This window comes from Helianthus annuus, chromosome 9 (assembly GCF_002127325.2).
Source record: "Helianthus annuus cultivar XRQ/B chromosome 9, HanXRQr2.0-SUNRISE, whole genome shotgun sequence".
NCBI lineage: Eukaryota > Viridiplantae > Streptophyta > Magnoliopsida > Asterales > Asteraceae > Helianthus > Helianthus annuus.
This window is the reverse complement of record NC_035441.2, coordinates 150,797,135-150,913,197: the sequence shown is the minus strand read 5'-3', so window position 1 is coordinate 150,913,197 and position 116,063 is coordinate 150,797,135. Positions and strand designations below refer to the sequence as shown.

The 116,063-nt window shown below is 35.9% G+C and overlaps 2 protein-coding genes and 2 long non-coding RNA genes across 13 annotated transcripts; all 4 read left to right on the top strand.

Moving 5' to 3' along the window:
* Positions 1 to 42,725: 42,725 nt before the first annotated feature.
* On the top strand, positions 42,726 to 43,316 carry LOC110905357. The gene is made up of 4 exons (XR_002573050.2): positions 42,726 to 42,761; positions 42,870 to 42,908; positions 42,991 to 43,044; positions 43,246 to 43,316. It is a non-coding gene; the product is annotated as an uncharacterized LOC110905357 (long non-coding RNA).
* A 1,197-nt stretch (positions 43,317 to 44,513) lies between these two features.
* On the top strand, positions 44,514 to 46,796 carry LOC110905356. Its single transcript, XM_022151165.2, has 5 exons — positions 44,514 to 44,552; positions 44,650 to 44,716; positions 46,147 to 46,210; positions 46,294 to 46,350; positions 46,444 to 46,796. The coding sequence occupies exons 1-5, from the start codon at positions 44,546 to 44,548 to the stop codon at positions 46,573 to 46,575; spliced, it is 327 nt and encodes a 108-aa protein (XP_022006857.2). The 5' UTR covers positions 44,514 to 44,545; the 3' UTR covers positions 46,576 to 46,796.
* A 1,255-nt stretch (positions 46,797 to 48,051) lies between these two features.
* On the top strand, positions 48,052 to 77,758 carry LOC110908195. Of its 6 annotated transcripts, none has more exons than XR_004867552.1 (5): positions 48,052 to 48,281; positions 48,377 to 48,478; positions 56,584 to 56,725; positions 58,379 to 58,559; positions 77,507 to 77,758. It is a non-coding gene; the product is annotated as an uncharacterized LOC110908195 (long non-coding RNA). The 6 variants fall into 6 exon arrangements; XR_002574266.2 differs by lacking the exon at positions 77,507 to 77,758 and adding an exon at positions 76,849 to 77,499; XR_002574265.2 differs by lacking the exon at positions 77,507 to 77,758 and adding an exon at positions 74,249 to 74,980.
* A 4,948-nt stretch (positions 77,759 to 82,706) lies between these two features.
* LOC110908194 lies at positions 82,707 to 89,240 on the top strand. Of its 5 annotated transcripts, none has more exons than XM_022153095.2 (3): positions 82,707 to 82,931; positions 84,091 to 84,903; positions 85,256 to 86,662. In XM_022153095.2, the coding sequence occupies exons 2-3, from the start codon at positions 84,105 to 84,107 to the stop codon at positions 86,536 to 86,538; spliced, it is 2,082 nt and encodes a 693-aa protein (XP_022008787.1). In that variant the 5' UTR covers positions 82,707 to 82,931; positions 84,091 to 84,104; the 3' UTR covers positions 86,539 to 86,662. The 5 variants fall into 5 exon arrangements, with proteins under 5 accessions (XP_022008787.1, XP_022008789.2, XP_022008790.2 ...); XM_022153097.2 differs by lacking the exon at positions 82,707 to 82,931 and adding an exon at positions 89,085 to 89,240 and having other exon boundaries at positions 83,856 to 84,903; positions 85,256 to 85,360; XM_022153098.2 differs by lacking the exon at positions 82,707 to 82,931 and having other exon boundaries at positions 83,856 to 84,903; positions 85,256 to 85,360; positions 85,935 to 86,066.
* The last annotated feature ends 26,823 nt before the right edge of the window (positions 89,241 to 116,063 follow it).

Genomic DNA, 116,063 nt, shown 5'->3' with positions numbered 1-116,063 from the left:
AAAACCGAAGCGAGGTCTTAATACATACCGAGAGGGTTGCAATAATAACAACTTCGGTAAAACACCCGGTGGATGGGTAAGAATTAAACACATGCGTAAACCAAGAGACGTGAACGCGGGTTGAAAGATCAAAGTAACTTGGATTACGAGTTATGACTATAAAATCTCGTATATAGAAATTGTGAGTAAATATGTTCAACTATTCGAAGTTGAATGGGTCGAATAAAGAATAAAATTGATTGTTTATAAGTGATGGATTTCACATTAATAGGTCAAACATGTTGAATACAATATAACGCCGAATGGCACAAATGAGCACTAGCCAGATAAAGGTAGTGTTGAATGCAAGAGAATAATGAGCCCGGCAATGGGACATAATCAAACACGAATGTATGTAAACTGGATAACGGTGAGCATAAGATTAACCGACGCATAAATGACGTGAGAAATCAAAAAGTCCGAAATTGTGCCCGAAAAGAAACGAATGTAGCCTTAGACTACGGTCAAGGTCAAAGATAATATCAAAACGATAATAAATGATGTTAAGCAAAAACATGGTGCCTTAACGCCGTATGCGTATATAAATGTATACACATTTGAAGGAAGACTCGAATAAAAGATGATCTACGGGATCATCATAACCTACGAGGTATTAATTAGAGCAAAAGGTCTACGGGGCCAAAACGACCCACGGGTCATGATTAGAAAGAAGTTATAAGGACTTCGCCTTAAAGAGGTGAATGTCTAATCGAAAATAGCCCATAAGGCTAAGTGATAAACCTACGGGTTAGATGGAATAAAGCAAGGAAATCAGTTAAGAATCCCCGCATAAAAACTAAGACTATAAAGGATTAAATTACGTACTGTCAATATCCCGGTATGGATGATTGACACAAGATAAAGAAAAGATCCTAAAACTAAAACTTCGGTTTTAGTAAGAAATAATGTTCTTATAAACATAAATTCTGATAGGAATTCAAATAGTAAGCATGAAAGATACAAGTCTTGACACTGATAGGCGCAAGACGATATATTCGAAAAGTGATATTTCGAAAATGAAATTTTGATATAAATTAAACATGATGTAACACAATCACGGTCAAGAAATGTAATGTGAAGTAGAATCACATTATAACCAAGCAAGCGGTAAAAAGTAACTGGACTAATGAGTCTAATTAGTGAGACCCGTCAAGGTCATTTAAATAAATTTGGTTTGCTTGAAAGCGGTGGATTCGGTATAAATGAACCGAATAAATAAAATTGAAAACAAAAGAAATCATTGCGAAAAGTGACAGATTTCATTAAAGACCTTTAAATAGGCCAAAGTCACGGATTCATAAAGAATTCGAGAATATATGAAAGCGATGGGAATCGCTAATTTAACTAAACTATTAGAAATAACGAGATTACGTTGTTTCAAGTCGCACTATGTCATGCAATATACGTAGATGATTAATAACCAAAAGAATATTACCATACCTTTCTGGTAATACTAACAATCAGTTAAAGTATGAGAAATGCTTAATTGATTATCAAGAGCAAATGCATGGAGTTAAACTCGATAAATTATATAAGAAAAGGTTTCGGGGACGAAACCTCTTTAAGGGGGGTAGACTTGTAACACCCAAAAAACGGGTTTGGTAATCAAACCACGTTAATATTAATGACTTGGTAAAAATACCGTTAGTGGTAAAATTTAACCCGGTGAATATTAGGACTTAAATAAATAATCCTAATATTAACTAAAAGGTGAATAAAAGCTTTTAAGGAAACAAAATGGATAAAAGGCCCGAGTTAACGGGACCTGAAATAAACTTAGTCATAAATATTCCCGAACCCGCTAAGTTAACTAGAAATGTAAAACCTAGTTAATAAGTGGGAATATTATTGACAGTAATTTAGGTTGTAACCTAATTAATAACTAACCAAACACGAGGGACCAAAGCCGGGTAACTTGAAAATGGAATTATAACTTAAAAATATAACACAACACACACACTAGATGTGTGTGTGCGTGCGTGAAGTAGTCCAGGAGAAGGAGCAAGAGCTCCAAAACCCTAGCTCCAACAATCTCAACAAATTGAAGCTCAAATCAAGACCCAAATCGATGCATGAACACATATAAATGATCACCTAGTCGTGGGGATCACAAGGTATGTCGAATTTTATGATTTGGTGATACTTTGAGATTATGATGAACAATCATAATCGAAATTCTGGAATGAATGTTGAATCTGTGAGTGTTATTGTGATGAAATCCATGTTTAGGACCAACCCTAGTTAATAATTTGATAAACTAGTGTTGAAAAAAATAGAAATTTGATGATTACCCATATGTGTGCTAAGTGCGTTTTATGACAAGAAGATGAACACTTGAATTAGAGTGTTAAATTGATGAATATTGATGTTATGATACTAGTACTAAGTGTAGTTCATGAACACTAGACATGAAAGTTTGAATTTTGATGTTAATCTTGGTAAAAATAACTAGTTGTGAACTAGTTAGCAAATGTGTAGAAGTATGCCTATTAGGTGTTTGATAAAATGCCTACATGAGAAGTAAAGGGTTGAAATTCAATTAAAACATGTAATTGGCAAATTTGACTAATTACATGAGACATGGGATAAAACGGATTATAATAATAGTTTGACACTCTCTACAAGCTAGGTGGAGGCTTGGGAAAGAAGCGGTCAAACGAATCAAGCACGAGAAGAAAAAGCGTATTCGGATGCGAGGTAAGTATGGCTTACACTAGTCTTGTATGTTAGAATATCCTCTTATCGTATTAGTTACGAATAAGATAAATACATAATTGCGGTATGATGTTCCGGCATGTAGACGCACGGAACAAGTTAGACAAGCATGACAAGAAACCATGTTGATGGTTTAGAAAAGAATTAAAATCAGTAATTCGATTATTTTATGACAAAGGGGAAATGAAACGTTGGAATGGTTGCCTTTTAGGGTAAACCAAAACAAACAATAAGGGTAAAACGGTAAATTGGTCACGTGTTGACCATAACTATTGATTTCGAAAGGCACCGAATGGCGTAAGCTATGATAGGCTAAAAAGCGTTAGGGAACGATCAATAGGTGAAATGACCGCACGGTGTAAACCGGAGCGAGTCGTATAGATGAGTTGGTAATAAATGCCATCTCGTCAACCTAACCGGTCACTTAGACCAAACGGGTCAAAAGGTGAAGATATCACCTCTTGACAATAACGACTAATGATTATTGTCGAGTTATATTATTTCAGGAGTAAATGTGAAATGGGTATTAGCAACGCCATGGATTAGCGGTTATAAAAGCAAGGTATTAAAAACGGGTTGATATATTGACCCGCGCCAGGTATGTGAAACAGGGTAACACTCATTTAGAATAATTGGTTCAACGAGTGCTAATAGAAGTCAAAATAAACATTTGGTTACTTGATAAGTAAACCAAATGTTTAATATAGTGAACATTGTGTTGGGAAGCTTAATGACTTTTCAAACAAAATCATAAGTTAAAAGAGGGATTTCGGGTCGAATATACTTCCAAAAGTCCTTCATCGTAAATGATTGGCTAAACGGACTAAAACGCCCTTATAAGCTAAATTGGACAAACTACCTTTAAAGGTAGTTTTGAAACGAGTTTTACGATCAAGTAAGTAATTGAAATGAGTATTAAGTCGCAAAAGAAGTAAACCTTTGGTCAAATGACTCTATACGAGTCTTTGTCGTAAATTTAGTAATCCGACGAGAAAAACTCGGATTATTTAGATTTCCCCCTTAAGTCCACCACAAATAAGTTTGTGGTGGAAGATCACTTGATAAGAAATGTTGTATGATAATGCTAGAAATGAATGAGAGCGTTTCATGATCAAAATACGCATAAACACCCTTAACGGGTCAAAACATGCATAGGAGCGTAAATGGGTTTAAGATACGTAAGGAACCCGTGACTTGAACCTAATATGATAGGAATTATTGAAATTATGATTACCGTGAGAATAAGGATCAAACAAACATGTTTCGTTTGATAAAAAACATGAATGGGTCAAAATTGCGACAAATTGGAAAAGCTGGATACAGAGTCCACCGTAAATTACGGTGCCACCGTAATTTACGGTGGAGATGAAAGTCTTACGGTAGCCCCCTACTGGTTTACGGTAGGGGCATGTAAAACCAGTGGCCACCGTAAATTACGGTGCCACCGTAATTTACGGTGGAGGTCAGGTTGAAATTGTTGTTTTGTTATCAATTGTTTCTCGAACCCGTTTAGACACGTTTAAAACCCTGTATGACTAAGCATTTCATGTTTATGAAATGTAGGTACACCATGGGATGCCGGAAGACGATCAAACTGAAGAACCGAACACAATAAAGACTCATGCTTCCGCACATTGCCTCGTTGTAAATTTTAACGACGAACCCAATCACGTTCATAGAATAGCTTATGAATTGTAAAAGTTTTAATTTACTCGGAATTGTCTAAGGATACATAACACTAAATACATGTCTGTTTTCGTAATTTATACGGAAACCCTTAAAATAATAACTAGAGTGTTACATTATCCTACAATATATATATTTTTTATATAAAGCTCACACACACGAAATTCTTAACCTTTACCATAAAACGCTTATTTCTCGATTTTCAAAATTTACAACCTAGTTGGTTTAATAAATCCATTGCCCACGAAATTTTGTATTCAACGTAACTATTGAAAAAGGCTCATCTTATATCCTTAAACTAGAGATCTTCTATTTTCAATTAGGAATCAAATCAACTTTTTCCCGCACACCTATAAAATACTACCGATGTTATTCAATCATTTACTAAAATTTCTTTCAAAATCAGTAAAATGTTTTATTAAAAACGCTTTTTCAACAATCACTAAGATCGTATACCAAAATCCTTTCTTACGAATCAGCGTTGTCACAAAAATGTCTAAAATTCGAATTTCTTCTTTAATGCAAGATCATTTAATACAATGCAAACTTATTTACTCCTAGAACCTTTTCAACCATTATTCAATACGTCAATTTAAAATGTGTGGGCAAGGAAACTCCATAAGAACCAACCATCTTCAACGAATGCAAATCCTTTTAAAGCAAGAGTAGCATTTCCTTTCTTTCACAAAGTATAACACGCATAACTAATAAATATTTTATGCTCTCTTTACATTTATGAACTAGATTCTATATATCATGTCAACTCAATCTATTTTGATTTTAATTAAACGTCACGCTTTGCTCAAAACAACTAAATATGTATATCATTTTATGTGCTTAGGTTTATATCTCGTGACAATTACACTTATATCCTCATTTTTACCTTCATACTCAAAATTTCTTGGCCTTTCTTTCATGTTTAAATTCGTATATTACGATTCATATCATAAACAAAATCATTACGTATTACACTCATATCCATATTCGTATTTCTACATCTTATGTCTACACCTATATTTATATTTACACATTTAATTTTCATAATCATATCTATATTCCTACGTTTTATATTATACTCGTGTTCCCAAATTATACATTTACAATATACTTATGTCCAAGTTTATATTCATATTAATACGATTATACTTACACTCACATTTATGCAATTACGTCTACACTAATATTCATATTCGTGTTTATACTCATATACCCTACTTGTACCTGTACCCATACAACTATGCTTAAACTTATATTCACATCCATATATTTTCCTCATACCAATACAATTATGTTTATACGTAAATTCATAGTTATACTCGCATTTATACAATTTATGATAGACTCATACTTATACATATACTCTCATTTATGCGATTTACGTTTATGCTCACGCTCATTCGTTTATGCTCAAGATTGTACTCACATATATACATACTCATATTTTTACTCATACTCCTGGCATGCGTTTTGTGTTTATGCTCTCGTGCGTGTTCGTATTTAAACTTATCCTAGACTCACGCTTTTTACACAAAATTTATACTTTCGCACTATACGCGGGCGAAACCCGAGAGATTCGCTTACGTTGTTATACTATTTGGAACACAAGCATGCTTATATGCTATGCCTCTATGCACGCAATCTTATTTTTTTGAAATTATTTATACCTTAATTCATACGCAACTAGTACAAGTTATGCGGATCATGTGACGATCAATGTAATCGCGGGTGCACACGGGAGTATAGTGATAGTCGTATGAGAACCATAGAGTGTACTATTGTGTATGGTAAGACACGGAACGTAACATGACACCGGATACGAAACGGACGTCACATGGTCAAAACATGGTGGATACGCCGCTGGTACTTCCTATATATAAGTGTTTTCACCATGTACCAAACTCTCGTAAAACGTGCCATGAGAAATTCAGTGTTTTACAGACCATTTAGACCTATTACAACCTTAGACAACTCACAAACACATTATATTCAATTATCCTTGACGAGACCTCATCTTTTCCCTACGTCTTCCTAAATTTCGGGACGAAATTTCCTAAAGGAGGGGAGACTGTAACGCCCGACTCTTTTGTACTTTCCATTTATAGAAAGCTTTGTTCGTATTTCTATTTTTGGAAGCTTTGTATTCTTGTAATCGTTTCTTTCTTTGTAATCTTTATCAAATCGAGACTTGGATCATTAATGAAGCTTGTATTTTGTTACATTTATGTTATACACACTCTATGTATGCTCGTATGTTCGACTTCGTGAATCAATCAATGTCTAATTGTTATTCTTGGAAACTATGTGCGAAACTTATAATTAAACTAAACTTATGCATTGAACGTGTTTTGAACGAGAACGATACTTAATTTCGACATTCATGCACTCAATTATACTTGATTTATGATAAACATGCTTGTCTTGCCCTTAAACAATGCTTATATAACAAGAACATCCCTAAAACTCTTAAAAACCCTAAACTATGAACTACAGGGGCCAAATTGTCATTTTTCAAACTTAATCCAGAAAGTTGGACCCCGTCGCGTAGCGCGACGGGTATGGGGCTTGATGCTCGCGCTACGCGAGCCCCTGTTTTCGGCAGATTGTGTTTCTTGAGCTGATTATGCACGAAATCCCATTAACCAACCTCACCCAATCACCTTTAATCCACCTCTAATCACCTCCAATCACCTTCTAACTCATTCATTATAAATACCCACCTTCTCCAACCCATCTGACACTTTCACAACTCTCTAATCTTCACAAATTCACTCTCAATCTGCAGTAAATCTGAGTTTTGGACAGATTCTTGTAACTTCACTAAAGTGAGTGTAACTTGCTTATTTCTTAACCAAATCACTTGGTTCTTCTTCCTATTGCTTTGTTATGTCCTTGGGTTTGAATCCTTGGTTTTTCCTTGGAAGAATCATGCTTGGATTTGCCCTAAAATGGACTAAAACTTTCTGTTTTGTTTACTATTAATCAACAACATGTTATTTCTTATCCAACTTGTGTCTAACACATCTCACACCAATGTCCTAATGCTTACAACCTCTCTTATGGTTGGTTAAGCTTAAAAACATGGTTGAGACACTTAAATCAGAGGTTAAAACCTCACAAACTTTCTGTTTTAATTAGGGTTTTACCCACAAGTAGTGTTCAAGTGTGAAACTTGATGTATGTGTGATGGTTGGTTTAGCCTAGGCTATCCTTCATAAGAATCCGCTCATTACTTGATGTTTTTCTATAGATTAGTTGTTGTTATTACCTTAATACTTGTATGTTCATGACCCTCCTTGTTGTTTATAACAACAAGTGTAGTGGTGAACAATAGAGGTACCTAAATGGAAGCTTGTTCTTCCTACCTCATGTATGTATTCTATGACACAAAGAGGTACCTAAATGGAGACATTAATCTCCTACCTCATGCTTGAATCATAAGACTTGTAAACTATATAATATCTAAGTTATTCTATATGTATACATCTAAGTAACTAAGACTTGATGATGACTTAATAGTTATTTGTTAAGTGGACGTTACATCATCTATGACCATGCCCTTGTTACGACTCTAATGGATCTTAGAATCCATGAAATCATACCAACTCTTTTGAGTTTCAATAGTGTCAAGAACAAGAGTTATGTGTACAAGATGATTATTTTCACCTATGCTACTTTCTATATATTTTAAAAACTCCGAATCTATAATCTTCCGTTATACGCCAAACTCACACACCTTTGCTTTCCCGTGTAGAAGGACAAGGTGCTCCGAACTAATTCATCTACAAACTTGCTCTCGGAATTTCAAGTCACCGCTTGTAAACCGTGAGTATACTCGTATTTCCCCCTTTTATTTTTACCACTTTTGGGGTGTAACATGTTTACCTATTGAAACTTACACATGAACTTTTGTCTAAACACATGAACATTCCTATAACATGCTTGTATACGTGATGACTTGATACTTTAAATTTGGGTGATTCTTATGTGTTGAACTTATCATTAACTTCGTACGAGCCAAACCTTGACATATGTAGCGCTATAGGATTAACGACCCGCCTCTACTGAAACTTTGGTTATGTCATGAGCAAGTTGCGTTTTCTTGGTTTGATATGTTAGACACATGCCATATTTAATGTTTATCTTGAATCACATGCTTGCTATGAGGGATTGTTCACACTTTTATCTTATGCTATGTATGTACCAAACTTGTATACTCGCCTTTGCTTTTGCATTGAATTGTATTTTAAACATGTTACAGGTTGATGATGATGAAATGAAATGAAAGAGGTAGCACGATGCCTAGATACACACTTTAGACGTTAGGTTTAAATATGTTGTATCGAATTTTGGTTATGTTGGTTTGTTATTTTGATTAAACTTGTTGTTATTTGGGATCTTGTATTGATGACTACTTGAAGTTTGGAAATGAAATTTGGATTATTAAATTATTGTCACAAATAGCGTTATGATGTCTCGAGCAATCTTCACACTTCGTCTCATCCCGATGTTTCCGCCATTGGTTGGGGTGTGACAGATTGGTATCAGAGCCATAACTATAGGGAATTAGGAAAATTGCTATGCTTTTGCCCTAGTCTATAGTTTTAGGAACTTTGTCTCTTATTTGTTGTTTAAAACTTTTGTACTCTACCGTGCATGCTTCCTAGCTACACTTCTTGTTATTAAATTTATGCGCCTTCCTAAGGCTAACACGAATACACTTATGCTATTTTATACTCTTGTAACATCAACGAGACAACTTTACCAAAATAGGCGTGAAACCCACAATTTGGTAAACGACTCTCACTCTACCTTTAATCTATTTTTTGCACGAAATTTCACCATTAAGCTAGGAGTGACATCCACAACTTAATGGTAATTTCCATTTCAACTCTAGTGGACCCTTGTCAAAGTGTCAAAATTTATTTTGGCCGACAAGTACCAACCACATTTAGGGTACGAAATCGTCAAGTTAGGGGTAAAACCCGCATCTTGTCGATTGAGTCCCATTCCTTGATTTTTATTCTCGCCAAAGTCCCGAATGTTCCAATCATTTAGAGATGTGTAGTAACCGGAAGGGTAAGATACCGTTAATCGCTTCTCGACGAGAGTATCTTACTTATAGGCCAAAGCACAATATCTCTAAATCGAAAGGACTTTCGACCCACTTTGGAATTGTCGACGTTTCTCTACCCGAAACAATCCTATGTTTTATTGAGCCTCTCTTTTATGTAACTCAATTTATATGTGATTTTATACTTGAACGTTCTTTCATTTCGAAATGTCGTTTTAATCATTTCGCACATTATCGCAATCACAAACAATAATAATCCCTCGTGAACAAACTAAATTTACAATGCTTTCGTTTATTCATGTTATGCTATGTGGAATTCATGACTATGCTATATAAGACGTTTAAACTTTTTATGCTATGCAAATCAACTTGAATCTTTATGCTATATGACCCTTTATGCTATGTGATCAATTTCATCTTCTTAAGCAAACATTATGACCAAGTCTCATCTACTCCCTCTTTTCGAATTCGAATTATTTTTGAAATATCACTTTTACTCATATCACGTACAAATACTTTATCATACATTTATACATTATCCACATACATGATTTCACATAATTTTATTTATACCCCATTGTAACAATAAATGGAGATATATAATCAAGATGGGAGTGATTTCCTTACCTTGACGACTAACTCCGTTTCTTTTCTCATCTTACAACGACCTCGCCAACGAATTAGGGGTGATTTCCTTACCTAGGTGATCGTTACCAGTATTTTCCTTAATAGACTATATTACGTAAACATGATCACGTTTATATCTAAATCGTTTATCATTAGGCAAATCTCTATTTATTTCAGCATGCATTGTTTATATGAACGAATTCCTTATCTGTAACACCCCAAAAACGGGTTTGGTAATCAAACCACGTTAATATTAATGACTTGGTAAAAATACCGTTAGTGGTAAAATTTAACCCGGTGAATATTAGGACTTAAATAAATAATCCTAATATTAACTAAAAGGTGAATAAAAGCTTTTAAGGAAACAAAATGGATAAAAGGCCCGAGTTAACGGGACCTGAAATAAACTTAGTCATAAATATTCCCGAACCCGCTAAGTTAACTAGAAATGTAAAACCTAGTTAATAAGTGGGAATATTATTGACAGTAATTTAGGTTGTAACCTAATTAATAACTAACCAAACACGAGGGACCAAAGCCGGGTAACTTGAAAATGGAATTATAACTTAAAAATATAACACAACACACACACTAGATGTGTGTGTGCGTGCGTGAAGTAGTCCAGGAGAAGGAGCAAGAGCTCCAAAACCCTAGCTCCAACAATCTCAACAAATTGAAGCTCAAATCAAGACCCAAATCGATGCATGAACACATATAAATGATCACCTAGTCGTGGGGATCACAAGGTATGTCGAATTTTATGATTTGGTGATACTTTGAGATTATGATGAACAATCATAATCGAAATTCTGGAATGAATGTTGAATCTGTGAGTGTTATTGTGATGAAATCCATGTTTAGGACCAACCCTAGTTAATAATTTGATAAACTAGTGTTGAAAAAAATAGAAATTTGATGATTACCCATATGTGTGCTAAGTGCGTTTTATGACAAGAAGATGAACACTTGAATTAGAGTGTTAAATTGATGAATATTGATGTTATGATACTAGTACTAAGTGTAGTTCATGAACACTAGACATGAAAGTTTGAATTTTGATGTTAATCTTGGTAAAAATAACTAGTTGTGAACTAGTTAGCAAATGTGTAGAAGTATGCCTATTAGGTGTTTGATAAAATGCCTACATGAGAAGTAAAGGGTTGAAATTCAATTAAAACATGTAATTGGCAAATTTGACTAATTACATGAGACATGGGATAAAACGGATTATAATAATAGTTTGACACTCTCTACAAGCTAGGTGGAGGCTTGGGAAAGAAGCGGTCAAACGAATCAAGCACGAGAAGAAAAAGCGTATTCGGATGCGAGGTAAGTATGGCTTACACTAGTCTTGTATGTTAGAATATCCTCTTATCGTATTAGTTACGAATAAGATAAATACATAATTGCGGTATGATGTTCCGGCATGTAGACGCACGGAACAAGTTAGACAAGCATGACAAGAAACCATGTTGATGGTTTAGAAAAGAATTAAAATCAGTAATTCGATTATTTTATGACAAAGGGGAAATGAAACGTTGGAATGGTTGCCTTTTAGGGTAAACCAAAACAAACAATAAGGGTAAAACGGTAAATTGGTCACGTGTTGACCATAACTATTGATTTCGAAAGGCACCGAATGGCGTAAGCTATGATAGGCTAAAAAGCGTTAGGGAACGATCAATAGGTGAAATGACCGCACGGTGTAAACCGGAGCGAGTCGTATAGATGAGTTGGTAATAAATGCCATCTCGTCAACCTAACCGGTCACTTAGACCAAACGGGTCAAAAGGTGAAGATATCACCTCTTGACAATAACGACTAATGATTATTGTCGAGTTATATTATTTCAGGAGTAAATGTGAAATGGGTATTAGCAACGCCATGGATTAGCGGTTATAAAAGCAAGGTATTAAAAACGGGTTGATATATTGACCCGCGCCAGGTATGTGAAACAGGGTAACACTCATTTAGAATAATTGGTTCAACGAGTGCTAATAGAAGTCAAAATAAACATTTGGTTACTTGATAAGTAAACCAAATGTTTAATATAGTGAACATTGTGTTGGGAAGCTTAATGACTTTTCAAACAAAATCATAAGTTAAAAGAGGGATTTCGGGTCGAATATACTTCCAAAAGTCCTTCATCGTAAATGATTGGCTAAACGGACTAAAACGCCCTTATAAGCTAAATTGGACAAACTACCTTTAAAGGTAGTTTTGAAACGAGTTTTACGATCAAGTAAGTAATTGAAATGAGTATTAAGTCGCAAAAGAAGTAAACCTTTGGTCAAATGACTCTATACGAGTCTTTGTCGTAAATTTAGTAATCCGACGAGAAAAACTCGGATTATTTAGATTTCCCCCTTAAGTCCACCACAAATAAGTTTGTGGTGGAAGATCACTTGATAAGAAATGTTGTATGATAATGCTAGAAATGAATGAGAGCGTTTCATGATCAAAATACGCATAAACACCCTTAACGGGTCAAAACATGCATAGGAGCGTAAATGGGTTTAAGATACGTAAGGAACCCGTGACTTGAACCTAATATGATAGGAATTATTGAAATTATGATTACCGTGAGAATAAGGATCAAACAAACATGTTTCGTTTGATAAAAAACATGAATGGGTCAAAATTGCGACAAATTGGAAAAGCTGGATACAGAGTCCACCGTAAATTACGGTGCCACCGTAATTTACGGTGGAGATGAAAGTCTTACGGTAGCCCCCTACTGGTTTACGGTAGGGGCATGTAAAACCAGTGGCCACCGTAAATTACGGTGCCACCGTAATTTACGGTGGAGGTCAGGTTGAAATTGTTGTTTTGTTATCAATTGTTTCTCGAACCCGTTTAGACACGTTTAAAACCCTGTATGACTAAGCATTTCATGTTTATGAAATGTAGGTACACCATGGGATGCCGGAAGACGATCAAACTGAAGAACCGAACACAATAAAGACTCATGCTTCCGCACATTGCCTCGTTGTAAATTTTAACGACGAACCCAATCACGTTCATAGAATAGCTTATGAATTGTAAAAGTTTTAATTTACTCGGAATTGTCTAAGGATACATAACACTAAATACATGTCTGTTTTCGTAATTTATACGGAAACCCTTAAAATAATAACTAGAGTGTTACATTATCCTACAATATATATATTTTTTATATAAAGCTCACACACACGAAATTCTTAACCTTTACCATAAAACGCTTATTTCTCGCTTTTCAAAATTTACAACCTAGTTGGTTTAATAAATCCATTGCCCACGAAATTTTGTATTCAACGTAACTATTGAAAAAGGCTCATCTTATATCCTTAAACTAGAGATCTTCTATTTTCAATTAGGAATCAAATCAACTTTTTCCCGCACACCTATAAAATACTACCGATGTTATTCAATCATTTACTAAAATTTCTTTCAAAATCAGTAAAATGTTTTATTAAAAACGCTTTTTCAACAATCACTAAGATCGTATACCAAAATCCTTTCTTACGAATCAGCGTTGTCACAAAAATGTCTAAAATTCGAATTTCTTCTTTAATGCAAGATCATTTAATACAATGCAAACTTATTTACTCCTAGAACCTTTTCAACCATTATTCAATACGTCAATTTAAAATGTGTGGGCAAGGAAACTCCATAAGAACCAACCATCTTCAACGAATGCAAATCCTTTTAAAGCAAGAGTAGCATTTCCTTTCTTTCACAAAGTATAACACGCATAACTAATAAATATTTTATGCTCTCTTTACATTTATGAACTAGATTCTATATATCATGTCAACTCAATCTATTTTGATTTTAATTAAACGTCACGCTTTGCTCAAAACAACTAAATATGTATATCATTTTATGTGCTTAGGTTTATATCTCGTGACAATTACACTTATATCCTCATTTTTACCTTCATACTCAAAATTTCTTGGCCTTTCTTTCATGTTTAAATTCGTATATTACGATTCATATCATAAACAAAATCATTACGTATTACACTCATATCCATATTCGTATTTCTACATCTTATGTCTACACCTATATTTATATTTACACATTTAATTTTCATAATCATATCTATATTCCTACGTTTTATATTATACTCGTGTTCCCAAATTATACATTTACAATATACTTATGTCCAAGTTTATATTCATATTAATACGATTATACTTATACTCACATTTATGCAATTACGTCTACACTAATATTCATATTCGTGTTTATACTCATATACCCTACTTGTACCTGTACCCATACAACTATGCTTAAACTTATATTCACATCCATATATTTTCCTCATACCAATACAATTATGTTTATACGTAAATTCATAGTTATACTCGCATTTATACAATTTATGATAGACTCATACTTATACATATACTCTCATTTATGCGATTTACGTTTATGCTCACGCTCATTCGTTTATGCTCAAGATTGTACTCACATATATACATACTCATATTTTTACTCATACTCCTGGCATGCGTTTTGTGTTTATGCTCTCGTGCGTGTTCGTATTTAAACTTATCCTAGACTCACGCTTTTTACACAAAATTTATACTTTCGCACTATACGCGGGCGAAACCCGAGAGATTCGCTTACGTTGTTATACTATTTGGAACACAAGCATGCTTATATGCTATGCCTCTATGCACGCAATCTTATTTTTTTGAAATTATTTATACCTTAATTCATACGCAACTAGTACAAGTTATGCGGATCATGTGACGATCAATGTAATCGCGGGTGCACACGGGAGTATAGTGATAGTCGTATGAGAACCATAGAGTGTACTATTGTGTATGGTAAGACACGGAACGTAACATGACACCGGATACGAAACGGACGTCACATGGTCAAAATATGGTGGATACGCCGCTGGTACTTCCTATATATAAGTGTTTTCACCATGTACCAAACTCTCGTAAAACGTGCCATGAGAAATTCAGTGTTTTACAGACCATTTAGACCTATTACAACCTTAGACAACTCACAAACACATTATATTCAATTATCCTTGACGAGACCTCATCTTTTCCCTACGTCTTCCTAAATTTCGGGACGAAATTTCCTAAAGGAGGGGAGACTGTAACGCCCGACTCTTTTGTACTTTCCATTTATAGAAAGCTTTGTTCGTATTTCTATTTTTGGAAGCTTTGTATTCTTGTAATCGTTTCTTTCTTTGTAATCTTTATCAAATCGAGACTTGGATCATTAATGAAGCTTGTATTTTGTTACATTTATGTTATACACACTCTATGTATGCTCGTATGTTCGACTTCGTGAATCAATCAATGTCTAATTGTTATTCTTGGAAACTATGTGCGAAACTTATAATTAAACTAAACTTATGCATTGAACGTGTTTTGAACGAGAACGATACTTAATTTCGACATTCATGCACTCAATTATACTTGATTTATGATAAACATGCTTGTCTTGCCCTTAAACAATGCTTATATAACAAGAACATCCCTAAAACTCTTAAAAACCCTAAACTATGAACTACAGGGGCCAAATTGTCATTTTTCAAACTTAATCCAGAAAGTTGGACCCCGTCGCGTAGCGCGACGGGTATGGGGCTTGATGCTCGCGCTACGCGAGCCCCTGTTTTCGGCAGATTGTGTTTCTTGAGCTGATTATGCACGAAATCCCATTAACCAACCTCACCCAATCACCTTTAATCCACCTCTAATCACCTCCAATCACCTTCTAACTCATTCATTATAAATACCCACCTTCTCCAACCCATCTGACACTTTCACAACTCTCTAATCTTCACAAATTCACTCTCAATCTGCAGTAAATCTGAGTTTTGGACAGATTCTTGTAACTTCACTAAAGTGAGTGTAACTTGCTTATTTCTTAACCAAATCACTTGGTTCTTCTTCCTATTGCTTTGTTATGTCCTTGGGTTTGAATCCTTGGTTTTTCCTTGGAAGAATCATGCTTGGATTTGCCCTAAAATGGACTAAAACTTTCTGTTTTGTTTACTATTAATCAACAACATGTTATTTCTTATCCAACTTGTGTCTAACACATCTCACACCAATGTCCTAATGCTTACAACCTCTCTTATGGTTGGTTAAGCTTAAAAACATGGTTGAGACACTTAAATCAGAGGTTAAAACCTCACAAACTTTCTGTTTTAATTAGGGTTTTACCCACAAGTAGTGTTCAAGTGTGAAACTTGATGTATGTGTGATGGTTGGTTTAGCCTAGGCTATCCTTCATAAGAATCCGCTCATTACTTGATGTTTTTCTATAGATTAGTTGTTGTTATTACCTTAATACTTGTATGTTCATGACCCTCCTTGTTGTTTATAACAACAAGTGTAGTGGTGAACAATAGAGGTACCTAAATGGAAGCTTGTTCTTCCTACCTCATGTATGTATTCTATGACACAAAGAGGTACCTAAATGGAGACATTAATCTCCTACCTCATTCTTGAATCATAAGACTTGTAAACTATATAATATCTAAGTTATTCTATATGTATACATCTAAGTAACTAAGACTTGATGATGACTTAATAGTTATTTGTTAAGTGGACGTTACATCATCTATGACCATGCCCTTGTTACGACTCTAATGGATCTTAGAATCCATGAAATCATACCAACTCTTTTGAGTTTCAATAGTGTCAAGAACAAGAGTTATGTGTACAAGATGATTATTTTCACCTATGCTACTTTCTATATATTTTAAAAACTCCGAATCTATAATCTTCCGTTATACGCCAAACTCACACACCTTTGCTTTCCCGTGTAGAAGGACAAGGTGCTCCGAACTAATTCATCTACAAACTTGCTCTCGGAATTTCAAGTCACCGCTTGTAAACCGTGAGTATACTCGTATTTCCCCCTTTTATTTTTACCACTTTTGGGGTGTAACATGTTTACCTATTGAAACTTACACATGAACTTTTGTCTAAACACATGAACATTCCTATAACATGCTTGTATACGTGATGACTTGATACTTTAAATTTGGGTGATTCTTATGTGTTGAACTTATCATTAACTTCGTACGAGCCAAACCTTGACATATGTAGCGCTATAGGATTAACGACCCGCCTCTACTGAAACTTTGGTTATGTCATGAGCAAGTTGCGTTTTCTTGGTTTGATATGTTAGACACATGCCATATTTAATGTTTATCTTGAATCGCATGCTTGCTATGAGGGATTGTTCACACTTTTATCTTATGCTATGTATGTACCAAACTTGTATACTCGCCTTTGCTTTTGCATTGAATTGTATTTTAAACATGTTACAGGTTGATGATGATGAAATGAAAGAGGTAGCACGATGCCTAGATACACACTTTAGACGTTAGGTTTAAATATGTTGTATCGAATTTTGGTTATGTTGGTTTGTTATTTTGATTAAACTTGTTGTTATTTGGGATCTTGTATTGATGACTACTTGAAGTTTGGAAATGAAATTTGGATTATTAAATTATTGTCACAAATAGCGTTATGATGTCTCGAGCAATCTTCACACTTCGTCTCATCCCGATGTTTCCGCCATTGGTTGGGGTGTGACAGATTGGTATCAGAGCCATAACTATAGGGAATTAGGAAAATTGCTATGCTTTTGCCCTAGTCTATAGTTTTAGGAACTTTGTCTCTTATTTGTTGTTTAAAACTTTTGTACTCTACCGTGCATGCTTCCTAGCTACACTTCTTGTTATTAAATTTATGCGCCTTCCTAAGGCTAACACGAATACACTTATGCTATTTTATACTCTTGTAACATCAACGAGACAACTTTACCAAAATAGGCGTGAAACCCACAATTTGGTAAACGACTCTCACTCTACCTTTAATCTATTTTTTGCACGAAATTTCACCATTAAGCTAGGAGTGACATCCACAACTTAATGGTAATTTCCATTTCAACTCTAGTGGACCCTTGTCAAAGTGTCAAAATTTATTTTGGCCGACAAGTACCAACCACATTTAGGGTACGAAATCGTCAAGTTAGGGGTAAAACCCGCATCTTGTCGATTGAGTCCCATTCCTTGATTTTTATTCTCGCCAAAGTCCCGAATGTTCCAATCATTTAGAGATGTGTAGTAACCGGAAGGGTAAGATACCGTTAATCGCTTCTCGACGAGAGTATCTTACTTATAGGCCAAAGCACAATATCTCTAAATCGAAAGGACTTTCGACCCACTTTGGAATTGTCGACGTTTCTCTACCCGAAACAATCCTATGTTTTATTGAGCCTCTCTTTTATGTAACTCAATTTATATGTGATTTTATACTTGAACGTTCTTTCATTTCGAAATGTCGTTTTAATCATTTCGCACATTATCGCAATCACAAACAATAATAATCCCTCGTGAACAAACTAAATTTACAATGCTTTCGTTTATTCATGTTATGCTATGTGGAATTCATGACTATGCTATATAAGACGTTTAAACTTTTTATGCTATGCAAATCAACTTGAATCTTTATGCTATATGACCCTTTATGCTATGTGATCAATTTCATCTTCTTAAGCAAACATTATGACCAAGTCTCATCTACTCCCTCTTTTCGAATTCGAATTATTTTTGAAATATCACTTTTACTCATATCACGTACAAATACTTTATCATACATTTATACATTATCCACATACATGATTTCACATAATTTTATTTATACCCCATTGTAACAATAAATGGAGATATATAATCAAGATGGGAGTGATTTCCTTACCTTGACGACTAACTCCGTTTCTTTTCTCATCTTACAACGACCTCGCCAACGAATTAGGGGTGATTTCCTTACCTAGGTGATCGTTACCAGTATTTTCCTTAATAGACTATATTACGTAAACATGATCACGTTTATATCTAAATCGTTTATCATTAGGCAAATCTCTATTTATTTCAGCATGCATTGTTTATATGAACGAATTCCTTATCTGTAACACCCCAAAAACGGGTTTGGTAATCAAACCACGTTAATATTAATGACTTGGTAAAAATACCGTTAGTGGTAAAATTTAACCCGGTGAATATTAGGACTTAAATAAATAATCCTAATATTAACTAAAAGGTGAATAAAAGCTTTTAAGGAAACAAAATGGATAAAAGGCCCGAGTTAACGGGACCTGAAATAAACTTAGTCATAAATATTCCCGAACCCGCTAAGTTAACTAGAAATGTAAAACCTAGTTAATAAGTGGGAATATTATTGACAGTAATTTAGGTTGTAACCTAATTAATAACTAACCAAACACGAGGGACCAAAGCCGGGTAACTTGAAAATGGAATTATAACTTAAAAATATAACACAACACACACACTAGATGTGTGTGTGCGTGCGTGAAGTAGTCCAGGAGAAGGAGCAAGAGCTCCAAAACCCTAGCTCCAACAATCTCAACAAATTGAAGCTCAAATCAAGACCCAAATCGATGCATGAACACATATAAATGATCACCTAGTCGTGGGGATCACAAGGTATGTCGAATTTTATGATTTGGTGATACTTTGAGATTATGATGAACAATCATAATCGAAATTCTGGAATGAATGTTGAATCTGTGAGTGTTATTGTGATGAAATCCATGTTTAGGACCAACCCTAGTTAATAATTTGATAAACTAGTGTTGAAAAAAATAGAAATTTGATGATTACCCATATGTGTGCTAAGTGCGTTTTATGACAAGAAGATGAACACTTGAATTAGAGTGTTAAATTGATGAATATTGATGTTATGATACTAGTACTAAGTGTAGTTCATGAACACTAGACATGAAAGTTTGAATTTTGATGTTAATCTTGGTAAAAATAACTAGTTGTGAACTAGTTAGCAAATGTGTAGAAGTATGCCTATTAGGTGTTTGATAAAATGCCTACATGAGAAGTAAAGGGTTGAAATTCAATTAAAACATGTAATTGGCAAATTTGACTAATTACATGAGACATGGGATAAAACGGATTATAATAATAGTTTGACACTCTCTACAAGCTAGGTGGAGGCTTGGGAAAGAAGCGGTCAAACGAATCAAGCACGAGAAGAAAAAGCGTATTCGGATGCGAGGTAAGTATGGCTTACACTAGTCTTGTATGTTAGAATATCCTCTTATCGTATTAGTTACGAATAAGATAAATACATAATTGCGGTATGATGTTCCGGCATGTAGACGCACGGAACAAGTTAGACAAGCATGACAAGAAACCATGTTGATGGTTTAGAAAAGAATTAAAATCAGTAATTCGATTATTTTATGACAAAGGGGAAATGAAACGTTGGAATGGTTGCCTTTTAGGGTAAACCAAAACAAACAATAAGGGTAAAACGGTAAATTGGTCACGTGTTGACCATAACTATTGATTTCGAAAGGCACCGAATGGCGTAAGCTATGATAGGCTAAAAAGCGTTAGGGAACGATCAATAGGTGAAATGACCGCACGGTGTAAACCGGAGCGAGTCGTATAGATGAGTTGGTAATAAATGCCATCTCGTCAACCTAACCGGTCACTTAGACCAAACGGGTCAAAAGGTGAAGATATCACCTCTTGACAATAACGACTAATGATTATTGTCGAGTTATATTATTTCAGGAGTAAATGTGAAATGGGTATTAGCAACGCCATGGATTAGCGGTTATAAAAGCAAGGTATTAAAAACGGGTTGATATATTGACCCGCGCCAGGTATGTGAAACAGGGTAACACTCATTTAGAATAATTGGTTCAACGAGTGCTAATAGAAGTCAAAATAAACATTTGGTTACTTGATAAGTAAACCAAATGTTTAATATAGTGAACATTGTGTTGGGAAGCTTAATGACTTTTCAAACAAAATCATAAGTTAAAAGAGGGATTTCGGGTCGAATATACTTCCAAAAGTCCTTCATCGTAAATGATTGGCTAAACGGACTAAAACGCCCTTATAAGCTAAATTGGACAAACTACCTTTAAAGGTAGTTTTGAAACGAGTTTTACGATCAAGTAAGTAATTGAAATGAGTATTAAGTCGCAAAAGAAGTAAACCTTTGGTCAAATGACTCTATACGAGTCTTTGTCGTAAATTTAGTAATCCGACGAGAAAAACTCGGATTATTTAGATTTCCCCCTTAAGTCCACCACAAATAAGTTTGTGGTGGAAGATCACTTGATAAGAAATGTTGTATGATAATGCTAGAAATGAATGAGAGCGTTTCATGATCAAAATACGCATAAACACCCTTAACGGGTCAAAACATGCATAGGAGCGTAAATGGGTTTAAGATACGTAAGGAACCCGTGACTTGAACCTAATATGATAGGAATTATTGAAATTATGATTACCGTGAGAATAAGGATCAAACAAACATGTTTCGTTTGATAAAAAAACATGAATGGGTCAAAATTGCGACAAATTGGAAAAGCTGGATACAGAGTCCACCGTAAATTACGGTGCCACCGTAATTTACGGTGGAGATGAAAGTCTTACGGTAGCCCCCTACTGGTTTACGGTAGGGGCATGTAAAACCAGTGGCCACCGTAATTTACGGTGGAGGTCAGGTTGAAATTGTTGTTTTGTTATCAATTGTTTCTCGAACCCGTTTAGACACGTTTAAAACCCTGTATGACTAAGCATTTCATGTTTATGAAATGTAGGTACACCATGGGATGCCGGAAGACGATCAAACTGAAGAACCGAACACAATAAAGACTCATGCTTCCGCACATTGCCTCGTTGTAAATTTTAACGACGAACCCAATCACGTTCATAGAATAGCTTATGAATTGTAAAAGTTTTAATTTACTCGGAATTGTCTAAGGATACATAACACTAAATACATGTCTGTTTTCGTAATTTATACGAAAACCCTTAAAATAATAACTAGAGTGTTACAAGTTGGTAATCAGAGCTCAAGGTTGTTGACAAATGTGTTCGGTTCGAGGCTTGATCGCAAATCCGGTAAGTGTATGTATGTTAATCGTTTAGCGTATTAGAGTGTTGTAAACAACACATAGGGTTATCGTGAAATACACGTTACCCCAAATTAAATGATAGATATGGTTAACAACATTACGTGCGTTGACACATATAGTACAAAAGCCTTGTACTATGATACAGGCATTTAGTAAGGTTGACATTACTAACTTTGTGAATGTCTTGATTGAAGGACACTTACATTTAAAGATGGCAAAGGTTAAACAAATGCAAGATGTGATAGAGGAACAGTCCGAGGCATGACAAGAGGAACATGCCCATCAAGGACTAAATCGCGTAACGACCGCGAAAAGGCTAATGGCAAGAGAAGCCCGTTAGGGCAAGCATTATCAGGTGCACGTTTTAAATCATTGCATAAATAGTAATATGCAACAGATATGTAGAGACTGAAAGTTGCATATGTAGATTGAAAACTTGGAAAGACCTGAATAGAAAACCTATCCGGGATACTGTTTCCAAGAAAAACAGATAGAGGTATTACTTACATAGGGCGTGATGTGAAAACTGTAAAAAGGTCATGCGTGTCATGTGTTAATCGCTTACTCTGGCCAAGTAAGTAGCGGCATATGATACCATGAACTTCTTATGGCGGACACGTTTACATCCGATGTAGTAAGGGTGGGGTAAATGGGACTAACTTAAAAAGTACCCAAATGAATCAGATAAGCAAAATATTTGATAATAATGTAAACGCACAACCAAGTGACGGGAGCGTATTACATTAGGATAATGAGCCCGGGTGAAGGGACAAACAAGCATGTAAAATGATTTAGACAAGTATTGGGAGGGAGTGTACTTACACTCGAACCCAGAAAACATCAAGCATGTAAAACGATTTAGACAAATATTGGGAGGGAGTGATACTTACACTCGAACCCGGAGAATGTAAACATGTAAGATGAGTTAGACAAGTATTGGGAGGGAGTGTACTTACACTCGAACCCAGAAAACATCAAGCATGTAAAATGATTTAGACAAGTATTGGGAGGGAGTGTACTTACACTCGAACCCAGAAAACATCAAGCATGTAAAACGATTTAGACAAATATTGGGAGGGAGTGATACTTACACTCGAACCCGGAGAATGTAAACATGTAAGATGAGTTAGATATGCATTGGGAGGGGGTGTACTTACACTCGAACCCGGAAAATGCAAATATGTTCCTTAACGGGTCATTTTTGTAAAACGTCGAACTTAACGATAAAGTCAGAATATAAAAACCGAAGCGAGGTCTTAATACATACCGAGAGGGTTGCAATAATAACAACTTCGGTAAAACACCCGGTGGATGGGTAAGAATTAAACACATGCGTAAACCAAGAGACGTGAACGCGGGTTGAAAGATCAAAGTAACTTGGATTACGAGTTATGACTATAAAATCTCGTATATAGAAATTGTGAGTAAATATGTTCAACTATTCGAAGTTGAATGGGTCGAATAAAGAATAAAATTGATTGTTTATAAGTGATGGATTTCACATTAATAGGTCAAACATGTTGAATACAATATAACGCCGAATGGCACAAATGAGCACTAGCCAGATAAAGGTAGTGTTGAATGCAAGAGAATAATGAGCCCGGCAATGGGACATAATCAAACACGAATGTATGTAAACTGGATAACGGTGAGCATAAGATTAACCGACGCATAAATGACGTGAGAAATCAAAAAGTCCGAAATTGTGCCCGAAAAGAAACGAATGTAGCCTTAGACTACGGTCAAGGTCAAAGATAATATCAAAACGATAATAAATGATGTTAAGCAAAAACATGGTGCCTTAACGCCGTATGCGTATATAAATGTATACACATTTGAAGGAAGACTCGAATAAAAGATGATCTACGGGATCATCATAACCTACGAGGTATTAATTAGAGCAAAAGGTCTACGGGGCCAAAACGACCCACGGGTCATGATTAGAAAGAAGTTATAAGGACTTCGCCTTAAAGAGGTGAATGTCTAATCGAAAATAGCCCATAAGGCTAAGTGATAAACCTACGGGTTAGATGGAATAAAGCAAGGAAATCAGTTAAGAATCCCCGCATAAAAACTAAGACTATAAAGGATTAAATTACGTACTGTCAATATCCCGGTATGGATGATTGACACAAGATAAAGAAAAGATCCTAAAACTAAAACTTCGGTTTTAGTAAGAAATAATGTTCTTATAAACATAAATTCTGATAGGAATTCAAATAGTAAGCATGAAAGATACAAGTCTTGACACTGATAGGCGCAAGACGATATATTCGAAAAGTGATATTTCGAAAATGAAATTTTGATATAAATTAAACATGATGTAACACAATCACGGTCAAGAAATGTAATGTGAAGTAGAATCACATTATAACCAAGCAAGCGGTAAAAAGTAACTGGACTAATGAGTCTAATTAGTGAGACCCGTCAAGGTCATTTAAATAAATTTGGTTTGCTTGAAAGCGGTGGATTCGGTATAAATGAACCGAATAAATAAAATTGAAAACAAAAGAAATCATTGCGAAAAGTGACAGATTTCATTAAAGACCTTTAAATAGGCCAAAGTCACGGATTCATAAAGAATTCGAGAATATATGAAAGCGATGGGAATCGCTAATTTAACTAAACTATTAGAAATAACGAGATTACGTTGTTTCAAGTCGCACTATGTCATGCAATATACGTAGATGATTAATAACCAAAAGAATATTACCATACCTTTCTGGTAATACTAACAATCAGTTAAAGTATGAGAAATGCTTAATTGATTATCAAGAGCAAATGCATGGAGTTAAACTCGATAAATTATATAAGAAAAGGTTTCGGGGACGAAACCTCTTTAAGGGGGGTAGACTTGTAACACCCAAAAAACGGGTTTGGTAATCAAACCACGTTAATATTAATGACTTGGTAAAAATACCGTTAGTGGTAAAATTTAACCCGGTGAATATTAGGACTTAAATAAATAATCCTAATATTAACTAAAAGGTGAATAAAAGCTTTTAAGGAAACAAAATGGATAAAAGGCCCGAGTTAACGGGACCTGAAATAAACTTAGTCATAAATATTCCCGAACCCGCTAAGTTAACTAGAAATGTAAAATCTAGTTAATAAGTGGGAATATTATTGACAGTAATTTAGGTTGTAACCTAATTAATAACTAACCAAACACGAGGGACCAAAGCCGGGTAACTTGAAAATGGAATTATAACTTAAAAATATAACACAACACACACACTAGATGTGTGTGTGCGTGCGTGAAGTAGTCCAGGAGAAGGAGCAAGAGCTCCAAAACCCTAGCTCCAACAATCTCAACAAATTGAAGCTCAAATCAAGACCCAAATCGATGCATGAACACATATAAATGATCACCTAGTCGTGGGGATCACAAGGTATGTCGAATTTTATGATTTGGTGATACTTTGAGATTATGATGAACAATCATAATCGAAATTCTGGAATGAATGTTGAATCTGTGAGTGTTATTGTGATGAAATCCATGTTTAGGACCAACCCTAGTTAATAATTTGATAAACTAGTGTTGAAAAAAATAGAAATTTGATGATTACCCATATGTGTGCTAAGTGCGTTTTATGACAAGAAGATGAACACTTGAATTAGAGTGTTAAATTGATGAATATTGATGTTATGATACTAGTACTAAGTGTAGTTCATGAACACTAGACATGAAAGTTTGAATTTTGATGTTAATCTTGGTAAAAATAACTAGTTGTGAACTAGTTAGCAAATGTGTAGAAGTATGCCTATTAGGTGTTTGATAAAATGCCTACATGAGAAGTAAAGGGTTGAAATTCAATTAAAACATGTAATTGGCAAATTTGACTAATTACATGAGACATGGGATAAAACGGATTATAATAATAGTTTGACACTCTCTACAAGCTAGGTGGAGGCTTGGGAAAGAAGCGGTCAAACGAATCAAGCACGAGAAGAAAAAGCGTATTCGGATGCGAGGTAAGTATGGCTTACACTAGTCTTGTATGTTAGAATATCCTCTTATCGTATTAGTTACGAATAAGATAAATACATAATTGCGGTATGATGTTCCGGCATGTAGACGCACGGAACAAGTTAGACAAGCATGACAAGAAACCATGTTGATGGTTTAGAAAAGAATTAAAATCAGTAATTCGATTATTTTATGACAAAGGGGAAATGAAACGTTGGAATGGTTGCCTTTTAGGGTAAACCAAAACAAACAATAAGGGTAAAACGGTAAATTGGTCACGTGTTGACCATAACTATTGATTTCGAAAGGCACCGAATGGCGTAAGCTATGATAGGCTAAAAAGCGTTAGGGAACGATCAATAGGTGAAATGACCGCACGGTGTAAACCGGAGCGAGTCGTATAGATGAGTTGGTAATAAATGCCATCTCGTCAACCTAACCGGTCACTTAGACCAAACGGGTCAAAAGGTGAAGATATCACCTCTTGACAATAACGACTAATGATTATTGTCGAGTTATATTATTTCAGGAGTAAATGTGAAATGGGTATTAGCAACGCCATGGATTAGCGGTTATAAAAGCAAGGTATTAAAAACGGGTTGATATATTGACCCGCGCCAGGTATGTGAAACAGGGTAACACTCATTTAGAATAATTGGTTCAACGAGTGCTAATAGAAGTCAAAATAAACATTTGGTTACTTGATAAGTAAACCAAATGTTTAATATAGTGAACATTGTGTTGGGAAGCTTAATGACTTTTCAAACAAAATCATAAGTTAAAAGAGGGATTTCGGGTCGAATATACTTCCAAAAGTCCTTCATCGTAAATGATTGGCTAAACGGACTAAAACGCCCTTATAAGCTAAATTGGACAAACTACCTTTAAAGGTAGTTTTGAAACGAGTTTTACGATCAAGTAAGTAATTGAAATGAGTATTAAGTCGCAAAAGAAGTAAACCTTTGGTCAAATGACTCTATACGAGTCTTTGTCGTAAATTTAGTAATCCGACGAGAAAAACTCGGATTATTTAGATTTCCCCCTTAAGTCCACCACAAATAAGTTTGTGGTGGAAGATCACTTGATAAGAAATGTTGTATGATAATGCTAGAAATGAATGAGAGCGTTTCATGATCAAAATACGCATAAACACCCTTAACGGGTCAAAACATGCATAGGAGCGTAAATGGGTTTAAGATACGTAAGGAACCCGTGACTTGAACCTAATATGATAGGAATTATTGAAATTATGATTACCGTGAGAATAAGGATCAAACAAACATGTTTCGTTTGATAAAAAACATGAATGGGTCAAAATTGCGACAAATTGGAAAAGCTGGATACAGAGTCCACCGTAAATTACGGTGCCACCGTAATTTACGGTGGAGATGAAAGTCTTACGGTAGCCCCCTACTGGTTTACGGTAGGGGCATGTAAAACCAGTGGCCACCGTAAATTACGGTGCCACCGTAATTTACGGTGGAGGTCAGGTTGAAATTGTTGTTTTGTTATCAATTGTTTCTCGAACCCGTTTAGACACGTTTAAAACCCTGTATGACTAAGCATTTCATGTTTATGAAATGTAGGTACACCATGGGATGCCGGAAGACGATCAAACTGAAGAACCGAACACAATAAAGACTCATGCTTCCGCACATTGCCTCGTTGTAAATTTTAACGACGAACCCAATCACGTTCATAGAATAGCTTATGAATTGTAAAAGTTTTAATTTACTCGGAATTGTCTAAGGATACATAACACTAAATACATGTCTGTTTTCGTAATTTATACGGAAACCCTTAAAATAATAACTAGAGTGTTACATTATCCTACAATATATATATTTTTTATATAAAGCTCACACACACGAAATTCTTAACCTTTACCATAAAACGCTTATTTCTCGCTTTTCAAAATTTACAACCTAGTTGGTTTAATAAATCCATTGCCCACGAAATTTTGTATTCAACGTAACTATTGAAAAAGGCTCATCTTATATCCTTAAACTAGAGATCTTCTATTTTCAATTAGGAATCAAATCAACTTTTTCCCGCACACCTATAAAATACTACCGATGTTATTCAATCATTTACTAAAATTTCTTTCAAAATCAGTAAAATGTTTTATTAAAAACGCTTTTTCAACAATCACTAAGATCGTATACCAAAATCCTTTCTTACGAATCAGCGTTGTCACAAAAATGTCTAAAATTCGAATTTCTTCTTTAATGCAAGATCATTTAATACAATGCAAACTTATTTACTCCTAGAACCTTTTCAACCATTATTCAATACGTCAATTTAAAATGTGTGGGCAAGGAAACTCCATAAGAACCAACCATCTTCAACGAATGCAAATCCTTTTAAAGCAAGAGTAGCATTTCCTTTCTTTCACAAAGTATAACACGCATAACTAATAAATATTTTATGCTCTCTTTACATTTATGAACTAGATTCTATATATCATGTCAACTCAATCTATTTTGATTTTAATTAAACGTCACGCTTTGCTCAAAACAACTAAATATGTATATCATTTTATGTGCTTAGGTTTATATCTCGTGACAATTACACTTATATCCTCATTTTTACCTTCATACTCAAAATTTCTTGGCCTTTCTTTCATGTTTAAATTCGTATATTACGATTCATATCATAAACAAAATCATTACGTATTACACTCATATCCATATTCGTATTTCTACATCTTATGTCTACACCTATATTTATATTTACACATTTAATTTTCATAATCATATCTATATTCCTACGTTTTATATTATACTCGTGTTCCCAAATTATACATTTACAATATACTTATGTCCAAGTTTATATTCATATTAATACGATTATACTTACACTCACATTTATGCAATTACGTCTACACTAATATTCATATTCGTGTTTATACTCATATACCCTACTTGTACCTGTACCCATACAACTATGCTTAAACTTATATTCACATCCATATATTTTCCTCATACCAATACAATTATGTTTATACGTAAATTCATAGTTATACTCGCATTTATACAATTTATGATAGACTCATACTTATACATATACTCTCATTTATGCGATTTACGTTTATGCTCACGCTCATTCGTTTATGCTCAAGATTGTACTCACATATATACATACTCATATTTTTACTCATACTCCTGGCATGCGTTTTGTGTTTATGCTCTCGTGCGTGTTCGTATTTAAACTTATCCTAGACTCACGCTTTTTACACAAAATTTATACTTTCGCACTATACGCGGGCGAAACCCGAGAGATTCGCTTACGTTGTTATACTATTTGGAACACAAGCATGCTTATATGCTATGCCTCTATGCACGCAATCTTATTTTTTTGAAATTATTTATACCTTAATTCATACGCAACTAGTACAAGTTATGCGGATCATGTGACGATCAATGTAATCGCGGGTGCACACGGGAGTATAGTGATAGTCGTATGAGAACCATAGAGTGTACTATTGTGTATGGTAAGACACGGAACGTAACATGACACCGGATACGAAACGGACGTCACATGGTCAAAACATGGTGGATACGCCGCTGGTACTTCCTATATATAAGTGTTTTCACCATGTACCAAACTCTCGTAAAACGTGCCATGAGAAATTCAGTGTTTTACAGACCATTTAGACCTATTACAACCTTAGACAACTCACAAACACATTATATTCAATTATCCTTGACGAGACCTCATCTTTTCCCTACGTCTTCCTAAATTTCGGGACGAAATTTCCTAAAGGAGGGGAGACTGTAACGCCCGACTCTTTTGTACTTTCCATTTATAGAAAGCTTTGTTCGTATTTCTATTTTTGGAAGCTTTGTATTCTTGTAATCGTTTCTTTCTTTGTAATCTTTATCAAATCGAGACTTGGATCATTAATGAAGCTTGTATTTTGTTACATTTATGTTATACACACTCTATGTATGCTCGTATGTTCGACTTCGTGAATCAATCAATGTCTAATTGTTATTCTTGGAAACTATGTGCGAAACTTATAATTAAACTAAACTTATGCATTGAACGTGTTTTGAACGAGAACGATACTTAATTTCGACATTCATGCACTCAATTATACTTGATTTATGATAAACATGCTTGTCTTGCCCTTAAACAATGCTTATATAACAAGAACATCCCTAAAACTCTTAAAAACCCTAAACTATGAACTACAGGGGCCAAATTGTCATTTTTCAAACTTAATCCAGAAAGTTGGACCCCGTCGCGTAGCGCGACGGGTATGGGGCTTGATGCTCGCGCTACGCGAGCCCCTGTTTTCGGCAGATTGTGTTTCTTGAGCTGATTATGCACGAAATCCCATTAACCAACCTCACCCAATCACCTTTAATCCACCTCTAATCACCTCCAATCACCTTCTAACTCATTCATTATAAATACCCACCTTCTCCAACCCATCTGACACTTTCACAACTCTCTAATCTTCACAAATTCACTCTCAATCTGCAGTAAATCTGAGTTTTGGACAGATTCTTGTAACTTCACTAAAGTGAGTGTAACTTGCTTATTTCTTAACCAAATCACTTGGTTCTTCTTCCTATTGCTTTGTTATGTCCTTGGGTTTGAATCCTTGGTTTTTCCTTGGAAGAATCATGCTTGGATTTGCCCTAAAATGGACTAAAACTTTCTGTTTTGTTTACTATTAATCAACAACATGTTATTTCTTATCCAACTTGTGTCTAACACATCTCACACCAATGTCCTAATGCTTACAACCTCTCTTATGGTTGGTTAAGCTTAAAAACATGGTTGAGACACTTAAATCAGAGGTTAAAACCTCACAAACTTTCTGTTTTAATTAGGGTTTTACCCACAAGTAGTGTTCAAGTGTGAAACTTGATGTATGTGTGATGGTTGGTTTAGCCTAGGCTATCCTTCATAAGAATCCGCTCATTACTTGATGTTTTTCTATAGATTAGTTGTTGTTATTACCTTAATACTTGTATGTTCATGACCCTCCTTGTTGTTTATAACAACAAGTGTAGTGGTGAACAATAGAGGTACCTAAATGGAAGCTTGTTCTTCCTACCTCATGTATGTATTCTATGACACAAAGAGGTACCTAAATGGAGACATTAATCTCCTACCTCATGCTTGAATCATAAGACTTGTAAACTATATAATATCTAAGTTATTCTATATGTATACATCTAAGTAACTAAGACTTGATGATGACTTAATAGTTATTTGTTAAGTGGACGTTACATCATCTATGACCATGCCCTTGTTACGACTCTAATGGATCTTAGAATCCATGAAATCATACCAACTCTTTTGAGTTTCAATAGTGTCAAGAACAAGAGTTATGTGTACAAGATGATTATTTTCACCTATGCTACTTTCTATATATTTTAAAAACTCCGAATCTATAATCTTCCGTTATACGCCAAACTCACACACCTTTGCTTTCCCGTGTAGAAGGACAAGGTGCTCCGAACTAATTCATCTACAAACTTGCTCTCGGAATTTCAAGTCACCGCTTGTAAACCGTGAGTATACTCGTATTTCCCCCTTTTATTTTTACCACTTTTGGGGTGTAACATGTTTACCTATTGAAACTTACACATGAACTTTTGTCTAAACACATGAACATTCCTATAACATGCTTGTATACGTGATGACTTGATACTTTAAATTTGGGTGATTCTTATGTGTTGAACTTATCATTAACTTCGTACGAGCCAAACCTTGACATATGTAGCGCTATAGGATTAACGACCCGCCTCTACTGAAACTTTGGTTATGTCATGAGCAAGTTGCGTTTTCTTGGTTTGATATGTTAGACACATGCCATATTTAATGTTTATCTTGAATCGCATGCTTGCTATGAGGGATTGTTCACACTTTTATCTTATGCTATGTATGTACCAAACTTGTATACTCGCCTTTGCTTTTGCATTGAATTGTATTTTAAACATGTTACAGGTTGATGATGATGAAATGAAATGAAAGAGGTAGCACGATGCCTAGATACACACTTTAGACGTTAGGTTTAAATATGTTGTATCGAATTTTGGTTATGTTGGTTTGTTATTTTGATTAAACTTGTTGTTATTTGGGATCTTGTATTGATGACTACTTGAAGTTTGGAAATGAAATTTGGATTATTAAATTACTGTCACAAATAGCGTTATGATGTCTCGAGCAATCTTCACACTTCGTCTCATCCCGATGTTTCCGCCATTGGTTGGGGTGTGACACAACACCTACCCTCCCCATCTATTAGCTACACCGCCCACACCATATAACACCATTTTTAAAGTCAATAGGTATCAATCAAATTGAAAGATAATAGTAAACAATATTTGTTCAAATGGTAAGTTTATCTGAACATATCTTCCCAAAGTTGAACTCATATTATGGAATCTTAAAACAGGATTTTATAGTTTCTTATATACACAATGCAAATTGTTCAAATATCCAACTCCAAACAATTATATTTCTTTCTTTTTGTTTTAAAAAACAGCTATCCTCTATCTCACTCTTTTTTACTTTGGTACGTCATCTCTTTCTCTAATTTTTCTCTTTGTTTTAAAAAACAACTATCCTCATTAAAACATCTCACACTTTTATGCTTTGGTACGTCATCTCTTTCTCTAATTTCTGAAAATCAGCCCTTAACTTTTTCACAAGCTGCTTTTCTATTTTTTAGCCACACTGTATTATTTTTGTTTTGTAAAACACCAACAACAACAATGAACAATCATCGACACCATTGAACCGTCACCACCACCATCAATAGTCCACACTAATGTAAAAAAACATTAAAATTAACCGACTCAGATGTAATGCATCATCATTGTCGGGACAAAATAAAGAGGCTCAAACACAGTTCTTCATCGCCAAGAAACTATGGCTCAGTGTCGTCACGACTGCAACCGCAGTTGCCATGCCAAGAGACTCACTGAAGAAACACTGGTTAAATGACCGGAATCAGATAAACCAGGGGGTTAGGTTCTGCATAAAAAGGGTTAGTTCTTCCTCGTTTGACTCAGGGGTGACAGATCTCCTTCTCTTCTCGATAGCTGCAAAACAGACACCGTCAGACTCGTCACGGGGAGAATGGGGGTTCTCTCTGTGACCACCCTCCGGCGTGAGAATAAGTATCAGTATATGAAGAAGAAGAAGTATCTGTGAAGTGAATGTAACTTGAAGATTGTACCTGAATTACTCTTCTATTCATAGCCGAAGTTTGGGCGCGAAAACCTGTTATTGAAATGTTGACGGAAAATGCTAACTCCGTAAGCAGTTATTTTTCCCTCCATTGATGATTTGACGGACGTGAGAGCACACGGATCACGATCTGTTGATCAATGGTTGGGGAATTGCCACGTGGAAGTGGGCAAGTGAAGATTTCTCTCCAATTCCATGCCATCATCGTGACTTCAAAAGAGCCTGGGATGATGACACGTGGCCAGACGGTTATAACCATTTAGTGATGCACGATAGGCCCTTCCAGAAGGTTACAGCTGTAATCCTGTGTGGCTTCTTATCGTGTGACATTAGTGAAGCAAATAATATCCAAGTCTGGGTATTATTCATGCGGGAATGCTTACTGGGATTTTTATCCCTGTCTGTTGTGGAGAGAGGCGCAAGGATTCATAAGTTTCCTTTTGGCGCGCAGGTGCTGCTTATTGTTTTCCTTCTAAGTTCTCTTTGTCGGACCCGTGCGCGGCCGCGCAAGGTCTAAAGAGGGTTAAAAAGATGAAGTTGTGGTATGGTCCAAGTACTCGAAGCGAGGTTTTTGGGACCTTACCCCTTCAAGTCCCCCAGTCTAGTGTTGCTCATATGCAAATAAGTGGAGCACTGGACTATGAGAGAGAGGTGCTTTTTGCTGTAGAGTTTTTGGCGCGAAAGTGGAGAATCTTCTAGGAGAAGATACTCTTGCTCATTATTCTGATTTTGAAAATCTTGTTGCTGAAGAAAATTTGTGAAATTTCTTCTTTATTATGAGCTTGCTTGGTCATGATCTGACATTTATTACGTCATTCGTAAAACAAATAAAAAATGAATACATGTAGTACCTTTTCATCTTCTTCCTTTTGGGATATGTGCAGACGCTGTCAGAATTCATTTAATGAGATATGACGTTTTTCCTGGTAGCGCCGTTTAGAGGAAGATGATTTGATTGTTAATCATTACGGGTTCTGTTGTCTCACTTATCGATGCTCGATGCTACTTTTCTTTATTATATATACATGTCGGAAGTATACATTTTTACCAGATTTGGTGATATGGAAACTCGTCGATCCTCTCGCTCTCGAAGGCTTTTTGAAGTCTTGAAAGTTTATGACGCGGCGGAAGGTCTGCTCCTTCTTGCCAGCTCGCCGTCGAAAGAAATCGCCGGAGACGAGGGACTTTTGGATTCAGATCCTCCTAAACCAGTAGGTACCGGTGGTGATTGTCTTTCTTCTAAGGGTGCTGATGATGGATGGTGTAAGATTAAATATATTATGTTTAATATTTAATCTATTAGCCATTATAATCATTTACATAATATAGATCAAAATATATTATAACCTATTAAATAATTAGTTGGTAATTGTTGATGGACCATATTACCCTTATTAACTAATTAGGTTTCCTCCTGGGTGCTTATATAAGGAGACTTATGTAGAGGTTAAGGGGTTACACAGTTACACACTTAAACATAACCCTAATAAGCATAACATCATAATCGACCTCCATCTCCATAATCGAATCCCCTATTCGGTTCTCATCATCACCATCATCAGTCAGCACCCTAAGGAGGAACCAGATCACACTGACAACTATGTCGAACTCGATGTCATCTTCTCTGACTGGATTCTCTACTGCACTGTCTGTTGTGACAGGTATGTTTTCATGTTTTCCCTCACGTTAAAACAGAACTGAACCAACATGTGGTATCAGAGCATATGTTGATTAGTCAGTTCTGTTTTGTATTCATAAATCTGGAATAAAACTGGAAAACAGGATTTGAAAACCCTAAATAAATTTCGTTTTTTTTTTCATCCGAGACACCATCTCAGATCTGTTCAATGCCATCTCGGATCATATGTTTTCATCCAATATTACTGTTCCGAAATCATAATGTTCAAGAATTGATTAAATGATTGATAATTTTCCAGATTTCAGATATAGGGTTAAGGTTAATTTTTTTTAGGGTTCATCATGTTCTTAGTTAAAATTCGAAATTTCCTTTATGTTTTGGAATATGATTTGAATTGTTGAATGTTTTCCTAATTTTGATCTATTTTGTCTAATAAGAATTTTCAAAATCTGTTAAAAGGATAAACAAATTATGATTTTCGAAATTTTCTGATAAAATTAGATCAATGTTAAAACAGGAAACTCTATCACAATTCCTAAGAATTCGAATTTTTCAGTTATGATTTCACATTGACAGCTGTAACAGCTTGCAGAACACATTACGGATGATCATTTCAGACCTCATTTCGGACTAAGCGTCCATTATGGATTAGCATCTGCCTGATCATTACGGACCATCACGGATCATTTTGGACTAATCGTTTCGGACAAAGCGTCCATTTCGGACCATCACGGATTATTTCGGACTAAGCATAATCATCATGGAATCATCCGCAATCGTTCATCTTGGACACATCCGAAATCATCCGAAATGTATCCGAAATCATCAGAAATGACTCGACTTACGCGTCTTGGACACATCCGAGATCATTCGAAATCATCCATTTCAGATAATCCGAAATGATTCGAAATCATTCATCTCGGATGAATCCAAGACATGATTCATCCGAAATCATGAGTGTTCATAAAATATGGCAGTTAATGTGAACTAAAATTTGGCTATTAAATAATTGGTTTGCTAACGGGTGAATCCAAGACATGATTCATCCGAAATCGTTAGTTCGATCTGTGCTAACGGGTGGTTTGCTATTAAATAATTGGTTTTGTAATTACTTAGTTAATTAATTAGAACCAGATAATGTTTTACAAAACCAAAATGGCTTAACTTGAATGAGTTTTGATGTATCATTTCTGGCCAAAGCTGACTTGATACATCTACTTATCGTTCAAGTATTACGAAAGCTATGTTGAGTGTGCATCATAAACATGAATGTCTTAATATCTGGCCAAAGCTGATTTAATTCCTTCATAGATGACATACTTAACAAGTGCATAACTAAAGTGATTGTCTTAATTTCTGGCCAAAGCTGATTTGTTACAATCACTTTGCACACATGCTTAAATGATTACACTTCTGGCCAAAGCTGATTTGTCTTCGTTTAAGTAGAATTTTAACTAAGTCTATTATTTGACGTTAGTAATAGACAATATCACAGTTTCATAATTAAAATGGTCATTATTTATGCCTGCCTTAGTATAACGTGCCCTTAGATCACATTAGAATTTCTTTCTTAGTATCATAATTTGCTCATCTTATTTCCACTATCAGCACCCAATTGCGGGATTCCACCTTGACTGGTGATAACTTTGCTGCATGGAAGGATGCTCTCATGCTTATGCTTGAGCTGCTAGACTTTGACTATGCTCTAAGAGAGAATAAGCCAGCGGACCTTACTACTCAAAGCAATGCTGCTGAGCAATTGACTCATGAGAAGTGGACTAGGTGTAACCGCATGTCTCTCATGTTTATGAAGCAGTCCATCAGCAATGCAATCAAAGGAGCTATTCCTGATTCTGAAGATGCTAAAACCTACTTGGCTTCTGTGGAGGCGTAGTTCAAGGGGACGTCTAAAGCACACACTAGTACCCTTATCCTCAAGCTGGTGACAACTAAGTATGATGGGAGGAGCGGCATTCGCGAGCACATCATGATGATGAATGACATGGCCAATAAGCTAAAGGGGCTGGAAATGGAAATCAGGGATGGTTTCCTCGTTCATTTCATCATTACTTCGCTTCCTTCGTCCTTTGAAGCATCCAAGATCAATTACAACACTCAGAAGGACAAATGGACGATGAGTGAGCTTGTCGCTATGTGCGTACAGGAGGAAGAGCGTATGCGGATGGATCGCACTACCGATGTTGCTAACTTCACTACCTCCAACTCTAAGAAGAGGAAGAACAATCATCAGAGGAAGGATGCTTCAAAGGTCCAAAGACCTAATCCTAATACATGTGCACCCTCCAGCTCTAAGAACTCCTTAGGCAGAATCCACTGCAAGTTCTGTAAAAAGACAGGACACATGCAGAAGGAATGCCCTGACTTTAAGGAGTGGCTGGCTAAGAAAGGTAACGATTATTTTATAATACTTGAGTCCTATAATTTAAGTGTTCCTGCTAATTCTTGGTGGTTTGATTCTGGTTCTATGGTTCATGTTACCAATTCAACTCAGGGATTCCTTACAATCCGGAAGCTGGAAAGAAACTAAAGAACGCTTAAGGTTGGGGATGATCGAGAATTATAAGTGAAGGCCATTGGAACATTACAATTATTTATGAAAACTGGTTTATGTATTAAACTTTATGATACCTTATATGTTCCTGAGGTAACTCGGAACCTTGTATCAGGATCAAAGTTAGACATGGACGGTTTTATTGTTTCCCATGGTCAGCGCAAACTCTCTATCCTCTATGATTCTGTTCTTTATGGTACTGGTATTCTGGATGGTGGTCTCTATAGATTAGAACTAGATGATGGCTCTTCCAAATCTTTGTTGTCATATAACATTAATGAATCACTCACAAAGATGAAAGAGAAACGAGACTTAGAGACTTCGTCCATGTTGTGGCATCAACGTTTAGGCCACATATCAAAAGAACGATTAAATCGTCTTGTAAAGGATGAAGTCTTACCTCCTCTCGTTTTCTCTGATTTTGGAACATGTGTCAAATGTCTTAAAGTCAAAATGACATTAGCGAATAAGAAAGGTGCCACTAGGAGCTCTAATTTATTAGAACTCATTCATACTGACATTAGTGGTCCCTACCAAATCGCTGGCATAACAGGACATACTTCATTTATCACTTTCATTGATGATTATTCTCGTTACATGTACTTGTATCTTATTAAGGAAAAGTCTGAATCTCTTACAACTTTTAAAGATTATAAGGCTGAAGTTGAAAAGCAATTAGATCGTCGGATTAAAGTTGTGAGATCAGATAGAGGCGGTGAATATTATGGAAGACATACTGATGTGGGTCAAGCTCCTGGTCCATTTTATGAGTTTTGTAAGGGCCAGGGGATTGTGAACCAATACACCATGCCTGGTACATCAGCAGAATGGTGTCGCTGAAAGAAGAAACCGTACCCTTATGAACATGGTGCGCAGTATGTTAGCCAACACTAATTTACCATTATTCCTCTGGACTGAAGCGTTAAAAGCAGCTGTTCATATACTCAATAGAGTTCCTTCTAAGTCTGTCCCTAAAACTCCTTATGAACTTTGGTCAGGAAGGAAACCGAGTCTTAAATATATGAAAGTATGGGGCTGCATTGCTGAAGCAAAACTTTACAATCCTTTCCTAAGGAAACTTGACCCTAAAACAATTACCTGTTTCTTTATCGGGTATCCTGATAATTCAAAGGGTTATCGTTTCTATTGTCCTTCCCATGTCACCCGTATTGTTGAAACCAAGTGTGCTGCGTTCTTGGAGGATTTCAAGGTCAGTGGGAGCAGTACCAACCCTTACGAAGAATTGCAAGAAGTACAAGACGCTGGGGGGGATTCGTCGCTTGCCATTACTCCGATTACTCCTCTTGTACCCAATGCAACTACTGTACCTGAAGCTACTGGACCAACTGCAAATTCACCTCTACAATCAGAACCCATTATACCTCATGACGAAGGCACATCAAACGCTCAACACCAAGACATTGTTGAACCCGATAATCCACTCAGGAGGTCATCTAGGACCAGAAGGCCTACTAATTGGGATAATTATGTTACCTACCTGACTGAAATGGATCTCGGAAAGCTCAATGATCCTATCTCTTACAATGAAGCCATTAGCAGTGATCAGTCTTCTGAATGGAATAAAGCAATGATTGATGAGCTTGAATCCATGAAGAAAAATGACGTTTGGGATTTGGTAGAATTACCCAACGGAGTCAAACCCGTAGGATGTAAATGGGTGTTCAAAACAAATCTGGATCCGAATGGGAACGTTGAACGCTATAAAGCGAGATTGGTTGCAAAGGGCTACACTCAGAAAGAGGGAATTGATTATCAAGAGACGTTTTCACCTGTCTCTCGTAAAGATTCATTAGGGATCGTCATGGCCCTAGTAGCTCATTTTGATTTGGAGTTACATCAGATGGACGTTAAAACCGCTTTCCTTAATGGAGACTTGGACGAAGATGTTTACATGAAATAACCTGAAGGCTTTAAACCTGAAGGTCAGGAGCATCTAGTATGTAAGTTGAAGAAATCCATTTATGGATTGAAACAAGCATCACGTCAATGGTACCTTAAGTTTGATGAAGTCATGAAGAAACAAGGTTTTATGAAGAATCAAGTGGATCAGTGCACCTACCTCAAGATGAGTGGGAGCAACTTTACTATACTTGTCCTTTACGTAGATGATATTCTATTGGCAAGTAATAGTTTAGACATGTTGCATGAGTCGAAGCGGTTATTCTCGCATAACTTCGACATGAAGGATCTCGGAGATGCTTCTTACGTCATTGGCATCGAAATTCACCGAGATAGACACAAAAGGATCTTAGGATTGTCTCAAAAGGCTTACATAGATCGTGTCCTTACACGTTACAACATGCAACAGTGCAAACCCTCCGTCGCTCCAGTAGTTAAGGGAGATGTTTTCGGTTCTTTCAAGTGTCCGACAACAAAGGTTGAGAAGGAGCAAATGAGCCAGATACCTTACGCGTCAGTAGTCGGGAGCTTGATGTATGCTCAAGTCTGTACTCGCCCAGATATCGCTTATATTGCTGGAATGCTAGGCTGTTATCAGACTAATCCTGGCCTAGATCACTGGAAAGTAGCTAAGTAGGTACTTCGATATCTGCAAGGGACGAAAGACTATAAACTAACTTATAGAAGAAGTGATCATTTAGAAGTGGTGGGCTATTCTGATTCTGACTTTGCCAAATGCAAAGATGACAAGAAATCCACTTCGGGCTATATCTTTATGTTAGCAGGCGACCCTATCTCATGGAAGAGTCATAAACAACAGTTGACCACAACTTCCACAATGATGGTAGAGTACATTGCTGTTTATAACGCAACCTATCATGGAATGTTGCTTAGAAATTTGATCATTGGACTCAAAATCGTTAATTCTATTTATAGACCATTGAAGCTTTATTGTGATAGCTCAGGTGCCGTTGGCGTTAGTTTCTCGAACAGTAACAGTTCGACTGGAGCTGGTTTATATCTCGATACAAAATATATGTTCGTACGTGAATGAGTTGAGGAAAATAATCTTTGTATCGAATATATTAGTACTAAAGATATGCTTGCGGATCCGATGACTAAAGGTCTCCCTCCTAAGGTTTACGAAGAACATGTTCGGAATATGAGATTTAGTAAAGACCTTGTTTAAGCATATTGTACTAGCTTATGTTTTATGATTAATGAAATTTCCTCAGTTTGATTTTGTATGTCTCTAAGAATATGTTCAACCGGTATAATGACATATAGACAAATAAAGTTACAAATCAAATAAAGGGCTTATGCGTATTTTGATCATGACGATTATGTTTTAAATTAAGGCTATAGTATGACTAATGGGGGTCCTGAGTCGCATAATGATTCAACGGCTGTATTTCTCTGCTATAGTACTTGTTTAAGGCTAAAATGAGTGTTAACTCCTGATCAGGCTTACCTAATACTCATAGTAAATGATTACTCGGCTAAGTGGGAGAATGTAAGATTAAATATATTATGTTTAATATTTAATCTAGTAGTCATTATAATCATTTACATAATATAGATCAAAATATATTATAACCTATTAAATAATTAGTTGGTAATTGTTGATGGACCATATTACCCTTATTAACTAATTAGGTTTCCTCCTGGGTGTTTATATAAGGAGACTTATGTAGTGGTTAAGGGGTTACACAGTTACACACTTAAACATAACCCTAATAATCATAACATCATAATCGACCTCCATCTCCATAATCGAATCCCCTATTCGGTTCTCATCATCACCATCATCAGTCAGCACCCTAAGGAGGAACCAGATCACACTGACAACTATGTCGAACTCGATGTCATCTTCTCTGACTGGATTCTCTACTACACTGTCTACTGTGACAGGTATGTTTTCATGTTTTCCCTCACGTTAAAACAGAACTGAACCAACAGATGGGTCATCCGATTATCTGCTGATGCTTTGAAGCAGTATTTTCCGGCTGACCGGAAAAGTCAACCTTTGCTTTGAAGCAGTAGTCTCATCCTTCATAGACTACTCCGTAAACTAGATTGTACTAAGGATGTTTGTATGTGTAGTTTTGGACTCCTTTGAACTTAAACGTGTAAGATTTTTTTAATTGGCACTTTAATTTTAAAGAATCCAATTATATTAAAAAGAGATCAATAGCTCTGGAATATAACAAGAAAGATATGAAAAGAAAACTCAAAAACCAATCAACCAAATTATGGTCATACATTTGGGTCAAAGTCTATTATCTCAAAACAAACATGTAATCTTTATACACTAACTAAAATAAATGTGACATCAAAATTTTGTTTATTATTTTTTACATAAGGTAATGGCGTGTGTATACATAGAGAGAATATTAAAAAAAAACATATAATAAACAAGCTGAAACTAGGCCAAACTCGAACTATAAACTTACTTAGAAGTCGACTTCAAGCTTTGGTCAAAAAACAAAGCTTTGGTCAAAAAACTCTAAATTTAAACAAGTTAGGATCGGCCTTGTTCACATGCGTTTGTATTCTGCTCTACACCCATAGGTAAAATAAAAGGACACCCACATCAGTGATCACAGACAACACTGGTGACTTGACATGTCACCAATTCTAGGGGAACCCACCATCAGAAAACTCAATGTGAAAAACCCTTAGCTTTTGCATGACGTTTTCTCACAAACAATACTCCAACCGCCAACCTCCCTTCGAAAAAGTCATACGAATGCCCTTTTTACTTTTTACTTTTTAGAAAAAAAGATTAAATACTGTTTTGTTTGCATCCGATCTTGAACCGTAAATTACCGACCCAAACCCTAACAAATGGGCATTTCCCCCAAATCCTAAAAACCCACAACAAATTCAAGAACACACACTTGTGTTAAACTTGAAGGAGTGCTACAGTGTATAAATGCCATAAATGATAACCATCATCATCATCCATTTATCCAATGTCATTGTGACAATTTCCGCCTGCTTCCTCTATTTTGTTGTTCCTGCATAAAAAACAGGTATAACAACCCTTGATCTATCCAACAAACCATGAAACCATAATCTCAAATCATTGACATTAACATTTCTTGATATTTTGTAGTCTTTACTTTTCTTTATTTTAGTATGAACCGCAGGATCAGTTTTTACCTAACCGTGTTTACAGGTAAATGGTGTATTAGTAATTAAGATTTATGGGTTTGATTTCTTTTTCCATTTTGGAAACTAAAAATTTAATCTTTTTATGTTTAATTTTCAGCCTTGCTGTATCAAATAGGCAGTGTTGATTCAGTGGTGGTGCCTGCAACCAATTGCTATGTATGTTCTTGACAACTCTAGTCACATTTATGATTTTGTATCCTGCTTATATGTATTTATAGCAATAATATTAGTGTTTTTATATGATGTTTTTGGAGTTTAAATGGCGGTTATGTAGTGAAGGAAAGATTTGTTTTCTTTGCAGAGTAACTGGAATGGGCATCTGTTCGAGTATGATGGAGGGGTAATGTCATTAATCTTGATGGTTGTTGTAATTTGAGATGGGGTTTTTTAATCCCTGCTGAATGCGGCTGATATTTGTTTAGAGTACTGACTGTGCGATTCGGTTCTGTAAAGATGTGGAAACGAGATCACAATCGGTAACCTTTAGTGCCTTACTTCCTTTAAGTTTGACAACAAAAAGTCCACTTTGATGTTTTGTATGTGTGAGTGAAAGTGGTTGCTCTCACAATGCTTAACATTTAAAATATCTCATATTCAAGTGATGGAAAGTGTATATATATCTTTTGAATTTTTTATTTGTAAATGATGGCAACTGTATATGTATGGGCTTACTGCAGGGATATGTTGGTTTTGGCAAATTTGAGGGCTTCAACTATTTTGTTGCCGGTTCAGAACATTATAATTTTGTTCAAGTAAGCGGAATTTGTATAAGAAATCCATCAAAACGTAGCCACTTTCTATTTTTCTTAGGTGTATTATACCTTTAAGTTCATTTCTGATTCACACACGTAGTCATAAGATACTTGAATCTGTTACATTTGTGTAGCAGAGGAAAAGAGCCTCATGTTAGGTAATAACTCGTGCAGCAGACACCTCTCTTTGTTTCTTGGAATATCACGCCTCATCATCGATTGCAATATTTGTATGTTTTTTTAATTCAAATAACAAATGAATAAGGATTAAGGCAAGTAGGTGAGGGAACCTTGGGGTTTTTCATGACTTGAAATATGAAACCGTCTAATATTTATATTCTTTGGCGGAACGGAAGGGGCTATAGAACTCGAATGCAGGATATCATGTTATCAACCGAGACGCTTCTTCATTTTTGGTACCTTAATACGCGAATCTGGTGTATTCAAATCATGAGTAAGGCGTATATTGAGGATGTTAGGTAACTAAAAAAAACATAAGCGGAATATTCGTGTACATAAACTAATTTTGCAGTTTTGATACGGACTAGAGTCGTGTATCTCTGTATATGACTGCAGTTGCTTCTCTTTCTCAATTAGTTCAAAAACCAACTGTTACGGTATATTCGTGTACATAAACTAATTTTGTTTATAGTGATTAGCTTCAATTTGACGATAGTTTTCTTTTTGTATTTTTACCAGGTTTCTCCTAAGACCGGTTTGGAGGTTACTTTGTCTGGCTCCGCATCAACAGGGAGTCCACCGACAACTTTGTCTCCAACGTTGTTGAATATCAATTGTAGTTGTACAAAATCTTCTATTGCTATATTTTAGAGGTCAAAACGGGTTATTACGGGTCGAGGCGTGTTTCCCAGACACTTCTCTTAAAGTATAATCATTTATAAACAGACTGTGTGTAAAATAATAATCTAATATAGGAGCCCTTATGCATTAAAAGCTCACTTTTGGCGACTTTTGATCCATATGACCAATTTGACCCGTTTTAGCTGTATTTTTATTTGACCCTTTTGACCCGTTCAAGATAACGTGCAACCCGAATGGGTCAGAATCGTCACCTCAACTATATTTCACTGTCTACATCTTCTACAACTCGGATATCTGAATTCATTATGTATATTCAGGTCAAACGGCACGTGATGACCCGTATGAGGTTCAGCTAACAATACCAGTGGAGGGTTATGATCCCATCCAATTTAGTCTTACAAAAATGCGCGGTAATGTTCAGTTTTTTTATCTTCCTCCCTTTTTGAGATGCAAATCCACTTTCGACGGATCATTTAATCTGATGAATGATTTTTCTTAATAATTTAGAATCCAAGCAAAATGAAGCAGGAACATCTTCGAAAGGATGGGCTCTATTTGGAATCTTTTCTTGCATGTAAGTAAATTATCTTTATTTGCACAATTCTTTTATCATGACCTGTCACATATTTGAAGATGGTTTATTGTTATTTACAAAAGAGTTAAATGCTTGGTTGGTCCCTGTGGTTTGTAAAAATTTCATACTTGGTCCTAGTGGTTTACTAATTACACGCGTGGTCCCAAAAGTTGTCAAAAATGAACTCGGTTGGTCCCCTAACCTAACCTCTGTTAAATTTCTCAGTTAACTATGTGTAAAATGACTATATTACCCCTGAACAATTAAAAGAAATAAAGAAAATATATAAAGAAGACTCTATCTTCTCCAACCTCTAACACCACCGCCTCCTCCACCTTCATAACCCACCACAACCTGCAACTACTTTCACCACCACCGTATTCTTCTTCCTCCTCTTTCTCTCTGTTCTTCACCAAAAAAATTCAATCGCAGCCATCCAATCCCCATCACGAGATCCCAAAAAAGCATTTACAATATTCAAATAGGTTGGATTTACAATATTTTACATGCCGTAATCTCAATACTCACCTCGCACAAGTCCAAAGCTTCTCTCTCGGAGACAGTTGCAGGTTGATCGGCAGGAGAAGCAAAGGCATAAATCTCATCACTTTCTGATTCAAGGTAAACATTATTTCAATTAATCACCATCTGCTTGTTTCTGCTTTTTTTCTGTTGACTTTGGATACCATTTTCTTAGATCTACTGCTGCATACATTTTATGTGACTGGCTTTGAATTCACCAACCAATGTCCACACTAAGAATTACTCCCCCTTTACAAATTCACCACCGCCAACACAAACCACACAATTTAAGCTTTTCCTCAAAACCCCCTTCATCAAATCAAAAACCCACATCAGATTCATGCTCATACTCCTCATGGATCGAGCTGCTCCGTTCCAACACTCATTCAAACAACTTCCACGAAGCCATTTCGGTCTACATCGACATGACAACAGCCGGTCACCATCCGGATAATTTGGGATCTGGAGATGGGGATTGGATGGATGCAGCTGCCATTGAAGCTTTTTTGGTAAAGAATAGAGAGAAAGGGGAGGAAGAAGCATACGGTGGTGGTGGAGGTAGTTGCAGGTTGTTGTGGGTTGTGAAGGTGGAGGAGGCGGTGGTGTTAAAGGTTGAAGAAGATGAGTTGGTGTTAAAGGTTGAAGAAGATGAGTTTTCTTTGTATATTTTCTTTATTTCTGTTATTGTTCAGGGGTAATATAGTCATTTCACACATAGTTAACTGAGAAATTTAACAGAGGTTAGGCCAGGGGACTAACCGAGTTCATTTTTGACAACTTTTGAGACCACGCGTGTAATTAGTAAACCACTAGGACCAAGTATGAAATTTTTGCAAACCACAGGGACCAACCAAGCATTTAACTCTTTACAAAATTGAGGTGTTCATTAACAAAATGTGGTGGAGCAGATTCTTTGTCATTTCAACATTGTTCTGCTGCGGTGGCTTTATTTACAAGACTCAAGTACAAAGACAGCCACGCATGCTATTTACTCTTTCATTAAAGAGATTTTTTAAAATATGTATATTTTCTCCTGAATTATTGTTTAACAAAAGCAGCATGGAATTGATGCACTGCCTGGCATGACCATTTTATCTGCATGTTTGGAGACTGTAAGTTAACATTTCCACATATAGGCATGTGCATGTATATATAAAATACAAAATATAGTGTTTTTAATTCATTTTGACATGGAAACAATGCAGGTGAGTGGTGGGGGAGGTTACATGCGGGCGGATGATTTTAATGGTGCGTATGCAAGTCAAGCCTCATGGACCCGTGAGCCTGTTTCGGATGCAGGATCTTCAAGAACAAGTGAGAGAAGATATGGGACCTAATCACCCTTCTCAACGTGTCATGGCTTATACTGCTCTTATACGTTAAACTCAAAAGAGATTATGATAGTTTCTGTATGTCAGTTTTCTTTGTATTTCTGTATCCATCTATTTCAATTTTGAAAACGAAAGTATACCTGATACATTGTGTTGTAACAGAAGCCACTTGGGTATATTTTGACAAAATCCCATTGTGTTAGTATTTTTATAATTTCTTTTCGAAAGTTGGGTCATTTTGGGCAAACTAACAGGAGTTTTTGGTTGGAAATAAGCGTATAAAAGAACCGAATTCACTCGAATGGAAGTTTGTTCGTCTTCTTTTGTTCAACTTTAACTGAACAAGCACAAACACTTGTATCATTTTCCTGTTCATATTGGTGTACATTTGTTCATGCTAGTTTATATTCTAAACGAATAAAGAAAATTAAAAAAAAAAAAAAACACAAACCAACACAAACCTGCTGAAAGATTAAACAAACCGAAATCAAATTGTTTATCAGGCCATGTGTAGTGGTAACACCACATAACTCGTTTTATGGGGGTTAATGTGACAAATGACAAAAAAGTAAAATGTGGGGGTTATAGAGGGTTATAGGGGATTATGTGAATATGAGGTTATATATGTATGTATATATATGTGTGTGGAGGTGAGAGAGCCAAATCTAGTTACCCCATTATAACTTTTACAGGAGAAACAATTTGGAGGGGTATGGCACCCCTCGAGGCAGTGTGGGGAGACGCTATGGTGGCCTCTGACGTTATATCACATTCCACTACGGAAGGACTAAGTTTGGACTAATGAACTTATGAGGCTAAACAAAGGTTAGAAAATTTCAAATTTATACAATATTAGAAAACTTCATATTTATACAATGCACTCATGTTAAACAAATATAGTTAGAATTTAGAAAACACTTGAATAGATTTGTCAAAAACCATTTAAATCTTTAAATATACGCTTATCTATTTTCAACTCTTTTATTTTATATAGAACACAAGAAACTGTCATGACATTAAAGAAAAAGACATGTAACAAGTAAAAGTTAAGCAAAACTTTTGATTTTTTTTTGTTCAGTTTCGTATAATTTTATAGTTTTGCAGTTTTGAATCAAGTTTATCTTTACTTGATGAGATTTAAAACACACACCGAAGAATATGTTGTTTTTAACAAATATTTGTGTCATAACTCATTTGCAAAAAACGTGTATGACCAGACACGTTAGCTGGGCCTGCAACCCCGGTCTCGTCAGGTTGAGGCAGGCGGTCCCTCCAGTCCTGGTCAGAAACGAAGGAAAGAAGGCAGGGAAACGAGTGGGAACGACAACTGCACAGGTTCGAACCCGCAACTTCTTCGAAATAATATTTTTATTGGCCGTTTCAAAAAAACTTTTATTCAAACCAGTACTTCACATGATTTTAAATAAAATTTAATAAACCCGACTCCAACGGTCGCGCTAAATATTCGCGCACAATCGTAAATCAAGCGCCTCTTTCATATTTATATTTATGAACCCTAGCTGGATCCTAAATCACCCGAACCCTTTTGTTTGATTAATTAGCGATTTATTTAGAGAAAACAAGAATTGCGGGTTTATTTAGGGTTTCTCAATTGCAGAGTACATCGGCTGTTTCATATGTCTGATCTTAAAAACCCCTCTTCGAGTGTCTAGGGTTTTTTCAGTCAATTTGATGTCGTCGAGAATCACCAGGTACGACAACCAGTTTATCTTTCTTCCTTTCAATTGTACGTTACAAAACCCCACTATACATCAGTTGATCTTTGATTTGTTTTGAAATAAACAAGAATTTGCAGGGTTTTGTGAGAATTGCGAGTTTAAGGTTTTTTAATCATGGAATTTGACGATCATCTGACGTGTTCTTGGTCTGCCGTAGAATTAATTAACTGGTAAGTTTCTTCTGCAAGGATTTACGTTAATCTTGATCTTTTGGATTTGTTAATTTTCTGGGTTGATTAGTGATCAGATCTGTAGGGTTTGTAAAGATAATCTTGATCTTTTTTAAATTTTTAAACAAATCGCAACCATTTTCTCTTGTTTTTTCAGTCTTTTCCTTTGTTTTGAGCTCGACTTCTAAACTTATTTGATTTTGTAGTTTTGTGAATTTTCTTGTTTTGTATGGTGTTTTATAATACTGAACTCACATGTGAGAACTTGTGATCCCGTTACAAGAACACATGAAAACCCATTCCAATTGTTATGTACTTGTACTTTGCAGTTGGTTGGGCGTATGTATGTTGTGTATGTAGCATGTATTGCTTTCTCGATGGAAGTTCTTTATGTTGTTTTCACGTTTGTTATTGTTCTATACCTTCCTGAATCTTTTTGATTTTACGTTTTTTTGCTAGCCGCGTTTGTTCAGCACTCTCATATTATTGAAGTTGTTTCACTTCTCAATTGGTTTAATGTTTTCAACACAACCATATTATTTTTGATGTTTTCTGCTTGTTCTTATTTTAGTTTTGAATTGAAATTCTAAACTTATTTGATTTTGTAGTTCTATGAAGATATTGTTTTATTTATAAACTATTGTACATTTCTTGTTCTATATCGTGTTTTACAAGACTGAACTCACATGTGAGAACTTGTGATCCTGTTACAAGAACACCTAAAAACCCATTTCAATTGTTTTGTACTTTGAGGCTTGTACTTTGCACTTGATTGGGTGTACGTAGGTTGTGATCGTAGCTTGTATTGCTTTCTTGATGGAAGTTCTTTTTGTTATTTTCACGTTTGTTTGTTCTATACTTTCCTGAATTCGTTTGATTTTACGTTTTCTTTTTTTTTGGCACTCCCGTATTGTTGAAATCGTTTCACTTCTCAGTTATTTCAATATTTTCAAAATTCACTTATTATTGCAGATTTTTTCTGTTGTTTATATTGTTCTTGAATTTGAAAAACTTGTTTGATTTTATAGTTTTGTGAAGTACAAACTGTTGTTCTTTTATTGTTGTTTTTACTTGGTTTTTAACAAGACTGAGCTCACTTCGAGAAATAGCAACACTGTTACCGGAGCACCTAAAACCCCATTTTAACCTACCACTGTACTTTGAGGTTTGTACTTTGCGGTTGATTGGTGACGAAGGTAGCTACTGTAACGTGAATTGCTTTCTTGATAAAGTTCTCTCGTTGATCTTTTTGATGATTTTTACTATGTTACTATCTTATTTTTTTTTATTTCTTGGTAATGAGATTTTTTATATATATTTTAATAGCTTTATGGTTTGACAATTTTATATTGTATTTTATAAGACGGAACTCACTTCGAGAAATAGGAATTCCATTGCCAGAGCACCTAAGAACCCAATTCAACTTGTCTTTGTACTTTGAGGCTTGTACTCTGCGGTTGGTTGGGTGACGAAGGTTGCTATTGTAACGTGAATTGCTTTCTTGATAAAGTTTTTTCTTTTGATATATTTTTTATGATTTTGACTATGTTTTATATAACTTTTATTTCTTGGCGATGAGATTTTTTTTTATATAATGTAATAGCTTTTTGGTTCGATAGTTTTATATCAGTATTTTCCTTTGTTTTTAACTTGACTTCTAAACTTATTTGATTTTGTAGTATTATGAAGGGCTTGTTTAAGTTATAAAGTATCGTAATTTTCTTGTTTTATATGGTGTTTTACAAGACTGAACTCACATGTAAGAACTTGTGATTCTGTTACAAGAACACCTAAAAACCCATTCCAATTGTTTTGTACTTTGAGGCTTGTACATTGTAGTTGATTGGGTGTACGTAGGTTGTGTTTGTAGCATGGATTGCTTTCTTAATGGAAGTTCTTTCTGTTATTTTCAGGTTTGTTTGTTTTATACTTTCCTTAATTCGTTTTATTTTACGTTTTCTTTTTTTGGCACTCCAATATTGTTGAAATTGTTTCACTTCTTAGTTATTTCAGTGTTTTCAAAACTCCCATATTATTGTAGATGTTTTCTATTGTTTTTATTGTTTTTGAATTTGAATGTTAAACTTGTTTGATTTTATAGTTTTGTGAAGTACAAACTGTTGTTCTTTTATTGTTGTTTTTATCAAGACTGAGCTCACTTAGAGAAATAGCAACACTGTTACCGGAGCTCCTAAAACCCCATTTTAACTTGTCACTGTACTTTGAGGCTTGTACTTTGCGGTTGATTGGTGACGAAGGTAGCTACTGTAACGTGAATTGCTTTCTTGATAAAGTTCTCTCTTTTGATCTTTTTGATGATTTTTACCATGTTACTATCATATTTTTTTTTTATTTCTTGGTAATGAGATTTTATATATATATTTTAATAACTTTATGGTTTGACAATTTTATATTGTATTTTATAAGACGGAACTCACTTCGAGAAATAGCAATTCCATTACCAGAGCACCTAAGAACCCAATTCAACTTGTCTTTGTACTTTGAGGCTTGTACTTTGCGATTGGTTGGGTGACGAAGGTTGCTATTGTAACGTGAATTGCTTTCTTGATAAAGTTTTTTCTTTTGATATATTTTTGATGATTTTGACTATGTTTTATATAACTTTTATTTCTTGGTGATGGGATTTTTTTTATATAATGTAATAGTCTTTTGGTTCGATAGTTTTATATCAGTCTTTTCCTTTGTTTTTAACTTGACTTCTAAACTTGTTTGATTTTCTAGTATTATGAAGGGCTTGTTTAACTTATAAAGTATCGTAATTTTCTTGTTTTATATGATGTTTTACAAGACTAAACTCACATGTGAGAACTTGTGATCCTGTTACAAGAACACCTAAAAGCCCATTTCAATTGTTTTGTACTTTGAGGCTTGTACTTTGCACTTGATTGGGTGTATGTAGGTTGTGATGGTAGCTTGTATTGCTTTCTTGATGGAAGTTCTTTATGTTATTTTCACGTTTGTTTGTTCTATACTTTCCTGAATTCGTTTGATTTTACGTTTTTTTTGGCACTCCTGTATTGTTGAAACCGTTTCACTTCTCAGTTATTTCAATATTTTCAAAATTTACTTATTATTGTAGATTTTTTCTGTTGTTTTTATTTTTCTTGAATTTGAATGTTAAACTTGTTTGATTTTATAGTTTTGTGAAGTACAAACTGTTGTTCTTTTATTGTTGTTTTTACTTGGTTTTTAACAAGACTGAGCTCACTTCGAGAAATAGCAACACTGTTACCGGAGCACCTAAAACCCCATTTTAACCTGCCACTGTACTTTGAGGTTTGTACTTTGCGGTTGATTGGTGACGAAGGTAGCTACTGTAACGTGAATTGCTTTCTTGATAAAGTTCTCTCTTTTGATCTTTTTGATGATTTGTATTATGTTACTATCATTTTTTTTTATTTCTTGGTAATGGGATTATTTATATATATTTTAACAGCTTTATGGTTTGACATTTTTATATTGTATTTTACAAGACTGAACTCACTTCCAGAAATATTATTGAAATTGTTTCACCTCTCAGTTGTTTCAATGTTTCCAACACTCTCATATTGTTGTAGATGTTTTCTGCTGTTCTTATTTTTCTTTTTTGATTTTAAATTCTTAATTTATTTGATTTTGTAGTTCTATGAAGAAATTGTTTATTCATAAACTAGTGTACTTTTCTTGTTTTATATGGTGTTTTACAAAACTGGACTCACATGTGAGAACTAGTGATCCTGTTACAAGAACACCTAAATCCCCGTTTCAATTGTTTTGTACTTTGAGGCTTGTACTTTGCAGTTGATTGGGTGTACGTAGGTTGTGATTGTAGCATGGATTGCTTTCTTGATGGGAGTTCTTTATGTTATTTTCATGTGTGTTTTTGTTCTATACATCCTTGAATCTCGATGTTACGTTTTTTTTGGATAGCCATATTAGTTTAACACTCCCATATTTATTGAAGTTGTTTCACCCCTTTCAATGTTTTCAACACTCCTTTATTATTGTAGGTGTTTTCTTCTGTTTTTATTGTATTTGAATTTGAGTTCTAAACTTATTTGATTTTGTAGTTTAGTGAAATATAAACTATTGTACTTTTATTGTTTTCACTCGCTTTTCAACAAGACTGAGCTCACTTCGAGAAATAGGAATTCTGTTACCAACACACCTAAAAACCCAATTCAACTTGTCTTAGTACATTGAGGCTTGTACTTTGCGGTTGATTGGGTGATGAAGGTTGCTATTGTAATGCGAATTGCTTTCGTGATAAAGGTCTTTTTGTTGTTGACTTTGACTATTTCATAACTTCTATTTCTTGGTAATGATATTTTATTTTATATGATGTAATAGCTTTGTTGTTTGACAATGTATTATTTGTAATTTTACAAGACTGTGGCATGAATAGCTTTCTTGACAACGTTCTTTCTGTTGATATTCTATTTTTTTTGATGATTTTGACTATGTTATTTTCATATTTTTTTTTGTTTTTTGGCAATGTATATCTTTTTCTGCAATTTATATCTGTTGTTTCTCTTATATTTGGAAATTCCTTGATCAAGTTATGTTGTTTAACACTCCCCTGTTATTGGAAGTGTTTCACTTCCCACTTGAGAACTTGGGAATTCTCTAGAACACCTATACACTGATTTCAACGTATCTTTTTCTCTGAGGTTGATGAGATGTAGGCTATTGCAAGGTGATTTATCTTGTTCAGCACTTTCATATTATTGAAATTGTTTCATCTCTCAGCTGTTTTAATGTTTTCAACTCTCCCATATTATTGTAGATGTTTTCTGCTGTTTTTTTTTTTTTAATTTAAATTCTAAACTTATTTGATTTTGTAGTTCTGTCAACAAATTGTTTATTCATAAACTAGTGTACTTTTCTTGTTATATATGGTGTTTTACAAGACTGGACTCACATGTGAGAACTTGTGATCCTGTTACAAGAACACCTAAAAACCCATTTCAATTGTTTTGTACCTTGAGGCTTGTACTTTGCAGTTGATTGGGCGTACGTAGGTTGTGTTTGTAGCATTGATTGCTTTCTTAATGGAAGTTCTTTCTGTTATTTTCAACTTTTTTATGGTAATGAGAATTTTTAGATGTAATTTACGTGTATTTTGTTCGAAACTTCTTTGAATCTCTTTGATTTTACGTTTTCTGGCTAGCTGCATGGTTTAATGTTCATACTGAGAAATTGTTTTAATGTTTTCACCCTCCCATATTATTGGAAATGTTTTATATACTTAATTTTGTACGTGTTTTATTACTTTTCAATAATGATGCTATGGTTTGACAGCTTTTTATAGTATTTTACAAGACTGAATTGACATTTGAGAAATAGGAATGCCGTTACTAGCGCACCTAAAACCCAATTGAACTTGTCTTAGTACTTTGAGGCTTGTACTTTGCGGTTGATTGGGCGACGAAGTTTGCTACTGTAACGTGAATTGCCTTCTTGATAAAGTTCATCCAGTTGATATTCTATTTTTGTCGTTTTTGACTTCGAGAAATAGGAATGGTGTTTCCAGAGCACCTAAGAACCCAATTCAACTTGTCTTTGTACTTTGAGGCTTGTACTTTGCAGTTGATTGGGTGACGAAGGTTGCTAGCGTAACGTAAATTTCTTTCTTGATGAAGTTCTTTCTTTTGATATTCTATTTTTTATGATTTTGACTATGTTATTTATATAACTTTTATTTCTTGGTGATGAGATTTTTTTATATAATGTAATAGCCTTGTGGTTTGATAGTTTTATATGGTATTTTACAAAATTGAACTCATATTCAAGAGCTACTAGAGTATCTTAGAACCCATCTCAACTTGTCTTTGTACTTTGAGGCTTGTACTTTGCGGTTGAATGGGTGACAAAGGTTGCTACTGTGGTGTGAATTGCTTTCTTGATAAAGTGCTTTTCGTTGATATTCTATTTTTGATTGTTATATTCATAATTTTTTTTGGGTAAAGTTATATTCATAACTTTTATTTCTTAGTAATGAGTTTTTTTTTTTTTTAATAATGCATTAGCTCTTTTGCCTGACTATATGCTATTTTACAAGAGTGAACTCACATTCGAGAAATTGTAATCCCGTTACTAAAGCACCTAAAAGCCCATTTCAGTTTGCCTTTGTACTTTGAGGCTTGTCCTTTGCGGTTGACTGGGTGATGAAGGTTGTTATTGTAGCGTGGATTGCTTTCTTGATGAAGTTCTTTCTGTTGATATTTTGTTTTTAATGAATGGTACTACGTTATTTTCATAAGTTTTATTTCTTGGTAATGAGATTCTTTCATGTAGTTTAATAATAGATTTGTGGTTTGACAATTTTATATTGTATATTATAAGATTGAACTCACATTTGAGAAATAGGAATGCTGTTACTAGAGCTACCTATATAATATCGGCTAAGACTATAAACCCATTTCAACCATTTTTGATGATTTTAGCTATGTTATTTTCATAACTTCTGTTTCTTGGTAATGAGATTTTTTTGATATATTGTAATAGATTTGTGGTTTGACAGTTTTTATAATATTTTACAAAACTGAACTCACACCTGAGAACTAGGCCTGCTGTTACTAAAGCACCTAAGAATTCATTTCAACCTGTCTTTGTATAAAACTTGCAGTTTTTATGCTTTTAACTTTTTCTGCTGTTTTTATTCTTCTTTGAAGATACGAACTATTGTACTTCTATTGTTGTTTTTACTTGATTTTTTTCTGGGGGATATGAATTGCAAATCAAGATGAAACGCTTCTTACTCAAATTAAGAGGTAAGGTACTAAATGTTCAAAAGTGTCATTAAACTTATGATCAAATTCTACATTTTCTTTGTAGAATCGCAATGTTCTGCTATATAGTACTAAATGTCATTAAACTTATGATCGAATACTTCATTTTCTTGGTGCGAAGGGACCAAAGACCTTAGGTCCTAGCATATACAAAAGGCTTACATATAATCGTGTCATTTTTGATCATGGAGTGGTCTAGGCGAGTGCTGTAAACACATTGTGCTAAGTTGGTGTGATGGTTGGTTCTTTGAAGGTGACTTAGCCTACAATTTTTTTTCTTATGTCAACATTACTCATAAGGTGGACTTGAATATATATATATATATATATATATATATATTACTGCAGCCCCATATATTTGGTGTTTTGAGGAGTTGCGTGTATGATGACGGGGTTAGTTGCATTCGTAAATCGTAACTATAGGTTTTGTTATTTGTATATGGTAAACATGTTTATTTTTTCAAGCTATGAAACCTTTATAGCTTCTTTTAAAGCCAGTTTGGATATCATACACTGTAATTACTAGTTATTTTTCCAAAGTAATCCATTTTATATTATTTGTATATTTGCCATTATGGGAACCTACTAAAGAACCATGATATCAGTTCTGTATCCTATGCAGTTAATGCGGTAAAAAATCGGATATGTGATATATATCACCGATATTAACTGCATAGTCTGTATCTAAGGAAGTCAAGTATGAGCCACTTGCAGAGAAAAACTCTGCTGGTAAAAAGTCCACATTCTATCTTAGAGTTTTCTTCATTTGGAAATAATTTTATAAAGTACCAACTTTTGACCTGTTTTTAAAGATGTCAATTTTGACTATTCGAACATGAATTGGTCAATTGGGGGACTCGGGGTTTATTTCATATCTCTAGCGGAAAAATAGCTTTTATATTGAAACGGGTCAAATGGGATGAATGGGTTGAAAAAATACCCAATGTATACTATAATGTATAAACCCTCCTAACTCATTCTGTTCTAGTAAAGTGATTTATAAAGAAATAACACAATATTGTAATCATACTTAAGACACTAATTATTCATAAAATAGTGTTTCAAGCCAACCCAATCAGACCTATTTTGGCTCGGTATTCGGGCCTTCCACATCTACATGTTTGTTCTTCCATTGTGGCTTTTTTTTTGTATTCATGTATGTTAGTTCAAATCTGAAACATATTATGCTATGCAGTAAATGCTATGAAGCTTATCTTAGAGAAAGCTGCTTTTTCTAGTAGATTATATATTAAAAAAAATTAAAAAATCTCCCACCTTAATCATGGATGCTTGTTTACATCATTGTTGTTGTAGATGCTTCTGAAGCGGAACCAAGTCATCGAATGCCCTTCCATATGATACATCTGGTCAAACCTTATGGCATTGAGAAACCATAAGGGGCCCACCTTAGCTGTTGGCAGAATTTTCTAACGCCTTGAAGTTTATCGTCGAAGAGGTAATAATTCTCATCTCATGTTATTACAGAGTACTAGAGTCGGCAAATTTGACCCATTAACTATTAGATCAGTTGATTTGGGTTACATTTGCCAAATGGTCCAATTGGTATTTTTAGTATGTAAAATGTTCTAAAACGTTTTTATTAAACAGATTAGGGTGTTAAGTGAAATAATATTAAATGTTGTAATCGTATTGGACAAAGTGGTTCATTTCGATCTTGTTACCTGACTTGTCCGACGTGCCAATTTCCACCTTTGTTAATATCATACCATGTCTTTCGTTGAACTCCTACATGACTATATAAGTCCCTAGACTTCATTTTAACATGACTATTTCCAACTAAAAAATCTCCGGACGTTATTTTTAACAAATTTATTCTTGATTTTGCGTGTTGAAGTCTATCAACTTATAAAAATAAGATTATTAAATATGTTTCTTCTGCGTGTATGGGTCCCTAACCTCATACGAAAAACAAAATGCAATTATTAGCCAAACTGGTAAGTGAACATGTTAGGAGTTATCTTCTTGTATCTTTTTGATAGAGGCAGCCAAATGGATGGGTTGGGTAATGGGTCAAAACGGTCAATCTTTTTGATCTATTCAACCTATTTTCTTGTTTATTAAACCATTTATTTTAGACTATTTGCCCTGTTAGATGTAAGACACATATGGGTTGAAATTGCCACCTCACCATTTTAGGTGTAGGTTCGTGATAGTATTACTGGTCAACCTAGAGATGATATTGTGTGCCACAGTTATGCATTTTTATTATTTGATGCATATGGCTCTATTCAAAAAGTTTTTTTTTTTTTATAATATAATCTGGGCAGTGTTTATACAGAGGTGGCAATTTGGACCATTTAATAACAAACTGATTGATGGGGGACTGGGGTTTATATTTTATCTCGAACAAAAAAAAGCTTATAATGAAAAAAAATGTGTAGGCCCTGTGTGCAAAAAATGTTTTAGCTCGTTCCCCGAGCTGCCCATTTTGCCTCTTATACCTGACATTCATTTGTCATGGCTGATTTTCATGTTCTTCTATGTGGCTCAAACTTTTTACTTGTTTTTAGAGGTGGCAATTTCCACCCTTCGAAAATGATATGATCGATGGGGACTCAGGGAAATATTTTAGCATTAGTGGAAAAAAAGCTTATCAAATGGGATGAACGGGTTGAAAAACGTCCAATGTGTTATGTGTGTTATAATGTATAAACCCACTAAAGTCATTCTATTCAAGTAAATAGATTCTCTTTAAGATAATACGATATTTGTAATCATAATTAGGCACTATCGATTCATAAAAAAGTGTTTTAGGCCAACCCAATCCGACCTGTTTTGACTCGATTTCTGGGCCGCCCATTTTGCCACTTCAACTAGTTTTTCTTCCGTCATTGCTTTTTGTAGTCATCCTATATGTTGGTTCAAACCTGTAACAGTCCTCAACCCCCTGGAGCTACCGGAAACTGAAACAGATTATGCAATAATGCTATGACACACATATTCGACAAACTTGTCTCGAAGTACAGTACTGGGGCAGTTACTGACTTACTGGATATGTTAAGTTTATCTTAGAGAAACCGCTTTTCTGGTAGTTTATATATTAAAATAAGTAAAAAAATTCTCACCTTAATCATGGATGCTTGTTTAGGTCTTATAGTTGTTATAGATGCTTTTGAAGCGGAAGAATTTGCTGAGGTGGCAATGAAGCCACTGAAAGCCCTTCCATATGACACACCTGGTTGAAGTTTATGGCATTTGAGTACCCCACAAGGGGTCCCAGCTCAGCTGTTGGCAGATTTTTTGACGTGTTGAAATTTATCGTCAAAGAGGTAATAACTTCTCATCTCATGTTATAACAAAGTACTATAGTTGGCAACTTTGACCTATTTACTTTAGGATCTATTGATTCGGGTAACGTGTCCAAACAATTCTTTTTAACTTCGTAAAATCTTATAAATCATTTTTAAACAGGTTAGAGTATGATTGATATAGTATATGTGTTCTAATAATATTGACCCTTGTTTATATAACAATAGAGATTCTGGACTGTAAAATTACTTCCTTTTTACCTGATTCTTGTTACCCGACTTGCCTGACGTGCCAATTTTCCATGTCTATTAAAATTGTTCCATGACTTTCATTGAACTAATACATAAGTCCTTGGACTTTATTTTTACATGAAAATTAAAAAAAAAAAGAGTAAATTGCAGTTTTGGCCCTTGTGGTTTAGTGGTTATTGCTATATTTTACAAAATTAAATTGTCTTGCAATTTTCATACCAAGGTTTCTATTTTATTGCGGTTTTGGTCCACCACACTAACTCCATCTAACTTATAGTTAAATCATGGTCACATGAGAGGCATATATGTGCAAAGGGTATTTTGGAAAATAACCATTAAAAATGAAGAAACCAAGGTATTATTTAAATAACCTGTTATAGGGATTTATTAAGCGCGGTACGCTAATTCTTATGGTGTTGTTTGGACTTGGTTTAAAAAAGCGGGAAGCGCACAAAAATGATGAGGTCTAAAACCGATTTTTAAAAAGCGAAGCGCAAAAGCGGTGAGCTTTTCGTACGCAAAGTGCAAAGTGATTATATAATTTATTTTATATATCCCATAAGTGTTTAGCATCCAACACCTATGATTTAGCTATAATTAAGCTTTATATATGTTTTAAAATGAAAAAAAAACATAAATGTACAACATAAAAGGCCCGTTGTACAACACTCAGAAGCATAGAAATACCCCATGTACAAAAAGCGTGCGCTTCAGCTGCGCCTTAGGTCGATTTTCACCCTAAAAAGCGCGCCTCAGCTGCGCTTCTTGTACATCGTGCGCCTTATGTCACACAAGGCGATGGGGTTTGCGCCTAGATGCGCTTTGCGCTTAAGCGCGCTTAAGGCGCACTTTTTTAAACCGAGGGTTTGGAGAAGAACTTAAAAGATGATAATTCGTTTATTATTTTAATTAAAGTTTAGTGGATCTACTGTTTTTAAATTTTGAAATTTATATGTTTGAATTGTAGTAGGTTTGTATCCCGGTGAAAGTATATAAATATTGGTAGGATTTATTTTCTTTTTCATGTCAGTTAATGCACATATACATCTTAAGGCCGCTCCATATACATCTTAACGTTAGTTATTTTAGTAAAATCATAAATTTTTGTATGCTTATATCTACAAGAAAACCAATAATATCACCCCATCTGAAAATTTTACCTTTCTTAGAGCAAACATGTTGTGTGGTGGACACTTACCTTGTATTCTCACTGTATCGTTGTTTGCTACAAACAGGATCCGGGCTACCATCTTCTCATGTGACTAGGATTTAACTATAAGTTGGATGGAGTTAATGTGGTGGACCAAAACCGAAATAACAAAGATACCTCAGCATGAAAATTGCAAAACATTTGGATTTTGTAAAATATAGCAATAACCACTAAACCCCAAGGCCCAAAACCGCAATTTACTCAAAAAAAAAAATCATACATGTTTTTAACAAAATTTTCTTTTTTTTTTTTGCGTGTTGAAGTCCTAAACTTATAAAAAAAATATCAAATATGCCCCTTTTGCATGATTACCTAAGGTACCTAAACTTGTATGAATAACAAGATGCAAGCATTAGCCAAATTGGTAAGTGAACATGTTAGAAAATATCTTCATTTGCCTTTTTGATAGCGGTGGCTGAATGGGTGGATTTGAGTAATGGGTCAAAATGGTCAAATTACGGGCTAGGCCAACCTACACTCACTCTTTTTGTTCATTTCTTCTATTTTTAAAGTTATATATGTGTACAATATGACTTAACTAAATTAGTTAGATCTTCTATTAATAAAAGTATCTTAAGATAAAGGGCTTGTAGCCTAGTGGTATCAAGGTTTACCTCCTTATGTGATTGAGGGCTTGGTTTAAAAAAGCGGGAAGCACACAAAAATATGAGGTCTAAAACCGATTTTTAAAAAGCGAAGCGCAAAAGCGGTGAGCTTTTCGTACACAAAGCGCAAAGTGATTATATAATTTATTTTATATATCCCATAAGTGTTTAGCATCCAACACCTATGATTTAGCTATAATTAAGCTTTATATATGTTTTAAAATGAAAAAAACATAAATGTACAACATAAAAAGCTTGTTGTACAAAAAGCGTGCGCCTTAGCTGCGCCTTAGGTCGATTTTCACCCTAAAAAGCGCGCCTCAGTTGCGCTTCTTATACATCGTGCGCCTTATGTCACACAAGGCGATGGGGTTTGCGCCTAGATGCGCTTTGCGCTTAAGCACGCTTTTTTAAACCAAGGTTGAGGGTTCTAGTCCTGTGATTTTTTTTTTTTGAAGATTTAGGAGTAGGTTTAGAGGGTGCGTGAGTTAGCCGTACAAAAATAATAATAAACGCATTTTAGGAGGTCTTTAAGAATTTGAGTACAATACATATAGCTTCCAACTTGTTTGACCCATTTGATCCATTCTCCTTTTTGTTAAACCATTTGACCTGTTAGATGTAAGACATACATGGGTTCAAACTGCCACCTCACCAGTTTGTGGTAGCGCTATACGGTATATTAAATTTTCAATACTCTTGGAGGAGATGGTTTAGTCGTTGAAACTGATAAAGATGAGGTTCTTTAATTGGACATTCTATACAATCTTAAAGGACAAAGTCGGTGGTTTTCCCACCGGCTTTGCCTCCTTGCCCCCCTATTTTCATGATATTGCAATTTTGGCCCCTTGGCTTTGTAACCTTTAAAGTTTCATAAAATGGCAAATTTAGTCCCTAAATCTTTTACTTTGAATTTTCAAAACCACAACTTCATCTTTCAAACTTTGCCAGCACCAACCCTCTACTTTGGTTTTCCACCATCACCCCTTAGCTCTTACATAGTTACGCACCAACCCTCTTCTTTTACATTTCCACCAACACCCCCTTAGCTCTTACATATAGTTACGCACCAACTCTCTTCTTTTACACTTTGTCTTTTTTAGAATTTGTTTTTTTACCCCTTGTACTATTACTTCATTTTTACACCCGCCCAACTTTAAAAAAAATTGCAATTGTAACCACTAGACTACAACTCCTACTTTTGCAAATGCCAATGCATTGTGTTTTACGAAATCTCTTAGGCACTGTGTTTTACACTTTGTATCTACCTTTGTGTTTTACACTTTTTTTTGTAATTGTCTTTTACGCACTGCGTTTTACGAATCGTGTTTTGTCTTACTATATGTTTCCACTCGTCAAAAGACAAAGTCAGTGGAACCCCCACCGGCTTTGCCTCCCCATCCCCCATACTTTCACGATGTTGCAATTTTAGCCCCTTGACTTTGGTACCATCAAAGTTTCATAAAATGGCAAATTTAGTCCCTAAACTACTACATTTTACAAATAGTTTGCTTTTGACACCCCAACTTTGTGGTAGTTTCCTTTTCAGCTCCAACTTTGTTATAGTTTCCTTCTTACCCAAAAACTTTATCAAATTTTATCTTTACACTTTCTTAGCCCTTAAGTTTAGGAAATGCAATTTTTAACCACTTAACTTTTTATGAACTTTGTAAATGCTACTTTGACCCCTCGAGAGTTTTTGGCTTAAAGATATAAATTCGAGTTAGTCGGGTCGCGTATAATACGTTATGATTATACGGTATAAATTCGATTTACGTTACGCTTTAATCCGATAGCAATGCAACTATAGGATACATTGACTTCAATCGGATACGTCAAAACGTGCGTTTTCATATGGTTAACACATCACATAACACTTGGGCTAATCCGTTCGATATTTGCGAAGTACCCGCGCCGCGCTCGCGCGGGTCTTGTTACTAGTTATCTTTTAAAATACAAACTTTATACCTATTTATAGAAATAGCAAGTTCAACCATTTGATAATGAATTGGTTGATGAGGGACTTGGGGTTATATTTAGATCCAACAAAATCAACCCATACATTCAACTTTGGGTTAGGATGGGTATTATTCTTGTAGTAGATGGGTTAAGTTGGGTTAACAAGAATTGTTAAGAGGGTCAAGATGGGTAACTTTAAAAAATAACAAAATAACATCGTGCGTCAGGATGGGTTTCTCTGGGTAAACCCTAAAACCTGCGCATTCTTCTTTTTTCTCATATCCCACGCCCAAATCACCCAAATCACCACCATCCTACAACCTCCATTCCACCATCTCCGACCAACACAACTCCGTCTCTCAACCAACACCGTATTCGGAGCACGCCTAAACCACCGTACTCCGACCATCAACCACCGCTTCTGCTCATGACCATCGCCGCCAGCCCGCCGCCTTCGTCTCAGTCCAACTAAATAACCAATTTAGACTGCATTTGGTCGAGCCTAATTGGTTGTTCAACATCACGATCCCTTATCTCCGTCGCTTGTTGAGAGGTAGGCATCTTAAATTACTGATTTTTGTAATTTTTAACACTCGTGAACATTCGCAATTAACGAGAAACAAACTTCTGGTACATTTGTTTGATGGTACATTTGTTTAGTTACCGTAAAAGAATTCGGGTATGATTTAAACTGTGAAGAGTTGATTTACCAATTTGCTATCAAGAATGCAAGGAAAGCTTCACGAATCATTGGTTAGCTATTAGCTTATTAACTTTTACGGTATGTCACTCATTCGAATACTATATTTTGAGTTTTGTTAATTGCATTGTTTATCGAATGTTATATTTTTGTCACTGGTTCACGGTTGTATGAAAACCTAGTTTAAATTATTTATTTTGTTAAGGCCCGAGGGCACATTTTTTCGAGCTCGAACAGGGTACATAAATTCTCAGGGCCGGCCCTGCCTTTAACGTCGGGTCCACCCCCCGGGTTGTTTTGGTTGGCGTTGCCCGCTTGGATCCCACCCTCGTCACCTGGCTGGCCACGCCCAGCTAAGCGACGCCCCTCCACACCCCTAGTTCTTTAGTATTAGCTTGTGAATCCCACCCTTGTCACGTCTCGAGCAATGCCCCCAACCCAATCCCCTCACACCCCATACCCATAGTGTAAAGGAGAACAACCAAAAGGTAATACATAGGAAACGTGTCAGTAAAAGACTAAAGTGTCGTTAAAGACATGTCATGTGACATGGTCAGAGCCTATATACATGTACATTTGGAACTTGGTTCTTGATTGACGCATCAGAAGACCAATAGCTCAACGACACCACAAATTCAATATTTCTTACAAGTAATATGGACTTGGTATAAAAACAATAATGAAGATGCCCAAATTATTAAGTGGTAGCAATTTTTTTTTGTACAAACTCAAATATTTGTTTTTCATCAGCCTTTTTGTATAAGTGGTAGCAAATTTTTTCCACAGTTTCTCAAATTTCTTCCTAATCCACAGGCAACTGCGATTGTTTATTGCGTTGCAATTGACGGCATATGCAATTTTTCAGTAGTCTGTAATGTGCACTTATGGGGCTTTAAGACTCGACAATGGCCAGGCTAGAGGTATTTTGAACTGTTGGTTCCAATTATAATCGAAGAAGGGGAAGGAAATGATGTCAAGTTTCATAAGAGAAGTGATTTTGGCGTTAGGGTTCTTCATACTAGGGATGTTTATGTGAACAATTGGCTAAAAGGAAACCAATTTTTCCCGAGTCTATGGTTCATGATAAAGCTTCATCAGCAATAGGCAAGAGTTCCATTGGTTTGTTTCGATGTTATTTCTTGTGAATTGTAAACGGATTATCCTTGTGGTGATGAACTGTATATTTGATGATCAAATTGTGTGAATATATGGTGTTTTTTTGTAGTATTTGTATGTGATGACGGGGGTAGCCCGAGACCAAATAAAATGACCAAGTATGAAAACACCTAGAAGGTTAAAAGGTTCAACGCTTGAAAAAGCTGAGGAGATGGAGTAAAGTAACACGGGAACAGTGAACAAGTCACATCCCCAAACAGTCTCACCAACCACAGCCGTAAAAGCAATGCAGGTCCACAGAATGCACGCTATTACCTGGGGGTCAAAAGGCTTCAACCCCCGAAAGGGTAAGCCCCTCACTGCAAGCTGGTTCACTAGTCAAATGAATACTTCTTTGGGACATGTCTTTGCCTATAAAATGACATTTCATTCATTAACAAAGACATATCAGATCAGATTTGTTCTCTCAAACTCTGGTCCTTCACATCGTACATTCACTTCACTCAAAGTGTCCCTCGCTCACATTGACATTACGCTTATTCTTTCTGTTCCTCAATCCTTTTCTGAACAACATTTCAGAATTGGATCTTCAAACAAGAAACATAAACTAGTGAACCTCCTTCCACGTCTTGCAAACGTGGGGGGACCCCACGACCTGCGTTAGGCAAGGTTAAACCCTTTAACCCTTCTGCCTAACCACCCTTGCTACTATCCTCGGTCTATATTTTGTTGTCTCAACAAGTTGGCGCCCATCGTGGGGCTACGCCGCTATTTCTTCTCAAAAAGACCTAGTAGTGTAGCTCTTCTCTCTCAAAGTTGTCATGTCTGAAAGTGGATCCCCAGGTGAAGTGAACCAGGTACCAAACACTTCAAATCCGGGTAGTAGTCAAGCCCATGTGACTATCCCAACTCCTTTTTCAACTCCAGGGAGCACACCCGAGTTTCTCAGCTTTAACACTCCAACTCCTTCTAGATCTGGAGTTCCTTCCCCTAACGTCGGTGTCACGGACACCCCCACACGTATTTAACTCACCCCCGAGGGAGTTGCTAACAATTTTATTGAGTTAAGGACCCTCCTCAACCAGTATGTGAACAAAGAAAAAGACAAGGGAGTAAGGATTCGTCTAGACTACGACGAACCTGAACCAACACTGTCTCCTGGACCTCCCATTCCACCTTTTGCAACCAGGAATGAGGCTGGCCCCAGTAACCCTTCAAACCCCGTTCCATATTTATCCACCATGACAAATCCCACAACATATCCCCGTTACTAGTACGCATAGTAAAGCAGAAGCATAAGACAAATAAGCAAGTAAATATGGGTCCGAGCTAGGAGGTCAGATAAGTCGAGCCTGGCACTTGGAGTGTAGTGTCGTCACGAGTCACGGGTTATAGTCTGGTTTTTCTCAAAAAGATTTTCCCCTTTTTTTAAAACCAAGTTCACTATAACCAATGGCTCTGATACCAATCTGTCACACCCCCAAAATCCACCTGCGGATAACACCCGCTTCGAGGGCGTGACTGACCAGGATCCAGCCACCAATTATACTGAATAATTAAATTGATAACAAAAGTAATACTTACTAACCATAAGATTAGCAAATATCAAGTTCAGAGTTTAAGGTTTCAAGTTTAAACAGTAATAAGTAGCGGAAGCATAAGTAAGGTAGTTTAAACAAAGTTCATAGTTCAAAATAAGGTAACACCCAACACAAGGGTGGACAGACACTACTCGTTCCCAAGCAGCAAGCTCCTTCGTCACTGGTTACCTGCAAAGCATGCAGTAAGGGGGTCAACAATAATGCTGAGTGAGTCCACTAGTTGTCCAGTTTTAATTACCAAAAACTTGTTTCACCAGTTAATTTATCCGTTTATACATGCCATGGGGAGCTACCCCAAAAGTTAGCGACTAAACTGTTTTTCCAATACCGAACACTAGGTAACCGTTTGCGTTTCCGCAGGATGCCCCGATGTCAATGTTCTATCATCATTGACGGATGCCTGAGTACATTAGTTCACGACCGATCCCATACCATGGCACGGTGTGAGGTTGGTAAAACCTAAATAGCGCTATCAACTAATAACCCGTTCGCCTGGCCCCGGCGACTAATCGGTATTATGTAGTAGGGACTTGAGTGATAGAGTTGCGTTTAGTGCCGTCTGGTTGCATTCCGTATAAACAGTAATTAACTAAAAGGTTTCCCAATGACAAGGGAAGGAAAAGTAAGTTTGTTCCCAATAACTAGGGAAGGAATGTAAATGGTATCCCCTTTACAAGGGGATAGGGTTGTTTTAGTCTCGTGTCCCAAACCACCGGGACGCATGCTTTTAAGTTGTGAACTCACCTTAGGTTGCTCGGTAGATTATTTTACCCGGTCAAGTATGTTGGTCACCACGTCCTAACATGGTTACCAAATATGGGTCAAGTCGGGTACAAGTAAACACATAGCGAACACGTATGGCAATACATATAGCAAACACGTATAACATGCGAATACACAAACAGTTGGGTTATTGGGTCAGCCCTATACATACAATCAGCAGCAACATCACGTAGTCCAGTCAACAGAAAGCCCAACAGTCAAAGCCCAATATCACCAAAATAGCCCAGTCGAGAAAAGGGTGGTTGCGACTCGCAACCGAGGTTACAACTCGCAACCGAGGTCTCGGTTCATCACGTTTTGGTTACGACTCGCAACCAGAGATTCCGACTCGCAACCGGCGGTTCCGACTTAGCAGCAATGGTTACGACTCGCAACCGGATCCGATACGCGTTGATTGCGACTCGCAACCGGGAGATCTCGACAAGACTTGATGTGGTCTCGAGTCGCAACCAAAGGTTACGACTCGCAACCGTGATTACGTGCAGCAAATCTTCTAGAACCTGCAATGTACTGACCAATAGGATTGCAATTTCATGCAAATTGTGTACTATATCCACTAACATGTTTTCTTGTCTAAAATGTGCACAAAACAGATCAAACATAGCATATTTGAAAATATTTATATGACATTCAAGTTGTTCATCATATTCAAATAACATTCAACATCATTCATGAACATTCAATCCTTAACATCACTTTAATATCATTCGGATAACAAAATCATCAAATCCCTCATAGAAATGTTAGAATACATTTTATCACTAAACATCACAACAAGACTTAAACATCACAACATAGAAATGTGCACACCGAGAAGGAACGGACATAATAGACATTATCATTCTCGGTTCCTAAGCATAAACGGATGCTAACCATTCAACCAAAGTCATGAATATTCATTCTATCTAAACATTCCAAAACATAAACATGCTAACCGGTTATCCATTTCACACGTTTTTATTCACACAAAACATGGCCAAACAATCATCAACAAGCATAATCAAGCACAAAATAATGAGGATTACATTCAAGCCAAGAAAACACTAACCGGCTAACTCGAGGTGTAAGAAAGGGGGTGTTCGGGTGAAGATTGATCCGGCCGATCCTCCTTGTCGTTTGTCTACTTGATCCGAGAGAGGAAGAGGGAGAAGGAGATGGTTTTGGTTGCTAGAGTTCTTAGGTTTTTAGGGCTTTAGTGAGGAAGAAGGAGTGAGTGAAGGTGAGTGTTGTAAAAATGGTTAAGGGAGGGGAGGGTTGGTTTATATAATGTCACGAGTGGGCTTAGGGGTTTACGGATTGGGTTCTCGGTCGCGAGGCCCTAACCGGCCCAACACTTGCTGTTCACTCGAGACCAAACGGTCTCGGGTTGGTCGTGGTTTTGAGCTCCGGCTCGTCTCACATACACACTTATACATATATATAAATACATATATACGTACACTTTCTCAACAATGAACACGTAACGATAAATCACCGATTTTCATTTAATACTAATATATAAATATAAATACAAGTTGACCAATTACAGAAATGGTTGTCCGGGAAAACCCGAAGTGTCACAATTCCCTCCAAGCAAAAGAGAAGTAAAATTCTTGCTAGTAGCAATAGACTATTTCACCAAATGGCCCGAGGTTAAACCCCTTGCAAAGATCACAGGGAAACAAGTCATAGACTTCGTTTGGGAAAACATCATCTGCTGCTATGGGTTGCCGGGAGTGATTGTCACCGACAATGGAAAGAAATTTGCTGAAAAGCCTTTCAGCCTTTGGTGTAAAGAGTACAGAATCAACCAGATCTTCAGCTCAGTGGCTTATCCACAATCAAATGGCCAGGTTGAAAGGGCTAACCGAAGCATAGTGGAAGGCATCAAGACAAGATTAGGAAGATATGAAAGCAATTGGCTCGAAGAATTGCCTAGTGTTCTATGGGCAATTAGAACAACCGAAAAAAACAAGTCACAAGAAAACGCCTTATAGCTTGGTATTTGGATCCGAGGCTGTAATCCCTGTTGAAATAGGAGTTGTAACCCAACGAATTGTCAACATGGATCCCAAAACAAACCAACAAGAGACCATGTTGAATTTACAACTCCTAGAGGAAGCCCGAGATCAAGCCGCAATCCAAGAAGCCAAATACAAGTAGAAGATGGAAGCCTACTACAACAAGAAGGTTAAGAATGAACGATTCAAGCCAGGGGACCTAGTCCTAAACAATAATGAAGCTAGCAAAAAGGAAAATCAAGGAAAACTGGGCCCAAAATGGGAAGGTCCATACACCATCCTCGAAGCACACAAGGGTGGATCCTATAAGCTAGCAGATTCAGAAGGCAAAAGGCTTCCAAGACATTGGAACGGCAAAACCCTGAGGAGATTCCATGTTTAGACAGAAAAGTTTGGTTTGTATCAAAATGTACCTCGAACAACACTATGAAAACCTTTTGTAAAAAATCAAGTATTGCTTGAATGAATGAAGTTGTTTTATCAAACTTGTCTTTCTATCCTAATATCAGGTTGAGAACCTAGCAAAAAACTCCATGGCAAGGGCCATGTAAGGGGATGAGCTCCCAGGCCACATCGCTCAATAGGTTCAAGGGTTGAATGAACCTATATAAGGGGTGAGTTCCTAAATCAATACAACTCCATGAGACTCATTGAGCGAAAATAAAATCGTCTCATAGACAGGTCTGAACAGCCTACGCCAATCGTTCCTTAAGCCTTAGAAACATAACCAACAAACAGGCTTACGAAGTAAAACAAATCACAAAGAAATGATAAAGATGATAGGTGTTATGTCTTTTTGTTAAAAATACCAAGGCTAAGTGTCTGCAGCACTGATCCCTTTAAGGTGAAAAAACATAAAGATAGCACAAATTTAACAAAGACAATGTTAGAAAGAAAAAATTATCCAAGGAAAAATACACGTAAAAATTCATTGGTAAAGCATACAAACCAAATCAAAAGCTATCCAGGCTTCAAGCCACCCACACGACAAGCTTGAAACGTTGAAGGCTCTAACCCAACTAAGACTAGCCAAAAGGCTTGAAGGGTTAAAACCTACCAAACAAACTAAACAACGCAAGCAATATAATAATCATTATACCATAGCAAAGAAAGTCATGAAAGACTTTCAAATAAAAGTTAAAGCAAGTTCTAGTAACTTGCAAGTTAAACTACTGTTCAAATGACCATATAGGCCCAACACACCATCAACAGGAACCTTAAGGGTTCCTGGAAACCTAATATTGTTCAAAATAACATTACAAACCATAAAGTGTTTTGCTAAGAAAGCTACGAATAATCATCAGATGGCAGAAGGCTTGGAGACACCAGAACCTTCACCTTTGACCTTCTTGGCTTTCTTGGACTTCTTAGCCTTAGCACCATCATCACCACCAACCGCTCAGGTCTCTAAACCAACATCCTTCGAAACATCCGGCAGATTCGAGAGGATATCATCACTATATCCAGAATAAGACCTTTTCTTTGAAAGGGAGCCCAAGACCTCAGTGCAAACCTTTTCATTTAGACCCTCCGGTTTCAAATCCTGTAAAACAGACAAAGGCTTACCAAAGCAAGAGGAAACTTGATGAACATAAGGATAGGTTAGCCTCTCCATCTGTTCAACTGAGCTTTTGAAAACATCAGAATCATCGGGACGAAATAAGGGGGACTTTTCCAGAGCATGCCTAGCTTCATGCAACTTGTAACCAGCAATGAGACCTTGATGTTTTCCCAAGTTTAGCAACTTTGTATACACATCACCAAGAGCAGAATTAAACTCGGTAGAAAGAAGCAGGTAAGTGACAACCTGTTGAAAGCCCTGCTCAATCAAGCACTGGTTATCACTAGTTGCACGAGAAACTGAAGCCTTCAGACTCTCCTTCTCTTCATCAAAGGCTTTCTGGGCAACAGACAAAGCCTCCCTGTCTGCCTTTAGCTTCAACCGATCAGCCTCAAAGCTCTTCTTAAAATCAACCATCTCAATCTCATGCTGCTTGGACAAGCCTTCAACCTTCCTCGACCAAGCTTCCTCCTTCTCAGCAAAGCTGCTTATCTCCTTTCTCATTGATGCCATCGAAGACTTTATCTTATCTTTCTTCTTGGAAAAGTCTTCATACTCTCGCATCCTTTGGCGAAAACGAGCAACGCCCTGAGGAAGCATGGCAGCAAGGTTGCAAGTACTAAGAATCATCCGGGACAACATCACATCATCATCCATTTCAGAAATAGTCTTGTGAACCGAAGGAGGAGCAATATGACTCAAGGCCTCTTCACAAACAACATCTTTAAAGCTATCATCAACCTTTACCGACCAGCATGGCACATAACCGCATCAGGATCCAACCCTTCAACGTCCATACTCGAAGAGCCTTGAACAGGTGTAGCAGCAACCTTCTTGGCTGAACCCTTTTTGCCATGAAAAACTAACTTTCTCTCCCTTTCAGAACCCGCCTCAACACCTTGATCCCCAGACTCTTCAACATCATCACTCAACTCCACCGGTTCAGTAGAAGTGGATTGAGGAGCAGCTTTCAGACGACGAGTAGATCGCCGGGTCGAAGTCTGGGGGGCAAGAGGTTTAGAAAAACCCTTAACGTTCGAGACACTAACATACCCAGCACCTTCAAACCTTTGTTCGGCACCTTTAACCACAACATTTTCATCAGGAACAACAGGAACATCCCCAAAAACCACATCCGAAGTGTCATCACTTTTGATGAAATCCAAGGCAGACATAACTGCAAGCAACAAGCAGACAGAACATGAGACAAAAATTAGAAAGATACAAGAAAGGAGAAAACAAAAATGCATACCCGTGCCATCTCTCATCAGAACCGGATCCCGGTCAGCTTTTTCCCACAACTTACTAACCCCTAATAAAACCAGCAAATGCTCAGGAAAGGGACGGACCCTCGCAGGGCATTCACGAATAGATTTTAGAAAAGCATCATTCAAATCAGATGCAAGGGGTTCCGGTTCATTGAGAACAGCATCCGGGTGTCGCCACACAGTTTTAAACGGAACAATAGTGTCTGAAACCCAGAAAAAACGATTCTTCCAAGTTCCAAGTGTGGTAACCATAGATGAAATAAGGCCGGAATCAACCTTAGATGCTTCAAAAGTAAACCAATCGCCATTTTTGGCCAAGCGGAAAAAACGACGAAATAGCAACAAGGAAGGATCATATCCGAGGGCACGGCACAAAACCTCGAAATGTAAAACTCTAGCCATGCCCTTCGGATGAATCTGACAAAAAGAGACCCGGTAATACTCCAACAAATTCAAAACAAACAGAGAAAATGGATAGCGAAGGTTTGAAAAGTCAAAGTGACGACAATAAAGGGCGATGAAACCAGTTGGGCATTTATCAATCGAAGCATCACACGCAGGAGCAGTAGGTGTAAATTCAATCCCAATGCCATATTCCTTACAAAATAACTCTACTTCCTCTTGGGTTAGCCGGGAAAAGGATTTTGCTAAATCCTTAAAGGCACCCATTTTTGCAAAGAAACTATGAAAAAGTAAAGCAAAAGAAACCAACACTAACCTTGAAAGAAAAGGGGAAGACTTGCAGAGAATACTTGGATGGAATAATGAAACGGCAAATAATAAGAAAAATATAAACAAGTTAATAGAGGGGCAAAAATGTAAACAATACACCCTGCAAAACCGCCACCCTAGGAACTGCTACACATCAATCAAATCAGTTGTCAGATTTTCAAAATTCAAACATTAACTGCCGACAACCTTCCAATAAACTTTGAACCCTTGAAACCTTCAGGGAATAAAACAGATGCTTCAAAAAGTCAGAAGTCTTTGATCTACTCCCAAAAACCTCTGACTTGGGGGGCTGATGACGGGGGTAGCCCGGGACCAAATAAAATGACCAAGTATGAAAACACCTAGAAGGTTAAAAGGTTCAACGCTTGAAAAAGCTGAGGAGATGGAGTAAAGTAACACGGGAACAGTGAACAAGTCACATCCCCAAACAGTCTCACCAACCACAGCCGTAAAAGCAATGCAGGTCCACAGAATGCACGCTATTACCCGGGGGTCAAAAGGCTTCAACCCCCGAAAGGGTAAGCCCCTCACTGCAAGCTGGTTCACTAGTCAAATGAATACTCCTTTGGGACATGTCTTTGCCTATAAAATGACACTTCATTCATTAACAAAGACATATCAGATCAGATTTGTTCTCTCAAACTCTGGTCCTTCACATCGTACATTCACTTCACTCAAAGTGTCCCTCGCTCACATTGACATTACGCTTATTCTTTCTGTTCCTCAATCCTTTTCTGAACAACATTTCAGAATTGGATCTTCAAACAAGAAACATAAACTAGTGAACCTCCTTCCACGTCTTGCAAACGTGGGGGGACCCCACGACCTGCGTTAGGCAATGTTAGTGCAATATCTGTCTATCGCCTCCGTCAATCTGTTCCGGAGCAGAAATCGAAGAAACCGAAGGTTTTTAAGCATTCTAGGTTACAACTAGTTAAAAAGGGCAAGGTGGCAAACTTGTAAATAAGGAGAAATCCTTATAATCCTTGTGCCTATAAATAGCTCATTTAGTTGTAAAGGTTAAGACTTTTGGAAGACTTGGAGCTCATTTGGAGAATTAGAGTTCTAGTTGTAGAGAGAGAAAGTCTAGAGAGAGAAAGTCTCTCCAAGTGATTCTCGGCATTGTACACGACGTCATCTATATAGAATCACGTTTTCTTGTACGTTATTGTGTGTTCGATCACATACGTTCACGGATTCCGCACGTCGATCGTACGTTACGCAATCGAACGGTATCGAAACCGGTCCTAACAAGTGGTATCAGAGCTCAGGACGAGGAGTTCATACTACGACAGCATAGATCTGCAGAAATCTCTCTTTTCTACTCACTTTCTCTCATACTTTTTCGGTTTTCAGTGGTTCCAACGGTCAAAATTGTCTGAAATTTGAATATAACGTGTAAAACACACTTTTAACAAACCCTAGAAAAAATTAGGTGAAAATACGGATTAAAAATGGTAAAAACTGGTTAAAATCTGTCGATCGCGTTTTCAAACATTGGATCGCTTTTCTGGACTTAAACTGATTGGATCGCTCAAAATTCACAATTGGAATCGCTTTTTCGGACAATCTAACTTTCTGAACCGCTCGAACGGACAACATTGTTGAACCGCTCGAACGATCACATTCGGACCGCTCATACGAACACTTCTGGATCGCTCCAACGAACAAAAGTTGGATCGCTTTTGTGACAGTATTTGAACCGCTCGAACGATCATTCTCTGGATCGCTCGAACGTATATACTCTCGGTCGCTAATTTGACATACTGTGGATCGCTCGAGAGGACTTAGTCATTACTGTCTGGTCCGCGTTTACGAACATATTCTGGACCGCTTTTCTGTCAAACTGTTTAGACAGGATCGCTATTGTGAACTGATATTTTTCAAAACCAAAATTTTTCTAAGTGTTGTTTGATTTTGCAGGTACAATCAAAATGAATGATATTTTCTTAAATCCGTTCAGCGATATGTACGCATTCTCGGGTAGTACGGACAACAACGATACGTCATCAAGCAATAAAGATAAAAGTCCGCCGAAAGAAAGAAAGAAAGAAGCTTGGGAGTCCGAGAGCGCATTCGGAACATTCAACAAACCCCCAAAGCTTATGGCTATAGAGGATTATAGTAGGTGGGCAACAAAGTTTGAAGATTGGATGATGGCATTTGCATTTCCAAGCTGGAAAAGCATGAAAAATGGCTATGCAAATGGAAAGAAGAATGGTGAAGCTTTGAGATCAGTTGAAGAAATTGATAATTTTGTGGTAGAACAAAAATGTGTAGCATTGCTTTTCCAATCTGTCCGAGAAGACATCATTTCTTTGATCGATTACTCAAATGCAAAAGATTTATGGGATAAACTCAATAAAAAATGTATAGGAAGTACTGAGATTATAAAGAATAAGAAGAAACTTCTCCGGAAAGAATTTGATATGTTTGGATGTATGAAAAATGAATCAGTGTGTAAAATGATTGAACGGTTTGGTCATCTGAAGCTGGAACTGGCACGATATGATATTGAGTATTCTCCGGAAGAACTTGTAGATAAACTGTTTGATTCATTACCAGACGAGATGGATTGGAGATATTATGCGTTGATGTTAAAGAACACTATTGCTCCTGACCAATTGAAACCAGATGTTGTGATTGAGAGACTTGAAAGCCATGAGCTAGAGTTGAAGAAAGCATACAAAGTTAATCACTCATCCTATCAGCAGAATCTGGATCTGTATTATCCAAAAAGCTTGATGCCGAAAGCTACTTCTCCGAAAACGGCATTTTCTGCTGAGAATGTTTCTTCAACAAACAAAGAAAGTCAAAGCAGTTCAAGCAGTGGAAGTCACAGTGGTTATCATAGTGGATCTACGTCTTCTACAAATCGTTCTGATGCGAAGTTTTCTTGCAACATTGCAATCGATTTGAAGAATGCACAGAACTTTGACGAAGAATCGGCCAAGCAACAGATGGTTTTTCTAGCGTCTGTTTTGGAGTCCTATGAAGGTTTGGTAGCCGGGAAGATCGGAAATACAAATCTGACCAAAGAAGACTACGATCAGATAGATCCCGAGGAAATGGAGCTTATTGACATTCGTTGGGCAATGGCAAGTGCTGTTCGACGTGCGCAACGTTTTATGGAAATTACCGGGAGGAAATCAATTGGTGGTCCGTCAACAAAGCTTGGGTTCGATAAGTCAAAAACGACGTATGTGTGTGCTACGGTGCCGAAACTCTGCTGAAATTTTACCAGAAAGCAATATAAACACAAGGAATTGAAAGGATTAGTTGTTGTTACTTTACTTGCGTTGATTCCGCCTTCGTATGTAAAGATGAACTACTTCGACTGACTTTTCGGGTCATAGAACGGTCCAACAAGTGGTATCAGAGCTAGGAGCTCGATTGCTTGAGTAAACACATCGTTTTCGTACAGATTGCAGCAGAATTTGATCCGATTTTCGGCGATTTCTTCATATTCTACTCATTTCTTACGTTTTTTTTCTGAAAAACGTCAAATTGAACAGGTTTTCACGGTCCAAATCGTCTGATTTTTGGATATGTTGTGCGTTTAGACCCGATCTACAATCCTACCAAATTTCAGCTCGAAACTCCAAGCCGTTTTGGAGATATCGCGATTTTTTGGTCCGATTTTGCGTCATACGATCAGATCTGACATGAACCGCTTATACGAAAGTGTTGGATCGCTCATAGGACATATTTGGGTTGAACCGCTTATACGAAAAAGTGTTGGATCGCTCGTAAGAAAATATTATGAACCGCTCATAGAGACACTCTTTGAATCACTCTTAAGACAAATTCAGAACCGCTCATAGTGACACATGTGAATCGCTCATAAGTCAACTCTTGAACCGCTTTTGTGTCAAGCGTGGTTCGCTTATAAGGTTTGAGTGTTGGGTCGCTCATTAGTCATCTTTTTCATGTGAGTGTCTGAACCATCAGGTGACATCACGTGAGTGTTTGAATATCACGTGAAACGAATCAATAGCTGACATCACCGCCTACTAAGTTTGAAAATCCAAACATCGTTCAAACTTTGCACCGCCCAAAACTATCCAATCCAGGTTCTTCATTCCACCGCCCAAATACCATTTACGTGTAGTTGTTGATTGAAGTGTCACCGCCCAAAACTACATTCAATAGTTGTAACCTGTTCACCACCACCCCACTTACCCAATATATTTTCAAAGACACCGCCCCACTACAAGTTGATTGTCGGCCACAATCAAAATTTTGTGAATAATCATTTTGTTGGTCAGTTGCTGATATCAATATCCACCGCCCAATCAACATAATCTTTTGCACCGCCCATTAAAGAGTGTGAGGCCCAATCAGATTTTTTAATCCACTGCACATCACAGCCCCACTTAAAGTGTTTGTGATTGGTTGTTTGGTACAGCCCATTTGTTTAAATTCGGTCAAATCTCATGTTTTATCACAAGTTCAGAAGACAGTTGATTAGTTTTTGAGGTTTTGATATTTTGTTTACTAATCATTTGGTTGTGTGTTCACAGGTGATTCGAGGGATTTTTACAAGGGACAAATTTCAAGAAGTTGAAATTGTGTGAACTTTGAGCGAAAAACATTTTTTAATCAAGTCACTAATATTCAAAATTTGACAAAAAATGTTTGATGAACAAGAAAACAAAAATCTTGAAAATCTGAATAACTGGAAAAAGGAAGCTTGGAATGAAACGAGATATGATAAAGAGGTCTATATAAACAGATACGAAAATTTCTTGTGCATGAAGGATGAATCGATGGAGATGTTGAAAGAAAGATTTTGGGAATTAATAATCAAATTAGATAAACATAAGGTTTGGTATTCAACTGATGATAAAAAATTAAAATTTGTTGAGGCGTTACCTTTGGAATGGAACAAATTTGTGAATAATGAACTAAAACGAGATTCTAGGTTATCACGCATTGATCTAAGAAGTCTGCTCAACACAGTTACAAATCATCAGTTTCATGAAAATGCAGATAAAAGGAAGTTATTGGATGATTTAAAAGAAGAATCAGGAAAGATAGATTTGAATATAATCATCGAAATAAGAAAACGAATTGATGTGTGTCTTGCAGCAAAAAAGAATATGAGATACGATATTAAGAGGGGTTGTTATATTGATAAAGATTCGAATCCTCTTGATTTTGTTAAACTTTTTTGTGCAGGTACATATGAAAAGATGATTGAAGATGGTTCGAAATGCGAAAAATCAGAAGCCGACAGTATGAAACTCTTGAAGGATGTGGAGAGTTTGACATTGGAAAACAATACTCTGAAAAACGAGAAGAAAGCTGATGACGAACATATTCAGGGTTTACGTTTAAATTGCGAAAAATTGAGGTCTGAAAATGACGAATTTTTAAAGATTGTTGAGAGTTTAACAGCAGAAAACAAAATTTTGAAAGAAAATGAAAAAGATTTTGAAAGCAAAAGAAAATCTTCAGAAGATGAAGATCTCTGGATAAAATTGGAAAACAAAAATCTGAAAGAAAATGAAACAAGATTTCAAGAACAGTTAAAAGTCTTGGAAAATGAAAAATCTGTTCTTGAAAATCTTAAAAATGAAAATGAAATATCAATCAAGTCTCATCTTGAAAGAATATCTCAGCTTGAAAATGAAGCTGAGAATTCAAGGATCAAGATTGAAGAACTTGAAAAGAAGTTGACAGGTTTTGTGACTTCATCAGATAGGTTGAATTTTCCCTGTCCAAAACCAATCAACTCTGTTCCAATAAGTGACAAGGTCACAAATTTTGACAAAGTCAAAATTGAAGATTGTGATGATGTATCTGATGATGAAAAAGAAAAAGAAAAGAAAAGAAAAATATTTTTAGATTTAAAAGAAAAATTTAAAAATACTGTTTTGCAATCTACTGAGAAAGGTGAATGCTCAAAGCAAAAACCTGTAAAGAAGATTGTGGAACAGAAACAAAAAGATAAAAATTTGAAAAACCCTAAAAAAGAAAATAAAAGCTCATCAGATAAGTCATCCAATCATTTTCAAAAATCAGAAAAATTTAAAAATGAAAACTTACAAAGTGTTGGTAATAAGTGGTGCAGGTTTGACCACAGTGCTCAAATGCCAAATCAAGGATACAAGAAGAGAAATGACTACCACAAGGCAACTCAATGCTATGATTTAAGTGTGTGGTATGAAAATGGTATACGATATGAAAGAGAGAAGAGGTATGATAACAGAGTGTGTTACTCTTGTGGCTATCAAGGACACATTGCTGTTAACTGCCAAAGATGGAATTATGAGACAAGAAGATGCTTTAATTGCAATATCAGAGGTCACATTGCAAGAGATTGCCCAAGGAGATCAATGGGAAGATCGAGGGCTGAATCTCAAAGAATGGCAAAGAAACCAGTCAATGTCAAGCCCAAAGGACAGAAAGTTCAAGAACCAAAAGTTCAAGAACAGAAAGTTCAGGAAACGAAAGTAAAACTTTCTCAGGGGCAAAAAGACAGACTGCGGAAGAAGAGGAAGAAGGCGAGAGAGTATCTTGAAAGGATTTTGTCCTCGGGTTCACCCGACAAATCGAATAATAGTGCTGATGAAACGATTCACTCGACAACAGAGTCAAGTAAACCGAATTCGTCAGATGCAAATCTGAGGACGAAAAAGGATGAGAAAAAGGTCGGCGATGAATCTGATATGTCGAAGTCAGACAAGCCACCTTCAGGCGATGAATCTGACAGATCAAAGTCAGACAAGCCACACTCAGGCAATGATTCTGGTTCGACAAAACCAGAAGAGCCAGTTGTTGAGGTAAAAACTATCAAACCCAAGGCTGGTCAGGCTTGGGTGGATCTTTTCAAATGAAAAATCCTGACTTGCCGGAGTTCCCAGGTTGGTAAGCGTGGAACATGAATCGGCATATTTCTTGAGAAATTTCACTCTGGTGATTTTTCGTCTTTCAAAAGATAAATCAGGGACATTAAGTTGTACTTGATTCATCTTTTCTACAAGTGATAATATGAAAAAAACAATGTGATGAAACCCCGAGTTTATGAAATGTCACACAAAACTAATTTTCCGGAAAAACCATTTTGATTAAAACAAACTTAAGTGTTTTGAAATCATAATGGGAAAATAGTTTGTTGTGAGGGGGAGTTCTGATTGTTTACGCCAAGTGGATGGAGAATTGAAGTGATTCGATATCAGTTTGTCATTTTATTTGTACAAATTTTCAAATTTTCCTTGAAAATCAAAATTGAAACATATTTTGATTTTAGGGGGAGAAAATTTTTTAAAAAAATTAGAAAATTTGAAAATTCCAAAAATATTGAAAAAACAAAAATGAGTTTTGTTGTGAAAAAGAGGAAATGATAGTAAATCAGTGGACTATCACAGCATGCTAAAGAAATGTAATGTCAAATGTGATAAACGGTCTCACTGATGATGTGACGATAGGTTTTCGTACATTTAGTAGATTTATTCGGGATATAAACCTAAAATTTCAAACTTGCGAAATTCGTGGGGAACACTACTTGGATATATAGGTAACCCCTGAAATCTCGTTTGAAAGGTCTCGTATTCTGATATACTAGGTGTTTATACTCTATGATGTCTGGGGTGTTATTCCGGGACTTCTGCTGAACGGTGGTTCTGACCTAGTCCTTGGATAATGCTTTGCATGAAATGCTTGAAACATAGCATTATAGCCCTCAGATTGATTAGACAATAAAATTGATAATCATCTGTTGTAGCTAAAAGATCCTCTAAAGGGGACACACTGCTAAGTCGAAGCTGATATCTCTCTGCTGAACGGAAGTTCTGACCTGAGATCCCTCAGTTCTCGCATTTAACCCCTAATTTATGTACAGACATCATTGTAGTATTCTTGCCTGTAAGACTGAATATTGAGATTCTGGATACGGGAGTATATTCAAGAGGTGGGACACATGAATTGAGCTAAGTTCCTAAAACATCTAAATCGTATCCTGAATAGATTGAAAATTGTGTGAAAATTTAAGAGGACAACTATATCGTCAATCGAGGTGAATCGTTTAGAACTTAAAATGATTAAAGCTTAACGGTGCTAGTGATTTGTCTCAAGAACTGATATGATCCTCTTACACAAACTCACAAAAATATTATTTGTATATATTTGTTTACTGCTTTTCATTCAAAAACAAAAATCCAAAAAGATTTTCGGAGTGTTTTAGTATAAATTTTTGAAAAGTCAAAAAGATTTTCGATAACTGATTTTGAAGAGCTGATATTCAAAATTCGAGGGCTAATCATGATGAACAGGTTTGGGAAATTATGTTGAAAACTTTAAATGACATATATAAATGGTTTATTTGGTTAATCAAGGTCATTTATTTGAACTTGATGTAACTGATATGTTTGTTGTAAATGATATCTACCGGTAAGTTTACGGGAATTAATTGGTTATAAATTTGTGAAACTTATGATGAGGTAGAGGATATGCAGGTTAACCAGGTTTCAAGTCCTGAGCAGATGAAGAACAAAGCCAGGAATTGATCCTGAACTTGTGAAACGATGAAAGCCAGACTACGATCCCGACAGCTGAGTCTAAGGGGGAGTCTGAAGACGAGCTCAAGGCAAACGAAAGCATACAAAGAGCCAGGTATTATTGCTGGAGGAGCTTGTATACGGAAAACCAGGTGCCGATCCCAAAAGCACGGAAGCTTGACGAAAGGGGGAGCCTGAAGACAGATCCACGGGGATTCTGTTCGAGAGAGAGAGAAAGAGAAGGCGCTACGAGATTGACTACGGCAATATCCAAGGGGGAGTCTGTTAGTGCAATATCTGTCTATCGCCTCCGTCAATCTGTTCCGTAGCAGAAATCGAAGAAACCGAAGGTTTTTAAGCATTCTAGGTTACAACTAGTTAAAAAGGGCAAGGTGGCAAACTTGTAAATAAGGAGAAATCCTTATAATCCTTGTGCCTATAAATAGCTCATTTAGTTGTAAAGGTTAAGACTTTTGGAAGACTTGGAGCTCATTTGGAGAATTAGAGTTCTAGTTGTAAAGAGAGAAAGTCTCTCCAAGTGATTCTCGGCATTGTACACGACGTCATCTATATAGAATCACGTTTTCTTGTACGTTATTGTGTGTTCGATCATATACGTTCACGGATTCCGCACGTCGAACGTACGTTACGCAATCGAACGGTATCGAAACCGGTCCTAAAGGCAAGGTTAAACCCTTTAACCCTTCTGCCTAATCACCCTTGCTACTATCCTCGGTCTATATTTTGTTGTCTCAACAGTATGTTATAAACAAGATGTGCTTTTGTTGCGCAAAATGTTGCATTTTCCACTTCAAAAATTAGTTGGCATGTTGTCCTTAATTAACACAATGCAACTCAAGATGGTGATGGTTGTTCCAGTGGCATCTAAGTAGTGACTGATTTTGTGCATTGGCTTGTAAGACCACCCATAATGGGCGAGATTCCGGCGTGATTCTCCACCAATAACGCCCGATTCCGCCGAGCCCCCACCAATCAAATCCATCTTCTTTAGGTTTGACCAATATCTTTTTTTGTTAGTTTTTTTTATTTTATTTAATTGTTTATATCCTTTTAATATAAAAAAGGCCCAATAACGCCCCTTGCTGACTTTACTGCCACATGGCGGAAAACGCCCAAGGGTAGGGGCATTATTCACCCTTACCACTATGCATGGTCTAATCAATTTCATTGTACATGGATGATAACTTTTTCAGAGGGAGAACACACTAAAACTAAACATGAGCATCCACAATATTCAGTTTTAGGTCGTTTTTGAGGAGAGAGGAAATGGTCTCGAGGAGAGAGAGGGCATGGTGGGTGCTTTTGAATTAAAACACTCAAGTATGTGCCTCATGAGTTAAAGGAGGGATATGGTGTGTTTTCTAGGCATTTCTGGAGACGCTTTTTGGTTATGAGAGGGGCAAAGAGTGGGTTGGATGAGTGGGTGTTTACACGGATCAGATTTTGAATCCTATGTTGCGAATAGTTCTAATATAAATATATGCACTACAATTAAAGTGTGTTGGCATATAATTTACATTTGAATTTGAACACAAAGTATGGTTTAATCGTCCAATTAATTATTCTTTGGTAAGAATTAAATTTATGAAAAGCGTCATATGTAAAGAGCAAAATATATCTAAGAAAAAGTAATATATAACACATTATTCTTTACCCAAATAAAATAAACCATCATTCTTAATCTAGATACAAAATATAAGTATAATTTTTTACTCTTGGTTTGCTTGAAATAAAGTTGGACCTTACTCAACATATATACGAAGTAATAACCACATCCAGGTCATCAATCAATTTATCAATTTATGAGAAGCATCATATGTAAAGAGCAAAATATATCTAAGAAAAAGTAATATATAATAGATTATTCTTTACCCAAATAAAATAAAGCATTATTCTTTATCTAGATACAAAACAAAAGTATAATTCCTTACTCGAGTGTAAAACAATGATGATGTTGATTCTTTGCTTTGCTTGTGCAACTATATATGCTTGAAATAAAGGCGGACCTTACTGGCTATATATTTAGAGTAATAATCACATCCAAGTTATAAGTACTTTTAAATCGTCATCAGTTACCCACCAAGGTACACATTTTTTCATTCTCCACCGTTTAGTGTTCCAGGTAATCTAAAGTTTAACTTGTTAAAAGAACTTGAAGGTTGCCTTGTGTCAAAAGCTCGAATCGAGTAATATGTATTGTTTAATTTTATCATATTTATCATTTCAATATTTTATTTACAAATATTACTACTTTTATATATGTTTGTAATAGATTTTTATATATGTGTGTTCAATGGAGTACCAATTTATTTCTATACATGTATAAAATATAATCATATAGGGTGGACCTTACTTACTATATATTCTTTAATGGAGTACCATTGTTCTTTATTTAGATACAAAACAAAAGTATAATTCTTTATTCTAGCTTTGCTTGTGCAACTATATATGCTTGATATAAAGTTGGACCTTCCTCACTATATATACAAAGTAATAATCACATCCAAGTTATAAGTACTTTGAAATTGTCTTCAATTACCCACCAAGGTACATACTTATTCATTCTTCACCTTTTAGTGTTCCAAGTAATCTCAAGTTTAACTTGTTAAAAAAACTCGAAGCTTGACTCGTGTTAAAAGCTCGAATAGAATAATATGCATTGTTTATTTTTATCATATTTATCATTTCATTATTCTATTTACAAATATAAATGCTTTTATATATGTTTGTAATAACTTTTTATATATGTGTGTTTAATGGAGTACCAATTTATTTCTATACATGTATAAAATATAATCGTATATGGTGGGAGAAATGGTGTTGGTTGTATGTATCATATTACAAATCTATATCCGGTTCTTGTTATCCTTTACTTAAATTTGCTTATATATTGAATATCTCTTTAGAAATATATATATGTATGTATATTATTTAGTTATTTTATTATAACAACAAATATAGTGACATTTTATTATATATTATGCATTACATATATAATATATAGTGTTTTATATTTATATAAATAACAAAGTCGTTTAGAGTTGTGAGCTTAAACAAACTTGGTACATGAAGCTCGAGTTCGTTTAATATTTGTATGATTTCATATTTTCACAATTCTGCCATGAGTAGTTAAAAAACCTAGTTTACGCCACTTTTCATGTGTTCAAGATTTTCATTATTTATTATAATTACATTGTTGTTACATTTGGAATTAAGCAAACGATATGTATAATGTAATGACAGAGAAAAATACCGAAATGGACGTCAAGGAGCTAAACCCAAAAGAGCTTCAACATGAGCATCCACTCACGCTAGTAGATTTGCAACTGATGCATCGGGACTACATAGAAGATGATGACGAGTATGATGACAACGATTTGATCACGACGCAAAACTTTGAGTGCATATGTAATAGGTGTGACAGACGAATTGACTGGTACCACCGTTATTACTACAAGTGTAGCATGTCGTCCTGCACTTATTCACTCCATAAATTTTGTGAAGAAATACCACCAACCTTAAAATTCCAAGGTCACCCTTCTCATACTCTTATCCTTAAAAGAACAACAAACGATAAGAAATGTTGTGCTTGTCTCAAATATCATCGAGATGGCATTTGTTATCATTGTTCAACATGCAACTATGGAATTGATCAACTTTGTGCCACGTTTGTGGAGCAAAATACGATCCATCACCCCAGCCACTCACACCCGTTATTCTCTTTTAGTGCTAAACCTGGTTTGAATGAGTGTTTTTTATGTGGGAAGAAACATGAAGGACATTTCTATCAATGCACCACTTGTTTCAACTTCTTAGTAAATTCTGATTGTCTTTCCCTTCCCATAAAGTTATCACTCCATACTCAACAGTTTAGCCACCGTCACCTGCTCACCCTTTCATATTCGTTACTAGATCAATTATATGATTGCGAATGCAGGATTTGTGGTGTGAAATTAGAAGATGAACATTTGATTTACAAATGCAGCAAATGCATGTACTATGTTCATCCAGATTGTGCAACACAGATAAAGCCTTTCATGTTTGTCCTTTTACCAGGTAAATCTTGAAACATATGCCCGCACATACATAACATTTCACAAATAAGTTTCTTTTATTATTAAAAAAAAAAGTAAAGTTTAAGGATTGTGATATCTTTTGTTTGTTTATATATGACATCTTTTTCACCACCGCATTCCAAAACCGCGACGTGGCCATTAAATTTTAATTGTATTTCCCTTTTTTTCTTTTTCAGATTTCATTGAATTTAGTGTAATATTTTATATTGATAAAAATCTAAACACATACAAAATTTGATATTTACCTTTAAAAAATTTCATTATATTATACTGAATAATGGGTAAAGTTTTTGTGTAGTGTGGTAACAGTTTATTCAATTTCTATGTATCAGGCTTAGGAAAAAATGAAAAAAATTTCAAAGATGTTAATCATCCCAACCTTGTTCACCTACCAGTGGATGATGAAACACACATCTTATCACATCAAATATTTGAAGGTAAGACTCGGGTGAAGGGGAGAAATGAAAAAGGCCACCTCATACATTCTTTTCATGAGCATCCATTAGTCCTAATAAGTAATGATACAACCACCTCTCTTCACGACCCAATGAAGAGGATTAAACTATTATGCAATGCATGTATCAAACCAATTACAAAAATGCCATTTTACAAATGCTCCAAACGTGATGGTAGCTGTAAGTTTGTTCTCCACGATTGGTGCATCCGGCTGCCCAAACAACTAAGAAACCATGGGCCCCACCCTCAACATAGCCTTCGTCTTTACATCTTTTTTGATAACCTAAGTGGATATAAATGCGAGGCTTGTGGATTGCCCTGCAACGGGTTTTTTTATGTTTGCTTTGAGTGTGAGTACGTAATTGATGTTAATTGTGCATTTATGCCTAAAGAAATTACACATGAAGCACATGCAAATTCGAATCACTTACTTGCAAGAGTAGACAGTGGTTCATCAAGCCATTCTAAGATGGAATGTCGTGCATGTCGTGTGAGTATTGCTGAAAGTGAGAGTTATTTCAGATGTACCAGTTGTGATTTCTATTTGGATTGCAGATGTGCTTTGCATTTACCTAAAACAATTAGGCATAAGTATGACAAGCACCCCCTACAGTTGAGCTACTCCCCAGTTGAGGATCACAAAAGTCGATACTTCTGTGAAGTTTGTGAGGAGGAGCTTGATCCTGGAAAGTGGTTTTACCATTGTGCAGAGTGCGCACAATCCATTCACTCGGCATGTGCTCCGTTAATGCTTCAGTCAGAACAAGGTGCTAATTCTCTCTATGATTCGGAAGGTGTTTATAAGTACATTAACATCAAGTTTGGGGCCATTGATGAATTTCCACGGCTTCACCGACATCCGCTGTCACTTGCTCCAGGGACTGAGAATGATGGTTTATGCCAAGAGTGCGGAAGCAAATTGCAATCCCATATCATCTTGAAGTGCTTACCTTGTAACGTTGCTTTCCATTGGTACCATGAGCATACCTTAGCTTCTTTTTTATTTAATCCCTCAAGACACATTTATATGTATGAAGAAAACAAACGTATGATAAAGCAACGTGGACCACAAACAAGCTTAGAATTTTATCCAAGTGAAATGATGAGACCGGTGACCCGTCATTGGGAGGTTGTTGACGATGATATTACAAAGGTTTAATTTTGTATATAACTAGTTGTAAGGGATTATTCAGAAATGTAATAAACGAGTTGACGCTAGCCCGTGCGTTGCAGCGGAATATTGATCGTTAATGCTTTATATATTGAATATCTCTTTAGAAATATATATGTATGTATATTATTTAGTTATTTTATTATAACAACAAATATCGTGACATTTTATTATATATTATGCATTATATATATAATATATAGTGTTTTATATTTATATAAATAACAAAGTCATTTAGAATTGTGAGCTTAAACAAACTTGGTACATGAAGCTCGAGTTCGTTTAATATTTGTATGATTTCATATTTTCACAATTCTGTCATGAGTAGTTAAAAAACCTAGTTTACGCCAGTTTTCATGTGTTCAAGATTTTCATTATTTATTATATTTACATTGTTGTTACATTTGGAATTAAGAAAATGATATGTATAATGTAGTGACAGAGAAAAATACCGAAATGGACGTCAAGGAGCTAAACCCAAAAGAGCTTCAACATGAGCATCCACTCACGCTAGTAGATTTGCAACTGATGTATCGAGACTACATAGAAGACTACATAGAAGATGATGACGAGTATGATGACAACGATTTGATCACGACGCAAAACTTTAAGTGGATATGTAATAGGTGTGACAGAAATTGACTGGTACCACCGTTATTACTACAAGGGTAGCATGTCGTCCTGCACTTATTCACTCCATAAATTTTGTGAAGAAATACCACCAACCTTAAAATTCCAAGGTCACCCTTCTCATACTCTTATTCTTAAAAGAACAACAAACGATAAGAAATGTTGTGCTTGTCTCAAATATCATCGAGATGGCATTTGTTATCATTGTTCAACATGCAACTATGGAATTGATCAACTTTGTGCCACGTTTGTGGAGCAAAATACGATCCATCACCCCAGCCACTCACACCCGTTATTCTCTTTTAGTGCTAAACCTGGTTTGAATGAGTGTTTTTTATGTGGGAAGAAACATGAAGGACATTTCTATCAATGCACCACTTGTTTCAACTTCTTAGTAAATTCTGATTGTCTTTTCCTTTCCATAAAGTTATCACTCCATACTCAACAGTTTAGCCACCGTCACCTGCTCACCCTTTCATATTTGTTACGAGATCAATTATATGATTGCGAATGCAGGATTTGTGGTGTGAAATTAGAAGATGAACATTTGATTTACAAATGCAGCAAATGCATGTACTTTGTTCACCCAGATTGTACAACACAGATAGAGCCTTTCATGTTTGTCCTTTTACCAGGTAAATCTTGAAACATATGCCCGCATATACATAACATTTCACAAATAAGTTTCTTTTATAATTTAAAAAAAGGTAAAGTTTAAGGATTGCGATATCTTTTGTTATTTTATATATATGACATCTTTTTCACCACCGCATTCCAAAACTGTGATGTAGCCATTAAATTTTAATTGTATTTCTCTTTTTTTCTTTTTCAGATTTCATTGAATTTAGTGTAATATTTTATACCGATAAAAATCTAAACACATACAAAATTTGATATTTACCTTTAAAAAATATATATATCACAAACCCACACGCTTAAATATGTTTAGATTGTAAACATTCATAAAGAGAAGCAAACAAAATCTACATCTTTATATTTAGCTATTCATGTCATTCAAATTTCACACAAATTATTGCACTGTGAGCCTATTCAATATTCATACTTTAGGGTTTTTTTCATTAGTTTTATACGTTATTTTTCATCCCCTGGAGCAAATTAACCTATATTTTAATGCATTTATACATGCTACAAATTTCATTATACTGAATAATGGGTAAAGTTTTTGTATAGTGTGATAACATTTTATTCAATTTCTATGTATCAGGCTTAGGAAAAAATGAAAAGAATTTCAAAGATGTTGATCATCCCAACCTTGTTCGCTTGCCGGTCGATGATGAAACACACATCTTATCACATCAAATATTCGACGGTGAGACTTTGGCGGTGTGGAGAGATGAAAAAGGCCACCTCAAACATATTTTTCATGAGCATCCATTAGTCCTAATAAGTAATGATACAACAACCTCTCTTCACGACCCAATGAAGAGGATTAAACTATTATGCGATGCATGTATCAAACCAATTACAAAAATGCCATTTTACAAATGCTCCTCAGAAGATGATGATAGTTGTGACTTCGTTCTCCATGACTGGTGCATCCGGCTGCCGATAAAACTAAACCATGCGGCCCACCCTCGACATAGCCTTTATCTTGTCAGCTTTTCTTCTCTCCCAATCGGATTGAAATGTGAGGCTTCTGGATTGCCTTGCAACGGGTTTTTTTATGTTTGCTTTGAGTGTGAATACATGATTGATGTTAATTGTGCATTTATGCCTAAAGAAATTACACATGAAGCACATGCAAATTCGAATCACTTACTTGCAAGAGTAGACGGTGGTTCATCAAGCCGTTCTAAGATAAAATGTCGTGCATGTCGTGTGAGTATTGCTAAAAGTGAGAGTTATTTCAGATGTACCAGTTGTGAGTTCTATTTGGATTTCAGATGTGCTTTGCATTTACCTAAAACAATTAGGCATAAGTATGACAAGCACCCCCTACAGTTGAGCTGAGGATCACAAAAGTCGATACTACTGTGAAGTTTGTGAGGAGGAGCTTGATCCTGGAAAGTGGTTTTACCATTGTAGAGAGTGCGCACAATCCATTCACTCCGCATGTGCTCCATTAATACTTTAGTCAGAACAAGGTGCTAATTCTCTCTATGATTTGGAAGGTGTTTATAAGTACATTAACATCAAGTTTGGGGCTGTTACTTGCTCCAGGGACTGAGAATGATGGTTTATGTGGAACTTGCGGATGCAAATTGCAATCCCATATCATCTTGAAGTGCTTGCCTTGTAACCTTGCTTACCATTGGTACCATGCTTTTGTTAATTTATCCCCCGAGAATCCCCAAAGATACGTTTATATATATGTAGAAAAGAAAGGTATGATGAAGCAGCGTGGACCACAAACAAGCTTCGAGTTTTATCCAAGTGAAACGACGAGACCGGTGACCCGTCATTGGGAGGTTGTTGACGATGATGCTATCAAAAAGGTTTAATTTTGTATATAACTAGTTAAGGGGTTGGTTATTCAGAGATGTAATAAATACTACGCTTCTTTCCATCCACTGATCAATTTATATATATAGAGCTCTTACTTGTCTCTTTTTATTACCTTCAGATGATTATTGTACCTTGAGATGAATGAAAAATTATTAAGCCATGAAAGATAACACTTGATCTTATTGAAGTCATGGAAAATGATCACTATTTTATACTTTATTGTCGCATGATGGTAGTCCAATCCAATCACCTTAAGTCGTGAAACAGTTTGTAATAAAGAAATCTGCATTGATAATCTGAATTAGACGGATATGTCTTTTGTTTACCAAACAACATCATGTCCACCAACTGTTTGATGAAATGCCCTAAACTATTTAGATGAAACAAAAAAAACTAGATGTTAACTGAAAATTTTGATAAGATTTTGCTCTTGGATGAAAATGGCAACAAAATTAAAACAGTAGGGACCCATATTCAAAAGATTTGAGTTTTGGACTAAAGTGACAAAAGTGACCAAACCTCAGGATCATTTTGGCAGGTTGCTCCATACAGAATCTTGGCTTATGGTTTTTGTACCCCGCTATACATTCATTCATTTTCTTTTTGCTATTTAAGATTATAATGAGATGGAATGAAAACCTAAATTGGGGGATGAATTCATGTTTGATATGCTTGGTGAGTGATTATTGTAATTCAGTTCCAATCACCTATGACTCCAATTCTGCAATAACAGTTCTTAGAAATTGCAGTTCGCGTCATTGTTTGAAGTTCGTTTGGTCAGATATTGAAGCATATAACTGGATAAAAAAAAAATAATATACATGAGGTGGGGGGGGGGGGGATTATCATAAAAAATCATATAATATTTTAAGTTTATTTTTGTTATATATGATACTAGGTTAATTAAAAGAAATATCTCACCTGAGTTATAAATTACGAACTAATAAGTTATGAGTGATCAGCAAACGGTAGTGGATACCATAAACTAACGTCGATCTTTAGAATTATGATACGGGTAATTGACAACAAATTGATTACTCTCAAAATTGATTTATAGATGATAAACTCACTGAAAGATGAGTCGAGAGTGTTACATAATGGATATTAAGTTGGACATTATACCAGGGGCGTACCCGCCTTAAGCCGTGGGTGGGCGGGCGCACCCCTTGAAAAAAAAATTAGTGTTATTTTTCGTTGAAAATCTTGATCGCACCATTGGAAATTTTCACCCGCACCCCTTAAATATTTTCAATTGGCCCACTTAGAAAAAAGAAATATTATGAATTTATAAAAAAAAAATTAAACACTGAGTATTATTTAGGGCTGTTTGGTAGCCTCTTAATGACCATTCAGATGCTACCTCTTAATGGTTTAAAACCTCTGAATGAATAAGAGGTAACCTCAAGTCTGAATGGTTAAGAGGTAACCTCTGAATGGTAAATCATCACATGTCACATTCTTCTACCTTCTCATTGGTAAAATTCTTAATGGTTCCATTAAGAGGTAGCCTCTTAATAATCATTTAGAGACTACCAAACAACCCCTTAATATATAAGTAAATAACACAATTTATATAATTATTGTTTAACCACTTATTCACTTAATTACTTAACCCAATCAAAGCCTAATCTACAATTTAATTTTATTAACCCAAGCCAAAACCCAATGGAAAGAAATTTGAACTAAATAAAATAACTCAAACCCATCCACCCATTCCATTTCCAAATCCCCCCTCAAAAAAAAAAAAAATACTCCCAACGACATAACGCCACTACTCACGACCGGACGATTTCTTTTTGTCGGAAAAACCAAAATTCCAGCAGGACCGACCCATATTGCGCTAGAATTCCAATATAGAACTAGTATGGTTTCTTTATTGATTTCTTTTGCTTTATGTGATGATTAGGAGAATATATAGATGTATATGTGTTTGCTCTTTTTATGTTTTTTGATATTTTTTTGGTTGTTCTAGACTTGTAGTTCAATGATTTTGTTGCTTTATTTATAGCTTTATTTGTTTAAATGATTAGTTACAAGTAATCAGCATTTAATACTAGAGCTTGAATGTTTGAAAAATAAAATTGAAAATTATGAACTATGGTTGAACATGATTATTTTATTTTGTCTAAGTATTTAGTGTTGTTTTATCAACTTATGGAGCGATTTATATGTGATAGGAACCATGAGTAAGAATATAATGAACTTACGAAGTGTTTAGTATCTATAGATAATGTTTTGGAAAATGAAAACCTGTAGGGCACAATTTTAGATATGTTTGTAATGACGTTTGACGTGTTTTTGATGATTATATAAATTTTAGTTTGATGTTCTTTTGTCTTACATGACCCGATCTGATCCGACCCGCTACGAACCAATTTTTTTATATAGCTAAGGGCCTAAAATGTTTAAGAATTTTTCACACCTCCAGTAAAAAATTCTTTGGTCCACCCTGCATTATACATAAGTTTAAGAGCGGTTGACTACAAGCCAAAGGTCCGAAAACATCCAAACTGAATGACTTCATAAAAGAAAAATCATATTATTATTTTTAGAGTAAATTACTGTTTTGGCTCCTATGGTTTAGCCAGTTTAATCATTTCAGCTCCAAAAAATGAATCTTTTAACATGTCAGACCCCGATGTTGCATTTTATAATGGTTTTGGCCCCTGACACTAACTTTGTTATTTTTTTTGCAGTTAAGTATAAGGGTAATTATGTAATTATATACCTTAGTGGTTGTTTTTGATAATTACAAAGGCATACTGATTATCCTCACAAGCTTTTGCGTGCTTTTCCACCTTCTTTGACTCTGGTTTCAATACCGCTTGCCCGTCACAAACCCATTTTCCCGGAACCTGGCTAGAGGGGATACACCTGTGAGATCGACACAAACATGTTTCCCGCCCTCCCAACTAAAAACTAGCACATCAGCCTGGCGTAGGGACGACCTACCTTCCGCCGAGTCTGTAAGAAAATTAACTGTTGCCTCTTTCTTTGCCGAGATCCATGCTTGTCTGAGAATATCCATTAAGGCGTCTCGCACAAAGTCATGGCGCTACTTAAACCCTGGCAAATTTCTGCACTGTAACGCATACTTCCCGTATTTATCCAGGTATGCTTTTCGGCAGACTGGACAAGTTTCATCATTTGGGAACATGGGGATCATGAGACGGTACTTAAGGATCGACTGATACTCCACCACTGACATACATTGACCCAGACCTTCAATAGGAATAACAGTTAAAAGATCCTGAGTGTGAGGCCTCTGTAGGCATTCAATAACGGCTTTCTGATGGAGAGACAAATGGAAATCTTCCCTAAACTTTGTGCGATTCGACATATACATAGATTAAAAAACATTAAAATGAATTGGTTTTAAAAATATGGTGCACAGAATCATTGTAAAATATAACCAAGTATAAACAGATACATAGATTAAAGAGCAAACTGCCATTTTGGTCCATGAGGTTTTGTCATTTTTGCCACTTTAGTCCAAAACTCAAATCTTTTGAATCTGAGTCCTTGTGGTTTCAATTTTGGTCCAAAAGTGAAATCAGCTCATATTTGTGTAATAAAATCCTGGTGTTTTCCTTTTCCTTAGGGGCAAAATGGTCATTATAATTTTATTAAAATACATTATTAATTAAAATAATAAAATTAAATAATGATCATTTTGCCCCTGAGTAAAAGGACAAAATACCAGGATTTTATTAGACAAGAGTAAACTGTCATTTTGGTCCTGAGGTTTGGTCACTTTAGTTCAAAACTCAAACCTTTTGAATCTGGTTCCCTGTGGTTTCAATTTTATTGCCATTTCGGTCTAAAAATGAAATTAGCTCATATTTGTGTAATAAAATCCTAGTATTTTGTTCTTTTCCTTAGAGACAAAATGGTCATTATAATTTTATTGTAACACATTATTAATTAAAATAATAAAATTAAATAATGACCATTTTGCTCATAAAGAAAAATTACTCCTGCAATACATTAAACCAATTAACTAAATAAATTTTTGCCTAAATTTGAATTTATGATCTCCTCTCTAAGAGACATAAGTCTCTACCAAATGAGCTAGCCCCGTATTAACACAAAAGTAACTATAATATCACCGTCTAACTTCAAAAGTAAATTCAAGATTTTTATATATTTATAAGTATATCTTTAACCAAATACACACAAAGCTTCATTCATTATGTCTGTATAAAATAAAAGTAAAATTCTTTACCCGAATATTAATCAAAGCATCTGTATAAAATAAAGTTACCCGAATATTAAACAAAGCATCTGTATAAAATAAAAGTATAATAAAAGTATAATTCTTTACCCGAATATTAAACAAAGCATGATAATGCTTCTTTTCTTTACTTATTGAATCATACATATTCCGAGTGAGGATAGTCATTTTTCTCCACTTCACAAGCTAAGTATTAGCAGTCTACTTTTACAGTAAAAAAGTTTGCTGCTAATTTTGCGATGAAAGTACTAAAATATCAAGTGACTAATTTCATCCTAAAACTATATTCAAAATATATTTTTATTTACAATTGTAACATTTTAGGAATTATGGAAACGGTTTTTAATGTTTTAAATCCATTAGCAACCAAAAATCGATGTTAACTATTTATAGTTTACATTTTTATTTATTTATTTTTTCTAATCACCAACTATATATATGATGGTATTTTTTGTCCGTTTCTTGTTGATGTTTCTACTTTTGTATATTTTAGGATCTACAAATTCCATGCTTTTAGGACTCATCAAAATGTTTTGTTCCATACTTCGTGTATCATGTATTATTGAGTTTCAAGGCTCGTATTTTTTTCTTGTAAGCTTGTAGAAAGATCATACTGCTTCCTTTGATGAAGATTTAGCATGTCAGTGAATGGAATAATTTAAAAGGGGTGTTTAGGATTGCTTTTCAACCTGATTTTTTGATTATTATATTTTGAAATCGTAAAAAATCTATTTTGAGTGGTTGGTAAAAAATTAATAAAAACTGATTTTTTACGTTTTGTAGAGATCAAAACATGCTAATCCAAATATAGGTCACCCCTTACTGCAGGAAAATGTGATAATTCAAAAACTGATTTTTTACGTTTTGTAGAGATCAAAACGTTTTGTAGAGATCAAAAAATATATATTTGTCAAACCCTCAAATAGTTGATTATCTGATTATTGTGATATCAAACAACATAATCAAATCCAAACATTATCTTTCTGCAGCACGTTTTGTTACATCTAATTATGTTATTCTGATGATTCAAAACGCATAATCTGTTTTCAAAATTTAACCCCAAACACCCTCATAATAGTTAGAGTTAATTACACAAATGAGTCATGTGGTTTATACCTAATTTCGCCTTTGGGTACTAACTTTTTTTAATAGGTTTAGGTTTTATGGTTTCAATTTTGTAACAACTTTAGGTACTAACACCAAAATTTGTTAATTAATGACTAAAATACCCTTGCATTTTTTTAAGTTTATCAATGTAACATGTTTGGGTACTAACACCTAATTTTATTTAAGTTTAAATCAATTTTACAAAATCTATTTATTTTTTTATTTTCATCTTTTTATTATATCTCTTAATTAACATAAAATCTATTTATTTATTTATTTTCATATTTTTATTAAATTTCTTATTTAACATAAAATCTACTTGTTACACCAGTATTTTTTTTAAATAAAATCTACTAGCTATATAGTTTTATGTAAATAAAATTTCTTACTCGTTTTAAATGATGTAAACATTACTCGTTTTCAATTTTGGATAGATATGATTGATAATAATAAGTATCTTTCATGTAAAAAAAATTAAGCCTTTTTTTAACTCGTTTTTTGTTCATTTACATTTTAGTATTTTAGAAAGATATTTAATTTACATAAACTATATAGCTAGGTAATTTAGATAAAACAAAAAAAAATTAAGCCTTTTTTAAACTTGTTTTTTTTTTTTTTGTAAAAAAAGATATTTTAATTTACATAAAACTATATAGCTAGTAGATTTTACTGGTGTAACTAGCAGATTTTATGTAAATTAAATATCTTTCTAAAATAGTAAAATGTAAATGAACAAAAAAACGAGTGAAAAAAAGGCTTAAATTTTTTTACATGAAAGATATTTATTATTATAAATTATATCTATCCAAAATTGAAAACGAGTAAGGTTTACATTATTTAAAACGAGTAAGAAATTTAATTTAGAGTAAATTACAAGTTTTGTCCTTTATGTTTACATCAAATTGCAGACGCTGTTCTTTTGGCCAAAAGTTTACATGCGGTATCCTTAACCTTCCAAAATCTTGCACGTTTTGTCCTTTAGGCCAAACCTGGTTAGAAATCTCAGTTAATTCTTATCATGTGCAATGCACATGAGGGTACAGTAGTCTTTTTCCCTCTCAACCCTTTCTATTTCCCCATGTATAACCTTCACCAACCCTCAAACCTCAATCCATCTATTCAATTCATCAGTTAACACAAATAAATACAAGAATTACCATTCACAGAAGCTCTTCAAATCGGTAATTAACCCAACTCAACACCTCAAATCAATCGCCAAATTCGTATGTTTTCAATCGACCCGAATCCTTAAATCGGATCATTTGTGGGTCTTGATCAAATGATCTCTTTTGGTGAACAAAAAAGTCACCACACAAATCTGTAAGATCGTCGCTAAACCCACAAATATAAATCCAAGTGTTTTCCCAAAATTATGTTTTTTCGGCGGTGGTCGGTGTCTCCTATGTTTTGTTCCCATCGTGTTCCTTGGACCCGGAGGATGTCGTACTTTTCTTAGCGGCGGTGGAGATGCCGGTGGCGGAGGTGGTGGCAGATATGGAGGTGAAGGTGGCGGTGGCGATGGTGGAACAAGTGGAGGTGATGGTGGCAGCGGTGTTGGCGGAACTAAGGGCGGCGGTGGTCTTATATCTTGTTGGGAATGAGCAGAGAAAGACAATTCCCATATTAATAGTTTCCAGATTACAGCAAAAATTAAACACACATAACTTAAAACGGAGCACGAAATTAAAAATGAAAATTCCCATAACAACAGTTTCCAAATTACAGCAAAAATTAGTTCATTTAAAACGGAGACTTCCTATATTCAAAGAAAATTTCCAAAAACACCATAACCAATTTAACAACTTTTGCCATGATTTGGGATAAACTGGTCGAACAATGAAGCAAATTGACATAAAGAAACAAAACATAACATACAAACTATGATATTTCCGTATGTACAAGATTAGAGGCGCATACAATCTGTTTTACCACAACTAACCATACATATTACGAGTCATAACAAAGAAGCAAACTGACATAAAGCAACAGAAGAGATTGAATCTTGATCCAGATTTATTTATGCTATTTTTTGTTTCACTTATTATTTTTTATTCATCTGTAAATGGTAATTTGGTAAACTTGGTGAATTGAAGAAATGAATTGAGGGTGGGTGAGGGTTATAAATGGGGAAATAGAAAGGGTTGAGAAGGAAAAAGACCATTGTACCCTCATGTGCATTGCACATGACAATAATTAACTGAGATTTCTAACCAGGTTTGGCCTAAAGGACAAAACCTGTAAGATTTTGAAAGGTTAAGGACACCGCCTGTAAACTTTTGGCCAAAAGGACAACGCCTGCAATTTGATGTAAACATAAAGGACAAAACTTGTAATTTACTCTTTAATTTATATAAAACTATATAGCTAGTAGATTTTATTTAAAAATCTATTTAAAAAATACTAGTGTAACAAGTAGATTTTATGTTAAATAAGAACTTCAATAAATATAGAAAAATAAAAAAATAAATAGATTTTATGTTAATTAAGAGATATAATAAAAAGATGAGAATAAAATAATAAATAGATTTTGTAAAATTGATTTAAACTTAAATAAAATTAGGTGTTAGTACCCAAATGTGTTACATTGATAAACTTAAAAAAATGCAAGGGTATTTTAGTCATTAATTAACAAATTTTGGTGTTAGTACCTAAAGGTGTTACAAAATTGAAACCATAAAACCTAAATCTGTTAAAAAAAAGTTAATACCCAAAGGCGAAACTAGATATAAACCACAGGACCCATTTATGTAATTAACTGTAATAGTTATTATAAAATATTTGTAAATGAAATATTGTATATATCGAGATTAGGTGAAGAACATAAACACTAGCATCACAATATATTTTGTTGTATTGTTTTTATATTCTCCTATATATTCTCCTATATATTAACAAGAGAATGAAATGAATAGTATACTATAATATATTTAAAATACTATATAATAATGTTTTTTTTATAGTTTTATTATCTTAATATTATAATAGTTGTTATCTCCTATATTTTTTGAGTAAGCTTGATGTCAACCGGTACTTGTATCAAAAATACCGGTTCGTCATCGGTACATGAAGGTAAAAACCAGTACCAGCCTGGTACTTAAAACGCTAAAAGTCGGTACCGGATTGAGTTTGATAATCTTTTAGTTCGAGAAATTTGGTACTGCTACCAAGTACCATTTGCTAATCCCTGGTACCGTACGAACACCAACGGTATCGTACAACTTTTTTTTAGTTTCAGGGGTAGGGATGAGCTCGGTGCCAACTGATACCGAACGATATTGGTACCGAAAATACCGGTTACGATATCGGTATATGAAGGTAAAAACCGATAGCGAACCGGTACCAGGAACGCCAAACGTGAGTACCGAACTGGTACTTAGGATCTTTCGGTTCAGGAAATTCGGTACCGGTACCCATTACTATTTGCACATCTTCGACTACGGGCTTCTACCGAACAACATCATTATCATACAACTTTTTTAGTTGATTTTCTTTCGGTTATTTTTTAGTGTTTTTTTCTTCATTTTCTTTTTATTCTTGTCAGTGATTCCGTGTGCAACGCGCTCGTAGTGATTTCAAACATATATAAACACAAACTAAATAACAAAAGAAGTTCGCCGCAACGCGGCAACGGTTTTTATAACTAGTTTGTTTAATTTGTGAAAACTTATGGTTTGAATATACTCAATTACTCATGCCATTTTGAATATATTTGTAAACATTCCAAAGTAGAATGACACTATTCCGGCTTTTCATGTGCCCCATTAAAATGACACTATTCCAGCTCTTCCATAAACATCACACTGCTATTTTTTTAACGGCCAACAAAGAAAATTTTTTCATTCACCACACTGGTACTTGAATCACTGAATAAATCACTCGCTTCTATGCCTTTGACCCTCTAACAAAATCATGGCAGCTTGCCACGTCATCAATACCTAAAAAAAACAAAGTGCAAACACTTTGTACCATTTTTTTTACCGGCCAACAAACTCAATCCCGAACACTCTCGGGGCACCCACTGGACAAACGGAGTACTCCAAGAGTAACTCGAGTCTACCACCAATTCCTGGGCAAACCCGATAACCCACCCGCCCGTAGGAACGACAGTGAAATTACCGGTAAAACCCGTTTGGCTCAAGGATCCAACCCAGGTTTCCGGGGTCTCCTATCATTGCCCACCAGTGTCTCACTCTGCACCAAGTGGGAGTCGAACCTACATCTCTCAAAAGAAATGCAAGCCTATTAAAAATACTGATTATATGGTTTAAATGCTCATTTCCATTACTCTTAATTTATTTCCTTTTCTCTAATTATTTCCATGTTTATTGTTTGTGAGGTATGAGTTGCTGTCCTTTGGGCTCATAGCCGTTATGCCAAGCTGTTGTTGTCTTTGGGCTTAGTTGTTGCTGTTTTTAGGCTCCCGTGTCTCCCGGTGGCCTGTCACACCCCTAATTTTCCACGTGTCACCGGTGGGCCTGGTGGGAAATATCGTGACGTAACTGATATCATCATAGTCAAACAACACAACATATAAATGCACAGCGGAAGCAAAAGATATAAATTCATTTCAACTGAATAAATTGTAATGTTTAAGTATCACAAAACAGTCGAAACAGATCCACAGGCGGATGAAATAAAAAGGAAACTGTTCAACAGACTTTGACATCTAAAGCTCGCGAGACTTGAGTACTGATACCTGGAGTAGCCAGCCTATTACGTCTAGTACCTGCACTTAGCCTTTTTGGAAAATACGTCAGTTTGCACTGGTAAATACAACTTAACTGACTCATTTTGAAAAGAGTTTGAAAAATGATTTAAATGCACTTCGGCAAAAATATTTTATAACTTGGGACAATTATTCAAAATAATCTTGTATACAGTTTTACTCATTTGTCGTCCATTAGGGCCGGACTTAAGTTAACTGACACGCCACAGGTATAATGCCCACAAGGTCGATTCCTTATAGCGGGATACCAGTTTTTACATAATGCAACTGTCAGGTGTACGCCTACACCCCGTGCTTAGGTCGTGGCCATTTCATGAATGATGCCAAGGATATCCGGGACATGGTCATTTAACCCCCAAGGGCCATACACCAAATAATACATATCAAACAGGTTATGTAAATACATCAATCACAATACGATTTAAATGACTACATACACCCGACCAAGCGGTACTTTTATAGTACCGTATCCCAAGCCCGTATAGGGAAAATAAGTTAAGGGTATTTACCTGAGCAAAGTATAATTCAAATACAGCAAGTGCACGTAGCTTTTACTAAGCTCCTAATCTGGAACGAAGGTTTTAATAACCTATTAGAATCCTAACGGTCTTTAATTTAGCCTAAGCTTTAGACCGGTTAGTTTTCAAAGGAAGGCACGGTTCAAACGCATGATAAAGCGAAGACCGGCTTAGAATGTGGTTTTGACCCAACAAGCGTGTATACTTGTTTAATATGGGTAACTTAAACACATTTTGAATTTTGAGACAAAAACGATATGGTTTGACCCGTTTCGGCTAATATATGCAACCTAGTTACATACGTCGATCCGAACGCGAAACATGCGTAACGGGTAACCATAAGAGTCATGAACATGTTCCATAAGTTAATATGCCTTAAATATGTTGTGACATCAGTAGGATGTCTTCTATTATGCCCCAAATGATTTTAAACTCGAATTACACCTCGTAAGGGTATTTTGGTCATTTAAAAGGTTACAAAAGGGTTTAAACATGTTTCTGAGTTTCAGATATGATGTAATCAGTAAAAATACTCAATTTACTAAGTTATATCACTAAGGTATAACTTATAGGTGAAATCTATCCTTTATGACCAAACTATGCATCTTAAGGGCATTTTGGTAATTTCACATAAGCCTAAAAGGTCAAAATCGGAAATCTGAGCTTAAGACCTTTGCTTACTGTTAGAATGTAAATATTTACTAAAAATATCAGTAAGCATCAAACCTTATATTTATAAAATGGTTTTAATATATACTATGCGTTAAAAACGCTTAAAAAGACGATTTGGAGCCATTTCCGGGTTTTTAAAGAAAAGCTGATATTTTTATTATTCCAGAAGGCTCAAAATACTTTATTTATCATATTAGATCAGTAGAAAAAGGTTTGGGGTCAAAAGGATTTGTAAAACTTATTTTATAGCCCAAAAGGGCAAAACCGGCAATTACCGAATCAAGCTTAGAATCCTAAGTTATGCTCAGCCTAAAAATAAATAAAAATCTTCAAAAATCCCAAAATATTATATTACATCAGTGGGTAATAAGTTTGGTATTAAAAATTGGGTTTAGATAGGCTATATGCTAATTATGCGGTTTATTTACTTAAAAGCTTCTTAATTACGCTAATGAGCATAACTCTTAATCTAGACCTCAAACTGATGTCAAATTCTAGGGACAAGTTTATAAATCAGTAGTGAAGGTTTCTATTCTTTCACTTTATCAAAAATCATGTTTTATGGTCAAAAGGGCATAATAGTCAACATTTAAGCATTTAACGGAATCATGCATATGAATCGGATAACTAATGAACCAAGTTGTATAATCTCAGAGGGTTATACTTATAGGTAACTTGGTCCTATTAGAGCTCTAAGGCATTCCTAAATTATGCTCAAACGGGTCAGAACTGAAAGTCAAAGCATAAGTCAAACTATGCGACTTTCGGTCCCGAACCAAGCTTAAACTAAAAATTGTCGAGTTGAACATGTTTAGACATGTTCTTACATTAATTACCAAGTTATATTAATGTCAAAACAGGTTGCATAACTTCTACATTGCTAATTATGCATTTATATGAAAATTAGCTTTCTGTTGACTTTTTATAATCAAGTTTGACTCGACAATTGACCTAATTAGAGTGGGAATCAGAGGGTGACCTTTTAGGGGTTTAATGCCCTCATAATTACCAACTCATAGGCACTTTCATAATGAAATTTGACTGGAGCAATTAAGATTAATGACGAAGTCAAACCTTAATTACGACGGTTTGACTAAACGCTAATAAACTAAGCAAAACTGAATTAAAGGAGGTTAAGCATACTTACAATAGTCCTAAGCACAACTAATGGTCACTAATAAAGATGCTTGAGCTCCAGGAACTTCCAAGAAGTGAGTTGTGATGGTTACAAGTGAATGAGCAAATGAAAACCCAAAGTTCATGGCTTTATATAGGTTTCTTGGATCATTAAGATCATGCCAAACAAGTCTAGGAATGTTATGGGATCATTACAAGTGTCCCTAGGCCTTAATATACCAGCAAACAAGCCCATAGAATCAAAAACAATCATTTTAAGTCGGTTACAAGGCTTTAACAGGCAGCTGTCAACATTTTCTGTAACTGGCACTCTGACGCGGCCCGTGTAAGGTCATAGGGGACCTTTACGCGGGTCGCCTGGACCTGCAAAACCTGCCAAACAAGTTTCAAAATTTGCATTTTCGGTCCCTGGTCCTTTGTAACGTGGTTTTAAGCCCTTAAATTGCATTTCCAGCCTTCTAACTTGATTTTTAAGGGCCTTGGGACTTTTACTAACTTGGTTAAGTCCTTGACTAACCTTGTAACCACTCATAAGGCCTTAGAATTCAACGTTGACGCTTTTAACCCATCGTATACGAATTTGATCATAACTTTCTCATACGATAACGAAACTTTATGAAATTTTAACCACATATTCTAGTGAGTATATTTTATTGTTACAAAGCTTCGGGTCTGCCAAAAGGTCACTCAGAGGTATACTTTGCACATGTTGACACATTTAGCCCCTGTAGTTTGTAATTCCTCACTTTCTTTCGTATTTAGCTTCGTATGATCCATGATTTATTCGTTTGAAGGTATAAACATTGTGTGGGGCTATTTTTGAATATATTTATCCATTGTTGACACTTTGGACCCTTATATTCACATAGTTTCCCCATTTGTCAACTTTAGTCCCTCTAAAGTATTCTTTCACACATTCAGAGCTTATGACACGTGTTCATACATTATTGGACATAAATTTTCAAGGTGTTATATCCTCACCCCCTTAAAAGAATTCTCGACCTAGAGATTTATGGAAATAATTGAGGGTACTTTTCTTTCATTGTGGACTCTAACTCCCACGTATATTCAGGACCTCTGCGGGCATCCTATTTCACCTTGACAATAGGCACAAGCTTCCTTCGAAGCCTTTTCACCTGTCGATCCTCAATCGACACTGGTTTTTCTACAAATTTTAAGCTCTCATCTATATGCACATCTGCGTGTGGTATGACTAGCGACTCGTCAGCTAGACACTTCTTCAGATTGCAGACGTGGAACACGTTATGAATACCACTGAGCTCTTCAGGTAAGTTTAACTTATAAGCCACTGATCCAATACATTCAATGATCTCGAATGGTCCTATATACCTTGGGCTTAACTTACCTTTCTTACCGAATCGCATCACCCCTTTCCAGGGTGACACTTTGAGTAAAACTTTATCGCCAACCTCAAACTTGAGAGGTTTTCACCTTTTATCCACATAGCTCTTCTGCCTATCTCGAGCAGCTTTTAGGCGGTCGCGAATTTGGACAATCTTGTCCGTTGTCTCGAAGACTATGGCAGGACCTGATAATTGAGTATCCCCTACTTCTGCCCAACAGATGGGCGTTCTGCACTTCCTACCATACAGTGCCTCAAAAGGTGCAGCCTGAATGCTGGTATGGTAGCTATTGTTGTAGGCGAATTCGACCAATGGTAGATGCCTGTCCCAACTACCACCTAGATCAATTACACATGCTCGCAACATGTCTTCCAACGTTTGAATAGTACGCTCACTCTGCCCATCTGTCTGCGGATGGTAAGCTGTACTAAAATTCAATTGGGAGCCCAGAGACTGTTGGAAACTCTTCCAAAAATGAGACGTGTACCTAGTATCCCGATCTGAGATAATAGATACTGGTACGCCATGTAAAGATACAATCTTATCCACGTACAGTTGGGCTAACATGTCGGAGCTGTAGGTCTCTTTAATGGGTAGGAAATGAGCTGACTTGGTCAGTCTGTCAACTATGATCCATATGGTATCATTTCCCTTCGGCGTCTTAGGCAATTTGGTGATGAAATCCATCGTCACCATTTCCCATTTCCAAGTGGGAATCTCAGGCTGTTGTAGCAAACCTGACGGTTTTTTATATTCAGCTTTAACTTGAGCACACGTCAAGCATTTAGCTACATAAGCAGCTATAGACTTCTTCAAGCCTATCCACCAATAATTTGCTTCTAAATCCTGATATATCTTATCAGCTCCAGGATGAACGGAATACTTGGAACTGTGGGCTTCCTTGAGGATAACATCCCAAAGTCCTCCATAAACAGGAACCCATATCCGTCCATTTAACCTTAGGATTCCGTCCTTACCATAGGATAACTGCTCTTCAGTTACTCCTAACCTTTCCTCAGGATAGTTAGCTTCTAGCACAGCTTCCATCTGCGCAGCTAACAACCTTTCATTCAAATTATTCTTTATCTCAATGCTCTTGGCATTGATTCTTATCGGCTTCACTCTTTCTTTTCTGCTTAAGGCATCTGCAACTACATTGGCCTTGCCTGGATGGTATCTTATTTCGCAATCATAATCGTTTAAAGTTTCCATCCATCGTCGCTGCCTCATATTCAAGTCCTTCTGATTAAACAAATGTTGAAGGCTCTTGTGATCAGAATAGATCACACACTTAGTTCCATACAGGTAATGCCTCCACAGTTTTAGTGCGAATACAACGGCACCCAGTTCCAAATCGTGGGTGGTGTAGTTCTTTTCGTGCACCTTTAACTGACGTGAAGCATAGGCAATGACCTTGCCTTTTTGCATAAGCACACACCCCATCCCGGTGTGCAATGCATCACAATATACTACAAACTCTTCAGTTCCTTCAGGAAACGTCAGCACAGGAGCGTTGCTTAACTTCTGCTTCAAGATATCAAAAGATTCTTGCTGCTTAGGCCCCCAATCAAACTTGCTATTCTTGCGAGTGAGAAGAGTCAGGGGTGCTGCAATTCTTGAGAAGTTTTCAATAAATCGTCTGTAGTATCCTGCTAGTCCTAGGAAACTGCGAATCTCCGTAGGCGTCTTTGGTTCTTGCCAGTTCATAATAGCTTCTATCTTTGCGGGATCCACTTGGATACCATGCTCACTCACAACATGTCCAAGGAATTGGACTTCGCGAAGCCAAAATTCACACTTTGAAAATTTGGCAAAGAGCTTTTCTTGACGAAGCAGTTTCAGAATGCAGTGGAGATGCTTCTCGTGGTCAGCTTGACTCTTCGAGTAAATCAGAATGTCATCGATGAAAACAATGACGAATTTATCCAAATAAGGCTTGCAGACGCGATTCATGAGATCCATGAATGCGGCAGGTGCGTTAGTGAGCCCAAAAGGCATCACTAAGAACTCATAATGACCATAACGAGTCCTGAACGCAGTCTTATGTACATCTTCATCTTTAACCTTCAATTGATGATAACCTGACCTTAATTCAATCTTAGAGAAGTAGCTTGCTCCTTGTAGCTGATCGAACAGATCGTCAATCCTGGGCAACGGATACCTATTCTTGATGGTAACTTTATTAAGCTCGCGGTAATCAAACCACAGACGCATTGATCCATCCTTCTTCTTGACAAACAAAATTGGCGCTCCCCATGGAGACGAGCTAGGTCTAATGAAACCCTTAGCTAGCAAATCATCTAGCTGCGTCCTCAATTCCTTCATCTCTGTTGGTGCCAACCTATAAGGTGCTCTAGTAACAGGTGTTGCTCCGGGGATGATATCAATTCTGAATTCAACTTGCCTATCTGGTGGTAAACCAGGTAGTTCTTCAGGAAAGACTTCAGGGTATTCAGAGATGACTGGTATATCTTCAATCTTGAGCTTCTGCTCGTTGACCACTACTTGTGCCATATAAATAACACAACCTTTCTTCATGCACTTAGATGCCTTGAGCATAGACACTTGCTCAGGCAATCCGTGTTGGGTATCTCCTTGAATGGTAAGTGACTCACCAGACGGAGTTTTAATCACCACTTGCTTCTTGTTGCAGATGATCTGGGCTCGGTTATGCGATAACCAATCCATGCCCAATACTATATCAAATCCAGCTAACTTCAAAGGAAGCAAGGACAGAGGAACAGAGTGGTTCCTAAAAGATATAACACATCCATCTAACATGGTTGAGGCGGTTTCTAAGGTTCCATCGGCTAACTCCACTTCATATTTCACACTTAAGGTTTTAGCAGGTATATTCAGCAACTTACAAAACTTGTTATCTATGAACGACTTATCAGCGCCAGAATCAAACAGTACTCTAGCATATACATCATTTACGAGGAAATTACCTGTGATCACATTGTCGTCCTGAATTGCCTCCTGCACGTTCATTTGGAAGACCCTAGCATTGGTCTTCTTGGCTTACTCAGGCTTCTTGGCATATTTAGGGCAGTTAGTCTTAATGTGCCCTTTCTCGTTACAGCCGTAGCAGGTAGCATCTTTAATCCTCTTACAGTCAACAGTCTTGTGCTCTTTAGACTTGCACAACCCACATGCAGGTGGTCCTGATTGAGACTTAGTCTCAAGCCTGCACTTTCCAAAGTGGCGTTTTTGGCAAGTCGTGCACTTTGGCTTTTCTTCAGTTCGCTGACTAGTCTTTCCAGACCCAAACTTTCTAGAATCAGTGTTTCCCTTATGCTTCTTCTCCGACCCTCGTGAGCTATCCTCCTCACGCTTCCTCTTACTCTCTTCAGAGTTCTTGAGCGATCTTAACCTGACCGCATCCAAGGTGAGGGATAGAGATAGATCAGCAGCTGATCTAAAAGTAGCAGGTCTCGAAGCCTTAACACTGGCTTTGATTTCTGGGGCTAATCCCCCAATGAAGCGAGCAATCCTCTTGGGTTCTGGCGTCACAAGGTAAGGAACCAGTCTAGACATGGTGTTGAAATTTGTAAGGTATGCTTGGCAATCTAGGTTCTTCATCACCAGTGACAAGAAATCTGACTCAATCCTTTCCACTTCATGCTATGGACAATAATTTTCTTTAATGAGAACGACAAACTGTTCCCATGACATGTTGTAAAGTGGGATCTTCCCAGCAGCTTGAATGAGAGACTTCCACCATGCCAGTGCCTCTCCCTTGAACGATTGGGATACATACTTCACTATATCCTTTTCAGCACAACCGCTGATATCAACAACAGTGTCCATTTCATCTAACCAGGTCATACAATCTATTGATCCTTTCTCCCCAGTGAAATCCCGAGGTTTGCAGGAAACAAAGTACTTATAAGTACAAGACTTGGCACGTGGCTCATCATCGAACACTATTCTCTTACGTGGAACACTGTGTTGGTTTGAGGAATGTTCAACATCCTCTTTCTTAGGTCCATCTTTCTTAGAGGGTGGTTTGCTATGAGCTTCCGAATGGGTTTTAGGAACAGATTTAGAGTGGGGTACCGAAGAGGTTCTACTATGAGTTCCACTATATTCCTTGAATTTCTCCTCTACAGCTTTAGATACAGCTGTATTAACCAGGTTACGGAGCTCTCCTTTGGTTATATTAATCCTATCATCATCACCATCATCGTGATTTTCCAGGGAATGACTGTTCACTTCCTCTGACCTCGCCATGTAGCTTTAATTGCTACATAAAAGAAAACAAGGGCAAGGTTTATATAGAAGCTTATACAGTTTCTATTGTTTTAAATGATTTATTAACTATGGTTTTTAATACACATTTTAGTTAATTATTCAGGATTTTTATCATAGCCCTAAATTATATACAATAGCACAAAAGGCCTAGTCACGTAGACAGATTTAATTATTAAACCAGAATTTTACAGAATTGAGGTATTAAGGTTGAATCAAAGTTCATTACCTTTTCCTGACAGGGAGTTGTAGGCTACCACTGTCTTTAGTCCCAGAGGACATTAATTATAGCCCGTGGGCACTTCATCCTTAAGGGATGATTATATAAATAAGGGAATTTAGAATAACCCTTTTTAATAATGACTTATGTGATTTTATCGAATCACACTTTGTCAAGCATATTAATATGCTTTCTGATGTTAACAAGGTTTCGAATCTTTTGGGTAGGTTGTACCATCTTGGCCATGTCTGTAATGACAATTAGGCTAGGTTTTACCTTTAAGATTCTTCTAATATTAAACGCAGAGCAATCCTAAATTGAGATGTTAACAAGGATCTGAATCTAATTGAGGAACTACCATCTTGGCCCTGACTTGAGCTAGGTCTTGTCCTTTTTTGATTTTGCCATTTTATCACAATGGTAGATCTTATAATATAGGAATCTAATCATCCCATTAAAATTTAAACAAGTACATGGTTGCCCTAAACGGGACTTCTATCAAAATGACTTGCCCATGCAAGGGCTAATCAAAAAATAACAAAGGAGACAAAATATAACGAATTAGGATTAGTCCTATGTTCTTGTCTAGACTCAAGAGTGTGCAATTGTGTAACTGAGATTAAACACAAAAGGCTAGTGTTTAATTCACTCAGCGTTGGTTCTGATACCAACCTGTCACACCCCTAATTTTCCACGTGTCACCGGTGGGCCCGATGAGGAATATCGTGACGTAATTGATATCATCATAGTCAAACAACACAACATATAAATGCACAGCGGAAGCAAAAGATATAAATTCATTTCAACTGAATAAATTGTAATGTTTAAGTATCACAAAACAGTCGAAACAGATCCACAGGCGGATCAAATAAAAAGGAAACTGTTCAACAGACTTTGACATCTAAAGCTTGCGAGACTTGAGTACTGATGCCTGGAGTAGCCAGCCTATTACGTCTAGTACCTGCACTTAGCCTTTTTAGAAAATACGTCAGTTTGCACTGGTAAATACAACTTAACTGACTCATTTTGAAAAGAGTTTGAAAGTTGATTTAAATGCACTTCGGCAAAAATATTTTATAACTTGGGACAATTATTCAAAATAATCTTGTATACAGTTTTACTCATTTGTCGTCCATTAGGGCCGGTTTGTAGGGCCGGACTTAAGTTAACTGACACGCCACAGGTATAATGCCCACAAGGTCGATTCCTTATAGCGGGATACCAGTTTTTACATAATGCAACTGTCAGGTGTACGCCTACACCCCGTGCTTAGGTCGTGGCCATTTCATGAATGATGCCAAGGATATCCGGGACATGGTCATTTAACCCCCAAGGGCCATACACCAAATAATACATATCAAACAGGTTATGTAAATACATCAATCACAATACGATTTAAATGACTACATACACCCGACCAAGCGGTACTTTTATAGTACCGTATCCCAAGCCCGTATAGGGAAAATAAGTTAAGGGTATTTACCTGAGCAAAGTATAATTCAAATACAGCAAGTGCACGTAGCTTTTACTAAGCTCCTAATCTGGAACGAAGGTTTTAATAACCTATTAGAATCCTAACGGTCTTTAATTTAGCCTAAGCTTTAGACCGGTTAGTTTTCAAAGGAAGGCACGGTTCAAACGCATGATAAAGCGAAGACCGGCTTAGAATGTGGTTTTGACCCAACAAGCTTGTATACTTGTTTAATATGGGTAACTTAAACACATTCTGAATTTTGAGACAAAAACGATATGGTTTGACCCGTTTTGGCTAATATATGCAAACTAGTTACACACGTCGATCCGAACGCGAAACATGCGTAACGGGTAACCATAAGAGTCATGAACATGTTCCATAAGTTAATATGCCTTAAATATGTTGTGACATCAGTAGGATGTCTTCGATTATGCCCCAAATGATTTTAAACTCGAATTACACCTCGTAAGGGTATTTTGGTCATTTAAAAGATTACAAAAGGGTTTAAACATGTTTCTGAGTTTCGGATCTGATGTAATCAGTAAAAATACTCAATTTCCTAAATTATGCTCAAACGGGTCAGAACTGAAAGTCAAAGCATAAGTCAAACTATGCGACTTTCGGTCCCGAACCAAGCTTAAACTAAAAATTGTCGAGTTGAACATGTTTAGACATGTTCTTACATTAACTACTAAGTTATATTAATGTCAAAACAGGTTGCATAACTTCTACATTGCTAATTATGCATTTATATGAAAATTAGCTTTCTGTTGACTTTTTATAATCAAGTTTGACTCGACAATTGACCTAATTAGAGTGGGAATCAGAGGGTGACCTTTTAGAGGTTTAATGCCCTCATAATTACCAACTCATAGGCACTTTCATAATGAAATTTGACTGGAGCAATTAAGATTAATGACGAAGTCAAACCTTAATTACGACGGTTTGACTAAACGCTAATAAACTAAGCAAAACTGAATTAAAGGAGGTTAAGCATACTTACAATAGTCCTAAGCACAACTAATGGTCACTAATAAAGATGCTTGAGCTCCAGGAACTTCCAAGAAGTGAGTTGTGATGGTTACAAGTGAATGAGCAAATGAAAACCCAAAGTTCATGGCTTTATATAGGTTTCTTGGATCATTAAGATCATGCCAAACAAGTCTAGGAATGTTATGGGATCATTACAAGTGTCCCTAGGCCTTAATATACCAGCAAACAAGCCCATAGAATCAAAAACAATCATTTTAAGTCGGTTACAAGGCTTTAACAGGCAGCTGTCAACATTTTCTGTAACTGGCACTCTGACGCGGCCCGTGTAAGGTCATAGGGGACCTTTACGCGGGTCGCCTGGACCTGCAAAACCTGCCAAACAAGTTTCAAAATTTGCATTTTCGGTCCCTGGTCCTTTGTAACGTGGTTTTAAGCCCTTAAATTGCATTTCCAGCCTTCTAACTTGATTTTTAAGGGCCTTGGGACTTTTACTAACTTGGTTAAGTCCTTGACTAACCTTGTAACCACTCATAAGGCCTTAGAATTCAACGTTGACGCTTTTAACCCATCGTATACGAATTTGATCATAACTTTCTCATACGATAACGAAACTTTATGAAATTTTAACCACATATTCTAGTGAGTATATTTTATTGTTACAAAGCTTCGGGTCTGCCAAAAGGTCACTCAGAGGTATACTTTGCACATGTTGACACATTTAGCCCCTGTAGTTTGTAATTCCTCACTTTCTTTCGTATTTAGCTTCGTATGATCCATGATTTATTCGTTTGAAGGTATAAACATTGTGTGGGGCTATTTTTGAATATATTTATCCATTGTTGACACTTTGGACCCTTATATTCACATAGTTTCCTCATTTGTCAACTTTAGTCCCTCTAAAGTATTCTTTCACACATTCAGAGCTTATGACACGTGTTCATACATTATTGGACATAAATTTTCAAGGTGTTACATGGCCCCTTAGGGCTTGGCCCTTATAAAAGGAGGGTGGTTGGTGCGTTGTTCATTGGAGCTCATTACTTCACTCGCTCTCATCTTACATCATTCTGTCTTGATTCCCTTTCCTCACACGTTCATTCGTGAGACTAGGGTTTGCTATCATCTTATATAGACCATCCTACTGGAGATCCTTACTTGTATTTCAATCTGTGTTGACCTGTTTGTCTATTGCTTGTATCTGGTTGCTGAGATTTATAATAAAACTGTCTTTGTGGTTTCAACCCTTGAGTTCTAACACGGTATCAGAGCTCCGAGGTTAAGCCGGTGCTCTGGTGCTCTTCCGCTGCTCTGATTCTGGTCTCGCCGCTGTTCGTGATGATTAAAACCCTAAGTTCTAGGGTTTGCGGCTCTCTTTTGTTTCCGAAGCCTTTTTGACTTCCTGGAGACAGATCTGCTCTTGAAGGTTGAAACCCTAATTTTTTGGGCTTTTGTATTTCTCTTGAAGAAGACTCTCGCTGGTCCCTCTTTAGGGCAAACCAACAGATCTTGTTCTTGGTTTTCTGATCAGAAGCTTGTAACCCTAAGTGAAGGTTACAAGCCTGATTGGCCGAAGATTATTGCACCCGCTGTGAGTTCGTTCCATCCCTCTTTTTTATTAACTTTGCATCATTTTGTCTGTTTGAGTCTAGGCATCTTGATACCGGGTTTTAGGCAAGACCGGTTTGATATTGGGACACAGAGAGGGTTCACTCTGTTGCATTTAGTTGCTCAGTTGTGTCGTGGCTCCCTGGATTACATCTGCGGAGGCACCTTGAGTGACGAACCTCTGATCGGACCTCTGTCCAGGCTTCGCTGGTCCTTTGTGCTATTGCTGGTTGTGGTTGTCTATTAACTGTTTTTTCCTGCTTTTGTTCCTGTGTTACTTTCTGAGTTTATCTACCTAATATGCCTGATAAATCTGAATCATCTGTTACTTTGGTTAGTAAGCTTGATGCTAGTGATCCTCTATATCTACATGCTAGTGATTCCAGTGGTCTTACTATTGTGAATATTAAATTAAAAGGAACTGAAAATTATGTGGTTTGGTCAAATGCTATGAAACTTGCTCTAATGGCTAAAAACAAACTAGGTTTTATTGATGGTACCTGTGTTAAATCTAAAAATGATGATGTTCTAGCTAGTCAATGGGACAGATGCAATTCAATTGTGTTAACATGGATTTTGAACTCTGTTTCTGAGGAATTATATGTTGGACAAGTTTATTCTAGACTTGCATCTGAAGTTTGGGATGATTTAAAAGATACTTATGATAAAGTTGATGGTTCTGTTGTGTTTGGTCTGTTTCAAAAAATCAACTCTGTGAGTCAAAATGGTGCTAGTGTCTCTGAGTATTATCATAAGATTAACACAATGTGGAAACAATTTGATGCCATGTTACAGCTGCCCTCTTGTACTTGCAATGCTTCCACTAAATTTAATGAATTCAATCAGTTAATTAAACTTATGCAATTCTTGATGGGCCTTGATGATATTTATGAACCTGTTAGGACTAATCTTTTAACCAGGGATCCTCTACCAACTATCAAAACTGCCTTCTCTATCATTTCTAGAGAAGAATCTCATAGAGGATCAAATACTGTGTCCAAAGTTCCTAATGTTGGTTTTGCTGCTAAAATAAATAACTTCAATGACAATAAAAAAGGTTTAACAAGGGCCCTAATCCTAATCTTAAATGTACTCATTGCAACAAAATTGGGCATACTGTTGATAAATGTTATGAGCTTCATGGCTACCCTACCAATTATTGTAACACCTCGTAAAATCACGACCGATATTATAAAGACACGTGCCATGGACTCTAAACGTATAAATAATTTTTCTGAGAGACTTAAATTGTTAAACAATGTAAATATGTTAATAAAGGGGTCCAAAGTATCAACATGCCTTTCCTGTGCCTCTGATTGACCTCTCACGACGTTCGTATTCTTTAACGAATACATTGTCAAACATTGAAAGTCGTTTGTACTTAAAATAAGGATCTTATGAAACATAGGAACTAAAAGTGTCAACATGTTGGAAGTAACCTCTGAGTGACCTTTTAACGAACCCAAAAACATTGTAACAATTATATAATTTGATATCAAAGATAACAGATATAAATCTTGTGAAGTTTCGATGTATACAAAACTCCAAGGCAACACAAATGCATGGAGTACATTCTGAATGATGTAGACCTGAAATTGAGGGCCCTTATTACTAATAATGACCAGAGATTCGAGGTTTGATAGGTTGCATGGTCAAATGTTAAAAGTTCTCAAATTTTTGTCTTCTGACCAAGTTTTATGGACCGCAAAGAGACCACCTTACGGACCGTAAGGTGGCTGATCTGGGCGATAAAGATTAAAAAGCGGATACGGACCGTAAGGCCCTTATCTTACGGTCCATAAGACCTGTAACTGGGCAGAAAAATGGACAGCTGCCTGTTCAGCCTGTTCCACCGCCTTAGATGAATGGTTTCTGAATTCACGGGCTGCACCAGTGGTTTTTCATGCATAGGGGACACTTGGATTCATCAGGGATCAATGGTAGACTTGTGTGTAATGATCTTGTGCAATTTAACTCACTATATATAGAACATAAGTTGCAACCATTGTTCTTGCACATTTGCAAATCATTCTTACACATTCTTTGAAGTTTCCTGGAGCTCAAGCTAGTTCTCTTAAGTTCCAAATTCGTGTTAAGGACCATTGTAAGTGTTCTTAACCCCCTAAGTTCAAGATTTATTAGTTTAATGACCAAAAGTCAAAGCCGTCGTAATTAAGCTTTAACTTAGTGATTAATCACTAATGGTCCAGTCATTTTTCAAATTGAAAGTGGCTATGAGTTGGTAATTATGTGGGTAATAAACCCTTAAAAGGGCACCCTCTGATTTCCACCCTAACTAGGTCAATTGTCGGGTCAAACTTAATTATAAAAAGTCAACAGAAAGCTATTTTTCAAATAAACATATAATTAACAATGTAGAAGCCATGAAACCTGTTTTATCACTTGTATAACTTGGTAATTAATGTAAGAACATGTCTAAGCATGTTCAACCCGACAATTTTGAGTTTAGGCTCGGTTCGGAACCGAAAGTCGCAAAAGTAGACTTTTGCTTTGACTTTCAGTTCTGACCTGATTTAGATTGTTTGAGAAATGACTTAGAGCTCTATTAGGACAAGGTTATATGTTAGTATAACCCTCTGTGATTATGCAACCTGGTTCCTAATTTATCCGATTCATTTGCATGTTTTCCGTTATATGCCTAAAAGTTGACCATTATGCCCTTTTGACCTTAAAACGAGATTTTTGAAAATGTAAGAGGACAATAAACTTTATTATTGAATTATAAACATGTCCTAAAAATTTGACATCAGTTTGAGGTCTAGATTAGGAGTTATGCTTAATATCGTAATTAAGAAGCTTTTTATTAATTAAACGGCATAATTAGCATATAGCCTATTTAAACCCAAATTTTGACACCAAACTTTTTACCTACTGATGTAATATAATATTTTGGGATTTTTGAAGATTTTTATTTATTTTTAAACTAATCTTAACATAGGGTTATAGCTTTGATTCGGTAATTGTCGGTTATACCATTTTCTAGCATAAAATGAGTTTTACATAATATTTTGATACCAAACTTTTTGCTATTGATTTTATATGATAAATAAAATATTTTGAACTTTATAAACTGACCAAAAACTCAGATTTCATGCTTTAACCCGAAAATCGCTTAAAACCGACTTTTTATGCGTTTTAAACGCATAGTATGAGTTAAAACTATTTTAAACATATAAGACTTAATACCTACTAATGTTTTAAGTAAATTTTTATACTTTAACAGTAAGCAAAAGTTTTGAACTCAGAATTCCAGTTTTGACCTTTAAAGCTTATGTGAAATTACCAAAATGCCCATTCGGTGCATAGTTTGGTTATAAATGAAAATTTTCACATATATGCAATACACTACTGATATAACTTACTAAATTAAGTATTTTTACTGATTATATCAGACCTGAACCTCAGATTAATATTTATTCCCTTTTATAACCTTTAAAATGACCAAAATACCCCTACGGGGCATAATTTGAGTTAATTCCATTTTGGGCATAATGGAAAGTATCCTACTGATATCACAACATATTTAAGGCATATTAACTTAGGAAACCTGTTCATGACTCATTTGTTTACCCGTTATGCATTTTCGCATTCGGAGCGGTTTATGTAACTAGTTTGCATAAATTAACCGAAACAGGTCAAACCTTATCATTTTTATCTCAAAATCCAGAATGTGTTTAGTTTACCCATATTATACAAGTCTTCAAACTTGTTGGGTCTAAATCACATTCTAATCCGGTCTTCGCTTAATCTTGCGTTTGAACCGTATATCTTCCCTTAAAACTAACCGGTCTAAGTTTAGGCTTAATTGAGACCCGTTAGGAATCTAATAGGTTAATAAAACCTTCGTTCCAGATTTAGGAGCCCAGTAAAAGCTATATGCACTTGCTGATTGAATACGGTTGAGATAAATTTGAATATTTGCTCAGGTAAATACCTTTAACTTATTTTCCGTTATACGGGCTTGGGATACGGTATTATAAAAATACCACTTGGTCGGGTGTGTAGTCATTTAAATCGGATTGTGATTAATGTATTTACATAACCCGTTTTAATCTGTATTATTTGGTATATGGCCTTTGGGGGGTAATGACCATG

Bases quoted from the DNA above. Each gene is read 5' to 3' on its own strand.
- LOC110905356 (XM_022151165.2), top strand. The intron at 44,717-46,146 runs GTAAGTAAATTA...GTGGTGGAGCAG, and splicing joins TTTGGAATCTTTTCTTGCAT to ATTCTTTGTCATTTCAACAT. The intron at 46,351-46,443 runs GTAAGTTAACAT...GAAACAATGCAG, and splicing joins TATCTGCATGTTTGGAGACT to GTGAGTGGTGGGGGAGGTTA.
- LOC110908194 (XM_035977703.1), top strand. From the start codon at position 84,072: ATGTATAATGTAATGACAGAGAAAAATACCGAAATGGACGTCAAGGAG. The intron at 84,904-85,255 runs GTAAATCTTGAA...TCTATGTATCAG, and splicing joins CATGTTTGTCCTTTTACCAG to GCTTAGGAAAAAATGAAAAA.